This window comes from Rhinatrema bivittatum, chromosome 12 (assembly GCF_901001135.1).
Source record: "Rhinatrema bivittatum chromosome 12, aRhiBiv1.1, whole genome shotgun sequence".
Lineage (NCBI taxonomy): Eukaryota > Metazoa > Chordata > Amphibia > Gymnophiona > Rhinatrematidae > Rhinatrema > Rhinatrema bivittatum.
Window position 1 is genome coordinate 69,314,382 of NC_042626.1, and position 125,793 is coordinate 69,440,174.

Here is a 125,793-nt window from a genome sequence, read left to right on the forward strand (position 1 = left end):
CATGATACAAATAAGAAGTTTTATTCTTCAAGTCAGAAGCTAAAGTACCACCTAACATCGCTACCTGTTAAAACCTTGAAGAAATTTTAAAATGAAGGTAAAAAACATGCTAGTTTCCCAAAAGGAAATGTATAAGAGATGTGTGTGTGTGTGTGTATGTGTACATGTGTGTAGTATTTTGGGCTTCTACCTAAACTGAAACCTGCCCTGACTGGGCTAAGGCACTGTCATCCCTCATTTGATGCTGGCTGGCTGAAAATTACACAACACATTTCCCTCTAGAACCTGGCATGTCTACTATGGAGATAGGTGTCACTGTTGTGAGATGACTGGGACTCCCTTGCCCATCCCACCCCATATCCACTCCACAGTCCCCCAGCCCCTTGGGACTATGAATGCTTCTTTTGCAGTGTCCCTCCCCCCCCCCCCCCCCCCCCAAACAGTCCAAGAAGCATGAGCTAGGTCTAAGAATTGAATACGAGTCTCCCATCCAGCAGTGCAGAACTCTGCCCCTTGGCTATCATTTCCAAACCTCTTCAAATTTTCCAGGTTGCTGGGATACCAGTTGGAACCAACTCCACAACACTAACATGGATGATATTGATCCAAAAACATTTTTAAATCAATTTCATGCATGAAATACATCACAAAATATACAATTAACTGAAGATTCTAGTATTATTAATGGTTTAAATTGGATCTGGAGACATCATCCAAGTATAGGTAATATTCTTTCTTTTTCTCTGGCCAACAGTGACTCCAAATTGAGATACCATCATGTTAGCCAACTAGGAAGAGGCATTTAAGCCTCTGTAGTTGACAGCCCAGAATTTTCTTTAGGGATACACATGATGAAATCATCCTTCCAATATCAGCAAATTGTGATCTGAGTTCTTTCAGAAAACACAGGACTAAGTAAGATCTTCCTTTCACCTGTGCCCTTTCCTCCTCCACCACAAGTCTGTTGGCTTCTCTCCTGTTTTTCAGCTTTGGAATAGTATTTTTTTTAATTACTTGTGCATGAAATTGTTTTGAAGAGAATACCATAGCAATTTTTAATAATACTTAAGCTTTGAATTTAGGTTCAGCTACCATTATAATATACTTTAATTAATTTCTGTAAAATAAGTGGGTTTGTAGATACATTTCTCTATGTGTTGCATATGTATTAAACAAAAGCCAAAGGCACCCTAGTGATTAAAGCACACAGCTGTGAAATTTGAAGGCCCAAATTCAAATCCGACACTCATTGTGATCTTCAAGGAGACACTTTCCCTCCCTGTGCTCTGAGATTGTAAACTCTTTCCGGCAGGATTTTGCATTATAGCCATCAGACGTCTCTAGCACAGTGTAAAGTGTCTGATTGGCAATTTTACAATTATTATCTTTTACAGTATCCTTTTACCCTGCCCTTCCCCTAACTTCAAAATGTCGAGAGAGAACGGAGACAAGGAGAAAGCAGCACGTACGTGTAGTTTTATATTCTAAGATAAGCAATATTGTTTTGAAAAATGAGTGATATTTCAAAAGTTGTAATATGCAAAGTGTTTATTCATATAACTTTGATTTCTAAATCAAGGCTATTAGCAGCCTCATCGATTCCCCGTGTCTCACTGGTTGGTTACTTTTTCGTTACAAAATGCAAGGCTGCAACGCACATTTTCCCATCTAGACCTGGGTTACTAGAAAATAAAACAAACAAACCGAAAAGGAACTTGTCTGCGCTTGCAACGAGATGCTTGGTGCGTTTGATTGCTCCCCTCCCTGCCTCCGCCCTCCAGATCAGTCGCTTCCACCGGGAGACCTGTGCTAGCCTGGTTCAGCACCACAGCTCAAGGACAGCTCCCGCTATCTGCCTATCGATCTCTATTGTCAGAGCAGCGGGAGGAAAGCTGAGGGAGGGGAGGCAGAGACAGCTGCACCCTTTTCAGTCACTGACAGAAATCTATTTCTAGCAGCACACTTACATCAATAGACTGTGGAAGCCTTGTATCTATCTATATATATATTTTTTTTATTTTTTTTTAGGATACCGGAGAGAGATGGGGGTTACTGTTTACTGTCAGAGTAGCGGCTGTTGCTGTTGACAACTGTGTGCCAGAGCCACATGCCGAGGGGCAGCAGTGATTCAGCATTTTAGGCATCTTTTACTGCTTTTTTTTTTTTTTTTTTTTGCTGGCCCCCCTTCCCCGCCCTTTTTTAAGAGCCAGTGTCCATTGAAGGAATGAGATTGGATGCCACCCCACCCCTAAGAAGCCTAGCAGCAGCCCAAGAACTGGGGGAAGCCAGACTGCTGATGTCACCAGGCATGTGTGTTCCCTAGCAGTCAGAGGCAGCGTTTAGGGGACTACCCCTTTGCTAATATCTTCATCCGGGCACACCAAGGACCTGGACACCCTCCCTTCAAAGACGGACTCCCCCTGTGACTAGCTGCAGCGACCAGGGTTTTACTGAGCCAGGGATAACTTTTACCTTTTACCAACAAGAAAACTGCTGATTTCAAGATGCCAGTGAGGAGGGGACATGTGGCGCCACAGAATACCTATCTAGATACGATCATCAGGAAATTTGAAGGGCAAAGTAAGTAGACAGGTGATTTTGGCTTCTATTGTGATCTGACCGATGGGATTTTATGCATGGTTTCGCTGGCCTTCGTGCGTATCTGTGCCGTTTCTTTCGAGTTCTCATGATGTATGTGCACTACGAAAGTTCAGCCCTTTCTTATCTTACAACAGCAAAACGTATGCAGCTACGAATTAATAGTATGCAAAAACTGGGCATTAACTAGCTGACCGGGAAAGTATTTAAAGTCTAGCCAAATAAATGGGTTTTCGACAATTTAAAAAAAAACAAAAACACTCTGTGTTCGACTATATCATTTAAGAGCCGAATGGAGAGGGAAGTGTTAAACGCCTTGGTGTATTTAGACATTGGTTTGAAGCTAACAAATGAAACTAGCCTCTATTTTTGATCCTTTGAATGTGGTGTTGCGTTAGAAGGGAAGGATTGTCTATGTGTCTGCTTGCAAACGTGCATTTCAAAGACCTACCATATTTCCAATACAAAAAGTCGTGTATATTTCCCCTTAAGGATACTCATAGGGTCTGATTTTCAAAAGCAGTTACATGCTTAAAAATGGGTTTTACACATATAAATGCACTTTAGCTGTGGAAGTGGGCTTTTGAAAATTGATACAACATATGCCATTGAATTGTCCATAGGATTTACCCATGTAAGTGCACTTTACACGGGTAAATGGTTTTTGAAAAATTCCTACAATAGTAATTACTTGTACATATGTAAATCCTTTTGAAAATTACCCTCATATTGTAAGATATATGTGAATTGCAATTATATACGAAAAGATTTACATTTTGCCACCTTCAGTTAGGAAAAGCACTTCCTATTGGTTCAATGTCACATGACAAAAAGAGACATACACTATAAAACTAAGGGGCTTTTCTAAAGCTGGTAATAATTCAGCTAGCACTAGTTGATGTGATGACCTCATTAAAGTACCTTTTTCCCCTATTTTCCGTTTAGTAATACTAAAATAAATGATTCTTTACTACTTTTGACCCCAGAAAAGTATTAGCATCCTTGGTGAGAACAGTAACTTTCATAAGCAATATTACTCTCTGCCTTTAAATTATGGATCCTTTATTTAACCATTCCACTCCACTCATATTTTATAAACTTCTGTCCCCTCTCAGCTGTCTTCTTTTCCAAGCTGGAGCCCTAACCTGTGTAGCCTCTCATTATAAGCAAGACACTCCATTCTCTTTATCATTTTTGTTGCCCTTCTCGGCACCTTTTCTAGTTCTGCTATGTCTGTGTTTCCCTACCCTCTCCTGGAGGCACACCTAACCAATCACATTTTCAGGATTGCTACAATGATATGTATTAGATAGAGTTACATATGCTGGGTCTCCAAAATATGCAAATCTATCTCATGCATATGGATATCCTGAAAAGCTGACTGGTTAGGAGTGCCCCCAGACGAGTGTTGGGAAACACTGCTCTATGTCTTTCTTGAGATGAGGCAACCACAACTGCACACAATACTCAAAGTGCAATCACACTATGGCTTGATACAAAAGCTTTATGATATTTTCCATTTTATTCTCCATTCCTTTTCAGATCATTCCTAACATTCTATTTGCTTTTTTTTATCACCATCATCATGTACTGAACAAAAGATTTATATATATTGTCCACAAGGACTCTAAGGTCCTTTTCCTGGGAAGTGACTCTCAATAAAGAAGCCAGCATCATGTACCTGTAGGTTTTTTTTTCCCCTATGTGCATCACTTTGCACTTTTCCACATTAAATTTTATCTGCCATTTAGTAGCCCAGTTTTCTAGTCTCATAAGGTCCTTCTACAGTTCCTCACAATTCACTGCTGTTTTAACAACTTGGAATAATTTTGTGTCATTTGCAAATTTGATTACCTCACTCATCCCTTTTCCAGATCATTTATGAATATGTTAAACAACAAAGGTCCCAGTATTGATCCCCATGGTACTCCACTAACAATCTTTCTACATTTGAAAATCTATTTAGTCCTGCCCTCTGTTTCCAGTATTTTAACCAGTTACCAGTTCACAATAGGACACTGCCTCCTATCCCATGATTATGTAATTTCCTGAGGAGTCCCTCTTAGGGACTCTGAAAATCCAGACGTACTATATCAGCTGGCTCACCTCTATCTACATGTTTATTTACACCTTCAAAAAATTCTAAAAGATTGGTAAGATAATACTTTCCCTTGCTAAAACTATGTTGACTCTTACCATAAGTCATGTCTATCTTCATGGCCAGTGATTTTGTTTTTAAGAATGGCATCTACCATTTTGCCCAGCACCAACTCACTGGTCTATAGTTTCCCAGATCATCCCTGCAGCCCTTTTTAAAAATTGATGACACATTGGCCACCTTCCAGTCTTCAGGAATTGTAGCTACTTTAAATGATAGATTACAGATTATTAGTAACAGGTTAGCAGTTTCATGTTTTAGTTCTTTTAAAACTCTGGGATGAATGCCATCCAGTCCTGCTGATTTGTTACTCTTTATCTGTGAGAATGGAGGATGTAATATATTTATTTTATTTATAACATTTCTATACCGACATTCATATGCATATCACATCGGTTTACAGATCAACGGGGCTAAACAAAAGCTGTGAAATAGAACTATTTATTTTAGTTGCTTAGAATCTCCACCATTAAAGAATGTTTCAGATGTGGGTAGGTTTTCAACATCCTCCTTCATGAAGACTGAGGCAAATAATTCATTCAGTTTTTCTGCTATATCATTGTCCTTCCTGAGCACCCCTTTTGCCCCTCAGTCATCTAGCGACCCAACAGACTCCCCCCATAGGTTTCTTGCTTCAAATGTACTTGAGAAAGTTTTAATGATTAATTATTGCCTTACTGGAAAGCTTGTTCTCAAAGTCTCTCTTGGCCTGTCTAACTACTATTTTACATCTAACTTACCAGTGCTTATGCTCATGCCTATTTCCTTCATTTGGATCTGCATTCCATTTTTTAACAATGTCCTCTTAGCTTTAACTGCCTCCTTTACCTCACCATTAAGTCATGGTGGCAGTCATTTGGTCTTCCTTTGACCTTTTGAAAGCAAGGACTACATTTTATCTGGGCATCCAGAATAGCATATTTAGACAAGATCCATACCTTATGCAAACTTTTAACCATTGCAACCGCTCCTTTTAGTTTTTTCCTAACTAACCTTCTCATGCTATCATGGTCTTCTTATTTAGCTTTACTTAATGTCCTCCATCCAGTGATGTCATATCTGATTGCATTATGATCACTATTGCTTAGCAGCCCCACCACAGTAACCCCTCCCACTGGGTCATGTGTTCAGTTGAAGACTAAGTTTAAAGTATCTACACCCTCATCGGTTCTAGGACCAACTAACTGCTCCCTGAAGCAGTCATGTATGGTATCTAGAAACTTAAGCTCTCTAGCATGTCAAGATAAGACACTGACCCAGTCAATACCGGGGTAATTGAACTTTCCCATCATTGTGTTGATAAATGTGTTTGCTTTTAAAGTTTTCATTAGCATTTCATAATCTGTTTCTTCATTTTGGTCAGATGGCTGGCAGTATACATCAACTGTTATACTCTTACCCATCACACATGGAATTTCTATCCATAAGAATTGCACAGTTCATTTTGTTTCTATCTTTTACATATAGTGCCATCCCTCCACCAATTTGATCTACCCTAGCACATTAATATAACTTATTCCTTGATACCACAATGTACCATTGATTATCCTCCTTCCATCACATCTCTGAAATGCCTAAATATCTATACCCTTATATAATGCCATATATTCTAACTCACCAATCTTACTATTCAGATTTCTGGCATTCACATACAGACATTTTAAAGTATGTTTTCATTTGTACTTTCATTTAAATTTGTATTCACAACCTGCTTGTTAGCAAATGATACAAGCAGTTCACATCTGGGTGCTCTTAGTCTATGTCCGTCTGGCTACTTCAGCCTTAAACACAACCTTTTGACATAAACCAGCTAGTAATTTATTTCAAAACTGTGGAACTTAAGAAAAAAAAAAACCAGAGCCTTAGCACAGTTGATCTGATGCATAATTGGTACCACTAAACAGAGCACAGCAATTAATTAGAACTTCTGGGGTAAAACTGCTGTGCTGATTCTCTTACTTAGATTAAGAATTATCTCTGCTTCTGTCATCAACAGATGCTACCTTTTCCAGAACCAAAGAGAGTATATTTACTAAACCTCATCTTAAATAGGAAGATTCTCATTTAAAATTCATTTGATCATGAAAGCGGTGGGAACCCACTAATACTGAATTCATGTTTATCCTAAGAAAATTACATATATATATATATATTAGCAGAGAGGTTCCTTCGCCTGAGCCCTGGCTAAAACCTGAAAAAAAATAAAACCCCCTACAAGCCTTAAACTCTGAAGAAGGGAAAAACAGGCAGGCACATGGATTTAAATCCCAGTTATCCTTTGTTTTGATGCAGTGGTGAACTGTGCCACGTTGTTTTTATGTAATTTCATTGCAGAACAGATGTGAAAGGAATTAGGGGATTTTTTTCTCCCTAAACAAAGCATCCACCCTCTGCTGCCCAATGATTCTTCCCAAGGATTACAGATTGGTTCAGTGCTCAGCAGCAGGGTTATGTTTCCACGCCACCGAAATCCACGCCAGTAGACAGAACTTCATTAGCAGTTAGACAGATTAAGGAATGGGGACAGACAAACTTGTCAGTTTGAGCCAGTGATCTCTCCAGTGCTGGGTGTGCATGCTCTTCAGTACGTCATTTAACCTTTCCTCATTCAAGATTAGAGGTCGATCTGTTTCATATATAATTTCTCTCTTTTAAGGTTCAGACATGGGAAAGTAACAGGCCTTCTTGTAGGTACTCTCATAAACACATAAACACAAATATACATGAACAGACACAACAACTTCAGAAAGCCATACAGACACAAAGCTCCACACAACTACACACAAAATTTACAGATCCAGACTTAATCACCTATGTGCTACCCAAAAACACATCCACCCCATATGTTTCTGTTACTGTTTTAAATCCTTACTCTTCAGCCTTCAGGAAGTGCTCTTTGTTTCAGGGATTTCATTCTGAAGGGGTTTCTCTGGATTAAATCAATAGCTGTGGATACGTTGAGGAGATATAAAGAGAAGTAGAGTCCAATCCCACCTCGAGTCATTACACCATTGTCTCCAGAGAACTGAAGCAATGCAGCGAAGGGATGCTTACAATATTGTGACGCATCCTTATTGTCTCGTTGCTTCCTGCTTAGCCACTAATTAATATAGGAAGATCTATTTGTTCCTTCTGCTTGCTTCCTGCATGTTGTTGAATTTTCTCTTCTACCTACTTACCATGTGTTCTCAGGTCTCATCAGCATAGCATACATGTTAGGATAAGTAGGAAGGGGTTGGATCCTAAATGAGGTTCTTTAGAGAGTAAACTATGTGGCATCTGTGTATCAGTTTGGCCCTTGCAGTACTGGTGGGAATATGCTCAGCTGTGCCATGGAGGACTGACTGGCCTATTAATCACTGAATCTTCTGCGCTGTTGACTGTGCAACCTTGAATCATCTGCTAAGCTGCAGAATGGCAGAGAACAAATGAAGCCAGTAGTCCAGGAGATGGTTCTGAACAAAATTCAATTTGTTATGTAGAAAGGAAACCAGGATACAGGACCCCAGCTTTAGAGACTGGAGTCATAAGTTGGTCTCCTAACCTCAACTTTTTCCCAGCCTCAAAATATATTTTGTAAAACACCCAATAAATCAAAATAACAAATATCTGGGGGAGGGGGGGGGATGAGAGATCTCTTTTCACCATAGATGAGAGCTATTTGCTACTATAAAGAAGAAAATCTTAACTTAAACTAACAGTTTGTTGTCACAGCTTACGCCATCGAGGGCAGGGAAGAGATAACAAGCCTGGGCCTGAGGCAGCCACCATTCTCATGGGTTGGACCCTTGGGTGTAGGCACCTGCTGGGGCTTACCATGCAGGAAGCAGGGATCAAGAACAAGGGCAGATGAACAGTGGTTTCTCAGAGCAACTGTTGTACCAGCAGAGGCGTATCAGGCTAGGGCTCCCTATGTGCAGGGCTTCTGGTTTCAGGGGTGTATTTTCCAGACATCTAGGGGGTCTGTGTGAGTATCAGAACTCAGCATTTATCAGCATTTTCGCAGGGCTGAATCAAATACACACACATTTCTGCAGCGGAGGCGTTGTCAGTGTGGAAAATGCACATAAACAAAGGAGAGGATCCAGGTTAGGCAAAGGAGTGGTGAGAGTGCTAGGAAGTGGTGCTTTTCCAGTGTTTATTAAACAAACACCTATTTTTTTCACAGCAAGGGAGTTTTATCAGGATTCTTCAGTAAAACCTAAAATCAGAAGCCTTATTTATATTTAGCCCTCAGTTTGTGACACCCCCAATCTGGGTGCAATAGGAAGCAGCCGGAGGCAGGGGTTCTGCCTGTTTTGCTCGACAGTCCCTGTGGCTCCCCTGCAGGGTCCCCTGCCATGAACACCCAGGGCAGCAGCTTCCCCGCTGCCCCTGACCCTTGTGGGCAAACTTGACCAGAGATATCATTTTGAAAACAGTGAGCGTGAATTTTGGCAAAATACGTAGGGGACAAGCAGTGAAGGGCCAGGTGTGAGTTTCTTTTGATAATTTATTTCAGTTGTAAACATTGCTGTATCACTCGTAAAATGTATTTTGCCTCCCATAAGATCCTTCTATATCTTATGCAAACAGGAGCTCCAAGCGTGAAAAAAGAGCCCCAAATGCCCTCAGCAATCTGTGATAAGACTTATATTGTTGCATGGAAAGGATGAAATGGCAACATGACGTGTGTGAACACATTGGACAGAGGAAGGGGGCATGACCCTCGAAAGCTAGTCACAAATAGAAACATGACAACAGAAAAAGACCATATGGCCTAGCTAGTCTGCCCCCACACCAACTGCTCTGTCAGACATTCCCTGTGCTTCTCCCATCCTTTCACCTTCCTCTTTCGTAGGGATGTGAATCGTTTTTTGACGATTTAAAATATCGTCCGATATATTTTAAATCGTCAAAAATCGTTAGAGGCGATATTTAATAGGAATTCCCCCGATTTATCGTCAAAAATCGTAAATCAGGGGAAGGGGGAGGGCGGGAAAACCGGCACACTAAAACAACCCTAAAACCCACCCCGACCCTTTAAAATAAATCCCCCACCCTCCCGAACCCCCCCTCAAATGCCTTAAATTACCTGGGGTCCAGTAGGGGTGGTCCCGGTGTGATCTTTTACTCTCGGGCCTCCGGTGCGTTGTAGAAATGGCGCCGGTGCTACCTTTGCCCTGTCATATGACAGGGCAAAGATAGCGCCGGCGCCATTTTGTTTTTTGTCCCCCGACGTCAGGAGCGTAGGAGATCGCTCCCGGACCCCCGCTGGACCCCCAGGGACTTTTGGCCAGCTTGGGGGGGACCCCAAGATTGTAATAAAATCAGGCATACACGTGTGCTCGTCGGGTAGCGTGCGCACATGTACGCCCGTGCATATTTTTTTAAATCTACCCCTATATTTGTTTTGGCCAGCTTGGGGACCCCCCCAAGCTGGCCAAAAGTCCCTGGGGGTCCAGCGGGGGTCCGGGAGCGATCTCCTACGCTCCTGACGTCGATTTGCCGTACAAATTTGTACGGCAAAACGATTCGAGTGCAGGAGGTCGCTCCTGGACCCCCGCTGGACTTTTGGCAAGTCTTGTGGGGGTCAGGAGGCCCTCCCAAGCTGGCCAAAAGTCCCTGGGGGTCCAGCGGGGGTCCGGGAGCGATCTCCTGACGTCGGGGGACAAAAAACAAAATGGCGCCAGCGCCATTTCTACAACGCACCGGAGGCCCGAGAGTAAAAGATCACACCGGGACCCCCCCACTGGACCCCAGGTAATTTAAGGCATTTGAGGGGGGGTTCGGAAGGGTGGGGGATTTATTTTAAAGAGTCGGGGTGGGTTTTAGGGATGTTTTAGTGTGCCGGCGCCATTTCTACAACGCACCGGAGGCCCGAGAGTAAAAGATCACACCGGGACCCCCCCTCTGGACCCCAGGTAATTTAAGGCATTTTGGGGGAGTTCGGGAGGGTGGGGGATTTATTTTAAAGGGTCGGGGTGGGTTTTAGGGATGTTTTAGTGTGCCGGTTTTCCCGCCCTCCCCCGATTTACGATTTTCACGATATTTAAAAAAACAAAACTGCGACGATCTGATTCCCTCCCCCCCCAGCCGAAATCGATCGTTAAGACGATCGATCACACGATTCACATCTCTACTTTCTAGAACTTTAATTTTTAGTGAAACTGAAGCTAAAGTTTACAGATACAATGGGAGCAAAACCAGGGATGGTTCACCCTGTTGGCCGGGAGCCATTTGGTAACCCCCATGAAAATGAATTGTGCACAAAATATTTTAAAATTCTGAATGCATTATGGGGCTGATTTTCAAAGCCCTACGCAAGTAAATCTAGTGCGCGTAGGGGGCGTTACGCGCACTGTGCCTATTTTATAAAGGCCTGGAGACACCTGCAAATCTCTGGGACGCATCTGAGTCCCGGGGCTTTACAAAAGGGGTGGTCCAGGGGTGGGGCCGGAGGATCGCGTGCTGGCAGGCTGCCGGTGCGCACAACCTGCGCCTGCCTCCAGGCAGGCACAAAAGGTAAAATAACAATTTTTTGGGGGGGGTTAGGTTAGGGTTAGGAAGGCTAGGGGAGGGGTGGGAAGGTCAGGCTAGGGGGTAGGGAATGGGGGAAGCCCACGGGCGTCGGCGTGCACAGGGTGCACAATTGTGCACCCCCTTGCGCGTGCCGACCCCTGATTTTATTACATGTGCGCGCCTCCGCGCACATGTAATAAAATCAGGAGGCCCCCACCAATGGAATGCGCTCCCCCCACCATAAATCCCAATGGAATGCGCTCCCCCCACCATAAATCCCCCCCACCATAAATCCCCCCACCAAAAATCAGGAGGCCCCCACCAATGGAATGCGCTCCCCCCAGATCTAAGACTAGAACCAAGTCATCAGGAGTTCAAAAAAAAGCTAAAAACATGGCTTTTCCGTCAAGCCTTCCCAGATATCTAATGCTACCTAATCAAGTCTTTTAACCCAAATCATGGGTTATCTCACTGTTTTTCCTATTACAATTTTTTTCAACTGTACCTTAATTTTTGAGCTCTTTCATCTTTGTATTTATACTTTACTCACACTCCATTTACTCTATCTCTTTTATATTTTTTTTTCTATATAATATTTATTACTACATTACTATGTTTAATTGGTTATCTATTCTATTTGTTCCATAATTTATTGTTAGTTCTATTGTTACCTGTTTTATTGTTCAACTGTTCTATGTAAAGCCCACTACTCTTTTTGGGCATTTAAAAGTTGTATGTAAACCGGATTGATTTGTAGTTCCTACAAGAACTTCGGTCTATAAAAATTAAAAATAAATAAATAAATAAAATACACGTTTGCTCGTCGGGTAGCGTGCGCACATGTACGCCCGTGCATATTTTTTTAAATCTACCCCTATATTTGTTTAAATAATATAAAAAAAACTATGAGTAATTAATTTAAAATGTAATACAGAATATTATTCACAAATACAGAATTTGTACATTTTTATGCAGCATTCCCTTAGGGATATAGTGTAAGAGCAGATCATAAGGCTATCCCTCCGCACAAACTCCGCCCTCTCCAGACCTAACCCCTCCACCCTCTCTCCATAGGCCTGACCCCTATTAGATCTCTCTCTCCCAACCCACCAGAAGCTTGATCCCTTTCCACTCTGCCTGCCCGACTTCCTCTATTCACTCCCTCTCTCATTCTCTACCTCTCCGCCCTTGACTCCTCTGTTCTTTCTTTATTTCCCCCTCCCCTTCCCTCCATTCTCTCACCCAGCTAAACCTCATCAACCTCTTTCCCACTGGTATGGACTAAAGCTGCAATACTATTCCCCCACCCCCACCTCTCCCTCTCCCTGATGACATTTATTGATGCTTCTTTCCAGCTGATTTGTTCTTGCCTGCACAGGCCAATGTTCATGCTGCTTCTTTCCTTCCTGCTGCGGGGTTCAGATACCAGTCATTTCCTTCCTGCTTGCATGTGCCAACACTGAGACCCCTCCTTCCCACCAAAGCTGATGCTACCTCCCTCCAGCTGTGGGTACGTGACAGAATGCAGCTCTCCTCCCTTTGTGGCCCACCAGAATCCGCAGGGCTGAAATCATCTGCACAAAATGATAAAGGAGGAGGGAACTCTTCAGCCTAGAGCTGGGAGACTGCGGAGAGGATATAAGATGAAGGTCTATAAAATCACGAGTGGGATGGAACAGATAAACAGGGGACAGCTATTTACTCTTTCAAACAATACTAGGACTAGAAGATACACTGTATTTTTCACTCAGTGCACAATTAAACTGTGGAAGTTGATGTCAGAGGATGTGGTGAAAGAAGTTAGCAGAACTGGGTTTAAAATGGATTTGGACAAGTTCCTGAAAGTAAAGTCCATAAGGTGAAATTTAGTCTTACCTGTTAATTTCTGTTCCCTGAGTCCTACAACACGAATCCAGACTAGTGGGTTATCTCCACCTATAAGCAGATGGAGACAGGGGACACATTCTTTATCAGTGACAGCCTATATCACTTCTTATATAGGCTGGTGCTGCATCGGCAAGAGTCAATATTTTTATGTTAAAGCAATGGAAGATAACAACTGCCCCTAAAACACAATTAACTTTAGGAACAATAAATAGAGACTTCATAAACAGAAGAAACAGAGGAAACTCTCCTGTCTTTTTGTCCTGCTTAGAAAGCAAACTCTGTTCTGCAGGGACCATATTCCATGTATCTCAGTATGGCACACTGCCACAAGGAGGATAAGTAGCATGGAAGCAGCAGCCTTGGGCATCTCAAAGGCAAAATTGACATTTTCTGCCAAAGATAACAGTGCAGGCCCTGACTTCCAGGGAGGGTCTTGGACTGGTGTAGCAGGACTCAAAGAAAAGAAATTAATAGGTGAAACCAAAACTTCACCTTTCCTCATCATCCTCCTACACCATTTTAGACTGGTACCAAAGCCCATTCCACATGGGTGGGAAGAAGAGAGGTCTGCTCTGAGAATGCCTATCCTAATGCACTAACTCCCTTGGAGTTGCACATCTAATCCAAAGCGTCTATGAGATTGTAACAACTGTTTGCCTTACAGATGTCTTCCAGAGCAGGAACCGCAGCCCAAGCCCTCTTACCAGGAGCATAAAGCACCCCTGGAACCTGTTGACGTTTCAACAAAGGGAATCCTGGGAGCTATGATCCAGGCCCTGCCCTACTGAGGAAACAATCACAAAAAATTGTTGCCCTAAGAGCAGAGCTTTTGCTCCATCAGGGAAATCAGTACACAACTGTTGCCCTGGGAGCAAGCTCCACCAAGGACTGGGCCTAAAGGCTAGAACCCTAGAAACCACAAAACCCTACTGAACCAGACCAGCATGTCCACCATCTGCCAGTGTCAGTGAAATACTATTGCCAATGCAGCATCCAGCCTACATGCCAAGTGATGATGTCACTGAAAAAGAGGTGGGTTCTCTGTCTCCATCTGCTACTAGATGGAAATTACCCACTAGTCTGGACTGGTGGAGCAGCATGATAAGGAAACCATTATTAGCTATATAGACTTGGGAAAGCCACTGCTTATCCATGGTTCTAAGTAAGAAGGATGAGATCTATTCTCTGGGATCCTACCAGGTACTCATGACCTGGATCTGACCACTGTCTAAGACAGGATACTGGGCTTGATGGCCTTTGGTCTGTTGCGTCTGTTGCTGCTCGACGCCCTCACTCCGCCCTCTTTACCTCTGTGGCAACTCACTCCGGGTCTGATGGACGGCTGGCTGCCGCGGAGTCTCCATGCCGTCTCCCTCCGGCGTCCCCGGACCAGCTCGACGTTGCAGATCTGCCATGTTGCCTGAAGACCTAGGGCGTGTGCACGCACGCTCTGATTGAAGTACCAGCAAGGGCGCGAACCTCAGGGGCGTCCCCCTGAGATGACGTCATCCGCTTCCAGTATTTAAAGGTTTCTATTTTCACTATCAGATTGAATTAGCAAGGAAGGGCCGGAAGGACGAATACGGATACATTTCCTCCAAGCTACTCTGCCTCTTCGGACTTACCAGAGGTACCCGCTCCTCGGGGGCCTCGCTCTCTCTTTAACTTTCAGATTACAGATAGGAACCGGTACTCGCTCCTCGAGGGCCCATGTTCCTGGAGGCTCTGAAGATTCTCTAGTGCCTGGAAGCTATCACTACTACAAACAACTGTGAGTTACCATCGCTCTCTCAGAGCTTACCCTGGAACCAGGTACTCGCTCCTCGAGGGCCTATACCGTTCCATTTCCTGAGCTTCCTTGAGACCTTATGTGAGTTTTGTCATCTAGTTCTGTTCATGAACTCTGTCTACTCTGCCTACTGATGTTCTACAGTTTCTCAACAGCTCAGCCATCCTGGATTGCTGTTCCAGTACCTGAGGGACTACAGCCCTGCCGGGCATATCAGCTCACTACCACCACCTCTGGTGGCTTCATCACCTGTTTAATAAAAGAACTAATGTGTGTCTGTCTCCATACTCAAGCCTAGCCGGTGGTCCCTCTCGGGATATCCTCCCGAGGGCGTGGTTACCGGCCCAGGGATCCACCTACAACTATATCAAAGACTACAGATTGCTACTCCGCAGTCAACTAGTGCAGAACTCCTATCTGATTGCTCCTCCCATCGAGCATCAGATCCATTACAGATTGCTAACTCCCAGCTCTAACATAGAGCTTCTCTCAACAGATTGCTAACTCCTCCCCTTTCAGGAGCCCGCAACACAGATTTCTAACATGTTCTGACCCAGCAGGGCAATTTTTTAAATCATGCGTTCTTAAAATCTGATGATTCTGTGCAGAATTTTACCAGGAGTAACACCAGCATGACCTCTGAGCTGCAAGACATAAGCATAAGGAGAGGCAATATGTGGTCTTTAGTGCCTCCTTTTTGAAAATGTTTTTTGGTTGGGAATCATCTCAAATGTTTCCATATTTGGATATATAGACCAAGTTTTACCTGGGACTGTTCAAAATAGTTCACTCTATGCTCCCCCTCCATGGAAGCCCTGAGACAGTGACCCAGGTATTATATGCAGATACTGTGGAGTAAAAGGGAGTGGGCAACGCTGACTGGTAGAGGATTCACTGTTAGATTCCACTCCCTCCTTACGTGACCTTTGCATATCATTAGTGGTTTCTCCACTGTGGCATTAGCAAGCCTTTAATAAGTGATGGAATTTTATAAATGTCTAGTAGAGCCTCTTACTGACTTTCTACCTTTGGTGTACAGTGCCTTAATCGAACAGGGCTCCTTTCCCCCTTCTGGTAACAGGGCCCACGTGACTCTTATCCCGAAACATGGGAAAGATCCGCTGTTGCCGGCATCTTATCGTCCCATTTCCTTATTAAATGTTGACCACAAACTTCTAGCCAAAATCCTGGCTGAGCGATTGGGAGATGTCCTACCACAGTTGGTTAAGCCGGGGCAGGTGGGTTTTGTTAAGAAGCGCTATGCCCTCACTAATATCAGACAGGTAGTTGCAGCTATGGCGTTATGTCAGCGCTCCGATTCTTCTTATCTTATGGCTAGCTTGGACGCCGAAAAAGCGTTTGACCGGGTGGAGTGGGGCTATCTGTTCCGGCTGCTTCCTTTAATGGGGTTTGATGGGTTTTTCCTTCAAGCCATACAGCTTCTCTACCATGACCCGGTAGCCTTGCTCTTGGTGAATGGGATGTTGTCCGCTCCTTTCCCAGTGCTGCGCGGCACTCGTCAGGGTTGCCCACTCTCCCCCTTACTTTTTTTACTCACTATGGAACCCTTGCTGTTAGCCATTCAAGAATCGCCGCTCATCCGTGGAGTGCAGTTTCACTCTGGAACCCAGAAGGAGATTTTCAAGTATGCCACTTTTGCGGACGATGTCTTAGTATTCCTCACCGCCCCACAATGCTCGCTGCCGGCTCTCTTGGAAATTTTTCAAGACTTTGGGACTTTCTCGGGGCTGCGCATCAATTGGGATAAATCCAAGGCTTTGGCGTTTCCGCTGGCGCTTCAGGAGAGATGGACGGGCCCCTTCCCATTACAGTGGGCAGGAACTTCGGTTAAATATCTGGGGATACATCTGTTCACTGATCTAGCAGCCATTTACTCGCTTAATATATCGGGCTTAATTATGCGTACGCGAGATAAATTGACACAGTGGCAGGAACTTCCTTTATCCCTGGGGGGACGAATTAATCTTTTTAAATTGATTCTCTTACCCAAGTGGTTGTATGTGTTGCAGAACTTCCCACTATCTCTCAAGCACAGCGATCTGAAGGCCCTTGACACTCTCATGCGTACCTTTCTCTGGCGGGGAAGAAGGGCTCGAGTCCCATTGTCGTGGCTTAAGTTAAAATGGGGTTTTGGGGGGATGGGAGTTCCAGATCTTTTACGCTATAATATTGCGGCCAACCTAAGACTGGTCCAGGATTGGTTATTGGGAGAATCTAACTTTGTGAGTCACATCGCAGAACACACGTTGGTTGCTCCCTTAGATCTTAAATTTGTCCTGATGTGTTCTCGTCAGGCTCTCCCCAGTACTTTGTTGCAGCACCAGTTAATAAGCCCGATTGTTTATTTATTTATTTATTTATTTTAAGTTTTTCTATACCGGCATTCGCGATGGGTATCGCATCATGTCGGTTTACAATTAACAAGTGAAAAGGTAACAAGAGGTCATAAATAACAATAAATAACATAAATTAAAAAGGTAGTAGTAATAGTAACAATATACAAGTGAAAGTTAAGGGTTGCAGTTACAATAAAACAAGGTAGTAATATAACTTGGAACAGAGAAAAGAAGTAGGGGTTTTTAACTAGATACATATGATACATATATGCCTATCAATGCATTTGAGGTAATAACGAATTGCCCTAATGCTGTGGAGTTAGTGATTAGTCAAAGACTGATTAAGGTTCAGTTTACGTCAGGAAATGCTTTCATAAAAAGCCATGTTTTGAGTCTTTTCCTGAAAGTGGGGAGGCAGGGTTCCTGTCGCAAATCTGGTGGGATGGAGTTCCACAGTGATGGTCCTGCGGTGGAGAAAGCCCTGTCTCTGGCTGTTATGTGTCGCATGGTTTTGGAATGTGGAATTTGTAAGGATTCTTTGTAGGACTCTCTGATTGGTCTATTGGAAGTTAATTTTTTGAGAGGAATTTGAAGGTTGAGCTGAGAGTGTTGATGTATGGTTTTGTAAATAATGGTTATGGACTTATAAATAATTCTGTAGTGAATTGGCAGCCAATGTAAGTCTTTGAGAATTGGTGATATGTGATCTCTTCTCCGGGTGTTTGTTAATATTCTTGCAGCCGTATTTTGAGCCATCTGAAGGGGTTTAGTGTGAGAAGAGGGAAGACCTAATAGTAAAGAGTTGCAGTAATCTAGTTTTGCGAATATTATTGATTGAAGAATTGATCTGTAGTCTTGAAAGTGAAACAGAGGTCTTATTCTTTTTAAGACTTGGAGTTTATAGAAACAGTCCTTAGTAGTTTGATTTATGAATGATTTAAGGTTAAGCTTATTATCAAAGATAGCTCCTAGGTTTCTTACTTGTGGGGTTTGTAAATTCGGTGGTGGATTTGTGTCTGTATTACTGTTTTCGGTGGAAATTAGGAGGAGTTCGCTTTTTGAAGAGTTTAGTATTAGATTTAGGTTGGAGAGGAGTCCGTCAATTTTTTGAAGACAAGATTCCCAGAATTCAAGAGTTTTAGTATAGGATTCTTTGATGGGGATGACTATCTGGACGTCATCTGCATATAGATAGTGTTTAAGGTTTAACTTGTTTAGAAGTTGGCAAAGAGGGAGAAGGTAGATATTAAAGAGCGTTGGTGAGAGGGAGGAGCCCTGTGGAACTCCTGAAGAGGAAGCGTAGTGCTGAGATTCTTTGTTGTGTAGTTTAACTTTGTATTTTCTGTTCCCTAAGTACGATTTGAACCACGATAGAGCTGTTCCTGTTATTCCAATATTTGCTAATTGAATTAGTAAGATGGAGTGGTTAACCGTATCAAAGGCAGCTGAGAGGTCCAGGAGGATTAGCAAGTAAGCTTGACCTTTGTCCAGGCCCATGATAAGGTAGTCAGTCAGGGAGATTAGTAGTGATTCTGTACTTAAAGATTTCCTGAAACCATATTGGGTCGGGAACAGAATTTTATGTTCTTCGAGGTAGTCTGATAGTCTGGAGTTAACCAATTTTTCCATTACCTTGGCTATGAACGGGAGATTTGATATAGGACGGAAATTGGTGGGATCATTGGGGTTTAAGTTAGGTTTTTTTAAGAGCGGTTTGATGGATGCAATTTTCAGGTCGTCAGGATAGATTCCTTGTGCTAGTGAACAGTTAATGATGTCTGTCAGAGCAGTAGAGATGGTGTCTGGTATTAGCAGGAGAAGTCTGGATGGGATGTAGTCTGATGGGTGTGATGAGGGTTTCATTTTCTTCAATGCAGAGAGTATCTCTGATATAGAGAATAGTTCGAAGGATTGTAGAGAAGTGTCTTTGTTGTGATGGAAGTATAGGTTTGATGTATCTGAAGTATTGGGTCTCAGCTGTGTTAGGGAGGCTTGGCGATTTCTGACTGCGCAGCTACATATTCCCACCCAATGTGCGTGTATGCTGCCATTAATGGGAAACCCAGATTTTTCACCTGGTGACCAGTCCCGTGGGTTTCGAGAGTGGCAATCAAAAGGTATAGTCCAAGTGGGTCATGTGTTAGATCCCATGGGCGAGATACTCACATTTGAGGAACTCCGGGATTTATATGAGCTACCAAATAGTCAATTATTTAGTTATTTGCAAATTCGCCATTACATACATTCTCTGCCACCTCCCACTAAAATGCCTGGTCACGTTCAAGCTCTCAATAGATTCTTCCATTTTGAAAGCAACCGAGGGATCTCTCTCTCACGGTTTTATCAGGAGTTGCTTCAAGGTCATGCCACAGATATACTTCACATCTCCGTGGAGCGATGGGGGCGAGATGGTGACTTCACCATACCGGTAGCAGCTTTTACTGCATGTATGAAGAATGTGACCAAAGTTACTGGTAATATGTATTATCGGGAAATGCATTTCAAATTCCTGCGAAGAGCATATGTTACCCCCCAACTTGCTTTTCAGGCTAAAATGACTCCAACAGCGACCTGCCCGCGCTGTACCTCTGCCCTAGGGACTATGTCCCATGTATTTTGGACCTGTCCTTGTATTCAAAATTATTGGGGTAAGATTGTGTGCTATTTGAGGCAGCTTTTGAATATTAATCTCTCACTTTCTCCTTATGTGCTCTTATTTGATTGCATTCCCCGACCGCTTGTTCAAGGTGTGGGCATACGTTTATTTTTGAAGAAAGCAGCAGCTGTGGGGAAGAAGGTTATATTACTTAGTTGGTGGGAGCTGGAGCCCCCTTCTCTTTGGACTTGGCGGATCCATCTACATCGCATGATGCAAATGGACAATTTGGACTCGAAAGCCTGTCTGCAACATCGTCGTCGGTTCCTGCAGATTTGGGACGCCTACCTGCAGGCTTTGCCACATCGTTCCAGAAGCTTGGTGCTTAATGATTGACTGTAGTTTGTACGGACTGACCTACTTGCTCGCGGATGCTCGATGAGAGCGACTGGACGATATATATTGAAGTGGCCTTTGGGAAGAGGGTGGGGGGGGGGGGGACAGTTATAGGTAGAGTGGATAGGGGTAGGAGGGAGGGATCCGTGAACATTGAGGGAAGTTAGGAGATGGGGGATGGGTCCTTAATCTGGACCTCAGTATTACGATTGGGGCTGTATAAGAAAGGTTGCATCTCTGGTTAATGTTTTTGTTTATCAAGTTGTCTTGGCTTAATATAATTCCCCGATGGCTAAATAAGGATACAGATGGGTTGGAGGGAGGGTGGGAGATTGTGTATGTTTATAAATGAGCTAAAGTCTGGCTGTTAAATGCAATCTGTTCCGGGACTGTGGCAGTGTCCACACAGCCTGGGTGGCATGTACTTCATTGTTGCTCAATAAAAATTGTTTGAACATAATAAGTGATGGATAGCTGACATACCCTCAGTCAGCCCATTAAGCAATCTGTTTCCATATACCCCAAGATGAATTGCTGGGCATGGAGGAGAAAAATGTGTGCGTGTGTTCCAGCACCTGTGGACCTTGAAACAAAAAGAGTCCGAAGCCACTAGGATGTATTTTCCACCGTCTGCTGAGCCACTATAATATTTTGCATTAATTATGCATTAATCCTTATAGTTGAGAAGTAACAAGGCCTGGCATTTAAGGGCAGGGCAAAATACATGTTTTTCTCTCATCTGTACTGCTTGGAATCCTGCCAGCAGTGGTGCCAGGAGACTTGTTCAGGCAGCAAGAATTGATGATTACTGCAAGGTTGGAGCCGAGGACACTTTTAATGATGAAACCAGCTGATGAGGTGCAGAAGAGAAATCTCAGCTCACAGCTATTGCTTGCCACCTATTTAGCTGCCCCTCAGATTTTCTTTTCGCTTTTGACATGAAAAATGGGGGCACTTCAGAATCTAGGTATGCCACCCCTGCAGTGACTGCCGTGGGTTTAACGGTGTATGCAGAGACCGCAGCAGCTCAGCAGGCACTGTTTCATCAGCGTGTGTTACTCCTGTTGTTCCAATTTGTATATGAGTGTTACTGCACCAGGATATGAAATACTAATTACAAATTTCATTTTGCCAGCCCTGACAGGGTACTTTAAATAGGGCTATTCCATTCTGTTTGTGCTTTGAAAATACAATATGCAGGGAACACCCCTGGCCCAACGCCCACACAACTATCAACTTTAAATATCTACTTCTGTGCACAAATCTTCAGACATTTTACTGCTTCTTCTAGGGCATTTTACCATGGCTGGGCAAATAAATTGTAGTAAATAAGGGATCTGTAACATTAACCTACCATGGCAGCTTTTAAACAGATTTAACAAGTACAGTACAACAAGAAATACAAGAATTACAGAAGAATTCATATGAGCTCTTTTTAATCTAAAAAACAATCTTTTGCTAGATCCACAAAAGGAAAAATGTTTTTGGTCAATTTTGGATTAGATCTATAAATTTTATGGGAAAGCATGATTTTGATTTCTACCTTTTACATTGATGCATCTATTCTGAAATTGTGGTTGCTGAAGCCTGAATGGTTCAGGAGATAATGTGCATATAGACAAAACAAATAAGTGATTTTTCTTTTCTTTTCTTTTTTAGAAAACTGCTAAAAATGAACTGTAGCTAGTATAACTTCTCAAACTCCAATCCAGTTTCATCTCTGCTCAGAATACAGATTATACAGTAAAACTGAAACTGGCAATTCTTAAAAATGTAATTAAACGGATAATGTCCCTACCCTGTGACATTTGTTTTAATTTTCTGGGTTTTGATATAAGGATGGCCATGTTGGTTTTATATTTTTTTAAATGTTGTACACCACATTGGGCAGGTCCTTGGGTCCTGGCTCTGCAGTATTTAAGAAATAAAGGGAGTGGAATGTATTTCCATTCTTTATTCCGCCTTATCCTATAACAGGCACAAAGTGGAGTACAAAGAAAGATGTGAAATGTAATATGTGTGTCTGGGGCTGAGTGGGTGAGGACATAAGAACATAAAACTGGGAACTGAACAATGCAAAACGATATAGCTAGCAATGCATGGCCGCACTGATTTCATAAGGGGGGGATACCTAGCAATAAGATAAACATGGCGCATAAAAGTGGAAGCCTCTTTCATAGTTAATATTACGTAGTCCCACTTCCCTACAAGCCAGTTAAGAAGATTACAAATATTTCTTTTTTAAAAATGCAGGGATTCTCTGCAGGTTATGAAATGTGTCTCTGCAGGTTATGAAATGTGTCAGCTTTCAAGACCCCACAGAGGCCCCTTCCTCAGATGTGACCAAGAGGAGACCCTATAGGGGACTCAAAAGGGTCATTATCTTTGCATAATTCTCACACTGGTTCAATAAAACATACTTTATCCTGCAAAGGATCCAGTTTTTCTCCTAGAAATCCTATTGGTCCAGAACTTGGAAATTCCAACTTTTTCCAGAATTGCTGGCGTTTCCCCCTCACTCTCCTTCAGCTCTCATGTGGGGTTGACTACTCCAAAGGTTCTTACTTAAAATGGTTTCTTTATATGAGATTTAATCCTGTTTTGGCAATGGTCACTACCTAGTAGCAGTTTCATACCTTTGCCAATTCAACCTCTTTTCGGTATAAGACCAAAATGCCCCATTCTGTCTGGCCAGCATGGTGTTTAAATTTGTAACTGTTGTTCTGTAAGGGTTATGCCCCGTGCTTCATTTCCATTCTCTTATAATAAAAAAAAAAGTATGATTATAAAAAAATGATTTATATTCTGCCTTTTGTAGAACTTCAAAGCGGATTACATTCCATTACTGTAGGTTATTTTCCTATACCCAGAGGTCTTAAAAACCAAGGGCCTGATGGACTTAGGCAATTCTTCCATTCTGTGATTTATGGGAAAATGCCTTCATGAATCAGGCCCTAGGTTTGTACCTGAGGCAATGGAGAGTGAAATGAATTGCCCAAGTGGCGTGCAATTAGGGATCCCTCTGTATTTATCCCACACCCTTTTCAATTCCGTCACCACCTCCTCCTAGAGAGCATTCCAGGCATTAACCACCTTTCCTGATTTTGTTTCTAGTAGCATCAAGGGGTGGGGCATAAAACAACCCCTCCACCAATATTGTACAGCCAAAAGGCCCAGGTTCATCCTCAGTTCTTCACAAATTCAGTCCTCAAGCGCCACAGCCCAGTCACGTTTTCAGAATTTCCACAATAAATATGGCATGAGATCTATTTACATAGAATGGGGGCACTACATGCAAATAGATCTCATGCACATTCATTGTGGAAATCCTGAAAACCTAAATGATTGCAGTGCTTGAAGACAGAGTTCATACACCCCTAGCTTAGGTTTTGCATTTGGACACCAGCAGGGCCGGTCGCGCTAGTCACGTGGTCTGCCGAGCGCGGCCATGACAGAGCCGCGCTCGGCAGACCACGTGGTATCTCCTGGGCCGGCCTGGGCGGCAAATCCCCAGGCCGGTCGTCAGCGGGACTACGCCGCTGGACACCAGCTAAAAAAGCCAAGTAGCAAACACAGATCAGTTTTGCAATTACTATCCATGGCATTTCTGGCTCAGGGTGGACTTGCCACAGTGAATGTGTGCTGTCCAATTCATGTAAGAACTGTTTGATAGAAAAGTCTCATTTCACTACCAGGACGATATGATGATGTTGGAAACAGGCATAGACTTCCTACAGCAACATAGAAAAGATGCATGTCAGGTTTTTTAACTGACCCAATGTCAAGAGATTCACTTCCTGGCCTGAATCCCTACAGAAGTGCATATGGCCCCCATGTATTCTAAACAGTGCTCTTCCCCTGCAGTCCCCACTGAAGATTTTTCTGTTTCTAAGCTCACATTTCTCCATTTGATTCTTCTCAGGCCGCAAGTTTCTCATTGCCAACGCACAGATGGAAAACTGTGCCATTATTTACTGTAATGATGGCTTCTGCGACATGTTTGGATACTCGCGGGTAGAGGTTATGCAGCGCCCCTGCACCTGCGACTTCCTCATGGGACCCAAGACCACCAACAACTCCATCACACAGCTGGCGCAAGCGTTGCTGGGATCAGAGGAACGGAAGCTGGAGATCCTGTACTACAGGAAGGAAGGTATGAATGCGGCACCACGTGGGGCCTGCAGAGCAAGCCCACGGGGGTTTTGGTGCAATGTGCAGAACTCCATAAAGCCAGATGTTCTAAGGGCCTTTCCCCATTTTGGTATGTATGGGAGTGGTTCTAAACTTTTGCCCCATGATCATGGAGTGCAGGAGCTGATACCATGACAGGGCAGAGCTGGAGTTAGAGATTTGGAAGAAGGGAACAGACTGCAGCATGCATGAAAATATTGAGGGAAATCACTTTCCCTCCAGGGGGTGCATAGTACTGTGTAATGTAGTGCCCCGAGTTAGGGAGCAGGTCTCCATCTGCGCTCTACTGACCCAGTATCCCAACATGACCTTAGAGGCATGAATCAGTACCAACTCAATTCCCCAGCATGGTATAAGAGGCTGTGTTCTTGGTGATGGTACTGTTTGGAAGAGATGTCAAACGGCCTGCTTTTTAGATGATACTGTGAGCTTTACGGTTCCTATGCCATGGTTCTGTAAAATGTTAGCCCTGCTGCCACCCAGCTCAAGTTGTACAATTTTTGAAACTTGCTCAAATCACCTCCCTGTCTCACATGCAACAAAATGCAGATGGTAGATGCAAAAGACTGTCACGTTACTTCAATACCCAGGAGCCACATAAACACATTTTTCCTCTTCCCAACATGTTTTACTTGCCCAGTGCACCCAAAAAAGCACAAGAAAAATATCCACACGTGCCACTGTTTCTTGCCCAGGCAGTTTTCTTCTTTTACGACAATATAGAAAAGCAAAAATCATTCAAGTACAGGTTCACACACACACATACACACACACATACACACACACACTCTCACAAACACACACACACACACACACACACATACACACACACACACTCACAAACACACACACACTCACACACACACACTCACAAACACACACACACTCTCACAAACACACACACACACACACAAACACACACACACCCCTTCCAATGTTGTAGCATTCTGAAATCTAAAAAAGTTAAAAACAAGAGGTGGCCCTTTCTATTGAAAATCTCATCCGTTATTTAGCAGCAGCTCCTCATGCATTACTCATAATATCCAGAGATTACGGGGATTAGCATAAGGTAATTGCCTGTACTGTGGAGAAGCAGCAGTGAGCAGCTGCAGCTAATTCTTCTTCTGAGACAAGGATGTCTTTTGGTGACACGGTGCTCATATATTTCCGGTGTTCTCAGGGATTGCTGGGTCGCCTTCTTTCTATCTCAGCAGTGTGCCCTTCAGTCTATTTTGTTGTGCAGTAAAGAATTGAAGCAGAAATTAGTTCTTACCTGATAATTTCCTTTCCTTGAGTCCAGTCAGACCAGGTCAGATGAATGGGTTATGCTCACCAACCAGCAAATGGAAACAGAGACTAATAGGTTACCTGATGTCACTCCTTATAATGCATCTTGCTGACCTCAGCCTGTCAGTTTTATCTACAGTATAATAAGTTAACTGTAGACAACATCAACTTTAACCATTATCAATATGATTAATCACTTTAACAACCAGAAGACTGCCAAGAACAAGTAACTAGGAAGCCAGAAGAGAAAGTAAGAGAAAGCAAAGTTCTTACCTGCTCTGATGAGAAGACCGCAGGAGTAAATATCAACACAGAGATTGACTGAAAGTTTCCCAGTTTGGCAGCACAGGAAGGGTCCTGGACTGGTCTGACTAGACTAAAAGGAAATTATCAGGTAAGAATTGATTTCTCCTTGCTCTTCATCCAGTCAGACCAAGCCAGATAAATGAAATGTACCAGAGCTAGTCCAGAATAGGGTGGGATAATGCCAAACCTGCTCACAAGACCTCGGAAGAGGCCTCCTCCCTGATGCCTATTATTGAAGCAATAATGCTTCAAAAAGGTAATGAAGGTCAAGAGCTGCTCTGCAAATTTCCAGATGAGACACCAAACGCAGCCCTGCCCCCGAAAAAGCTTACGCGCGTGAGGAAGCCGCGTGAATTTACTTAGGCAAGGTCTTACCAAAAACCCATAGGATTCAGCAAACACTTCCTAAATCTTATGAGCTATAGCCTTACCAGATTTGTAGCTTTATCACCTAATCACTCATCACTATACAGCACAACAGAAGAACTGACTTCCTGAAGGCATAGTCATTATGAGATATTGCAGGAGAAACCCCCTCACATCCAAGTCATATATCAGTCTATATTCAGACCAATCTGAATGCTTGCTAAAGGAAGGTAAGCAGACAGACTGATGCATATGAAAAACAAATCTTTGATGCCAACAAGGGTTCATCAGTAGAATTCATTCAAGCTGAACAAAATGTCAGCAGGAAAAACTCTTAAAAGATAAACAGATTTAAGAAGAATCTTGAAGTTCAAAGTGCAACCTTGTTAGAAGGAGAACACCAAATTTAGGCCTGGATTTTATGGCCGGTGATAACGGGGGAGGGGGGGGCGAAGATATCACTGCTGGCTTTCGCACCCAATAGCGCCATTGTAAAAGGTGGTGCTATTGGGTGCGAAACTGGCAGTGAAAAGGACCCTTACCTTTTCGCCGTCAGCAACATCTTCGCAGAGTTGGCCCCAGTGCCGCCCCGACTCCTCCTATTCCAGGGACGACTCTGCCCCCATTTAGTGATCGCACACGAAAAGTCCCTTTTCGCGTGCAATCTCTTTTGAAAATGACCCCCTTAGACCCCCAAAAAGGTAACAGGAAATGCCCATGAGGACCTAAAATGCTCAATGTCCCTTAGAAATTGAGACACATCCAGATGCAATTGCGAGAGTCCACCCATTATACGCCCCTTATAGCATGTGAGAGCTGCAGACTGCACCTACAATCAACTAAGAGCCAAAACCACTTCAAATCCACACATACGTTAAGGACATGGAACACCTTCTTGCTCTTAAGGAATAATCTTCCTTATTTAGAGGAGCCCTTACAAGGGCTAAACTGCAAGATCCTCAAGCAGAAGCAACCCCTGGTTTAACAGCTCTCAGTGAGAAAAAAATGCTCAATGATCTGAGGTGCAACATTTTTACTAGTCCTAAAGACCCCAGGCACCACAGACATTTCAGAGCCTCCAGGATCCCCAAACATGGAAACTCTAAATCTTATAACACCAGCTCCCTACTATAGGTCAAGGAGGAAGGAAACTGGAGCACCACTGCTAAACAACTCTGAATCAGAACATCAAACCTGACAGACGAGGCCCCTCAATGGGCTGAAAGAACATTTCTGGCCTTGCATTCCTTTAGGTTGCCCTGAGAACCCTGCCATGCGGCCACAATTCAGTCAACGGCTTCTGAAACAGAGACCTATTCCCAGAATTGATCACCTTGCACCTGAGAAAATTCACCTGAACATATTGAATACCTGCTAAGAATGCTCCGCAAATACCTACTGCGTTTTCCCCTCTAGAAAGGAAAATCTCTTGAACGCCAATGAATATCTTGGCTTCCACTGATTGATGGACCAACTTGTTTCCTAGAGGGTCCATTGAACTTGAGACATTTGACCCAAAGAATGCACCTCTGGCCTGTTAAATTGGAATCTATCACTTCCATCACCCAAGCTGAGGGCTCAAGATTCCATCTACCTCCAGGTTTCTACAAACCAACTATCCTGAGGGAATCCATCACCACAAACCAAATGGAAGAGCTCTGTGAATGGAAATTCTACCTGGAGCATAAAGCTCTTTGCAGAAGGCTCATATGTAACCTTGCCCAAGGTACAGTTCCAACTCCGCTGCCATTGAACAAAGAAGCTGCAGAGAACTCCAGGCCATTGGGCGTCTGATTCATAAGAATGAATGGAGCTATCCCCCTTTCAAATAGAGCTCCCAGATATTTCAGGGTTTGCATAGATTGTAGAAAGCTTTTGGAGTAATTAAACATCCAACCCAAGTCTTGCAAATACCTTCTGGGTAACCAGAATACTCTCCTGAATTTACCAGTATCAAGCAGACACTGCGAGATGGATATATCAATATCTTGTGCAGGCAGCCACTGCCGCAATCTCCCATGCATTTGGAAAGGACCCTGGAGCTGTGGCGAACCCAAAGGGTAGAGCTTAAAACAGAAAATGGCTCCCTAACACCACAATCCAAAGGCATCGTCATAGTTACTGACTTCAAGATTACCATTACAAAAAGAAAACCAGCTGACTCATTTCGATTCCAAAAGGTCCAATTAGATGTTACCTGCTAATTGGCCTTACTTTAAGCCTAAACTAAAGTAGTGTTTGCTGCATTCCTACTTTGACTCTCGTTGTTGCTTTGTTGATTTACTTTAGTCCTGACAGACCAGTCTACACAAATGGGAAATAATCTGACTATTATTTTGCTGTGAAGTGAGAGAACAGACACTGCTGGGATCTGAACTCAGGAGTCCTGTTGACAATGGTACACTGGGGTAGCAGATGGAGGCAGAGACTAAAATCTCAGCACCGACTTCACTCCTCTTATAAGGCTCTGGTGCTGCCTTAGCTCCTCAGTATTTTGTGCCATAGCTAAAAACGCCCAAAGGCAATTATTAGTTTTGGTTTCCCAAATTATCATTGTAACCCAAAACCTGATACCATAACCAAAGTTTGGTCCCCGATTGCTGGCCTGGGAGAAAGAATTCCTACTCCACACTCATAACTAGGATTTCTGCTTTCTGCATGGACAGGCTCATATGGTAGATTTTTCCTTAAGGATAAGGATCCCCAGGAACTCAAAGAAAGATATTAGAAACAAAATCTCTTCACTAGTCTCTATATGTATTTCCACATATATGTATAATTCTATGTACATGTACCTAAATATGCACACACACACACACACACACACACATCTTTTTTTTCTTTTCTCTTTTGGAATTATCATTCTCTTACTGGGATGTGACTGTAGACTGTTCTGTCAGGACTAAAAGAAAGCCAATTAGCAGGTAAGATCTAATTGAACCTTCCTTATTGTCCTGCCAGACCAGTCTACACAAATGGAATGTACCTAAGTGTATTCATGCCGGGTGGGATCAGCTTAGACCTGGCTCCAGGATCCTCATGGTAAATGCTGTATCCTTCTCTGAAGGTACAGCCTCAACTAATCAATTAAGCCTGATACTTCACTTGGAATACATATGCAGCGCAGCTCACTGCTTCAGTGGCAGGGGGGATGAAGAAAAGAGGATTTATATTTAGGCAACAACCAACAAGGACTGAATTACATAGTCTGGGTAAACAAGTAATTATGGGCCGGATTTTAAAAGCCCTGCGCGCGTAAATCTGGCCGGATTTACGCACGCAGGGCACTCACACGCAGGCGCGCCTATTTTGCATAGGCCGCCGGCGTGCGCACAGCCCCGGGACGCGCGTAAGTCCTGGGGCTTCGTAAAAGGGGCGGGGGAGGGGGCATGTCAGGGGGCATGTCCGGGATCAGGGGGCGGTTCGGGGAAGGACCAGAGGCGTGGTGCCAGCCCGGGGGCGTGGTCGAGGCCTCCGGACCAGCCCCCGGGTCGGGTGATGGCGCGCCAGCAGCCCGCTGGCGTGCGCAGATTTACGCCTGCTTTCGGCAGGCGTAAATCTGCCAACAAAGGTAGGGGGGGTTAGATAGGGCCGGGGGGGTGGGTTAGGTAGGGGAAGGGAGGGGAAGGTGCGGGGGGGGGGTGGAAAGAAAGTTCCCTCCGAGGCCGCTCCAATTTTGCGCGCGCCGACCCCGGATTTTATAAGATACGCGCGGCTACGCACGTATCTTATAAAATCCAGCGTACTTTTGTTCGCGCCTGGTGCGCCAACAAAAGAACGCGCTCGCGTAAATTTATAAAATCTACCCGTATGGGTGTAGCTTGCTTGTTACAGCAGTTACTACCCCGAATCAATTAAACTTGATACTTCACTAATATGCAGCTCCTGCACTGCTCTCTACATCAGTGGCGGGGGTGGAAGTTAAATAGAACCAAAAAGTTACTAATAAAGGCCAAGAGTATCAGATAAGTATGAGAAAAAAATAAGTGTGAAAGCTTGCTGGGCAGACTGGATGGGCCATTTGGTCGTCTTCTGCTGTCATTTCTATGTTTCTATGTAACTGTCCTGTAAATGTATGCAGAGCTGCCCTTGCAGCCGTCCCACAAGTTTCCACTGGCCCACTCAGTACACACTGCCCCTGATAATGTCTGGACCTTTGCTAAGTGTGCCTTGGACCCTCAAGTCATTGTTTGCAATGTGTATGCTACCATGATTACTTACTGCATTGAGCAATTGCTGCCTTAGAGGCCACTCTGTGGGTTCCTGTGGCTGACCTGACTGTCTTCTTGAACTCATCTGTGACTTGCTAATATCAAGTAAAAGCACTGTGCCTATCTAGCGATCTAAGTTCTCGCGTCTGACCTTGACTTTCCATTTTTATAATGTCCGGAAATGAAATCTCTTGATTTAGTGGAAACACCATTCCTAGAGCAAAGAGAGCATCCTGGGCACTATGATACTCCCTTGTGCTCAAGCACAGCCTGATAATATCTTTTTTTTTTTTTATTCTGCTTTTCAGCACTTCAAGCAGCCTATATCCAGGTACTGCAGGCACCTTCCTATCTCCCGAGGGCTACCTGAAGCCCTGGAGGGAGACTTCCACCCCGGGGTAGGAAGAAAAATGACTTGTTCAAGTCTACAGAGAGCAGCAGTGTGATCTGCCCCTAGTCTGCAGCCTGCTGCGCTAGCCACTAAGCTATTCCCCTGCATCTTTGCAATCTTTTACCCCTGATAAGGCTGATCTTGCTGATGGTCCAAGACTCTAGACTTTGCTACATGGCCCATCTTTGCAAAGGCAGTCCTAATGCCTGTCATTACCTATCCTCCTTGTATATCTGCTTCTCTTCACAGCCAGGGCTATGAAAGAGCAGACATGGCTCTTCTAGGTGGAAAAAATAACTTTGTATGTCCCTCCCAGACTAAAGCTAGGGAATGTGCAGGCTTCTAGCAGATCCATGTTCCAAAACTTGGATGTCAGCTATGATTCTCCCAGGCTATTTGAACCCTCTGGTTCCTGCTTTTCCTCCTCAGCCTGGGGGCTTCTTCATCTAAGAGCTTATTGGAGTTAACCCAAAGGGAACACCTCTAGAAGCCCCTTACTTGATCTTTAGTAGGGCAAAGGCTCCTTCTGCCAGACCTTACATTTCTAGGTCTCCAGACTATCAGCTCCCAACTTCCTATATATGAAGATCTTGGCTGCTCGGTTCTACAGGGAAAACTCTTTCACGGATCAGATCTGACTGACTTGCCAAGGTATGTGATAGCTCTCTGTTCTCTCAGTTTGTTCTCAGCCAATAAGGGAGCATTTTAGCTCCTACTTAGCTGCTCATTTTGAGCTAGCAGCCAATATTTTTTGGACTTTACATTCACCAGGGAAATTCTAGGTGGCCCACAGTTGTCCTCTGCCTGGACCCAGCCACCTTGGTTCTCCACTAGGATTTCTATTCCTGCTTCTGTTAGATTAATCGCATTCTCCGATTCATGCCAAAAGTGCTCCTGTACCCTGAAAGGGAGTTTCTATCCACACCCTCCTAGAGGCAATAGTGCAGACTTCTCTAACCAGCAGACACTTGGGAAGGACTCATTATGCTGAGGTGCTCACCTGAGAGCACAGGGGTCACTCGGCCCTACTTGTAATAAAGCATTGTTTTGTACACTGCTTAGCATTGAATTTTCAAAATAAGCGATATATAAACCCTTATAAATAGTCTAAGGCACTAAAAGGAGGAGATATTATTTCTCCTGCAGGTATTGGAAGGTTTCACTGCTCCTTGCCCTCGGGTATCTGGAGTCCCAGCTACTCCTTGCTACTGTCCTTGAGAGGTCCAGGAGCGGGCATCTGATCCACATTTGGCCATAGGGCTCTCCTGGTCCTGGAAATCCCCCTATGGTGTTCCCTCACCGAAAGAGAAGGCTTCCCCGAGCTTCTGTCACTGAATATCCTGGTACTTGAAAATCCTTACTAGCTAAGGGCAACAGATGCCCGCCCCATATCCTTTTATTTATTTATTTGTTTATTTATTTATTTATTTATTTATTTAAAGGCTTTTATATACCGATGAACATTGGGAACAACTCATCGGTTCACATTGAACAAACAATTCAGCTAAACGAGCTTTACAGAGAACAATAAACAATGCACATAAAATTGAACAAAAATGGGTAGGTAGATAAAGGGGGCAAAGCAACTAGGGCAAACTGCAAAATTAAACTGAACATAATACAAATTACAACAATGTGGAATCAATATATAGTTGATTAAATTTAATTATATACCAACAGAAAGTCATATAAGTTAGAATAACAGAATTCAGAGGGAAAATGTATGTAGTTAAGCGTAAGCTTGTCTAAAAAGGGAAGTTTTCAGATTTTGCTTAAATTTTCTTGGGCAAGGTTCCTGACGCAGGAAGGATGGGAGCTTGTTCCATAGGACGGGTCCCGCCAAAGATAATGCCCGAGTTCTAGTGGAAGCGAGTTTAAACTGCTTGGGGGAAGGGATGAGAAGTGTTGCTTTATGTTGCTGTCTTATGGGTCTGTTTGAGCTGTGAAACATAAGGTGCTCAGTGAGCCAGTGTATGTTTGGTTGTGGAGTGCTTTATGGATAAGGGTGAGAGTTTTATATGTTATTCTTTTAGCAACAGATAACCAATGAAGGTGTTTTAGAACCGGAGTGATGTGATCGTTTTTGTGTGTGTTAGTGAGGATCCGTGCTGCAGCATTTTGTAGTAATTGCAGTGGTTGCAGTGTGTTTTTGGGTAAACCGAGGAGAAGGGCGTTGCAGTAGTCAATTTTGGGTAGAATGAATGCTTGTAAGATAGTGCGAAAGTCGCTGAGGTGTAGTAAGGGTTTGATTTTTTTGAGGGTGTGAAGTTTAAAATAGCAGGTTTTGATTGTGTTGTCAATGTATTTTTTGTAGGTGAGATGGCTGTCAATGGTGATGCCAAGACTGCGCACATGTTCGTTGGAAAAAGTAGGGGAGAGAGGCTTATGGCCTAGTTGCAGGGAGGGGGAAATGCTTTGATGAGTGATGTGTAGTGTCTCTGTTTTGGCAGTATTGAGTGCTAGGAAGTTGCGTGTCAAGAGTGTATTAATCACCATTAAGGTGGAATTCAAGGTCTCAGTAGCTTTTTGAAGAGTGTCATTAACAGGAATAAGGATTTGCACATCATCGGCGTAAATGAAGTGCGGGAGGCCTAGATTGGATAGCAGGTTGCATAGAGGGAGGAGGTAGATGTTAAACAGAGTGGAGGACAGGGAGGAGCCTTGGGGGACACCTTGTGGCAGGGGGATAGTTTTGGAGGTGCAGTTGCAATGCCTATATCTGAGAGGCATTGAGCAAGTATTTTGTGATTGACCGTGTCAAATGCAGCTGAGATATCCAGGAGGATCAGAATATGTGATATGCCTTTATCAAGACTTTTGAGGATGTAATCGGACAGTGAAATTAGTAGAGTCTCAGTGCTGTGGTGTCGCCGAAAGCCGAATTGTGATTGTGCAAGGATGTTGTGTTCATCTAGGTAATCAGTAAGTTGCCAGTTGACTGCCTTTTCAAGGATTTTGGCGATAAAAGGTAAATTAGAAATAGGATGGAAGTTGGTAAGGTCGGCAGGATCAAGTGTCGGTTTTTTCAAGATAGGTTTGATAATGGCATGTCCTACTTCTCGTGGAAGAGAGAGAGAAAATACTTCTGGACCAGCCCTCCCCTCCCCAACCAGGATTTTGGTTTGGAGGGGGGGCAGAGGGAGCTTCCAATAAGGGAAGAGACACAAAACCTTCCTACACAGAAACCTGGGGAGAGGACAAGAGAGGGAAAAACCGGTTAAGCAGATTCTCCTATCTAAGCTGGGAGTCCTCAGGTATGCCGCCTTCTGCTGCCAGCTATGGTCTTCCTGAAGATAACGCTCATTTCTTGGCTCAAGTTTCCCACTCTGAGGAAATGTTCTCCCTGTGAGAACAAGAATACTGGCTGGGTAAACATAGCTAGACAGTCAGGTAGAGCTCAGAAATAAATGCAATCACCTTGCTGAAGTAAGGTCCCTCAATGTGTGCATTTGTTTTTTTGTTTGGGGGGTGGGGGGAGGATCTGCAGGGCTTAAACAAGCTGCCCTCATTTTCAACCATACTAGACTTGATTTATTTTTTTTTTACAATTACCAAAATCCACTTGAAGTGGATAACCATATTTCATAACCAATAACCAACATTCATTTACAGCTGCTGATATAATGATCTTGCCAGCACCTTTAGTCAGGGGTAGTCAGCTCATTCCCACAGGCTGCTCCCTTCGTTGTTTCCTTAGCAGAGGGAATGGGAGCGGAGAGCTCTCCTGTGCTTGGAGTCCGTCAGCTGCAAGCAGTAGCCTCCGATGGCGCCTCTGCATTAGAGTGTGGGAGGGAATAACGAGATAGGGTATGTGCAGTGATGGTCTGAACATGCATACTTACAACCTCTATATAACTCTTTTAAAGAGAGTCTATGTGAATAAGCGTATGGATCTCCACACATTTATTGCCAGCTCCAACAAGGCAGTGAAGGACCTGGTTAAAACTGGGGAGATTTAACTTCTTAGCCCTTTCTAAAGGACCAAGACAGGTTCTCAAAACAATCAACCGCAGTCAAAGCTTCAACGTTCCCATTGAGAAGTGCAAGGCAGGTAGCGTCCCCTGCCCCCGGCTGCAAAGCCCAATCGTTAGGGTGGATATTCACTTGCGCCACCCCTAATTGGGCTTGCCTGCTGCTGCTGCTGCTATAATCCACGTCATGCTGTGCTAAATCAATGACTTCAGACCCTGCAACGAGCCATTTCTTTCTAGTCTATGCACAGATTTCTCTTTTCTCCTATAAGAAAATTATGAATATTATTTTGCTGTGATGTGAGAGGACAGGCACTGCTGGGCTCTGAACCCAGGACTCCTGTTGACAGTTGTTCACCAGGATAGCAGGTTGATCATGCCAAGCCCAGCTTTTCCTCGCAGGGTCCAGCATGAATTGGGGAGCCCACCCAGCCTTGCTTATGGTATAGTGCATACATCATGCTAATAGAGGGTGAACTGATTTGCACCCGGTCACAGGAGCAGCAACAGGAGTTGTATAGACTAAATCTCCACTTTTTCCTTTATCCGTCTTCAGCTGCCTTACCAGGGAAACAGAGCCATGTGAGGCCTGTCACCCTGGGAGCATCTGCCGCTCCTGCCACTGAAGCCACTGGGAACTCTCCTGTACTGCTTGCTCCTAGGCGCTGGAATTCAGACTCCACCAAGTAGGTTCCACGGGAGGGGAAGGAAAGGCAGCCATCAGTGCAGTCCTCCTTTTTCAGTGAATAAGCTCCACGAGTCCCCGGTGAGCCAACCGGGAAAGGGAAAAATCAGCCCTAGGAGGATTGTTGTCCCAGGCAGGGCCCCTCCCGGCCCTGGCTGTCCTAGGGAAGGCCGTCGCCCTGCAGCCACTTTTGCTCTGTGTAGCTGTAGCACCAGACCATACGTCTGCACATCTGCTGAGGCAGAGACAATACTGAAGAGCTGAAGAAGCACCAGACCCTTATATGGGGAGTGACATCAGCACTGAGCTTTTGATCTCTGCCTCCATCTCCTGGCCGGAGGAGATAACCCATTTGTGTAGATTTGTCTGGAAGGACGATAAGGAAAGAAATGACAGAACCTCTTCATTTTGGGGACCCCCCCCCCAAGTTAACAGCAGAAGGCTTAAGGCCCCACTGATATCTTAGGACTGGTCTCCCCACTGTTAGGTCTCTCCTATAGCAATTTGCTGTCCGGTAAAACTTCTGAACAGTTTGGGAGAATGCCTACACATATTTAATCACATGATCCACCAAAAAACTACTGATCTGAAGTAAATTGAGCCCATTTCTGAGACAATGTTAAACAGCCACTTAACTCTGGAACCACAGGTAAGACCCTAGAATCTTCACCGAGGGCCACAGAAGGGTCATGACCTTGTGGATCCCTCTGCAGCTGCTGTCATGGCAGAAGGGATACCGACCACTAGCATGCCTTCCCAGTTGAACTACCCTGGATGACTTCCAGACCAGAAGAGCTTGCGACGAACCTCCTGTCCTATCTTCTGGAAGGCTTTGCCATCTTCTCAAGATCTTCTCCAAACAAGGCTGCCCCTCAGTAGGGAGGGATCGGGAGAGCAAGGGATGGTGCCGAGAAAACTATACAGATTGAGAGTGTGCACCTTACATTTCCCTCCAGTCTTGCCCTCTTCTGAAGCTCCTTTCTGAACCGAAGCTGTGCCTTAAAGGGAAGTTTAGATAAATCGGTGTTAGATCTTGAATCCGGTGACCAATTATGCAAGCAGAGAAGCATTCTAGTGGGCCCCATGGATACCATGGTCTAGGTGCACTCCTCACCCAATCAAGCCAGGCATCCTTCCTTCAAGTATGCTGTTCCAGGCTCAACCTGAGTGGGTCCACTGCGCTACCTGCAGCTAAATAGTTGCAATCCACAAACTGCAGCATCTTGCCTCTGCAGCACACAGGCCATCCTGAAATTCCTCAAGTGCAGTACCCTCTTTGGGAACCAAAATCTAACTCTTTCCTGAGCCAAGGGGGAAAATAAGGCTAGTAAGCGACATCCCTTAAATAGCTGCAGGAGATAACCACTCCAGATCAGTGTGTGTCTGAAGTCTGGTGAAAAGGAACAATTAATTTATAAGCATAAATGATCTGCCAGTCCTGGCTGGCTTTACAGCAAAGGACTGCTGGTTCAGGAGGCTGGAGCTTTGCACTTGAGCCTTCGCTGTCGAAATGAAAATTTGTTCCAGCACGCGCTTTGCGCTCTGCTGACCAGCATTTATTATGCGTTCCTTCTCAGAGAGATTATAAACTTCAACAAGCAAGAGCTGGAGACTTGTCTTTTGTGGCTCCTGTTTTTTGGAATGTTTTACCACTTCAGTTGCGAACAGAACCAGATATTATTCAGGAAGAGAGTTAAAGACTTTTCAAAGAGGCATTTGGATGATGTATTGTTAAGGATTTACATGTTATTTTTTGTGTTTTATGCTTTATTTTTGTAAATTGTGGATGCTGGTTTAAAAAAAACAAACACGCTTAACACAATTTATATGGAAGTTTGCGGTATTCAAGATTTAAATAAAATAAATAAAAATGTCTTCTTATTTATCTCTCAGCAATACTTAAAGCACGCAAAAAACTAGCAAGTTATGTTAGTTCTTTGCCTAAAGAAGAGCAAGAATATTGCAGTACCATCCTCTGCTTCCAGATAGTAATCTCATCCTCAAAAACTGAAGAGTAGTGATAAGGACTGAATGCATGAAAGGCTACCAAGGGAGATAGCTTAAGCCAGGAAAATACTCCTGAAGAGGACCCTTCCTGATTTTGCACTGCCTCATATAGATTCTGCTCTACCTTTTTGTACCTCCTTGTTTTATCCATTTTATCGTGTATTTTATTTCTATTGATCTTGATGTTTATTTTATTCAGTTAAATTATTTTGTTGCATTATGATTTTTTTTATATTTTAACTAGTTTTATTTCGATATGTTTTATGTTATATTTTTGCTTCTGCCATAAAAAAAAAAAAACAGAGAGGAAGGGAAGGAAGAGTAGAAGCCAACCTTATTGTCTTGTTTTTCTCCCTTTTTTTTTTAAATTTTTGGCATGAATTCAAGGTCACCCCAAACTGGGTAAAAGGGGCTGCATATTGAAATAAAAGGAGCAGCTGAAACTGCATTCTGTGGGACTGAGTGAGGGAAGCACCTGCTCCTTTCATTCTTCTGCTCCCCAAAATTAGACTCTCGGTGGGAACCCGAACATGGCCAGTAAGCCTCATTGCTCTGAATCCCCACGGCAGTATTGTTCATAAATGTCCCTGAAAACACCACCTCACAGTTGCTTTCCTGCTTTTTTCGAACGAGCAGGTTTGCCTTATCTGAGCTTCTGAGGCACTGTGGAGCACGGTGCCCTTCCCTCGCTGTGCAGAAAACGGACATTGCCTCCCTCCACCCTAGATACTCACCAGTGCAACTGGGGCTAAGAAAACAGCTCAAACTCACCCAGTTGCTCTGCAAGGACCCGAGTGTTATCCACTTTGCTCAACCTCCTGCCCCATCTCTCCTTTTGGCTGGTTTCCTGGTGTAAATTTCTTTTTTTTTTTTTTTTAGACTTTAAGCATACAGGCAAGGGAATCAGAACAAACATCTGAACCTCTTATTTTATTTTTGCCAAAATGGACAGCAGGAGGGAAGGGGAAAAGGGATGGGGGAAGGGGGAAGGGACCTAGCACTAGCCCACTGGAGGTACCCCCTAACCCAGGTAATGCCCCATGGAAGGAGGGAGACTATTCTTTCACCTCAGGAGCTGATATCACCATCCAATAAGCCCGAAGCTCTGCTCAACTGAGGGAGGGACCTAAGGCTTCCTCCTCATCCACTTAGACCACTCGGTTATGCTCACCGACCAGCAGGTGGAGACAGATATTAACAGGTTCACTGGTGTCACCCCTTAGATACATTCATTCAGCCCTCAGCCTATCTGCATTCTCTGTCTGCAGCAGATAGTGAATAAGTGAACTACAGCCTAGTTAGGCTAAGTGATCAGGAAGAAAGGTTGGCGGGCAGCTCCTGAGGTGAAAGGATGATTCTCCCTCCCTGGATCAAATTGGCTACTGATGTGCAGTTCCTAAGGTGAAAAGAGACATTTTCCATTTGTAAAACTTAATACTCATCTTCTGCTCTTGACCCTGGGAAATGTCTGTAAGCCAATGCCAGAAGTCTAAGAAGTAAGATGGGAGAGTTAGAGTGCATAGCAGTGAATGATGAGATTGACATAATTGGCATCACAGAGACTTGGTGGAAGGAGGATAACCAATGGGACAGTGCTATATCAGGGTACAAATTATATCGCAATGATAGGGAGGATCAACTTGGTTGGGGAGGGGGTGGTGCTTTATGTCTGGGATGGCAGAGAATCCAACAGGATAAGGATCCTGCAAGAAACTAACGGCTGGATTTTAAAACCCCGGTGCACGTAAACCCCGGGACGCAAGTAAGTGCCGGGGCCTCAAAAGGGAGCGGTCTGGGGGGGCAGAGCGAGGCAGCCCGGGACAGCATCATTCCTCCTTCAGGTCGGGCCATGAAGTAACTTGCAAAATAAAAGATTTAAAAAAAAAAAAAGGTTTTAGAGGGTGGGGAGGAGAGGGGAAGGGGAAGGAAGGTTAGGATAGGGGGTAGGAAAGTTCCATCCCAGTCCACTCCTTAATTGGAGCAGACTGAGAGGGAACTGGGGAAGGCCCAGATCTCGTCACCGCACAATTTTGTTATATTCAACCCCCCCCCCCTGCACATGCTGTGGGGGATTTTATAACATGCGCATGCCTGCGCACGCATGTTATAAAATCACGTGCACATGGATGCATGCGCATATTTTTTTTTAAATCTAGCTCTTAATGCACAATAGAATCTTTATGGGTAGAAATCCCATGCATGTTGGGGAAGAGTATAATGATAGGAGTATACTACCATCCACCTGGCCAAAATGATGAGACAAATGATAAATGCTAAGAGAAATTAGGGAAGCTAACCAAATTGGTAGTATAGTAATAATGAGAGGTTTCAATTATCTCAATATTGAATGGGTAAATGAAACATTCTGACATGCTAGAGAGAGAACGTTCTTGGATGGAATGAAATGATAGCTTTATGGCACAACTGGTTCAAGAACAGATGAAAGAGGAAGCTATTTTAGATCTAATTCTTAGTGGAGCGCAGGATTTGGTGAGAGAGGTAACAGTGGTGGGCCCGCTTGGCAATAGTGATCATAACATGATCAAATGTGAATTAAATATCTAGAAGGAGGACAATAAGTAAATCCATGGATCTAGCACTAAACTTTCAAAAGGGAAACTTTGAGAAAATGAGAAAAATAGAAAAAAACTGAAAGGTGCAGCTACAAAGATTAAGAGTGCACAACAAGCGTGGACATTATTAAAAAATACCATTTTAGAAGTTCAGTCCAAATGTATTCCACGCATTAAGAAAGGTGGAAGGAAGACCAAATGATTGCCGGTATGGTTAAAAGGTAAGGTGGAAGAGGCTATTTAAGCGAAAAGATCTTCCTTCAAAAATTGGTAGAAGGATCCATGTGAAGAAAATAGGAAAAAGCTTAAGTATTGGCAAGGTAAATGTAAAACATTAATAAGACAGGCTAAAAGAATTTGAAAAGAAGTTGTCAAGAGAGGCAAAAACTCATTAATAAAAACTTTTAAAGATATAATCCAAAGCAGGAAGTCAGCGAGGGAGTCGGTTGGTCTGTTAAATGACTAAGGGGTTAAAGGGACACTCAGGGAAGATAAGGCCATTGCAGAAAGACTAAATTAATTCTTTGCTTCGGTACTTACCAGGGATGATGTTGGAGAAATACCCGTTCCAGAGATGGTTTTCAATTCAGATGAACCGACCCAAATCACAGTGAACTTGGAAGATGTAGTAGGCCAGATTGACAAACTATGCATCCCAGGGTTCTGAAGGAACACAGAATTGAAATTTCAGACCTATTACAAGTAATTTGTAACCTATCATTAAAATCATCTGTTGTACCTGAAGACTGGAAGATGGCCAATATAACTCCAATATATAAAAAGGGCTTCAGAGGTGATCCAGAAAACTATTATAAAGAATAAAATCACAGAACATATAGACATACATGATTTAATGGGACACAGCCGCAAGGATTTACTCAAGGGAAGTCTTGCCTCACAAATCTGCTACTTTTTTTGAAGGGGTGAACAAATGTGGATAATGGTGAACCAGTAGTTGTGGTATATTTGAATTTTCAGAAGGTGTTTGACAAAGTCCCTCAAGAGAGGTTACCACCAAGGAAAAAGATCTGGGCGTCATAGTTGATATTACATTGAAGTCATCGGTTCAGTGTGTTGTGGCAATCAAAAAAGCAAACAGAATGTTAGGAATTATTAGGAAGAGAATGGGAAATAAAACGAAGGATGTCATAATGTCTCTGTTTCACTCTATTGTTAGACCGTATCTCAAAAAAAGATGTAGTTGCAATGGAGAAAGTACAGAGAAGGGCGACCAAAATGATAAAGGGAATGGAACTCTGTGAGGAAAGGCTAAAGAGCTTAGGGTTGTTTGGAAAAGAGATGGCTGAGGAGGATATGATAGAAGTCTTCAAAATCATGAAATGACTTGAATGGGTAAATGTTAAACAGTTATTTACTCTTTCAGATAATACAAGGACTAGGGGACACTCCATGAAGTTAGCAAGTAGCACATTTAAAACAAATCAGAGAAAATTCTCTCTCACTCAATGCACAATTAGGCTCTGGAATTCATTGCCAGAGGATGTGGTTAAGGCAGTTAGTGTACCTGGGTTTAAAAAAAATTTGGATAAGTTCCTGGAGAAGTCTATAATCTGATATTAATCAATAGGGAATAGCCATTGCTTGTTGCCAGCATTAGTAGCATGGGATCTATTTAATGTTTGGGTACTTGCAAGGTACTTATGATTTGGACTGGCTGCTGTTGGAGACAGGATACTGGGCTTGATGAACTCTTGGTCTGACCCAATATGGCATCTCTTATGTTCTTCTAATGAGCAGGAATACTCCCTGGAACCTGTGGTGGAAAAGGAAGGAATGTGTTCTCCGTGGTTACTTTCCCCTGTTCTTGGTGGGACTGAGAATGCCAATGAACATTTCAGAAGTAAAGCCCCGCGTAATACATTAGAAGTCTACTTCAGTTTACCTAACTTGTCCATTAACAGCTTCATGCTGATTGTTCTCTCCTAATCTCTGTGTAGCTGGGATTAAGTGTGCCAGATTATTCATTAAAATTAAGCAAGAAACCCTCAAGAATTTTCCACTGCACTGTGCTTTGAACAATTATGGAAATGGCCTGTATTCACCCTTCAAGGCTTTGCTTTGGCACCATAAATCAAATGCAGGCTTAGTCTCATTCACAGGAGTGTATTCTATAGCCTGACTACCAAAACCCTGGGACTGACCATAAGTAGCCACCGTGTTGGTGAGCATCATGGCAGGTGTGCACGAGGCCTTCCCAACAGAACTTAACAGGTTTTGACCAGCCTGATGGCTCAGTGTCTGTGCTATGCATGGCCATGCAGAGGGATCTAGATTCAATTCACAGGTTAGATCTTCGGTTTCCCGAGTGGACTGGGGATGCTGTGGAGGCAGTGTTCTCAGCCCTGTTGGTTGGGGGCATGGAGTCATCATGCAGAATGGTAACACTGAGGGCCCAGAATTGCAGATTTCCAAGACTGGATCACTCTTTCCGGATAAAATTGATTCAGTTGGTAAATGCAATCATTATATTGGTATTGGAAAAAAAAACAGGAAAGGGAGGTAGAGGTGAGACATATGACACAATGAGATCCAGGAAGAGAAATTATTTATAATATCTGCTGTTTCTGCCAGTCCCATCATCAGGTTAGGGCCAGACATTGGCACAACACCTGCTTGGCCCACATTTTCAGGGCTGTCCCTGGCAGCATTGCCAGTCCCTGATAATCTCTGCCTACAGCTTTTGCAGAAGCCCCAGTGTGATCTGAGAAACTCCTGAATAATTTCATCTTTAGATAATTCTAATCTCAGAACAATAAAAGGTCTAGTGGTGTGTGGAGAATCCAGTTTTACTTTGGACCAGGATGGCTACCATAGTTCTGTGCTCCATGAAAGGGGAGACCCTGTCAGACTCGGATTCTCTCTCTTCTCATAAAGCAGAAAATGTGTATGATTTATTTCTGTTTACAGCTGCCACAATCTCCCCTTTGTGATTCCCCTGGCCCCAGTCTTCTCCCACACTTTGTTATGTAACTGGGATATAGATTTAGCTACTCTGTCCTGAGACCTTGCAGATTAATTTCCATGCCAGCCCTCTGGGGGAGGAGGAGGAAGGGGAAAGTTGATTCAGTAACAGTTCTCAGGAAAGAAGATTAATCCTTTTTGTCCTTTTAATATTCCTAAAACTACTGCTTTTGGGCTGCTTTCACAGAAACCCCCTTCTGTCAGATGGATTAGTTGTAATGCCTATTGCATGGTAGTGACATGTTCTGTACATGGAAACCTAACAGACATCTAATCTCCAAACCCCCCCCCCTCCCCCCAGTCCTCACTGGGAGATCAATGCATGCTCCAGCAACACCCTGTGCCCACCTCCCCAAGATCACAGGACTACGCAGGGACTATCAATGTGGAACAGAAGATTCCTCAGATTAAAAAGAAACTTCTGCTCAGATCCAGAGGGGAAAAAAAGAAAACCATATCACTCAGGACACTGCACTGATAACACCGGCAAAGGGCAGATTTACCAAGAAGCACACCCTGCATAGCTAACAATGAAAAAAAGGACAATTTAGCAAAAGAGCGCAGAGTGTGCCAATGACACTGCCGCTGGAGATGCTGGGCTATCTGGAAGGTGCTTGGTGTGTTTTGATGCAGATATGGGTCCCTCCCTATCCAGAGCTCACGCGCTCTCTCTCCTCTCACCTCCCCTTTCTAATAGGTCACATTCAGGCCCATCACTTGATTCTTCTGTGCGAAGTTAAGTCTGCAGTAAATAGGCGTATGGGCTCTTTGAGCACAGGGCAATGCCATTGCCAGACTCGGCAGGAAGCAACAAAGGCTAGCTTTTTTTTTTTTTAATAAAGTCAAACTTGGATAAAATTAGATAATAAGAGAAGAGCACTGAGCCGTACCTTAAGCTCAGAATTCATGACTTCCATTTACTCATTCCAAGCCCTTCTGTATGCTTCATAACTTACGCTTTCCAGATTTAGGATATTTACAACAGAATACCAGCCTTCTTTCATAGGGTCTACATTCTAAGCTGGTTTAGTGTACAAAATCTCCTCCACTGTCTAAAGGTATAGAGTCTGCTTTCTAATACAGCAGTATGACATCGTCTACTCACTGGTGCAGAAGAGCAGAGGACTCATTGACTCCTTCACAATAAAACACCACTAGAAGTGATGCCGATCCCCATTTTTGCCCCATATTACAATGAATTAGATGAGTCAAAGCACAAGTTATAGCAGCTGCTTTGTTTCCATCCATGGCACTCACAAGGAGATAAAATAACCTTCCCAGGGTCACACAGAGAGCCAGTGACAGGGGGCACACATTCATGTCCCAGGATTTCTCTGAAATCCTAACCCAGGACTGTAATCACAGCTCCCTGCTTCATTTAAAGAACACTCTACCAGGACACTTGACTATAGATTAGATATAGGTATAAGACCCTGCCCTAAAGGGCACTAGAAGTAACAAGATATAAAGGAGCCGATGCAACTTGCAGTTGGACACAGGTTGTGTAGGTGCTACCTAATCCCTTTATGCAATAAGGGGATTAGCGCCTCCACAACGCACTGTGAATGCACTGTGTTACTCACCCAAAAATTAAAAAAAAAGTGCATCTAATATGCACATTTTTGTGCTCAGAAATTAACCCCTGCCTAAAGCAGGGGTTAATTTCTGAACACGCCCAAAAGTTGTACCGAAAAGCAAAAAATACTACTTTTCTGTACATCCTCCTACTTAATATCACTGTGATATTAAGTAGGAGGAACAAAAGATTTAAAAAAAAAAGTTTTTAAAAAAGTGTCGGCGGTCAGCTTCGGGAAACGGATGCTCAGTTAACCAGCGTCTATTTTCCCAACCCGTGGCTGTGCGCCAAGTTAGAAAACGGACGCCAATAAATTCAGCGACCATTTTCTAAACCAGCGGACGGCCGTGGACGGCTGGCCTCTCCTGGGTGCACGCTGACAAGGAGGTGCTAGGGGCGTTAATCTACCCTAGTGCTCCTTGACAGCATGACCCCTAATTAAAATATTGCATGGCGCCCCCAGGAGAGGTGCCTGGGGGCGCATTAGGAAAGCGGGCACTGAACACTCAGCGCCCGCTTTCAGCGCTTTTTTTTTTTGCATCTGCTCAAAAGTAATTTGCATAAGGTCTCAAAATATGCCTTCAGAAAAGGCATAATCTGAACCCAGATCTCCTGATTATTCTAAGCACTAAGCCACACCATCTCCCTCATTTTAGTAAACAGCAAAGCAGAACAAAGCTTTCTTTTTAATGAATCCTGTGAAAGGGAATTTGTTAGCTATGTTTAGCTAACACCTTTTATATGCAGTGCATATTAAACAGTGGGTGGTGTGAGGAAAAGAGTATGTGTGTACAGCAAGAGAGACAGTGACAGTGTGTGAGCAAAAAAAAAAGACAGCAATCCTGTGCACATGCGGAAGAAACTGGCTCTTTGTGCGTTTGTGTGCAGCAACAGACAGTAGTTTCCCAGATGAGACTACAGAAAACTAGTTCTTAGATTGATTGACTACAACTATAGAAAATAAACTACTGTAAATATAAATAAATCAGAGGAACATGACTGGTTCTGTTCTGTTTCACCTTCTCATGTTTTCCTGCATGAACACAAGCATCCTTTGAAATTAGGTGAGGATAAACAGAGGGAGGCGGACAAGGAAAAGAAGAGAAGGATCTGGCATGGAGGAGTTGGTGGTGACAGACCCCCCCCCCCCCCCCCCCACACACACACACACACACACCCCTTAACTGGTCAGAAAAGTCATCAATTTCCTTCCAAGCCTCCCCAGTAAAGAGGATTCTGAGAGCTCCCAGGATGCTAAGGCCCCCCTGCTGGGAGCCGCACCCCAGGCTCTCCTCTGCCCTCAGTCGCTCCTGAGGGCAGAGGAGAGCCTGGTGTGCGGCTCCCAGGATGCTAAGCCCCCCCTGCTGGGAGCCGCACACCAGGCTCTCCTCTGCCCTCAGTCACTCCTGAGGGCAGAGGAGAGCCTGGTGTGCGGCTCCCAGGATGCTAAGCCCCCCCTGCTGGGAGCCGCACACCAGGCTCTCCTCTGCCCTCAGTCGCTCCTGAGGGGTCCGGGTTTTTACCTGACTGGGTACAGCTGTATCTTGCATTATTACAATATTGTTGTCAATGTGTTTATACTGAAAGCCACTGAATGTGACCTCACTGTTCATAATCTTAGCCATTCTTTCTTTTTAACCAGTTTTGTGAGAAAAATATATTTCTGGCTGACAAAATGAGCTCTCTGTAGTTTTAGCTAACAATGCAGCATGTGTCACTCTAATAAACCAGAAGAAGATTTGCTGCCTGTGAAGATAAGTGCTCAAAGCACTCAAAAGCTGGCATTTAGCCAGTGCGCTTTGTTTTGGGTTGTTTTTTTTTAATATTTTTCCAACACAAACCCTGAGATATCTTTTGTATTCTGAACCCAAGAGTTCTGCTTAAACGTGCCTAGGGCTGTACTATAGTGGTACAGGTTTCATTCAATGACTTCTCTCAGGAATTCCAGCAAACAAGGCAGGCTCTAGGCTAACCAATGCCCGGTGCATAAACTGAAATTGGTGGCACCCCATCCACTGAAAAATACCAGCTTTGCCTCACCACCACTCATCAGGGCACCCACTCAGTCATCCCAGTCCTTCCCATCCCTAGGAACTGTTGGTACCATCACCACACCACTCCTCCACCCCAAAGGGCAGGACACCAACCAAAGAAGTCCAGGGTCTACACAGAATGAGCCAAAGTTCAGTAAAAATACCAGCGTCCACAGAAACTCCCTCTACAACGAGTGCAGAGCAGAACTTGGATGTTTCCCTTTCAACTCACCTTATAAATATTTCAATGTTTTAATGTCACCTCAATAAGAGCAATATGAACTCCTTCCACTATAAGGTACCCTGTGATGCAGCAAAAAACCCTGCAAAAAGGTCTCTCAGAACCTCTATAGCAGGGCTTCCCAAACCTGTCCTGGGGACCCCACAGCCAGTCGGGGTATCAGGATATCCACAATGAATATGCACGAGGTAAATTTACATATACCATTATCTTGTGCATATTCATTGTGGATATCCTGAAAACCCGACTGGCTGTGGGGTCCCCAGGACAGGTTTGGGAAGCCCTGCTATATAGCAAACCTGCCATACCAAAACAACACTAATTCCCAGCAACAATTCTACCTCTGCAAAGGAGCATTGTAAATATTACACCAGAGCCTTGAAACTAAAACAAGCCAGGCTGCTCCAGATTCTTACACAGAAACTACCCATTAGCAGAATACTGTACCTGTCACCCACACAGAGCACGGGCAGCCCCTCACCAAATACAGAATAAGGGACCACAAATTAGAAAAAGAAACATGGAAACTGAAATGGAACCCCCAGTATAATGCAACAAGAGAGAAAAAGAAATTCACTTCATCCTGTACAGTACAAAAGTATGAAGCAACAGGTTCCCAAAGTTGATATGTTCCAATCACTAAACTGAAAATAAAATGCTGTTCTGTACCTTTGTCATTTTATTTTTCTAATCATCTCTTTTTTTCTGTTTCCCTCTTTTCAGTCTCCTAACTTCTTTTTTAGGATATCCTATCCATTTTCCGTTTCTTTTCCCCTCCTTTCATTGGACCCTCTCTCTCTGGTAATTGCAGCAATAGTCTTGAGGCTGTAAAGGGATTCTAAATCCGGCCACCAGGTGTTGTCCTTAAAGATGACCACCTCCCTCAGGTCAGGCTGTGAAAGTGCCTCTGCGGCATCCCCAGCTGATCTGGGGCGAGGGAGATCCAACCAGTGATCTTATGATGGGCCCTGCGCAGCCCTTACCACTGAACCACCGGGCTAGTCCAATTTGATTTTATTCTTGTGAAAAGTCATTTGACTCCTACCTTGTTTAATCCCGTTCCCATCTGGTCAATTTTAATATGAAAATGTAATCAGATGAAGGGGGAAGGAGGGATTAGACTACTGCTCTGGCACAAACCGTACAGCAGGATATATTGATGCGAGCATTTGTTTGGTTATCAGCTTAACCGGATGAAAAGAACAATTCTCTAGTCCTAATTTCCCTAGCAAATAATAGTGAAATTCTTTATGGAAAGATATCAGCGAGATACGGCACATGACTATAAAGTCTCTGCCTCCAAGAGTTTATGGTCTTACTTTGAGCACAAGGAAGTTAAGTAGCTTGCCCAATATTGTGGAGGGTTTGCTTGGGTAGGGACAAGCAGGTGCCTTAGCTACATTTCTAGTTACTCAACAAAGTAACTAATAACTTCCAACACTGTGCATGAGGCAAGCTACTGATATTTTGATTGATTTTAAAACATTTTTGGTGAAAACAAATTTTTGAAAGAGAAAAAAGACCTCAGATGGTTCAATCTTGGGTCCTACAATTTCTCTTGATATTTTCATATTTTGATGTGCCTGTTTATACATTTTTTCATTTAAAAATCACACTTGTCTTGTAAATGCTTCAAAATTGTGCCAGTTTTGTACAAAATTTTGGTTCCTCAAAACGCGATAGAAAATCCACTTATCTTGAAAAATGATGTTCTTTATACACCTGAACACTGTATGTTCAGATGCCGATGTTGGCAACGTTTCACCGGACCTGGCTGCTTCAGGGTGAGTGTGGACTTCTGCAAAAATAACCCTCTGTGTAAGTATCACAAAAAGGATTGTGAGGAATAAAATATCAAGATACCTACATTTTCTTTCCTTCAAGACAAATTTTCTTAGGTATTCCCTTCAGTTATACAGACTGAGCCCTGGCACAATATGGTGAATCAGTGCTATGCTCTTGTTTTATTCCACATATATCATGTGATCTGAGATCTCAAATCAGATTGGTTTCTTGAGGGATTGTGTCCCTCCTACTTCCAGTTATTTGTGTCTGTCAATCCTTTATGTGCGCATTTGAATTCTAATCTGTTATTCTTTCGGTAGAACGGTAATACAGCTAATCACACTTAATCACAATCTCATGATAAGAGTATCCAAAATGAAAATTGGTGCTGGAAAAATAAAAATCAATGAATTAATGTGCTCCATCCAATATCACTATTGAGACCATATGGTTCTTCTGTTTGAAGTCTAAAAATCCATTTTTTTCTCCGTTTTGTATAGAAAGCGCAATTGCTTACCTGTAACTGTTGCGTCCATCGGTCTCTGACGGCTTCGACCTCTGTGCCTCACCTTTCTTCAATCTCTCTCCTCAAGCCTTGGGAAGATGGCTGCTGCCGCGTCTTCATACTGCTCTCTCCGGCATCCCCGGAATGTCAATGGCGACGGTGTTCGCCATGGATTTCCTGAGGGCCTCCTAGGGTGCGCGCACGCACGCCACCCACATCTTTATCCTCATCATGGCGGGAACCTCGGGGGCGTCCCCTCTGAGTGACGTCACGCCATCCGGGTATTTAGCCTTCCCTTCGTTTGCTAACAAATCGAGTTAGCAAGGACTAGTCTCGTACCAGTCTAAGCTGCTCTGCCACTCCCAGCAGCCGCTGAAAGCTCTCTACTCTTCGGGGTCAACTCTAACCTGGGTACCCGCTCCTCAGGGGCCCTTGTGCTTTCTTTTAGGTACCTATCTGGGATACCGGGTACTCGCTCCTATATAGGTGCTCTCCTACAACTCTACTACTTCAGCCTGCCAGGATATCATCAATACAGCTATCTACTACAGGGAGTAACTTAACTTCTCAGCTTGTGTCATCTACAGCTTCAGCGCTGGGAGTCTACATCCGGGCTCTCTCTTCCACTCTGTGCTGCCACACGAACATGAAACTGGACTCCTCTCCTGAGGACCCCTGGACCACCTACTGGGTTACCTCACTGCTGCCACCCCTGGGCAGTATCACCAAGCTGTATAATAAATACAAATTAATTGTGTTTCTGTGTATTGAGTCTAGCCTATAGAAACATAGAAACATAAAAATGACGGCAGAAGAAGACCAAATGGCCTATCCAGTCTGCCCAGTAAGCTTTGCACTTTTTATTTTTTTTTCTCATACTTCTGTTAGTCTTGGCTCTTAGTAACCTTTTGTTTCTATTTCCCTTCCACTCCCACCATTAATGTAGAGAGCAGTGTTGGAACTGCATCTAAGTGAATATCTAGCTTAATTAGTTAGGGGTAGTAACCGCTGCAATAAGCAAGCTACACCCATGCTTATTATTTTACCCAGACTGTGTAATTCAGTCCTTGTTGGTTGTTTGTATATAGATCCACTTTTCTTCATTCATTGAAGTAGAGAGCTATGCTGGATAAGCATGAAGTATCAGACTTTCTCCCCTGCCTTTGAAGCAGAGAGCTATGCTGGATATGCGTGAAGTATCGGTCTTTCTCCCCTGCCGTTGAAGCAGAGAGCTATGCTGGATATGCGTGAAGTATCGGTCTTTCTCCCCTGCCATTGAAGCGATACTGCGGTTTCTCACGGGGCTCCTCCCCGTGGGCGTGGCCATCTCCGCAGTACCCAAGAATCCACTCCAACACCTCAAAACCCTAACAGATTGCTAACTCCATGGATTTGGCTCAGCTCACTGCTTTGCAGGCCATTCCAGGCCTGGCCTAGTGAATATCTGAACAACAGAGTTCGTTGGATAACTTGACTGTTGCCTTTAACCAGTTACACGCACAGATGAATACACCGACTACCGCAGGTAAAGAGTTACACCGCCAGAAGTGACGGTCAAGACTACAGTGCCTCTATCAGCTCCAACATGCTTCTCGGGTGAAGTTTAGAAATGTAGAGGATTTATCAATCAGAGTTGCATGCACTTTTCTCTGCAACCTAACCATTTTCCTACAGCGTATACCAAGACCACCTACATCCTTTCGTATCTGGATTGAAGAGCGCTGGCTTGGGCCTCACTGCTGTTGGAGCGCGATGACCCTATCCTGCATGACCTTGTCGGGTTTCTTGAACTGTTCAAATCAATATTCGATGACCCTGCCCGGTATTTTACAGCAGGATCAACATTGATTCATCTTAAACAAGGTAATAAATCTTTACCAGACTTCGCCATTGAATTCAAGATGTTGGCATCTGAATTACATTGGGACCCTAAATGCCTGAAGACCCTCTTCTTTGAAGGCCTGAACTCCCGGTTGAAGGATGAGCTGGCAGCTCGAGAGATGCCTGAAACCTTAGCAGAACTGATGAAGTTGGCAACAAGGATTGATCGCCGGCTTCGTGACAAGGTTCAAGAGGTCAAGAGCCCCAGAAGACTACCTCAGGGAGAGACTCGCGTCAAGTCTGTACCCAGGCCTATACCTCCAGGTCCTGTTGCGGGCGAAGAAAAACCGATGCAATTTGGCCGCAGTCATTTGACTTCAAAAGAGAGACGAACTCGAAAGAAACTAGCAGACCTAAGTCCTGTGGGAGGACTCTTCTTAGGTCTAACTGCACCCTCTCCTCCACTCTCTCTTCCAGTATCCTTAATCTGTGGACCTCTAAAATACCAGACCCTTGCCTTAGTGGATTCTGGAGCAGGAGGAAATTTCATTTTGAAACGTCTAGTGGAACATTTGCAGATCCCCACTACTACCATGATGTCTCCTCTACTTTTGTCCTCTATCCATGGAGAGCCCTTACTGGGTGAAGTAACCCTGCTCACAGAACCAGTGAGCTTACGTACTGGTACTCTTCATACAGAGACTATTTCCTTCTTTGTGCTAGAGAAGGCCATGCACCCTTTGGTACTGGGGCTACCGTGGCTGCAGAAACATATGCCACAATTCAACTGGGCCACTTTGGAGCTTTCATGTTGGGGTCCAGATTGCCATGGCAAGTGCTTGCTGGAAGTTTCTGCAATTCCATGCATGCCAACTACCCCGTTGTTGCCTGGGCTGCCGCCTTAATATGCATCTTTCCGCTGATCTATTACCTCCACACAGATCATATGACTGTGCCATCAATTTGAGGCCGAATACGGAGCCACCCAAAGGAAGGGTCTACCCCCTCTCCATGGTAGAGAATAAAGCGATGTCAGAGTACATCCAGGAGAATCTCCAGAAAGGCTTCATAAGACCTTCCAAGTCTCCTGCTGGCGTAGGCTTCTTCTTTGTGGGGAAGAAGGACGGAACATTACGTCCATGTATTGATTACAGAGATCTGAATGAGATCACTGTAAAGGATCGCTATCCCTTACCACTCATCTCGGAGCTATTCGACAGGTTACAGGGAGCCAAGATATTCTCCAAGCTTGATCTCAAAGGAGCATATAACTTAGTTAGCATCCGCTTTGGCGATGAATGGAAGACAGCTTTTAATACCCGGGATGGGCATTTTGAATACCTGGTGATGCCCTTCGGCTTGTGCAATGCCCCGGCTGTCTTCCAAAACATGATGAACGACATTCTGCATGATCTATTCTACCAATGTGTCGTTGTCTACTTAGATGACATCTTGATATTCTCCCAGGACCTACAATCCCATCAGGAGGATGTCAAAAGAGTTCTGCAGAGACTTCGTGAGAATCGTTTATACGCCAAGTTGTCTAAATGCAAATTCCATAAGGAATCCGTGCCCTTCTTAGGGTACATTGTCTCAAACAAAGGTTTCCAGATGGACCCTTAGAAGCTTGAGAGTATTAAAAAATGGACACAACCCACTGGCCTAAAAGCTCTAAGACAATTTCTGGGATTTACCAACTACTACAGGACTTTCATCAAAGATTACTCTTCACTGACTGTCCCTTTAACAGCGATGACTAAAAAGGGAGCCAACATTTCCACTTGGTCTACGGAGGCCAAGACAGCATTTCAAAAGTTAAAAGACGCCTTCTCGAGCAAACCATGTCTCCGCCATCCGGACCCTACACGACCCTTCATTGTGGAAGTCGATGCCTCTGACATAGGTGTAGGTGCTGTGCTAAGCCAGACCAGTGACTCTAAGATCTTGCACCCCTTTTCATTCTTTTCCCAATGCTTCCCGCCAGCAGAAAAGAACTACAGCAGTGGGGATAAAGAATTACTGGCAATAAAAATAGCATTTGAAGAATGGCACCCTTGGCTTGAAGGTGCACAACATCAGATCACTGTCTACACAGATCACAAAAATCTGGAGTACCTTCATCACACTCAACGCCTTAACCACAGACAGGCGAGGTGGTCCCTGTTCTTCAACAGATTTGACTTTGTGCTGAAATATCGCCCTGGTGATAAGAATGTCAGAGCAGATGCTTTATCTCGCTCTTTTCTCTCTGAAGACGTACCTGATGAACCCCAACATATCATTGGCCCAAAGAGAGTTATGCTGACAGCCACACATCCGGTACCCCCTGGCAAAACTATTGTACCCTGCAATTTAAGAAAGAAGTTGTTAGCATGGGCTCACGACTCGAAACTGGCCGGACACCCTGGTCAACGGCGAACACTGGCTAAGATACAGAAGTACTACTGGTGGCCCACCATGAAAGAAGACACTTCTGCGTAAGAAGCTTCCTGCTCCAACTGTGCCAGACAGAAACCTCTGCCTGGACACCCATGGGGCCTGCTTCAACCATTGCCAGTACCAGATGAGCCCTGGACCCACATTGCAACAGACTTTGTGGTGGACTTACCACTTTCTGGAGGTAACAATACCATCTGGGTCACAGTGGATCGATTTTCAAAGATGGCTCATTTCATGGCTCTCCCTGGCTTGCCGTCAGCCATGGAACTAGCTAAACTATTCATTAGTCACATCTTTTGCCATCACGGCATGCTTTAACACATTGTTTGTGACAGAGGCGCTCAATTTACAGCCAAGTTCTGGAAAGCCAGGTAGGGTGTCTGGAGGGGGCCCTTTGAAGGGGGGTACTGTTACATCCGTTGGTCTCAGACGGCTTTGACCTCTGTGCCTCACCTTTCTTCATTCTCTCTCCTCAAGCCTTGGGAAGATGGCTGCTGCTGCATCTTCATGACGCTCTCACCGGCGTCCCTGGAATGACAACGGCGATGGTGTTTGCCATGGATTTCCTGAGGGCCTCCTAGGGTGCACGCGCGCACGTCACCCACTTCTTTATCCACATCATGGTGGGAACCTCGGGGGCATCCCCTCTGAGTGACGTCACGCCATCCAGGTATTTAGCCTTCCCTTCGTTTGCTAACAAATCGAGTTAGCAAGGACTAGTCTCGTACCAGTCTAAGCTGCTCTGCCACTCCCAGCAGCCGCTGGAAGCTCTCTACCCTTCGGGGTCAACTCTAACCTGGGTACCCACTCCTTGGGGGCCCTTGTGCTTTCTTTTAGGTACCTATCTGGGATACTGGGTACTTGCTCCTCGAGGACCTGTTCTCCTACAGCTCTACTACTTCAGCCTGCCAGGATATCATCAATACAGCTATCTACTACAGTGAGTAACTTAACTTCTCAGCTTGTGTCATCTACAGCTTCAGCGCTGGGAGTCTACATCCGGGCTCTCTCTTCCGCTCTGTGCTGCCACACGAACGTGTAACTGGACTCCTCTCCTGAAGACCCCTGGACTACCTACTGGGTTACCTCACTGCTGCCACTGCAGTACCACCAAGCTGTGTAATAAATACGAATTCATTGTGCTTCCGTGTATTAAGTCTAGCCTAGTACTGTGGTTCCTCATGGGGCTCCTCCCCGTGGGCATGGCCATCTCCGCAGTACCCAAGAATCCACTCCAACACCTCAAAACCCTAACAGTAACGTGTTCTCCTAGGACAACAGGATGTTAGTCCTCACATGTGGGTGACATCATCCAATGGAACCTGGCACAGAAAACATTTGTCAAAGTTTCTAGAAACTTTGACCAGCGGACTGAGCATGCCCAGCCTGCTACTATCCACACTCCACGCAAGGTCCCCCTTCAGTCTCATAACATAGCAAAAATACGAGCAAAAAAATAAAACAACAAACCAAAAGTGAACCCAACATCATGGGGAGATGGGCGGGATTCCTGAGGACTAACATCCTGCTGCCCTCGGAGAATACGTGTTACAGGTAAGCAGCTGCACTTTCTCCTAGGACAAGCAGGATGGTAGTCCTCACATGTGGGTAAGTACAGACAGCCCCACGCAATCAGAGAGACCAACAGTGGCCGAACAAGGTGCCAATGGGCACAACACAATTGCGGCACTGTAGGTAAATGGGGGGCGGTCTGGTTCCCACAAGAAGCACAAACAGAGTTGGGTTCAAGTCTGGAGCAGATTATGCAGGACAGACTGAAGGCACTGTCCTGATAGCTGTCCCTATCTAGGCAATAATGGGCTGCAAATGTGTGAAGAGAACTCCAGGTTGCGGCTCGGCAAATTTCAACGATGGGGACCGCATACAAATGGGCCACCGACGTTGCCACAGCCCACACAGAGTGAGCCTTAACTCTGCCATCAAGCTGAAGGCCTGCCTGTGTGTAGCAGAAGGCAATGCAATCAGCTAGCCAATTGGACAAGGTCTGCTTACTCACCCCCACCCCAGCCTGTTGGAGTCAAACGACACGAAGAGCTGGGTGGACTGCCTGTGCCGCGCTGTGCAATCCAGGTAGAACACCAAAGCCCTCTTACAGTCTGGGTGTGAAGCGCCTGTTCCCCTGGGTGGGAATGAGGCCTTGGAAATAAGGTGGGCAAAATGATGGACTGATTGAGATGGAACTCAGACATGACCATGGGCAGAAACTTAGGAGGTGTGCAAGGCCACATAATTGTGGAAGAACTTCGTGTATGGTGCATACGTAACCAGAGCCTAAAGCTCACTGACTCTACGAGCTGAAGTGATCACCACCAGGAATATGACTTTCCAGATTCTTGTGGCCTGGTTTTGGCCTCTGTTGGAAACAGGATGCTGGGCTTGATGGACCCTTGGTCTGACCCAGCATGGCAATTTCTTATGTTCTTATGTTCCAGGTGAGGAACTTCAGGTCGCAGGACTGCAGCAGCTTGAATGGAGGCCGCATGAGTCTTGCCAGGATAGCACTGAGGTCCCAGGACACAACTGGAGGCCGAAGAGGAGGCTTCAGCTGGAGGAGACCCCATGTAAAATGGCCTACTAAGGGCTGGACCGAAACAGGTCAGCGACACCTCAATGATACGCGCTGACAGCACTGAGGAGCACCCTGACGGAACTGGTCTGGAGCCCAGACTTGGATGGGTGCCACAGATAGTTCAGCAGCTGGTGGAGGGGGCATGAGAAAGGGTCTAGACCATGACCCCTGCACATGCCATACTGGGTCAGATCAAGGGTCCATCAAGCCCAGCATCCTGTTTCCAACAGTGGCCAATCCAGGCCATAAGAACCTGGCAAGTACCCAAAAACTAAGTCTATCCCATATTACTGTTGCTAATAATAGCAGTGGCTATTCTCTAAATCAACTTAATTAATAGCAGGTAATGGACTTCTCCTCCAAGAACTTATCCAATCCTTTTTTTAAAACAGCTACACTAACTGCACTAACCACATCCTCTGTCAACAAATTCCAGAGTTTAATTGTGCGTTGAGTGAAAAAGAACTTTCTCCAATTAGTTTTAAATGTGCCACATGCTAACTTCAAGGAGTGCCCCCTAATCTTTCTATTATCCGAAAGCGTAAATAACTGACTCACATTTACCCGTTCTAAACCTCTCATGATTTTAAACACCTCTATCATATCCCCCCTCAGCCGTCTCTTCAATCTTTCCTCATAGGGGAGCTGTTCCATTCCTTTTATCATTTTGGTCGCCCTTCTCTGTACGTTTTCCATCGCAACTATATCTTTTTTGAAATGTGGCAACCAGAACTGTACACAGTATTCAAGGTGTGGTCTCAACATGGAGCGATACAGAGGCATTATGACATTTTCCGTTTTATTCACCATTCTCTTTCTAATAATTCCCAACATTCTGTTTGCTTTTTTGACTGTCTGTTTGCTTTTTTGGTGGGGACTCGTTGCTGCACAATAAAATTAGACAACAGGATCACAATACAATTACATGTATTACAAGATAGTCTCCGCTATCAAAGAAAATATACCAAAGCATGAGAAATCATTGGGACATTGTCTGATTAATACCAGGATTTGAAAATGTTGATTTTAGAATGGCATATTCTCATTCCAGGAACATCCATAAACAATTATGTTCAGCTTTACTACCAGAAGTCAAAGAATAAGATGTTTCTCTAGATCGCACTAAATTAAAAGGACAATTCAAATGTGGTTACTGTGTGGTTTGTCATCAAATATTACAAATCAAAGAATTTACAAACATACAGACAAATAAGATTTTCAAACTAAAGCACTTTACAAAGTTTACCACCACACATGTAGTATACATCTTCAAATGTCCTTGCCCTAAAATGTATGTAGGGAAAATTCAAAGTTCCTTGTGCATACATTTGGCTGAACACAAGAGTTGTGTACACAACAGCAAGGAAAATGTCCCACTGGTACAACATAGCATAACACATGGGCATATGACAGAAGCCTTCATGGTTCACCATTGACCACAATTTACTGCATCGCAGAGGTGGTGATAGTTCCATCATGCTCCCAGTCCTAATGCTCCAGGTCCGGTGGGACCCATGCCTCTTGTTTCCTGTCTTCGTCCCAAGATCCACATCAGTCTTCGCTCCATGTTCCAGTCTTCGCTCCAAGTTCCAGTCTTCGCTCCAAGTTCCAGTCTTCGCTCCAAGCTCCAATGCTTACGACCTTCTTCCACTGTGACCTCTGTCCGGCCTGCAGCCTTTGCTACACCCTGTGGCAGGTCTGAAAGGGCTTGCAACGGTCGGAGGACCATTCAGAGACCACCATTGTGTTGGTGGTTTCATGGGCATGCAGGTCAGTGGAGGATTCGAGACTTGGACTGTCTTCACCACAAGGGCAAAATTCTCCTTGTCCCACGGTGAAGAGCCCTCATTTGCACTCCGTCCCATCGTCAGCCAACAGGATTGCCAAGCCTTGAGCATCCCGAGCTCGAAGCTGATGCAAGCTCCAACAAAGCCCTTCCATTCTTAGGGTATATCATCTCTAATCAGGGATTTCGCATGGATCCTGAGAAGCTCAAAGCCATCTAAGACTGGCCTCAGTCTTCCGGATTACGACCTCTACAACGATTCTTGGGCTTCACTTTTATCTTCAACTACGCCTCTTTGGTGGCCCCCCTGACTGCCCTGACCCATAAGGGAGCCGACCCCAAGCACTTTCCGCCCGATGCGGTCTCCGCCTTTCTCCGCCTGAAGGAAGCATTTCTCCGCAAGCCCTGCCTCTGTCACCCAAACCCCGACATCCTTTTATTGTCGAGGTGGATGCTTCCTCTGAAGGAGTCAGGGCCATCCTCAGCCAATGCTCCCCCAACATCCTCCATCCCTCTTCCTTCCTCTTGCGCCAACTCTGCAGCGGAACCAATTACGCCATTGGTGATAAAGAACTCCTCCTCATTAAAATAGCCTTTGAAGAATGGCGCTCCTGGTTGGAAGGGGCCCAGCACCAGATTACGGTCTATACTGACCATAAGAATCTGGAGTACCTGCACCGAGCCCAACGTCTCAACCCACGGCGTTCCTAAGGGGTTAATTTACTCTGGCCCAGTTGCATGGGTTCCTCCGATGCGGTTCCTGAGGAGCCTGAGTCAGCCTTCGGGGAAGGTGAACACCGGGGGCATCTGAAGCCGGCAGTAGACTTTCTGGAGAATTGTACCTCCCAGGAGTGTTCTTGGAGGCGCCGGTCGATGCGCCCAGTCAAGTCGATCAAGGTGTTTAATGACCCTGGTAGCTCGCAGGCTGCGAGCTCGTCCTTGATTCTGGGACTTATATCTTATAGAAAAATGGTCCTCAGACAACTAGTGTCCCAATGGAGCTCAGAGGACAAGCTTCAAAACTCGATCACATACTCAGAGTTCGGGAACCTTGGTGCACGTGAAGAAGAGATGCCCCGGAGGCTGCCTGCTGGGTAGGATCTTCAAACATGGTGTGGAAGAGAGTCAGGAAGCCGTTCAAGTCCCGCAGATCTGGGTCGGCACGTTCCCACAGGGGGGATGCCCAGGCCAGGGCTTTCCCATCAAGAAGAGACAAGATGTACATTGTCTTCATGATGTCTTCTGGGAAGAGGGCTGGTTGTAGACAAAACTGCATGCTGCACTGTTTAATGAAACTCCTACAGGACTGTGGGTCCCCAGCGAAGCGGGGAGGGGCAGGTAGGGGAATCACCAGGTGACCGCCTCGTACCGGAGGTGAGACAGCAGGCATCGGCAGCGTGGCAGAGACTGTAGGGGCTGCGGAGTCCAAACGCTGGTTTAGGTTTTCCACTGCTGAGGCGAGCGTCTCCAGGGCCTTCTCTGTTCAAGAATCCTTTGAGCTAGGCCCGGAATGGCTTGGAGGGCGGAGGCCTCTGCAGGGTCCATGGACTTGGCAATCTGTTGGGTTAAGTGATGAGAATGTGGACCCTTTGCCCGAGGGGGAGTTGGCACTACCTGAGAAGGCAAACCCCCGCAGATCTCCACCGTCAGGAGGCGAGGCTGAGCTGGAGCAGGGGCTGACTGGAACTTCGCCAATACCTACCCCGTTCCCTGCGGGTTGAGCCTTTGGGTGCCGGGAAAGTCTGGTCTTAGCTGGGCCCCTGTAAAGGCGGTAGGATAACAGCCGGGAGAATCGCCAGTAGTCAGTCCAAGGTTGGATGCCAGAGGATCGCCGATAGCCAGTCCAGGGTCAGAAGCCAGAGAGTCACGGAGAGCCAGTCCGAGATCGAAGCCAGAAGAGTCAACTATGGCCAGTCCGAGGTCAAAGTCAGAAGATCCGTCCGCAGGAACCAATGGATGGGAGCGGGAGCAGGGCTCGGAAGGCAGGAACAAGACTCGGAAGACAGGAACAGGAACCAAGGCACCAAAGAAGCACAGAAGACTCCACTGAAGTGAAGCAGACTCGTTGCCAAGTCAAGGAACAGGAAGAGGAAGCTCCCTGAAGTAGTCCCAGGTCCCTGACATCATCTAGGAGGCTGGGCTGTGACTCGTGTAACTGGCCCTTTAAATGCCAGCAGGAGACATGGCCGCATGTCTAGGGAGGGCTGGCCCAGAAGGAGCTGCCGGCGGCGTCGAGTTGCGGCTTCACGCTGCAAAGATGGGATCTGGGGCCGGCTCTCCTGCCATGGAGGTTTCTCCCTGCAGCCGCGCAGGACCCCGGGAAGTTCCTGGTGTCGAAGGAGGAGGTGAGGAGGGCCGGCCGCGGCAATCCGCAACCGGTGCGCCTAACAGTGATTAAGTGTGATTAGCTGTATTACCATTGTACAGAAAGAATAACAGATTAGAATTCAAATGCGCACGTAAAGGCGTGACAGACACAAGTTAAAGAGCATTGGCTGAATAATCTGGAAGTAGGAGAGACATAAAAACTCAAGAAACCAATCTGATTTGAGATCTCAGATCACATGATATATGTGGAATAAAACAAGAGCATAGCACTGATTCACCATATTGTGCCAGGGCTCAGTCTGTATAACCGAAGGGAATACCTAAGAAAATTTGTCTTGAAGGAAAGGAAAATGTAGGTGTCTTGATATTTTATTCCTCACAATCCTTTTTGTGATACTTACACAGAGAGTTATTTTTGCAGAGATCCACACTCACCCTGAAGCAGCTAGGTCCGGTGAAACGTTGCCAACATCAGCATCTGAACATTTAGTGTTCGGATGTATAAAGAACACCATTTTTCAAGATAAGTGGATTTTCTATCACATTTTGAGGAACCAAAATTTTGTACAAAACTGGCACAATTTTGAAGCATTTACAAGACAAGTGTGATTTTTAAATGAAAAGACAATGTATAAACAGGCACATCAAAATATGAAAATATCAAGAGAAATCGTAAGATCCAAGATTGAACCAACTGAGTAAGGATACAATCAGCAATGTTTTCTCTCAGTTCTGAGGTCTTTTTTCTCTTTCAAACATTTTTTTCTCCAAAAATGTGTTTTAAAATCAATCAAAATGTATTGGCTTCTAAGTATCTTCAATTTAATTATTTTATTTTAATTATTTTCACCTACATTCCCTTATTTGTTGATTACATATTACAAGATTGTAAGAGTTGCCTTAAAAAAAAAAAACCTGAAAGAAAATTAATATGATGTGAAATGGCATTTTAAGAAAAGCCTGAGGCAGAACTTCTGTAAGCAAGAAAATAATGTCAGTCACCCGGCATCTAAAGCTGCATTTCTTGTTGGCTGAAAATTGGAATTGACTATTGTCGGAATATGCCAGGAGTAGAGATACTGCTCAGAGATAAGTTAGATATTTTCTTTGTCTACAAAATGTTAACGTAATAGGAGTGACAGCTTCTTCCTGGAGCTATGGTGCCATGATCCTTCATTCAGAACTACCTGGGAGTGGGGAAGATATAAACGGGTTTATCCTTCATTTTTACACAGTAATATAGTAGATGATGACAGGCAAGGCCAATTGGTCCGTCCAGCCTGCCCAGTGCATTTTGGGTAGATGATCATATACATTTCCATACTTTAACCCAGGGGTGGGCAATTCCAGTCCTCGAGGGCCACAAACCTGTCGAGGTTTTAGGATATCCTAATGAATATGCATGACATAGATTTGCATACAACTGAGGCAGAGTGCATGCAAATCTCTCTCATGCATATTCATTAGGGATATCCTGAAAACCAGACTGGTTTGTGGCCCTCGAGGACCGGAAGTGCCCACCCCTGCAAATCCAGCTCTCTCTCCCTGCTCACCTCCCCTACACGTCTTTTACTCAGTCTTTCAAGCTTGTTCCTACCAGTTCCTTCTATATCTGATCCAAGTATGTTAAATCCCATTACAATTCGTGGCTTCCCCACCTCCACTGATAGTCTATCCCAGGTCTTAAAATTTGTTTCTTAATTATTAAAAGTCTCATACTTAATCCAGTAGCCAAGCTGCCCATCCATCATGCCCAATGACTACAACGAGGGTCTCTTAACTGAGAGGCACAAGTTTGCCCTTGAGCCAAACAGTAGATGTCATTCTATAATGATAGGAATCTAATATGTCAAAATAGAAGGTTAAATGTCAAATCTTATCATGCACAGGTAGCCCTCTTCCCAAAATCAAAACACATCCATGTATGCTATAAGCCAGTCATAATAGGCACTACTTGCCTTCTTTTGCCTTATAATTAATCATCAGCCTTAATGCACCACTAATATATATGCAACACTTTTTTTGGTATTTTTTATACAAGTAAAAACTTATCTTATTGGTTCTTTTGTATGTTGGAGTATTTCTTAAAGTCCATCAAAAGGCCCTGACACTGGCCATGTTTCAAATGAACTGCTTCTGGGGGCCAACAAGACCTTCACCATAATTGTTCTTCGTGCTTCTGAATGTTGCGTAATACAAATAAACATCTCTCCAAAGATCAATACAATAGCTCGCCAGAAAGCGCAACGTTCTTAGACTTACTTGCTGCAGTGCTATAATTCAACCAGAAGTTCAAGACTCATAACATCAAATATATAGTGGACCAGAAATTAATTTCTAACCAAATTAAATTTTTGTTTCAAATGATGGAGTACCATTCAAGCTCAAAATTTAGACCTGCTGGGGCTACTGTATTTAAAGTAAAAATACAAAATTGTTCCCAAGTAAAAAGATAGAGTTCATTATCACCTCCACGTGGATTGGGGGGGAGGGGGGGGGAATGTTCTAAAATGCTCCATCTGAGATCCTGAAAGGCGTGTTCAATACAGCCTGCTACCATAAGGGCCTGAATCCTTTGATTTTTAATATAATTTTTATGTTCTATAAGTCTGGGTTTCATTTTTCTTTTAGTTTTTCTGACATAAAGTTTCCGGCAAGGAAATTTGACAACCAGTTCTAGAGCACAGACAAATAACTGGGTTGTAACCTGGAATCCTTATGTCTTGTCCTGCGATGGCAAGTTGACAGATAGCACAAGCACCACATGCAAAAAGTCCCATTTGCGAAATATTTGAAATTTGTTTTGATGGAATTGAGATGTCTGATTTAACTATCCTGTCCCGAATATTTTTTCCTCTAATGTACCCTATGATTGGATGTGTATCAAAAATAGGGTGCAATTGTAAAATCTTCCAGTGTTTGAAGATAATGGGAGAAGCCAAATGAGTATACCATAAAACATGTTAATTTATTTTTTTCTGTGTGTGTTGAATCAAGTAGAAGCCATGTGCGTTCAGCATTATAAGCCCACTTATATGTTTTCCTAATACTGCGTAAAGGAAACCCTCTAGAAAGCAATCTAGCACTCAGGTCTTGGGCTTGTTTATTAAATTCCTCTTTAGTGGAACAAATGCGACATAATCTAAGAACATAAGAACATGCCATACGGGGTCAGAACAAAGGTCCATCAAGCCCAGCATCCTGTTTCCAACAGTGGCCAATCCAGGCCACAAGAACCTGGCAAGTACCCAAAAACTAAGTCTATTCCATGTAACCATTGCTAATGGCAGTGGCTATTCTCTAAGTCAACTTAATTAATAGCAGGTAATGGACTTCTCCTTCAAGAACTTATCCAATCCTTTTTTAAACCCAGCTACACTAACTGCACTAACCACATCCTCTGGCAACAGATTCCAGAGTTTAACTGTGCGTTGAGTGAAAAAGAATTTTCTCCGATTAGTTTTAAATGTGCCACATGCTAACTTCATGGCGTGCCCCCTAGTCCTTCTATTATTCTAAAGCGTAAATAACCGATTCACATCTACCCGTTCTAGACCTCTCATGATTTTAAACACCTCTATCACATCCTCCCTCAGCTGTCTCTTCTCCAAGCCAAAAAGTCCTAACCTCTTTAGTCTTTCCTCATAGGGGAGCTGTTCCATTCCCCTTATCATTTTTGGTAGCCCTTCTCTGTACCTTCTCCATTACAACTATATCTTTTTTGAGATGCGGCGACCAGAATTATACACAGAATTAAAGGTGCGGTCTCACCATGGAGCGATAAGAGGCATTATGACATTTTCCGTTTTATTCACCATTCCCTTTCTAATAATTCCCAACATTCTGTTTGCTTTTTTGACTGCCGCAGCACTCTGAACCAATGATTTCAATTTGTTATCCACTATGATGCCTAGATCTCTTTCTCGGGTGGTAGCACCTAATATGGAACCTAACATTGTGTAACTATAGCATGGGTTATAAGAACATAGGAACATAAGAAATTGCCATGCTGGGTCAGACCAAGGGTCCATCAAGCCCAGCATCCTGTTTCCAACAGAGGCCAAACCAGGCCACAAGAACCTGGCAATTATCCAAACACTAAGAAGATGCAATTAATAGCAGTGGCAATTCCCTAAGTAAACTTGATTAATAGCTGTTAATGGACTTCTCCTCCAAGAACGTATCCACACCTTTTTTGAACCCAGCTACACTAACTGCACTAACCACATCCTCTGGCAACAAATTCCAGAGCTTTATTGTGCGTTGAGTGAAAAATAATTTTCTCTGATTAGTCTTAAATGTGCTACTTGCTAACTTCATGGAATGCCCCCTATTTTTCCCTATATGCGTCACCTTGCACTTATCCACATTAAATTTCATCTGCCATTTCGATGCCCAGTTTTCCAGTCTCACAAGGTCTTCCTGCAATTTATCACAATCTGCTTGTGATTTAATTTCTTTGAACAGTTTTGTATCATCTGCAAATTTGATTACCTCACTCGTCGTATTTCTTTCCAAATCATTTATAAATATATTGAAAAGTATGGGTCCCAATACAGATCCCTGAGGCACTCCACTGCCCACTCCCTTCCACTGAGAAAATTGTCCATTTAATCCTACTCTCTGTTTCCTGTCTTTTAGCCCGTTTGCAATCCACGAAAGGACATCGCCACCTATCCCATGACTTTTTACTTTTCCTAGAAGCCTCTCATGAGGAACTTTGTCAAACGCCTTCTGAAAATCCTATTGGCAAATTATATCATAGATGAAAGGGATGGAAACTAGTGAAATATAACAATGTGTTTCTCTCCATTGGTTTGCGGTAAATAGTAGTGTGTAATGTTTGTTGATGTTTTGAAATGAGGATGTCCAAGTAAGAAATCTGATGAAAACTGAAGTTATGAGTGAATTGTAAATGGCTTCAATATATTGATGATATTTTTTTTCTATGGACTTTGACTGTAGAACATCTCAAACAATTCATTGTCTGGCTCAACACTCTTGATCCGCATTTACAATTCATTCTCTGTTATGGTTTTGAGGTGTTTGGGTGGATTCTTGGGTACCGTGGAAGATGACCATGCCCACGGGAAGGAGCCCCGTGGGCATGGTCTAGACTGGGCTAGACTCAGGACGCACAAACACTGAATTGTCTTTTATTGTATGGCAGTTGTAGGCCACAAGAGGTGGCAGTAGTGAGCAGGTCCTGAAGTAGCAGTCCAGGGACCCTCAGCAGAGGGAACCCCTCTCACCAAGGTGATATAGGGAGGTTCCGGTGTAGGTTTCCCAGCACGGCAAAGCTGTAGATGAGACAGACTGAGAATTAGATTACTCACTAGATGGTAGCTGTAATGTTGATGGTTCTACCAGGCAGAAGTAGATGGTTCCAGGCACCAAGGCAGGGAGAGCAGGCCCTCGAGGAGCAAGTACCTGATCCCAGTAAGGCACCTGAAAGAAAAGGAAGGGCCCCCAAGGAGCGGGGACCCAGGTTAGCAAATACCCTGAAGGGCAGAGAGAGAGCTTCCAGCGGCAGCACAGAAGCGGCAGAGTAGCGTAGACCGGACAAATCCAGTCCTTGCTAACTCAATGAGCTAGCGAACAAGTGAAGGCTAAATACCCTGATGTGTGACATCACTCGAGGGGGACGCCCCCGAGGTTCGCGTCATAGTTGGAATAAAGACATTGGTAGTGCGCGCACACCCTAGGAGGCCCTTGGGAGGAACATGGCGGAAGGCAACGCCATAGCCGTTCCGGGGACGCTGGAGAGAGCAGCTTGCAGACGTGGCGGTGGCCATCTTCCCAAGGCTAGCGGGGAGAGCAGAGAAAAAGGTGAGGTACAAAGGTCGAAGCCATCTGAGACCGACGGACGCAACACTCTCGAAGCGCAAAGAACAATTATAGTGAAGGTCTTGTTGGCCCCCTGAAGCAGTTTGTTTAAAACACGGCCAGTGTCGTGGCTTTTTGATGGACTTTAAGAAGTACTCCAACATCCAAAAGGACCAATAATATAGCCTTTATGCTACTACTTGCATAAAAATTACCAAAAAAAGTGTTGCATATATATTAGTGGTGCATTAAAGCCAATGATTAATTATAAGGCAAAAGAAGGCAAGTATTGCATTTAGTGCCTATTATGACTGGCTTATAGCACACTTGGATGTGTTACGATTTTGGGAAGAGGGCTACTTGTTCATGATATTCTTTAATGATGACCAGGAACTCCCTCTTTTTCCCCCTCCTGGTTTGAGAGAGGCTGCGATCACTGCCTCTGCAGTGTTCCCACTGTCAGCTCAAGGACCAGGACCCAGGGCTCCCACAAGGTAGTGAAGAGCACTGCTATTAAACAATCAGGCCAACGCTAAGAATATTATTTTGATCTTATTTTTGTTTCATACATCTGTATCTTTATATTTCTCTCCCTGTTGTTCTGAGATTAGAAGGATCTTGGCTACCTACACGTAGTACCCCTTCTACTGGTGACACTGCACGCAACATAAGCTCCAACACAATCCAAGATGTGCTCTACTCATGCTGCTGGTCTGCAAAGGGAAATCTGAAGGGGCATGACTTCCCAAACCCAATCCCTGTTTCTAGCTTCAGTCTGCAACAGCCTGTTACTTCCCACTGTCTCTCTCTCTGTCTTCTGTATTTTTGCTTCAGGTTCCTGTCTCCGTTGCCTTGTGGACGTTGTCCCAGTGAAGAATGAGGAAGGTAATGTCATCATGTTCATCCTGAACTTTGAGGACCTGTCTCTGCTTCTGGCAAGGAAGGCCAATCGGACTCTTCATCAGAGGTTGACGAGAGCGGCCTTTAATTCAGGTGAGCAGGTACTCAAGCCAAGAGCTGCTCTTGACTCAGGGCATCTTTCTTTGTCTTCTAAGCTCCCTTCATCCAGGGGGCACTTCATTGAAAGACTAAAACACCTTTCACCTTCACTTCCTGACTCCAAAATTGAAAGTATGTCGCCATCCTTCAGCGTTCTAAGCAAGCAGTTGTTATTTTGACCTCCTGCCACAAGAGGTCACTAATAGCTGCTCAGCATTAACAGTAAGCTCGTGCTATTTGCATTCTTCATCGCATCTTGGCCTTCCACCAACTTGGGAACTAAAAGGTGACTTCAATGCAAGTTCAGTCTGATTTCCTCCTTTATTGGATGTCCAAGGCTTGCCTATATTTGCCAAATAAAAAGATTGGCTAAGAGAATTGCTAGTTACTTGTCCTGTGGCTACCTGTAAGAGGCCAGGAGGGGAAGAGGAATCTGTGCCTAGACATATTGAACATCTACAGTTTCAACTCATTTCAGCTGAAAACCATACTCTGCCAGGGGGCATGGATTTTATATTTTCTTTTGTTTGTTACAGACACTCTAAGGCTGTGAGCAAAGTCCATCACCAATAGGTCTGGCATGCTCATACAGCCCTCTGCTGGTGATAACATTTAATATCCACAGATTGAGGTCGTTCCCATCAGCCTTTAGCTACTACACTGTTTTGTGAGCCCTTATCTTCTCATAGCTAGATTACTACTGTTTATCATTCCTAAAGCACTACTAGACATACGCAGCACTGTATTGACATAAGAGACGGTCCTCGTTTCATGGAGGTTACAATTTAGTGAAGCCAAACATTCAAAACAAATGAGTTTATGGGAAATATATTTATTGTAGAGAAGTGGTTAAGATTTGAAAGCAGATTACCATAATGCTGTATAGTTCAGTATGCTTTTCAGGGTGACCCAACAGTTACTTCTCCTGTAGAGAATGCCGTAGTCCAGAAAAAGTCAGCAGTGCCTATCTCTGCACACCAGATTGGTTGCCTTGTGTCTATAGAATACAACTCAAGGTATTGGTCACAATTCTTAAGCCACTAAGAGGTACAAAAGGCCTTTTTATTTCAGATGTTGTCCATCTTCCCATGTGCCTGTGTGTGAGCTGAGGTCATTCCAGGGTATTTGAGTTTCTGTGGGACAGGAAAACAAAACCTGAGGCCCCCCTCCAGTCCCCTCTTGAACACCATCCTATTAGAATCACAACAGTTTGATTTGATGTTTTAGGTTTGTTTTATTGCTTTTTTTGCATCAGTTGGATCTCAGGGCCTATTTGAGAGGCCCCTGCAGGGAACTTGGCGGGTTTTAAATATCAAATAAATGAACTGTAAAGGCTGGGTGGGCCAAGAGGTCCTCAGCTCCTGACAACCGCTATGAATCCATGAATCATCATGTCTTAGAAGGAGACTCTCTAACACCCAGCCTCCGATCTGGTGGTAGTGCCAAGTGGGACAAATGTGGCAAAGAGGAATCTTTCCTGTACCAATGCCTATCCACGGGGCAGCCATTCTGCTTCCTCTCCCTACAGGTGATGGGGTGACATTTTGGGTGACTCCTGTTTGCTGCCAAGCACTCTTGGGAGTCTTGTGCACTCAGTCTTCCCTTGAAAGATCCCAGGAACCATGAGATGGAGGCAGTACAGCTGCTTTGATTTCTATCTTACACTTGACCATGTATCCGCCAGCTTTTCCATCAAACCTGACAAATATCCCTTTGTTCTGTTTTCATTTAACAAGGTGATGGTAAGAGGTTGATGTTTAGTCTTCCATCCTTCAGACGCCTCACAATGCAACGAAAGTCTCTGTCCACGAGTGAGTTTGATGGAGTAGCCATTGACTGTTTAAAGGTAACCATAGAACTTGCATGATATAAAACAAAATGTTCCCTAGTAGACTGTAGAAAACCTTGAAGCGTGTTGTAATGTCAATTAAAGGATCCCTCTCAGTCCAAACATTCTTGTGCCTATAAGATTTAGGTCCAAGGTGAGATTCTGGGTAAGGGCTACCTTGTTAATCTCCTGCTCCATTGCATTCTGGTGCTCGTAGACTTTTTCCAGATGAAAGAAGGAGAATGTGAAGCTGTGGGTTCAGTTGGTGAACCTGTACCTGTGTAGCAGACTGGGCGGCAGAAGAATCCCAGTCTGAAAATGCTCACGTCCATTTCCTTGTGTGGAAGGGATTGACTGGGGAAGTGTGGACTGGGGTTCAGGACCAGTGAAGCCAATAGTTATTTGCTTTGCGATAAAGTCATTTTCCCTGTGCATCATTTCCAGTCCTTGGTTCTGCCACTGACTGCAGTGTGACCCTGAGGTTAAGCACTTTCTTTCCCTGTGCCTCAGTTTTTCCACTTGTAAAAGACTGATCATATTGTTCCTCTTCCCTTGGGAAGCTGTCACGTAGAGCAGTCATCAACTGGGCAGCCAGACTTTCCACTCTATAGACACTGACAGCTATTTACATAATATTGACGAATTTAAGTTGTAACTATAGAATCTGACGACCCAGAAGAAGACCCATCTAAGACTCTGCCCTGTTCCATTCCTGGTGAAATACCACAGTCTCCAGTTCCTCTCTGGATTGCCCCCCTTCACAGTTAGGGATCCTCTGTGCTTATCCCAGGCTTTTTGGAATTCTTTTATTGGTTTTTGCCTCCATTGGGAAGTTGCATCCACCACCCTTTATGTGAAGAAATGTTTTTTGATGTTTTCCTGAGTCTTTCCCCTCCTAGAGCTCCATGTCATGACCTCTGGTTTGGGATCCTGTTTAGGTGAAAAACAATCTGTAGTCCCAAACGATGTAATTCAGCACCTTTGCAGAAAGCATTAAAATGCAAGTGAGGATTTCAGTCAGAGTTCAGCTTTGGGCGAGTCATGTCCACATCCAAGTTGGAATATAATAATGCCTTATTCGTTGTGGCCTTAGGGAGAGGTCTCCTGATCCATCTGCCTCCGAGCATGGGAGAGGCTTTCCGTGCATGCTCTTCCCAAGATCTGCGCATGCCCTTTCTCTTTTCACAAGGTCTTGCATCCCTGCACTGCTCTTTGCATATCCCCTGTCCTTCCTTCATGACTTCATCTCTTTGCACTTGTTGCTGCAGACCAAACTTCAGGATGGAGTCAGGAAAATGTTAGCTGCATGAAGAAAGGTCAGCTGGCGGAGCATATGGTGGGAGGGAGAGAGAAGTTGAAGCCTTTGCATGGGACCAAGCTTGTCCTTCCAAAAACAACCCCAAAAGATCTCAGCCCATGAGATGCTTCTGTCTTGGCCTGAATTTATGATCAGGTTGGATTTATTTCTTGTTTGGAGAAATGACAGAGGTATATCCTGCTCCTTCCCTATCCCTTCCCCTATTCTCCTTTCAATGGAGAGTTCTTGGAATCCTAATCCTAATCTCCTGGCTATTTTAAAGACTTCAGCTGGTTCAGTCATCCTGAGAGACTTGGAGAGCCCCAAGGAGATGTGCTCATTCTCTGAGGCTGAGGATCTCATTACACAGGAGGGGATATTGCTGCCCTTACAGGAGGAAGAGGAGGAGGAGGAGCAGCAGCAGCAGCAGGAGCAGGAGATCTCCCAGCCTACAAATCATGTGCAGTCAAAATATTCAGGATTCAGGGGCCCAGACAGCCTGCAGACCACCCACAGTCCATTCTGGAAGCAGTCTAGGTGCAGTGACCGGCGGACCTCCTGCATGGATGTCAGAGTCAACAGACATGACTTCCCAAGAAAGTACCGAGAGAGGCGGGCCAACTCAGGTAGGGAGCTAAATAGGAAGAAAGCTTAAATGTTTACAATAAATAAATCTTTAATTCTTGTCCTACCTCCAGTGTGTGTTCCCTTATTGTCTCTGTGGTCTGCTCATTCCTGAGGGTTCTCCTGCTCTATCTAGGGTTTCTTTCAAAGGAGCAGGGCATGTGGGATATACCGGAGGGGAATGAGAGGTAAGGTGTGGGATGCTGAATGGTTTGAGTCTTTCTTGGCACCCTGTGTGTTTTGCTGTGTGTCTGTTTCAAAAGAAAGTAAGACCATTCTACACCTGCTAGAACTCCTCTAGCATAAAAGCCAGCAAAATGCGCAGGAAGCACTGAAGACTGTTGGTTTCTGTACATGTGACATGGCTGTGCACGTGAGACCTTCTTTCCGTAATATGATGGATGCTAGATGGTGAAGGACGACTGATGTCTTCATTAGAGCATGTAATGTGTGGCATCTGACCCCAGACTGGCTGTGCTCTGAAGCAGTATATTAATGGAAGATAATACAACTTCCCCTTGTCTTTTAGCTCTCCTAGGGGATAAGGGCAAAGCCTGGAGTGTTTTTTTGGACAAATTCACATATTCCCTTCTCCCACCCCCGGCCCCCTTCCTGTCCCACTGCTGGAATATTAACACAGGGTAGAACTTTCATTTGCCAATTGGATCACGCCTCTCGTCCAGTTCTGCAGATCTGGGGGGTGGGGAAGGCCGTGTTTGCTTTCTGTAATGACCGCTCTCCGCAGTCATTTTTTATCTTGATCTGTTTTCTAGAGGGCTCCCAGCTCAAGCCTAGCTTCCTGAACTCCACCTCCGACTCCGATCTCGTGCGATACCGCACCATCAGCCAGATCCCTCAGTTCACACTCAACTTCGTAGAGTTCAACCTGGAGAAGCACCGTTCAGCCTCCACCACAGAGATTGAGATCGTGGCGTCCAGCAGCGCCTTTGAGCGGACGCAGAATGTCACAGAAAAAGTCACCCAGGTACAGTTCTGCACAGTTTCCCTTGTATATTCTTCCTCAGCCAGGAGCCCCGAGCAGTGCTGGCTGCCTAATCCCCAGGCATAACTCTTGGCCTTGCTGGGAAAGTGATGCTGTCCTGTAAAGTTGCTTAGCCAGGGTTACCAGCTGGGTTCGGGTCATCAGTGCACAGCTTAAGGTATTTCTGAATTTGAGGTTCCAAGTAAATTAATAGCATGGTCTGTTCCAGAAAGGGTGATAATCCCCGTCCCCTCCACCCCTCCCCATGACCTCTCAAACCACAGCAGCAGAATTACCCCCATTAGAACTACTGAAAGTCATACAATTCTCTCAGGCAGTGAGTCCTCAGGCAGTTTTAGACTATTCCATTCCTGTATGTGTGTGAAACCCCAGACCTAAGCCTGGAGGTTTTTTGTAATTCACAGATGAGAGAAAGCAAAAAGATCAGAAAGAAAAAATTATGATAGAGCTTCCCCCCCCCCCCCCCCCCACTACCATTACTGGGCTTTGCCAAGTACTGTGGAGATAGTGGGGCCTGAATTCCTTGCATAACCACCAAATTCACAGCAGTAGCATGGGGCATGCTGGAGGTTTGTTGGACTCTTGTTCTGGATTATCCATGCCTTGCATGTACCCCTAGACTGGAACTGCGCACAGGGAGCACGTTACAGGAGCGCTTGGGAGCGATCCCGATTCCGTGGACAGTTGTGTGCCCTTGGACCACGGTGCGACTGCAGAGAGCTCCATAGAAGCACCGAGGCAGGTGAGACATATCCAAGCACAGGCGGACAGGCTGAAGACCAGGGACTCTGACCTCCACCGAACCTGATGCATCAATAGAAACCCAACAACGCTGGTCTCTGAGGTAGCCCTCCAGCCACTTGATAGCCCTTTCGGACCTGGTGTACGGGAACGGCAAATGTGTCAGGACGGACAGAGGTCGAGGACAGGCGATGGAACTGGAACAAGACGAAGACTCAAGACATGGTCAGATGAGGACATTTGAAGACATGGTCAGATGAGGATGCTTGAAGACACGAAGACATGGTCGGGCAAAGGTACTTGGAGATATGGTCGGGTGAAACATAAGGCAAGAAGGCAAGGCTGGGGCATGGTAACATCAAGGTCAAGGTCAAGGCATGGTTACATCAAGGTCAAGGCATAGGTACATCAGGCTACGTCAGACATGGCTACGTCAAAGTTCAGACATGGCAATGCCAAAGTAAAAGAAGCAAAGAGGAAGGCGATCTATGATTACCATCATGGTGAAAACAAAACAATAGATGCCAGATGTCCTTTAGACGTATTTATTATGGTGGAGACGTGTTAAAAATGCCCGACTCAGCTGAGTTTCGCTACCCTTTAAGTAGCTGTTTTTTGTGATTACAGTCGCTTTTATGTCATTTCACTATAGCCCCTGAGGCAGCCACTTAAAGAGTTGCGAAACTCAGCTGAGTCGGGCATTTTTAATATGTCGCCACCATAATAAATACGTCTAAAGGACATCTGGCATCTATTATTTTGTTTTCACTATGCCAAAGTTCAGACATGGCTATGTCAAAGTTCAGACTTGACTACGCCAAAGTTCAGGCATGGCTATATCAAGGTTCAGACATGGCTACATCAAGGTTCAGGCATAGCTGCATCAAGGATAGGCAAGGCTGAGGCAAGACGAGGACTCCTGAAGAATGGACAGGCAAGGTAAAACTCAGGATGGAGTTGAATCCGGATAACACGCTAACCCACACAACCGGAAAGGAGGCTTCAGTGGCCAGGAAGGCACTCAGGCTATCCACTGACAGCACAATCCGCTGGAGGCTAGGCGAAGCCGGAGCCCAGGACATCGGAGGACAAGGCTTCAAAGAGAGGAGCCGTAAATAGTGGATGCCTAAAGATGAAACATCTGGAGACTAGATAGCGTGGTCATCTGGAGACAAGGACATTGGAGACATCAATGACAAGACATCTGAAGGCAGGTTCAACTAGGGTATCCAAGGCAAGGATATCAGGACTTCGGGCCCCCAAGGTACTCAATGAAGAGCAACGAGGAGGTACTGGAAGACAAAACATCCAAACGCCAGGCCTTCCGGACTTCAGACCTGCCGGACACTCAACCAAGAGTATCACGAAGGCACCAAAAGACAGGACAGCTGGACGTCTACTGACAAGGACTACTTCAGAGGAAGACATCTGTGAACAGGGCATCTGAGATGGACGTCAGGGGAGACAGGACATCAGGAAGCAAGGTCATCTGAAGATGAAGACATCTGTGGATGAAGACATCAGATAGGGACATCGGTGAGCAGGAACACGGGATCCGACGAGAGATCAAGACATGGAACGATGAAGACGAGGATCAGGAACTACAAATGAAGACAAGGGAATTCCCACGAAGAACAGAGTGCCTTGAAGAAGCAGAGGAGGACATCGGGGACCCCTGGACCGAAGAGCTGGAATGGAGGATCCAGGAGCAGTCCAGCTCCAATACTGACTCCTTGCAAAGGCAACGAAAGACTGAAGGCTGAGCCCTTTTGTAGGGCTGAAGAGGAAACACCCAAGATAACATCATTAGGAGGAGCCAGGAGGACTGCCTACTGCTGGCCCTTTAAATCAAGAGGCGAGGCATGGCCTCGCGCCTAAGGAGTAGGAGGCAGGATCCTGGAGAGCGACGTCCCTGCCGCAGGTTAGAGCAGAAGCAGCACTAGGCTGAGAAACCAGGCCCAGCATCAAAGGCGGCTTCCTGCTGCAGGAAGGGAGACTGAGGGCGGCTCCAGCCATGAGGAGACGGCAATGGTGGCCCCCTGGCCATGAAGGAGAAGAAGACAGTGACTCTGGCCACATGGAGACAACATCGGCGGCCTCCTGGCCGCAAGGAAGAGAAGCAATGGTGGTGGGCCCGCTGCGGAACACGGTGGCGGCTCCTGCCGCTTGAAGACAGCGTCGGTGGACTCCAGGCCACATGAAGGCACAGCAGCAAGGCCCCCCATGTAGGAGCTGAACGTGGGTGGTCTCTGGACCGCAAGGCTAGACGGCGGCGACTCCAGGCCGCAGGAGCGCGGGAGAGCAGGCAGGCTGGAGGTAAGAGACTGCTCGAATCGTAACAGAGCAGACAACTCACCCTTGATGAGACTTATGGATCCTAATGCCACAGGATTTTAAGGTGGCAAAATGCAGCATCACAGCAACTCTTCATACATGTGTGTCGGGAGGGGGGATAATTTTCAGAGGATTCCCCCTCCAATACACACACACACTCAGTGGCTAAAAACTATGCATGCAAGCCCACCCACATACAAAAGTGGTGTGTTTAGGTTAGGGCAGCAAATTAGGCACAGACAATTGCATTTACGAGTATCTGACTATCTGTGCATCATGTCTCTCATTTTCTAGCCAGGTAAATTTTAGCAAATTTTCAAAAAGAAACTACCCAACTAATTTCCCTGTCAAGATTAGCCAAAAGTAACTTAGTCACAATTGCCCCCAAACAGATTTGTCCTCTTGACCTGAACTGGTTAGGTTATTGTAAAGCTCAGATCTGTGGCTTGGCCTTTTTCCATGACTGGGCGCCTTTTATGAGGCTAATGGAAAGGGGAATGAGCTAGTGATGAGAGCTGAGCTGGGTTCTGATCCTGGCTCTGCCACGGCATGCAAGTGACTGATTCTATGCCTCCCTTTGCCGAAGCAGAACTGGATTATAGATTGTCTAGTGCAATAACACGGTAACACAGGGTGCAGAACGAGCTGCTGTGATGTCCACTCCAGAGGTGGCTCCACACCGTTTCCGCCATACTCTGTTGTAAAATGCATCCGGGTGCTGTCCAGATGCTGGCTATCACTGTGACTCTGAGGAAAGGAGTCCCGAAGCTGCAGCATCCCAAGGGTTAATATTCAGGAGCCCTTCCTATGATCAGTGACAGGCAGTTTTGGTCTTTGCCTGATTACCTAGTGAAAGTCCCGCCTGCTGCTTACAAAGCCAGACTGAAGCATCAGGGCCATGGGGAGCTGGAAGAGATGGTCAGGAGAGGAGAGGGAGGGCTCTGGCATGGCACGGCACCCTGCTGCCCTGGGGAGTGAGGGACCTAGGCAGAGAGGGCTGAGCTCTCCCTTTTCTCCTCTGCCTCACAGTTTTCTTTCTGCCAGACACCCACAGAATGAGCCTAAAGCACAAGCTGAAACCGGTAAGCACTGGGGGGAAATGTTGATTTGCTTTGATACGTTGAAGTAGCTTCTCTTGTCCTTAATGATTCTAAGAAGTGTTTTTGGGTGGATGTGGAGAAGGGCAGAGAGGTGTCCTCCCTCCATGGTTCAGGGACTGCTGTGTTCTTTTGGGGGAAGGGGAGAAGCCTTGAAGAAGTTGTAAGGGGTGAGGAGAGAGTGGTACATTGAGTCCATGCTACTCTCCCTGGATATTTTTTTTGAGTCACTGAAAGCTAAATACGATATTTAGGGTTTTTCCATTGTAGAATTTAGCAGAGTTCTAGCAGTCGCCTGGGTCTTGAGACAACCAGAGTCTTTGTAGATGGTGGTACCTTTAAGTGTCAACACATCTGCAGAAGCAACTCGTGTGGTCTGGAAAACTCAGGCGGATCCCTGGATAATTCACAAATTGGTCCAACTAAAGGGATCGCAGTCTGCAGAGAATCTGAAATCTATTGTCAAAGAGAGAAAGGCGTCAGCAGCTGAAAAACAAGAGGTGACCTGGCATGGGGCCAGGAGCGCCAGAAACTTTCCAGATAAAGATCTAAAAATAAAGTCACGTTTAAAAAAAAATGCAGAGCAAATTGTAGAATTTTGTAGACAGATGATTAAAAACTTAGTTTGGAATTTGTTTTTTTAAAGACCTTTTTATCTAGCTTGATAGTTCAAGCTATAAAGACCAGCACAGGGGTGTGTGTGCTTGTGAGAGGGCATGTATATGCATTGTGTGTACCGGGTTATTTATGTTTTTGGGGGCTTCTGTCTGTGTAGATACGTGATGGATGTGTACTGGTATAAGGGTGAGTGTTGGGTATGAATTTATATTGTGTGGGTTAGTATAAGGGAGTGTGTGTGGGTATGTATAGGTATTAGAATCTGTGTATAGTATATGTACAGGGCATGTGGATATCTTATTTACTAAAAACATAAACCGCTTTATGACAAATTAGTCATTCTGAGCAGTGTACAGTATAATGAGGCTCTATGCTGGGCATGTGTTTGTGTGTTGGGTATATGTGTGGCTATGAAGTTGTGTGTAGTGGAGCATGAGGTTAGGAGAGATGGGGGAGAGATGCGAGAGTGTGATTTTACATGTTTGGAGTGTGTGTGAGAGAGAATATAAGGGTGTGTGTGCTGAATGCTAAGGATGGGTGCACTGAGAAACAGGAAACCTTGTACACCTGGTAGTAGCTGTGGGGTTTTCTGGTGCTTTGTGGTCTTTTTACCGCAACCCTCCTATTAACCCACCTTTGAGATGTTAAATCTTTTCCATGATTCACTCCAAACGTATGACTTGTCTGTATTGGCTAGATTGCAAGCATCACAAAGCAGGGACTTTCTTGTATGTAGAGCTGTACAATGCTGTGTATACTTTGTACCACAATAGAAATGTTTAGTAGTAGTAGTTTGGAGAAAGCAGCTGAGAAGCAGGGCTCAGAGGTGAGACCCGGCTCAGGCAGCCCTGCCCCGAGCAGCAGTGTGTGTACCCGCTCTTCCCAACTACAACTCACCCAGTTCCTCTCCTAAGCTGAAATGATATTGAACTCCCCCTGCTACACTATCCAGGTAAAATGCTTTTTCTTGAAACATACAAGAAGCAAAGTGATACACTAGGGAGGCCAGGGTGAATTAGGAGTCAAATGAGGAACAAAGAGAAATTAAACTCTGATTGCCATTCAGCGAGCAGGATGGCACAAAGCTGCCAAGTTCCAAGAGGGAGAGATTTTGGCCAGTCCTGGCTTTTGAATTTCCATCCCAATGCATGCTGGTATTTGTAGTCCCCAATTCTGCCTATTTGAAATTGGCACTATAGGTACCAGAATGCATCAGGAGGGGGTTCTCAGAAATCCAGGACTTTCTTAAAGTCTCCCTCCTGACACTAGGCAATGTGAGAGCTCTGCCTGCGTAGTGTCAGGATTAGCTTCGGCTCTGCTGGGGGAAAGTATTAGAGGTGAGCTTCTGCGGGAACCTGGGAGTAAAACCAGGGTTGGCTCAGCCTGCCCCTGAGGACCAGGAGCTGTCTAGTGAGCCTATCGGCAGAGGTGTCATGGCACTGTGTTGGGTTTGCTTTGCCTAGCAAATGCTGTCCATATTGGCATACGAGCAGTTTTGCCTCTTTTTAAAACAGCAGAAGTATGTTGGCTTATGTGTTAGTATGGCGGAAAGGAGTCCATGGGTTATTCTGGTACCAGAGATTGGTTAGAAGTGATGAAGTGGGCTGGGAGTTTTGCAGAGACATTTACTTAGGGAGTGGGCTGTAGGACAGGAGTAAGGTGCGTTGACAGAGTTGTGTGTGTGGGGGGGGGGTCTCAGTACTGGAATAGCAGGGGTTGTTGGTAGGTGGTGCTGTACAGTAGGATTGAGGTGCATTCATAGAGCTGTGGCGGGGACTCAGTATTGGAATAGCAGAGTATGCTGTAGGGCAGGAGTGAGGTGCATTGCCACAGCTTGGATATTAAACTGCATCATATCAATGTCAGTTTCTTTTATAAAGCTTACAGATTAAATCAATCTGAACAGACTGTTGAAAGTGAGAGTGAGTTGGCATTCTGCAGGAGCAGGAGTTGCTACATCTTGATGTAAAGTGAATGAGTATCTTTGGACAAAACTGCCCAGGAGTCTGAATCTGTCTTGTGCTGACTGCAGCCAGCTTCTTTGGTCTTGGAATAAAAGATGGGGTCCTCTTTTCTAGAAAGCAGAGTAAGGCGCATTAGATGTACATGATTTCCATAGCCTCAGTGTGACTCACATTGAATGCAAAATCAGGAAGGGGAGAGGAAGGTTCTAGTGCCTAGGGATGGGGGGGGGGGGGGGGGTGGCACTGGCATCCCTTCCTCCAGAACATTAACCCAGATCTTCCAATGCAAAGCAATCTAGATCCCAGTTCTGCTATGGGGGAGACCAAACCCTTCTAGCTTAGCTCTGCTTCCACAGTACCATTTGGAAACTTGCAAACTCATTGTGCAGATATGTTCAAACCTGTTTTCAGTCTGGCATAGGACTTGGTGCATTGTGTGGACTTCCGAGCTGTGCTTCCAAGCCACTGGGGCTCCCCCACCCACCTTGCCCTGCAATGGCAGCAGAGATGCAGGGCCCAGCTGCTGGAATTGTCAAAGCTTCCCTCTCTATATGGCTGGAGATGTCACTGCAAGTTCTGCTTCCTCCAGCCACTGGATTTCTGCAGGGGATTCAGACTCTTTCCTCCTTACAGTGCTGGATTTCTTCCTTTTCTGTTTGCCTTTCCTGGCTCCTCTTCTGCCCTCTATGCTGCTCTCCTTTCTCCTCCCCTCTGCCGTGGCCTTTCTGTCTCCTCTCCTCCCCCCTCCATGAGAAGCACTAATTTTAGAACATTTCCTCTCTGAATATTAAAAAGCGAATAATCCCGAGTAGATTAAGCACTTTTAATTGTGGCAGGTGATGAGTCAGTGAGCAGGTGCTGTCAGGAGGCCTCAGACTGATTCCCCCCCCCCCCCCCCAGGACTCGCACTCACTCTCCCACCTTCCCACTGCTTGGAGTATCTGCTACCACGTCACTTATTTTTCTGATGTGCCTGATTGATGGCTATTTCCTTGATTCCTCCCCAACCGTTTGACCTCAGTTCATTGCCACTTGGCTTTCAGTCTCTTATGAGAGGGGTAGGTTTGGCATTAATAAATCAAGCACCCCTCTTGCAAGAAATACTGTGGCTTTCGAAGGGTTTCTTGTTAGGGGAAAAGACCATACCTTTTGGGGTTTTTTTTAGCTGAACGTGCCTATAGCTTCACCTATTGGAGAAATGCTTTATTCACTTTAGCTGTTAATGAGAAAGTACAATGCTAAGTGCTCTCTGCCTCAACGCAAGGCAGAGTTCCTACAAATATGGTTTCCTTACTTAGATGCCCTCCCATCTAAAACCCGGAGCCAAATACTAAGTGCTTTGGGTTGGCTGATTTTCATGTGTTATTGTTTCTTTGTAAGCGTATGGGTTTTCTTCTTTGCCTGCTGCATATGGATTTGTGCTTATATCCTTTATATTTTACAAACTGCTGAATGGGAAGGATTTGGGGGATAAGGAGAGGGCGGGGTGGGTGGGTTCATCTTTACGTATCTTGCTTTTGGGGTTCTGTTTTTGTACTGTATGAAATTTGTAACTTTCTTGGGCATGAAGTGGACAGAAACAATCACTTTTGTGCCACCTTCTGTTTTCTTCTCTTGTTGCATTTAATAAAAAAATGTAAACATAAATCAAGTACCCTTAATTTTAGAATTGACCATCTAGTGATGCCATGAGTTGAACAGTGAAAGCACGTTCTGATAGTTTACCTTCCGTATCCTCTGATCTACCACAAACAGAAATTGGTGTTCTCTTCCATTTAACTCAGTTGCAAGGTCGCAAAAATCACTTTAAGTTGGTGATTAACCTGCTTTTGAATTCTCTGACATCAGGATACACAGAAACCAAGAATCTAATGACAGCGAAGGGCCAGAAGGCCCACCCGGTTTCAATGCTAGATCACTGCCACTGATTCTGGCATGCCCTTCACTTCTGCACCTCTAGGGGTCCTCGGTGCTGATCCTTGGCTTTCCTGAATTCCATTAGATAATGCCTTCTGGAGCAGCCAATCAGAAAGCAGGAATCGTCTCCATTCTAAAGTAGATACCAGGGAATGAGGATGCTCTGCTGGCTGCATTGTTTTCGGACAGGCCAATGAGCCATGCCTGGGTTTACTCCCATTGCATGCAGGGACTTTTGGTTCTTTCCTTTCCTATGGAAATAGAGACATTAGAATTGCAAGTCCCAGCATGCAACGGGGATAAAACAGAGAGTAAAAAGTTGGAGCCTGTTGGCAGCCTTTTAAAATCTTGACAGGGTTGTCGTGTGCATGCCACAGGCTTTGAAGGTTTTCATGGCATGCTGCCATGTGCTGCAAGGGAAAATAACCAATTCCAGGGTTTGGTGAATACAAGAAGGCCATTGCCTTGCACAGCAACTATGGTCTGCATAGATGATACTCATGTTTGGTACACGTGAAGTCCTCAACTCATTTCTGACCCTGTCCTGAAAACACATCTAACCAGCTGAGTTTTCAGGATATCTGTAATGAATATGCATGAGAGAGATTTGCATACATCGGAGACTCTGGGTATACTGGCAGGCTAATTAGATGTGCCACCAGGACTGGGGTGTTAAACTCCAGTCCCATGACTGACTGCCAGCAGGGCTTGGTTGGCATAAATTAACCATAAACCAACATATGCAAATGAATCTCATGAATAGTCATTATGAATGTTGTTGGCTGAGACCAGGATTTGCTACTGCTGCTGTCAGGCATTAACCAATGGGGTAAGGACAATTTTTGAACCATTCCCAGCTCTGTTTTAGCACTTCAGCTCCAAAGTAACCCACAGGGCAGCCTGATGTTGGATTGGGTGTGGGACCTGCTTCTTTAATTGAGCAGCAGAGTTCCCGGTTTGGAGTCCCAGATGTTGCAGATCCAGATGTTGAGTTCTGCAAACACCACTAAGGCTGCAGTATAGCGTCCCCCCGTGGAAATGGGCTCTTTTAAAACCTTCCACGTTGTGTGCGGGTGAAAGGAGGCTCGTACTTCCAGCGATGGCGGGCGCTACAGCGAAGGATTTTGAAAACTAGGTGCGCAGTTTTAATTGGAGATAAAGCATCCACAGATAAAGGAGGCGCAAGTCTCTGTGGTGCTTTTTTTTCCTTGGGCAGATTGTAAAGAGAGAAGACCTGAATGCTTTGACTGAGAATGGGGACAAAGCCCGCGGATAAACAGCCCCCTTCACGTTAATTTCAGTTTGTTGTGTTCAGCACTTGGGCATAGAAATATTTATCCCTCTAGAAACAATAATGTTCAGTACTGGGATTGATTAACAGGTTGATTTTATCCTAAGTCGACAAGTGCGTTTGCCTTCGAGGAGTTACTCTGGAAAAAAAATTGTGAAACGTGTCATAAAAAGAGAAAGATATGCGTAAGAAGTCAAGAGGCGAAAACTCGAGTTTCTCACCTGTGAGCAGACTCCCCCTCCCCCACTGGCGCCTTCCCAGCTGCCTTTAATTAAAACTCCAGCGAGGCCGGCGGGTTTGCTTCAGCGATCGAAGCTGCACGGGGACTGGAGGCTCCTCGGCTTCAGTCACTGACAGCCGACCACGGTTATCTCGCTTAAAAGCCATACTCACGTTTGAGAATAAACCCTGATTGTCGTCGGTCTCCTCCCATCTCTTGTGGTCCAGTTTCTATGATAGTCCTGGGGGAATTGTTGCTGTTTAAAAATTTTGAGAGCTACTCCTACTTAAACATTCCCACGGTGTAAATAAGTAAAGGTGCAGCTGTACTGATCATCATCAGAAACTTCCTCCCTCCTCACCCAGGCATGGCCTATAGTTGGAAAGACAGCTCTATTATAGCACATAAGTTCTAAACTAACCTGCATAGGGTAGGTGATGAAGAACAAGGCGGCAAATGGCTGAACTAAAGTGGATAGAGTGGGACCTGCTTATTTAGCTAAGCAGTAGCATCCCTGGATTGGAGTCACAAATGTTACCGGTTCACATGTTGAGATCTCCAAATTTGACTTGGGCTGTATCTAGGCCCGGCATGACTGGGAGTGCATACCGTGCATTTGCATGGGGCGGCACACCTGGGGGGGGGGGGGGGCAGCGGTGGCAACAGAAGAGGCCGCAGGGCTGCCAGCGGAGCCAAACCTGCCAGAAGCTGAAGAGGAAGAGAGGCCTCTAGCAAAGTTCAACTCGCCGGCAGGTTCAACTATCGCACCACTGCAGTAGTTCAATACCGCGCCACCACAGTGTTCCCTCTTGTTTCAGCACCCCAACTCTTCCCCCCCCCCAGGGCTGATGAGAAGAGGAGCCTACCGGGCTGTGGTGGAGCTCATTTCACCAGGCCCGAAGAGAACAGGAGGCCGTGTATGTGTGTGTCTGAGTCTATGTGAGAGTTTATGTATGTGTGTATGTCTGTGTGTGAGTCTTTCTGTGTCTGTGTGAAAGCTTGTGTATCTGTGTATGTGGCTGTGTGCCAGCCTGCATGCTTGTGTGTATGTGGCTGTGTGCCAGCCTGTGAGACTTGTGAAAGCTTGTATGTATGTGGCTGTGTGCCAGCCTGTATGCTTGTGTGTGTCTGTGTGAAAGCTTGTGTGTGTGTGTGAAACAGCCTGTAATCATGTGTGTGCCGTGTGAAAGCTTGTGTGTGTATGAGTGACAGCACGTATGCATGTGTGTGTCCGTGTGAAAGCTTGTGTGTGTGTGGCTGTGTAACAGCCTGTATGCATGTGTTTGGCTGTATGAGAGCTTGTGTGTGGCCATGTGAGAGCCTATGTGCTTGTATGTGTATCTGTGAGTGCCTTTATTCATGTGTATGAGAGCCTGTGTATATATGTGTATGTGTGTGTGCGCCTGTCAGAGCCTATGTATCACATATAGGCTCTCACAGGCATACGCGCACACACTTTGTGTCTGAGGGAGAGAGGGAGTATGTATGAGAGCATAGGCATGTATATGAGACAGGGAGTGTGTGAGAGAATCTGTATGTTACTGTGTGTGTGAGAGAGAAGATAAAGTTTGTGCAGCCCTATCTCCCCGAATCCATGAAAATCTTAAAAGATCCCAGGTATGGAGAGCAGGAGATTTTTTAATCCTTAATTAGTTTTAATTATTGGATATAATTTGATTTTGTTGCTGTTTTGAAATATTTTGTTTTATAGGAAATATTAGAACATTTTTTAATTATTAGGTTTTTAAAAATATTCTATTGGTGTTTCGGAAATTTTGGATATTCTATTCATTAACTAGTTTGAAATATCTATTCTTTTTATGAATCTGATTTTACTATTAATGTTTTATATTTCTCAATTTTATTATTTAATGTTTTATGAAGAATGGTTATATTTTTGTTTTCCATTGTTGCTCTGCATATAGAGGCTGGCTTGTTCCTCTCAGCACTTTTCTATTTACACTTTATTTATTCTGTATTTGGTCAGGGTCTGTCTGTATTCTGCATATGTGACCAAGATGAGCTATTTTGCTGGCATGTAGTTTCTGTGTAGGAGTCTATAGCAGCCTGGCTTGTTCTGTTTTCCCAATAGGAGGTGTATTGGTGTTCTAGGGCCTAGTGTACTATTTGCAGTGTTGCCTTTTCATAGATAAGGTTGCTACTGTTTTGAGTGCCTGAGTTAGGGTTGTTTTGGTATGGGAGGTTTACTATATTGTAATGGTAATTACGTTTATTCATGGCTTTCTGAGGTGCTATTATAAATTCCATAGGAATTCCAAGTGTCTTTTTAGCAAAGTTTTCTGGCTGGCACCACAGCAGAGCATGTAAATATAATATACATGTTGTAAGTGATATTTTGCCTCAGAAAACTATATTTGTGAATGTTCTTTTTCATGTAAAATGTGTTACAAATGCATAACTACAATTTATGTTGCCATAGAGGATGTGGGAGTGTGTGTGTGGGGGGGGGGGGGGGGGCGCGGTGCAAGGCTGTAAGGTTTCCCCAGGGTATGTAATCCCCTTCCCTTGACCATGGGTTCTGTGAAGGAGTTGATGGGTGTCAGTTCTTAAAAATATAGATTTCTGGAGGGAGCTGGACTTTATTTGACCGGCCTGGGTCAATGACTGAATGAATCGGGGGTGGCAGCACAGTAATTGTTTGCACTGGGCAGCAACAAAGCTAGCACCGGCTTGGGCTGTTATCATTTTGGGGAGCTGCAAAGAGTGAGGAACCTTTACCTATGGTGTCAGCGGTGGTCTCCTGAGCTCCCCTTCTCTGAGAGAGATTGGTTTTATTAGGAAAGCTGTACGAGAAGGAGGCCTGTGGTGGGGATAATGTGAGAAGAGGAAGGATGTGAGCCTCACTAGGGGGAGCTGCTCCATTAACTTACTCGCAGATTTCCTGGTTTAAAACTAGAAAGTTAGAGGTTAAAATCCTGACATTCTCAGATGAGAAATCGGGATGAGATACTGTAATTTGCTGCGGAGATGCTGAAATCCTCACCAGGAATAAGAGTTGAAAGTTAACCATGCTAATCTTTAATGCTTGATGCTCACACCTTCTTCTTTCTCAAGGACCGTGAACTTTGTGCAACAGGAGGGGTCAAGAGCCCTGGACTTTGAATCAGAAGTCCTGGGATATGACAGAAAGACTTCCTTCTGCCACCAAGTCACTATATGAACTTGGGCAAGTCACTTTATCTCCTCTGTATCCCAGGTGAAAAGAAGACTTTTTCCTTGATCTAGTTTTCCTGGTCAGAAGCTAATCTGCTGGGCCACCCAACACTGCACACTGAGACATCTGATTCAAGAATATGGGGCTGACCACCCATGATGAAAACATAGGACTGATTCTGTGTGTATAATTCCTGCCTGGCTCTGATTGTATTTTCTATATTAATGGCATTTATGTTCTTTTTTTTTTTGTTCTTTCTTCCCACAGGTCTTGTCTTTAGGAGCTGACGTTTTACCAGAGTACAAACTGCAGGCTCCCAGGATCCATCGATGGACCATCCTCCACTACAGCCCATTCAAGGCCGTCTGGGACTGGCTCATCCTGCTGCTGGTCATTTACACAGCCGTCTTCACCCCCTACTCCGCTGCTTTCCTGTTGAATGATCAGGAAGAGGAAAAGAGTTGGGAGTGTGGCTATTCCTGCAGCCCCCTCAACATTGTGGACCTGATCGTAGATATCATGTTCATCGTGGACATTATCATTAACTTCAGGACCACCTACGTCAACATCAATGATGAGGTGGTAAGCCACCCGGGCAAAATTGCTATCCACTATTTCAAGGGCTGGTTCCTTATTGATATGGTCGCTGCCATCCCTTTTGATCTGCTCATCTTCAGGACAGGGTCGGATGAGGTAAGAAGAAATGAGAAATGAACAGTGATTTCTGAGTTAGGTGTTTCTTACCTGGTTGCTTGGTTCCGTTCTGAGCTTATGCTCTGCAGTAAGTTTCTTTTAGCTGGCTTCTCTCATAAGTGTGTTGGGATCCAGTCAAGGGAGGATGTGTTCTAATGTGGTTAGCTTTGTATTCTATCACAGATAGGTTCAGCTTTAGTAATGGGTGGATGTGGCTATATGAAAGCAGGATTTGAACCTGCATTGTAAGAAGAACACAAGAAGTACCATACTGGGTCAGGCCAACACTCCATCGAGCCCAGCATCCTGTCTCCAACACTGGATAATCCAGATCTCTGAAATGTATCCGACAAATCCCAAAAAGTAGATCCATTCACTATTGCTCACTCTCAGGGATAAGCGGTGGCTAATAATCGTTTATGGACTTTTCTTCCAGGAACTTGTCCAAACCCTGCTATGCTAGTTGCCTTGATTACTCTCTGGCAACACATTTCACAGCTTACATAAAAATATAAGAAATTGCCGTACTGGGTCACACCAAGGGTCCATCAAGCCCAGCATCCTGTTTCCAACAGTGGCTAATCCAGGCTTTCAAGTACATGGCAAGTACCCAAACACTAAATAGTTCCCATGCTACTGATGCCAGTAATAGCAGTAGCTATTCTCTAAGTCAACTTGATTAATAGCAATTAATGGACTTCTCCTCCAAGAACTTATCCAAACCTGTTTTTAAACCCAGCTACACTAACTGCACTAACCACATCCTCTGACAACAAATTCCAGAGCTTAATTGTGCGTTGAGTGAAAAAGATTTTTTTCCAATTAGTTGTAAATTTTCTACTTGCTAACTTCATGGAGTGCCCCCTAGTCCTTCTATTATCCGAAAGAGTAAATAACCAATTCACAGCTACTCGTTCAAGACCTCTCATGATTTCATATCCCACCTCAGTCATCTCTTCTCCAAACTGAACAGCCCTAACCTCTTCAGCCTTTCCTCATAGGGGAGCTGTTCCATCCTTTTTATCATTTTGGTCGCCCTTCTCTGTACCTTCTCCATCACAACTATATATTTTTTGAGATGCGGCGACCAGAACTGTACACAGTATTCAAGGTGCTGTCTCACCATGGAGCGATACAGAGGCATTATGACATTTTCCGTTTTATTAACCATTCCCTTCCTAATAATTCCCAACATTCTGTTTGCTTTTTTGACTGCCGCAGCACACTGAACCGACGTTTTCAATGTGTTATCCACTTTGACACCTAAATCTTTTTCCTGGGTGGTAACTCCTATTATGGAACTTAACATCATGTAACTACAGCATGGGTTATTTTTCCCTATATGCAAGACCGCGCGTCCATTAGGTGAAACTAGGTGGTTGCTTATGGCGCCAACCAGTATGGAAGTGCTGCACTGAAGAGCAGCCATGTGGTGCCGCAAGCACTCCGCTCGAGTCGTAGCAAAGTAGAGTAGAGATTCGTCTGAGAAGCACACCGAAGCAGGTAGGAGGCAGGGGCAGCGTGACTGAGGGGGACAGCGCAACACGACCAGGGCGGGTGCAAGGCAGAAGGTTTGCCTAGGGCGCCTACTACCCTTGCACTGGCCCTCCCTATATGCATCACCTTGCACTTGTCCACATTAAATTTCATCTGCCATTTGGATGCCCAATCTTCAGTCTCTCAAGGTCCTCCTGTAATGTATCACAATCCGCTTGTGATTTAACTACTCTGAATAATTTTGTATCATCTGCAAATTTGATTACCTCACTCGTCGTATTCCTTTCCAGATCATTTATAAATATATTGAAAAGCACCGGTCCAGTGAGAAAATTGTCCATTTAATCCTACTCTCTGTTTCCTGTCTTTTAACTAGTTTGTAATCCTCTGATGAGGGACTTTGTCAAACGCCTTCTGAAAATCCAAATACACTACATCTACTGGTTCACCTTTATCCACATGTTTATGAACCCCTTCAAAAAAGTGAAGCAGATTTGTGAGGCAAGACTTCCCTTGGGTAATTCCACGTTGACTGTGTTCCATTAAACCATGTCTTTCTATATGATCTACGATTTTGATCTTGAGAATAGTTTCCACTATTTTTCCCTGGCACTGAAGTCAGGCTCACTGGTCTATAGTTTCCTGGATCACCCCTGGAGCCCTTTTTAAATATTGGGGTTACGTTGGCCACCTTCCAGTCTTCAGGTACAATGGATGATTTTAATAATAGGTTACAAATTTTAAATTGATTCGGTGTTGAGTGAAAAAAAGGCTTTCTCCAGTTACCACCGCAGAATTAATAAGGCAGGGCTTCCCAAATCCATTCTGTTAACCCCACAGCTCATCAGGTTTTCAGGATATCCATAATGAATATGCATGAGATACATCTGCATAAATCAGTCACCAAACTGATATCCTGTGCATATCCTGAAAACCCGACTGGCTGTAACGTCCCCAGGATAGGCTTGGAAAACCCCGAGGTAGGAGAGCCTCGGGTTCCCAGCCACAGGATACTTGTGATTGCAAGGGGTAGGGAGGGATTAAGCTGTAGGTTTCTTTGCTGGATGCAGTCATTAATCCCAGAAGCATCTGTTCCCGGGATGGGCGGAGGCAGCTGGTTAGATTAAAGATCAGATGTGACATCCAAGCGCAGTAACAATCTTCTCCACTCTGCTTGTCATCTTAAAGGAGATGCTTAGTATATTAAAAAAAAAAAAAGATTTTCAGCCAAGTGAATCTTGCTTTCAGGTGAATCTGCATCTGTAAATTCCCATTGGTTACAGAACCTATCACACGATCCAGTGTAGAGGAAATAATTAACCTGTGGGTTGATATTGCTTTTCTCTCAGATTATATGTGCCACATGCTATGTTTGCAAGAGTCTGTAGGACTGTCCGGTTAGCTTGGATATTTTGTCTAAGAATCATTTCAAAGAGAGTACCCAGATGAGCAATGTGGCAACAAAGCCCACCACATTTGGGGAAAGTAAAAGTGTGTCTTGTTTTTCCGCCCTTCGTTACTGGCTCTTGGCCTCAACTAAGCTCCCCCCCCCACACACACACACACACAAGTTTGCTTGTGTCTGGTCTGAACTTTATAGAGAAGGTGGCCATTGGGCCTGGACCTTTTCAGAATGTTGTCATGGGAATGGTCCAAGGAGGAGAGTGGTGCCACTGCCGTTCTGATCTTTAAGCTGATGCACCCACCTGCTGCTGACTGCTCAATCAGGGGGATGTTCTCTGCACTAGACACAGCCAAGACCTTGGCAGGGTGGATGACGTGAGACTTGGCCTATCTTTCTCACAGAGAGAGAGAGAGGTCTGAATATCATGCCGGGCCACAAATACCTGTTAGTCCCCTTTGAATTTCAACAGGCGCTATCTTGACAAGGATATTTGAGCCATGTTGGGTCAATGGGTCTGGTGAGAGCTGGGGTTTGACCATAAAGCAAAGAACTCTGTTTTCTCTGTTAGCCGCTTTGCAAACTTTATTTATTTATTTATTGCTTTTATATACCGTCAATCTGTAGATAATCTTAATGGTGCACAATAAAATAAATAAAGTTAAAATCGCCAGGTCACTTTCCCCTTCTAACTCCCCCTCCCCCCAAAATCTACAAGCAATTGTAATATAGTTATGGTTCTCGCTCTTGAAAAATCCTCTCCTAGGTCACTTGACCCTTTATTTTCTCCTACTCTCCCAAGTTCATCTATATCCCTGTTACATGTAACTTTATCTTTCCCTCTCAGTTCAAATATTACTCCCCTGTTACCTGTAAATCGATGTGATATGTCTATGGACGTCAGTATATAAAAGTTTTAAATAAATAAATACAAGAGAAATAATGCAATGCTATGAGATAACATAAAAAATTAAAATAACATTATAATAAAACTTGCTGCATTCCCTGTCTGCCTCTGATGATGGTGACGGATGAACTCCTGCAACTGGCCTCATACTGGATATTGCACAAAAAAAAGATAGGCCATGCAGTCCCAGGACACAGGACAAAAAGAAATCAAGAGTACCTAACCAAAATTACAAAAGCTCAAGCCATCTTGACATCAATTTCCTGTAGCAGTTTACCTCATAGACAATTGCATGGACTCTTGGAGAAAGTTGCTTCCCACTGGATTATTAAAATGGAGTTAAGTACATTTAAATTGGGGGGGGGGGGGGGGTGTTATGGATGTTGTGATTACTTTTTGTTACTCTATGCTAATCCCCCCATATTTCTGAGGGAGTGTAGTAGTTTGTACAAACGTATTTTTTTGTTTTTGTTTTTTACTTTTTCCACCTTATTTTTGCTTTAATTTGGTTTTTCTTGAGATGCTTTTTTGATTACAGGACTCTTGCTCATACCAGACATCTTATAGGTCTACTGTTTAGGGAAGAAACATTGCCACATTAAATCTATTATTACTAAGCTTTGTGTCATGCATTTCCTGTAAACAGCCTCCCAGGTCCCAGCATTTGGGAAACATGCAGAGTGGATATGAGACAAGGATATTGTGGGGCTTGAAAAAAGTTGAGAGGGAGATGTATCATTGCAGCAGTTTTGGAAGGGACACAGCCACTACTAAACCTTATGGCAGTGCTTCTCAACTCTGTCCTGGAGAAGTACCTAACCGGCCTGGTTTTTAGAATATCCATAATAAATATGCATGAGAGAGATTTGCATTTACCTGGTCTCTATCATATGCAATCTATCTAATGAATGTGCATTGCATTTATCCTGTAACCAAACCTGTGAGGGGTGCCCGAGGAAGGGGTTTGGGAACCACTGTCCCAGGGTGACTCTATGAAGCCCTGCTTTTATTCTGACTTCCACGCTCCTCCCCCTCCAAAGCATACTGGGATTTGTAGTTCTCCTTTTCAGATTGAACCACAAAGGACCACGAACTCCAGAATGCTTTGCAGGCAGAGTTGAAAAGAACCACCCAGGCCAGCCCATTGGCAGTGCTATGGAGAGGGACTTGGGTTCATTTCCCTGGTCAACCAGGGCTGGGGTGGCATTCAAGGTCTCTGGTTGTGGAGGGGGGAGTTGGTCACTGTGTAATGGTGGCACCTAATGGCCAGATTCAGGGCCTCCCATGACTGGAAGGAGCCCAGGTGCATGAGCCCCCCACCAAGGACTCTCGCTGCAATGACATAGGCTAAAGTGAATTGGTAGATGATATAAAATAGGGGAAATATCTCCAAGTAGTAGCAAGTGAAGGCTCCAGATCCCAGTCCTGGTTCTGACTGAGCTGGAAACCCAAGGAGAAAACTACCAGGCCAAAAATTAAAAACTGCAGCCAGCCATGGAGCTTTGAGCTCACCCTCCTATGTTCTTCATTAAAGCCATCTCTTTACGCACTGGGTTTTTTTTCTCTTCCTCTTGTCTCTCTTTCCTTTCTGAAGACCACAACCCTCATTGGCCTCCTGAAAACGGCTCGTCTCCTGCGGCTAGTGCGGGTGGCCCGTAAGCTGGATCGCTACTCTGAGTATGGTGCCGCTGTCCTCTTCCTGCTCATGTGCACGTTTGCCCTGATCGCTCACTGGCTGGCCTGCATCTGGTATGCCATTGGCAATGTGGAGCGCCCTTACATGGTGCATAAGATAGGTTGGCTGGACAACCTGGCCGAGCAAATTGGAAAGAGCTATAATGACAGCGATGGCTCCTCTGGGCCCTCCATCAAGGACAAGTATGTGACAGCCCTTTACTTTACATTCAGCAGCCTCACCAGTGTGGGCTTCGGGAATGTCTCACCCAACACCAACTCCGAGAAGATATTCTCCATCTGTGTTATGCTGATTGGCTGTAAGTAGCACTGCTGTGGTAACTGTGGCATTTGTTGACTCTGTGTACACTGTGACCTCTGATTGTGGGTGCTAGTGGCACCAGTTGGTTGACTCTATACTGTTACTTTGGCTCTTGATCTGAGCATGTGGCTGTTGCCTAGTGAACATTCGCCTTAGCAGTGGTTGCTAAAACAGACTGCCTGTGTCTTGTACACTCAGAGCAACCCTTCTATAATACTTTGATATTACCCTCTACCCTTCCCCTAGCCTCCACCATTCTCTCCTCCTTTCCTGAAATCACATTGGAGAAAACTGCTCATCTTCTCTCTTCCTCCAAACTCACTATTTGTTCCTCTGACCCTGTTCCCACCTGATTCCTCAGCTCCATCTTCACTGCAGACATCCCTTCTATCAGTCACATCCTCAATCTATCACTCTCCACTGCTACTGTTCTTGCTGCCTTCAAACTTGCTGTAATCATACCACTCCTTAAAAACCCCTCACTGGATCCTCCCTGTCATGTCAACTACTGGTCCATCTCCCGTCTCCGTTTTGCCTCCAAACTACTTGAACTGCTGTTCACCGCTGCTATTTTGACTTTCTTACATCTCAAGAGGTTCTTGATCCACTCCAGTCTGGTTTTCGCCCTCTACATTCAACTGAAACAGCCCTTGCCAAAGTTTCCAATGACCTGTTTCTGGCTAAAGCCAAAGGTTTTTACTTTCTCCTTATCCTCCTTGACCTGTCTGCTACTTTTGAAAACTGTTGATCACCATCTACTCCCTGATACTCTGTTCTTGCTTGGATTTCAGGACTCTGTCCTGTCTAGGTTCTCTTCTCACCTCTCCCATCTCACTTTTAGCGTTTCCTCTGGTGGTTCCTCCTCTACTGCCATTCCACTATCAATTGGTGGGCCTCAGGGCTTTGTCCTAGGCCCTCTTCTCTTCTCACTATATACTAATTCCCTTGGTGCTCTGATTTCCTCTCATGGCTTTCAATACCATTTTTATGCAGATGTTTCTCAGATTTACCTTTTCTATACCAGAAATTTCACCAGAAATCCAATTCCAGATCTTGGCCTGCCTATCTGACATTGCTGCCTGGATGTCCCACCACCACCTTAAACTCAACATAGCCAAGAGAGAACTCCTTATTTTTCCCCCCAAGTCCACCTCCCCTCTTCCTCCTTTCTCTGTTTCTGTGGATAAGACAATCATTCTCCCTGTCCCATCGGCTCGTAATTTTGGAGTCCTCTTCAACTCCTCTCTCTCTCTCTCCTTCTCTATGCATACGCAACAAACTGCTAAAACGTGTAATTTCTTTCTTTATAACATATCCAAAATCCATCCTTTCCTTTCTGAACACACTATCCGAAGCCTTATCCACTCTCTCATCTCCTCCCGCTTAGACTATTGCAACCTGCTCCTCACAGGACTCCCAGCAAGTCATCTCTCTCCATTGCAACCTGTCCTAAATTCAGCTGCACAACTTATCTTTCACCAAGGTCGCTATGCTAACATAACCCCTCTTCTGAAGTCGCTGCATTGGCTCCCTATCCGCTCCCGCATACAGTTCAAGCTCCTCTTTCTCACCTACAAATACTTTTACTCTGCAGCACCTCACTACCTCTCCTCTCTTATCTCTCCCTCATTGTGCACTACACTTGTTGGATAAGTCACTCCTATCTGTGCCCTTCTCTTCTACTGCCAATTCCCAACTCTGTGCTTTCCCCCTGGCTATGCCATGCGCTTGGAATAGTCTTCTTGAACTAGTCCTGCTCTCTCTTTTGCCAAGATTAAATCCCATCTATAGACCCACCTTTTTGAAACTGCTTTTAAATCTTATGCTTGATTGTCTGCTTTTGGTCTTGTTAACTAACTTTCTTTTCTTTTTAACCATTGTCTTGCTTTAAGAAATATCCCAAGTCTCTTGTCCTATATGTTTGTCTTATTACATTGTAAGCTCTATTGAGCAGGGACTGTCTTTTTGTATGTTTGTACAGCGCTGTATATGTCATGTAGTGCTATAGAAATGTTTAGTAGTAGTAGTAGGTTGTTGTACTTTGCCTCCCAAATATACTATATTAAATTTCTCTATAAATCCCTTCACCACAGCCACATGACATCTGTATAACACGCTGCAGGTTTCACGTGCATTGGTACGATGACATGCAGAATTCCTATGGGAATGCTGTGTCTTTGGCATACTATAGTGTGCTATTACCATGTGGTTCTTACAATAATGCCATGAATGAGGCAATCTGGGAAAGATATGGGACTATGTTCAGAAGGGAAGCTTTTTTCAGGCAGTCCTACAGAGTTGCATATATGTGTGTTGATGATATATCTGTATTCTGTCTTAAAGGAATATCCAGTACTTCCCAAAAATCACTTAGACATAACCACAGGAACACTCAGTCCTTCCACAAAGTCACTGCTGTTTTATTCCCTTTGAATGGAGCTATTTTAAGTATCAGAAGCTCTTGATCTGTGCAGTGGCCTTTGCTCACCCATAGAGTTTCACTACAGAGGGGTACAGCCCTGAAAATCCAGCAAGTGCTACCCAGTGCTCTTCAGTCAGGCCTTGTTTCTGCCTTGCAGCCCTGATGTACGCCAGTATTTTCGGGAACGTCTCTGCCATCATCCAACGGCTATATTCAGGAACTGCTCGCTACCACACGCAGATGCTTAGGGTCAAGGAATTCATTCGGTTCCACCAGATTCCAAACCCACTGCGCCAACGGCTGGAAGAGTATTTTCAGCATGCCTGGTCATACACCAATGGTATTGACATGAACGCAGTGAGTATTTGAAGCTTAGCACTCCCCTATGAGGCGATCTCTTTGTGGAAATATAAATTTTGGATGCGGTTTTATAATAGCACCAAGCCACTCTAGAGCTTGTGTTGGCTTACTGTTGCATGTCTTCAGTTGGTCAAATTCACTCGGCATCATATGTCACTGCACATGTGATGCATGTGGTTGTAGGCCAGATGCCTCACCTATCTTTGCTGTTCTACAGAGATGTGGCTGCTCAGTAATGTTGGTCGGCATTGCTCATGATTCTGCCAGTTGCCAAGCAAAATGGCAACAAAAAAAACACGAAATAAGGAAAAGACAAAGATTCCAGCCCGTTCTTTATCCCACTCGAGGAATACCAATTGCTCAGTAATCAGTGGGAACAGGTGCCCAGGACTGTGCACCAGGAACATGGGGTCAACGTGGAGTCTCCCTAGCATGATCTCCTTCATCCAGTGATGTGAAGTGCCCTCCCCTCTGCAGTGCATCAGTGGTTTGCAACCAGTGTGGTGGGATCTAAGACTGGGCCATGCATTGATCATCAGGGACCGGCTGAGTCAGTCCTGGTTTTGCCATCACTGACTCTATGGACTCATAATTCACAGGACTAGAAATTCATCCGTGCAACGAGGGTTAACCAGGATTGGCTGAGCCTATCTCATTCACCACCCATCCCCACTCCAACCAGGCACCATCTGATAATTCAGAGTCTGATATTCCTGAGTGCTTATCTTTAAAAGATGGGCACCTAGATTTTTGAATTAAAAAATTTGCCAACTCTTGAGCTGCCAAAATTTAGGTGTCTGAAAAGTCTAGGGCAGGGGAGTGAACTTAGATGCTCAGAGCAGATTTCCAGCACTGGGTGCCTTATTTTAAATGTCCATTCATTACCTGAGTTTAGGAGTCTTAATTAGGTGTCTGCATCCAGCTGTTGAAGGTGCCTTAAATCAAGAGCTGAGCCCTCTTTAAATATCGGAGACCTGTAAGTGTGTTGCACAATGAGGAAAATCAGGAGGGAAGGAAGGACGGGACAGTCAGGCTGCAGTCTGCTCATTATTTTGTTTTAACTTGTTTCCCTTTAAAAATTAACAGCCACAAAATATGCATGCTAAATACAAAGGGGGGGGGGCCTAAATTATCACCCGCATATTTGAAATTTCCATGTTGCACACTGTTTTGCTTCCCCTGAGTTAAAGGCGCTTCTGGCAATGCCTCGTTGTAACCTGGCTAAGAGCCTGCACGCAGTTTTCAGAGTGGCCAGTTTACCCCAGTAAGTGGCTTCACAAATTGGCTTCTTCACGTAAGTTTTGCTAGCCAGTACAGGAGCTGGAGACTGCCAGATTCACCTCAGGCTGATACCTTCTTATTGGGCCAGAAAGAGTGATAGAGACCACAGGTGCTCCTGCTTCAGATGAGCTGATGGGTGAAAGCCTGGTATAGACTCCCAGCTCGTGTGGAACAGGCTATTGGGTGCATCGTGGCTTTGTAAGTGTTAGCCAGGCCTTTCAGCAGAGATGGGGGACTTTATTTGGGATAGATACAGGGAGCAAGGGTAAGGGAGGGAGATAAGGGCCAAGGCATCTGCCCACTGAGATCCAAACTTTTGCTCTCCTAGGTGCTGAAGGGCTTTCCGGAGTGCCTGCAAGCTGATATTTGTCTTCATCTGAACCGCACCCTTCTGCAGAACTGCAAGGCCTTTCACGGGGCCACCAAGGGCTGCCTGCGGGCCCTAGCCATGAAGTTCAAAACCACTCACGCCCCCCCTGGGGACACCCTGGTGCACTACGGCGATGTCCTGACCACACTCTATTTCATCTCCCGGGGCTCGATCGAAATCCTGAGGGATGACATCGTGGTGGCAATTCTGGGTATGCACTCCAGCCCTCGTGCATGCTGCCCTTCCCACCTTCACTCCAGCCCTCCTGCATGCTGCCCTTCCCACCCTCACTCCAGCCCTCCTGCATGCTGCCCTTCCCACCTTCTCTCCAGCCCTCGTGCATGCTGCCCTTCCCACCTTCTCTCCAGCTCTCCTGCAGGCTGCCCTTCCCACCTTCTCTCCTGCTCTCCTGCATGCTGCCCTTCCCACCTTCTCTCCAGCTCTCCTGCATGCTGCCCTTCCCACCTTCTCTCCAGCCCTCCTGCACGCTGCCCTTCCCACCTTCTCTCCAGCCCTCCTGCATGCTGCCCTTCCCACCTTCTCTCCTGCATGCTGCCCTTCCCACCTTCTCTCCAGCTCTCCTGCATGCTGCCCTTCCCACCTTCTCTCCAGCCCTCCTGCACGCTGCCCTTCCCACCTTCTCTCCAGCCCTCCTGCATGCTGCCCTTCCCACCTTCTCTCCTGCATGCTGCCCTTCCCACCTTCTCTCCAGCTCTCCTGCATGCTGCCCTTCCCACCTTCTCTCCAGCCCTCCTGCATGCTGCCCTTCCCACCTTCACTCCAGCTCTCCTGCATGCTGCCCTTCAGATCTTCTCTCAGCCCTCCTGCACGCTGCCCTTCCCACCTTCTCTCCTGCTCTCCTGCACGCTGCCCTTCCCACCCTCTCTCCAGCCCTCCTGCACGCTGCCCTTCCCACCTTCTCTCCAGCCCTCCTGCACGCTGCCCTTCCCACCCTCACTCCAGCCCTCCTGCATGCTGCCCTTCCCACCTTCTCTCCAGCCCTCCTGCATGCTGCCCTTCCCACCTTCTCTCCAGCCCTCCTGCATGCTGCCCTTCCCACCCTCTCTCCAGCCCTCCTGCATGCTGCCCTTCCCACCTTCTCTCCAGCCCTCCTGCATGCTGCCCTTCCCACCCTCACTCCAGCCCTCCTGCATGCTGCCCTTCCCACCTTCACTCCAGCCCTCCTGCATGCTGCCCTTCCCACCTTCTCTCCTGCTCTCCTGCATGCTGCCCTTCCCACCTTCTCTCCAGCCCTCCTGCATGCTGCCCTTCCCACCCTCTCTCCAGCCCTCCTGCATGCTGCCCTTCCCACCTTCTCTCCAGCCCTCCTGCATGCTGCCCTTCCCACCTTCTCTCCAGCCCTCCTGCATGCTGCCCTTCCCACCTTCTCTCCTGCTCTCCTGCATGCTGCCCTTCCCATCCTCTCTCCTGCTCTCCTGCATGCTGCCCTTCCCACCCTCTCTCCAGCCCTCCTGCATGCTGCCCTTCCCACCTTCTCTCCAGCCCTCCTGCATGCTGCCCTTCCCACCCTCTCTCCAGCCCTCCTGCATGCTGCCCTTCCCACCTTCTCTCCAGCCCTCGTGCATGCTGCCCTTCCCACCTTCACTCCAGCTCTCCTGCATGCTGCCCTTCCCACCTTCTCTCCCAGCCCTCCTGCACGCTGCCCTTCCCACCTTCTCTCCAGCCCTCCTGCATGCTGCCCTTCCCACCCTCACTCCAGCCCTCCTGCATGCTGCCCTTCCCACCTTCTCTCCAGCCCTCCTGCATGCTGCCCTTCCCACCTTCTCACCAGCCCTCCTGCACGCTGCCCTTCCCACCCTCTCTCCAGCCCTCCTGCACGCTGCCCTTCCCACCTTCTCTCCAGCCCTCCTGCACGCTGCCCTCCTGCACGCTGCCCTTCCCACCTTCTCTCCTGCTCTCCTGCATGCTGCCCTTCCCACCTTCTCTCCTGCTCTCCTGCACGCTGCCCTTCCCACCTTCTCTCCAGCCCTCCTGCATGCTGCCCTTCCCACCTTCTCTCCAGCCCTCCTGCATGCTGCCCTTCCCACCCTCACTCCAGCCCTCCTGCATGCTGCCCTTCCCACCCTCACTCCAGCCCTCCTGCATGCTGCCCTTCCCACCTCACTCCAGCCCCTCCTGCATGCTGCCCTTCCCACCTTCTCTCCTGCTCTCCTGCATGCTGCCCTTCCCACCTTCTCTCCAGCCCTCCTGCATGCTGCCCTTCCCACCCTCTCTCCAGCCCTCCTGCATGCTGCCCCTTCCCACCCTCTCTCCAGCCCTCCTGCATGCTGCCCTTCCCACCTTCACTCCAGCCCTCCTGCATGCTGCCCTTCCCACCCTCTCTCCAGCCCTCCTGCATGCTGCCCTTCCCACCTTCTCTCCAGCCCTCCTGCATGCTGCCCTTCCCCACCTTCTCTCCAGCTCTCCTGCATGCTGCCCCTTCCCACCTTCTCTCCAGCCCTCCTGCATGCTGCCCTTCCCACCTTCTCTCCAGCCCTCCTGCATGCTGCCCTTCCCACCCTCTCTCCTGCTCTCCTGCACGCTGCCCTTCCCACCCTCTCTCCAGCCCTCCTGCATGCTGCCCTTCCCACCCTCTCTCCTGCTCTCCTGCATGCTGCCCTTCCCACCCTCTCTCCAGCCCTCCTGCATGCGGCCCTTCCCACCTTCTCTCCAGCCCTCCTGCATGCTGCCCTTCCCACCCTCTCTCCAGCTCTCCTGCACGCTGCCCTTCCCACCTTCTCTCCAGCCCTCCTGCATGCTGCCCTTCCCACCCTCTCTCCAGCCCTCCTGCACGCTGCCCTTCCCACTTTCTCTCCAGCCCTCCTGCATGCTGCCCTTCCCACCTTCTCTCCAGCCCTCCTGCATGCTGCCCTTCCCACCCTCTCTCCTGCTCTCCTGCACGCTGCCCTTCCCACCTTCTCTCCAGCCCTCCTGCATGCTGCCCTTCCACCTTCACTCCAGCCCTCCTGCATGCTGCCCTTCCCACCCTCACTCCAGCCCTCCTGCATGCTGCCCTTCCCACCTTCTCTCCAGCCCTCGTGCATGCTGCCCTTCCCACCTTCTCTCCAGCCCTCCTGCACGCTGCCCTCCTGCACGCTGCCCTTCCCACCTTCTCTCCTGCTCTCCTGCACGCTGCCCTTCCCACCTTCTCTCCTGCTCTCCTGCACGCTGCCCTTCCCACCCTCTCTCCAGCCCTCCTGCACGCTGCCCTTCCCACCTTCTCTCCAGCCCTCCTGCACGCTGCCCTTCCCAACCTCACTCCAGCCCTCCTGCATGCTGCCCTTCCCACCTTCTCTCCAGCCCTCCTGCCCTTCCCACCTTCTCTCCAGCCCTCCTGCATGCTGCCCTTCCCACGCTCTCTCCAGCCCTACTGCATGCTGCCCTTCCCACCCTCTCTCCAGCCCTCCTGCATGCTGCCCTTCCCACCTTCTCTCCAGCCCTCCTGCATGCTGCCCTTCCCACCTTCTCTCCAGCCCTCCTGCATGCTGCCCTTCCCACCTTCACTCCAGCCCTCCTGCATGCTGCCCTTCCCACCCTCTCTCCAGCCCTCCTGCATGCTGCCCTTCCCACCCTCTCTCCAGCCCTCCTGCATGCTGCCCTTCCCACCTTCTCTCCAGCCCTCCTGCATGCTGCCCTTCCCACCCTCTCTCCAGCCCTCCTGCATGCTGCCCTTCCCACCTTCTCTCCAGCCCTCCTGCATGCTGCCCTTCCCACCCTCTCTCCAGCCCCTCCTGCATGCTGCCCTTCCCACCCTCTCTCCAGCCCTCCTGCATGCTGCCCTTCCCACCCTCACTCCAGCCCTCCTGCATGCTGCCCTTCCCACCCTCACTCCAGCCCTCCTGCATGCTGCCCTTCCCACCTTCACTCCAGCCCTCCTGCATGCTGCCCTTCCCACCTTCTCTCCTGCTCTCCTGCATGCTGCCCTTCCCACCCTCTCTCCAGCCCTCCTGCATGCTGCCCTTCCCACCTTCTCTCCAGCCCTCCTGCATGCTGCCCTTCCCACCTTCTCTCCAGCTCTCCTGCATGCTGCCCTTCCCACCCTCTCTCCTGCTCTCCTGCATGCTGCCCTTCCCACCTTCTCTCCAGCCCTCCTGCATGCTGCCCTTCCCACCTTCTCTCCAGCTCTCCTGCATGCTGCCCGTCCCACCTTCTCTCCAGCCCTCCTGCATGCTGCCCTTCCCACCTTCTCTCCAGCTCTCCTGCATGCTGCCCTTCCCACCTTCACTCCAGCTCTCCTGCATGCTGCCCTTCCCACCTTCTCTCCTGCTCTCCTGCATGCTGCCCTTCCCACCTTCTCTCCAGCCCTCCTGCACGCTGCCCTTCCCACCTTCTCTCCAGCTCTCCTGCATGCTGCCCTTCCCACCTTCTCTCCTGCTCTCCTGCATGCTGCCCTTCCCACCTTCTCTCCAGCCCTCGTGCATGCTGCCCTTCCCACCTTCACTCCAGCTCTCCTGCACGCTGCCCTTCCCACCTTCTCTCCAGCCCTCCTGCACGCTGCCCTTCCCACCTTCTCTCCAGCCCTCGTGCATGCTGCCCTTCCCACCCTCACTCCAGCCCTCCTGCATGCTGCCCTTCCCACCTTCTCTCCAGCCCTCCTGCATGCTGCCCTTCCCACCTTCTCACCAGCCCTCCTGCACGCTGCCCTTCCCACCCTCTCTCCAGCCCTCCTGCACGCTGCCCTTCCCACCCTCTCTCCAGCCCTCCTGCACGCTGCCCTTCCCACCTTCTCTCCAGCCCTCCTGCACGCTGCCCTCCTGCACGCTGCCCTTCCCACCTTCTCTCCTGCTCTCCTGCATGCTGCCCTTCCCACCTTCTCTCCTGCTCTCCTGCACGCTGCCCTTCCCACCCTCTCTCCAGCCCTCCTGCACGCTGCCCTTCCCACCTTCTCTCCAGCCCTCCTGCACGCTGCCCTTCCCACCCTCACTCCAGCCCTCCTGCATGCTGCCCTTCCCACCTTCTCTCCAGCCCTCCTGCATGCTGCCCTTCCCACCTTCTCTCCAGCCCTCCTGCATGCTGCACTTCCCACCCTCTCTCCAGCCCTCCTGCATGCTGCCCTTCCCACCCTCTCTCCAGCCCTCCTGCATGCTGCCCTTCCCACCTTCTCTCCAGCCCTCCTGCATTGCTGCCCTTCCCACCTTCTCTCCAGCCCTCCTGCATGCTGCCCTTCCCACCCTCACTCCAGCCCTCCTGCATGCTGCCCTTCCCACCTTCACTCCAGCCCTCCTGCATGCTGCCCTTCCCACCTTCTCTCCTGCATGCTGCCCTTCCCACCCTCTCTCCAGCCCTCCTGCATGCTGCCCTTCCCACCTTCTCTCCAGCCCTCCTGCATGCTGCCCTTCCCACCTTCTCTCCAGCCCTCCTGCATGCTGCCCTTCCCACCCTCTCTCCAGCCCTCCTGCATGCTGCCCTTCCCACCTTCTCTCCAGCCCTCCTGCATGCTGCCCTTCCCACCTTCTCTCCAGCTCTCCTGCATGCTGCCCTTCCCACCCTCTCTCCTGCTCTCCTGCATGCTGCCCTTCCCACCTTCTCTCCAGCCCTCCTGCATGCTGCCCTTCCCACCTTCTCCTCCAGCCCTCCTGCATGCTGCCCTTCCCACCTTCTCTCCAGCCCTCCTGCATGCTGCCCTTCCCACCTTCTCTCCAGCCCTCCTGCATGCTGCCCTTCCCACCCTCTCTCCTGCTCTCCTGCACGCTGCCCTTCCCACCCTCTCTCCAGCCCTCCTGCATGCTGCCCTTCCCACCTTCTCTCCAGCCCTCCTGCATGCTGCCCTTCCCACCTTCTCTCCAGCCCTCCTGCATGCTGCCCTTCCCACTTTCTCTCCAGCCCTCCTGCACGCTGCCCTCCTGCACGCTGCCCTTCCCACCTTCTCTCCAGCCCTCCTGCATGCTGCCCTTCCCACCTTCTCTCCAGCCCTCCTGCACGCTGCCCTCCTGCACGCTGCCCTTCCCACCTTCTCTCCTGCTCTCCTGCACGCTGCCCTTCCCACCTTCTCTCCTGCTCTCCTGCACGCTGCCCTTCCCACCCTCTCTCCAGCCCTCCTGCACGCTGCCCTTCCCACCTTCTCTCCAGCCCTCCTACACGCTGCCCTTCCCACCCTCACTCCAGCCCTCCTGCATGCTGCCCTTCCCACCTTCTCTCCAGCCCTCCTGCATGCTGCCCTTCCCACCTTCTCTCCAGCCCTCCTGCATGCTGCACTTCCCACCCTCTCTCCAGCCCTCCTGCATGCTGCCCTTCCCACCCTCTCTCCAGCCCTCCTGCATGCTGCCCTTCCCACCCTCTCTCCAGCCCTCCTGCATGCTGCCCTTCCCACCTTCTCTCCAGCCCTCCTGCATGCTGCCCTTCCCACCTTCTCTCCAGCCCTCCTGCATGCTGCCCTTCCCACCCTCACTCCAGCCCTCCTGCATGCTGCCCTTCCCACCCTCACTCCAGCCCTCCTGCATGCTGCCCTTCCCACCTTCACTCCAGCCCTCCTGCATGCTGCCCTTCCCACCTTCTCTCCTGCATGCTGCCCTTCCCACCCTCTCTCCAGCCCTCCTGCATGCTGCCCTTCCCACCCTCTCTCCAGCCCTCCTGCATGCTGCCCTTCCCACCTTCTCTCCAGCCCTCCTGCATGCTGCCCTTCCCACCCTCTCTCCAGCCCTCCTGCATGCTGCCCTTCCCACCTTCTCTCCAGCCCTCCTGCATGCTGCCCTTCCCACCTTCTCTCCAGCTCTCCTGCATGCTGCCCTTCCCACCCTCTCTCCTGCTCTCCTGCATGCTGCCCTTCCCACCTTCTCTCCAGCCCTCCTGCATGCTGCCCTTCCCACCTTCTCTCCAGCCCTCCTGCATGCTGCCCTTCCCACCTTCTCTCCAGCCCTCCTGCACGCTGCCCTTCCCACCTTCTCTCCAGCCCTCCTGCATGCTGCCCTTCCCACCTTCTCTCCAGCCCTCCTGCATGCTGCCCTTCCCACCCTCTCTCCTGCTCTCCCTGCACGCTGCCCTTCCCACCCTCTCTCCAGCCCTCCTGCATGCTGCCCTTCCCACCTTCTCTCCAGCCCTCCTGCATGCTGCCCTTCCCACCTTCTCTCCAGCCCTCCTGCATGCTGCCCTTCCCACCTTCTCTCCAGCCCTCCTGCATGCTGCCCTTCCGACTTTCTCTCCAGCCCTCCTGCATGCTGCCCTTCCCACCTTCTCTCCAGCTCTCCTGCATGCTGCCCTTCCCACCTTCTCTCCAGCCCTCCTGCATGCTGCCCTTCCCACCTTCTCTTTTTGCCTTTCTTTGTCTCGTTTAATTTGGAATTCTGTTCCTGATTTTCTTTGCTTTCTCTCTAGAAATCCAATTTTTTTTTCAACTAAAAAGATTTGTTTCTTCATGTAGTGCCATCATCTGTTGGTCTTCTTTCTGATTCTCCTTTCCCATAAGTATCTTTTTTTATTTTTAACCTTGGAACCACTGTGATTTCTCTTTGTAATAAGCCAGAAGCTCCTGAAAAAGCAGGTGCAATCTGTGACTGCAGAGCTAGGCTCCTGTGACCAATGCTCGCACAAGATTTACTGTTACGGACCTTGGCGTGTTATAGCCAATGTGTGTTATAAGGGTGGTTCATTATAGTTCATTTCCTTTATCTGTTTTGAAGTAAAACCTAGCAGATCTTATTACAGTCCAGACCCCTGTTTCCTCTAGTGTACCTTGGATCTTTCAGGGTGCTGCTAACATGGGTCCCTGATGGCAAACAACTGATTTACTTGGCTCCCTCCAGAGAGGATTTTTAAAAACGTCAGTTGCTGACTTTGCTATGTGAGAGCAATCAAAAAGAAAACTGGGGATGTATCAGGTTTGCATGCTCCCAAACTGATCTGATCCGGCGATTACCTACACATGTATCATTTCATGAATGCAGGTTATGTAAAATAATAATTTTAGTAAACAGAGCAAATGTGAGCTGGAAATCCAGGATCAGCTGTAGAATCTTGCTTCTCAACTTTTATGACTTACTTCCCAGTCCCTATAGCTCACAATCCATCCCTTCCACAGGAAAGAATGATATCTTTGGAGAACCCATTAGCCTGTATGCGCGGCCAGGGAAATCCAGTGCTGACGTCCGTGCGCTGACCTACTGTGACCTGCACAAGATCCAGCGGGAGGACCTCCTGGAGGTGCTGGACATGTACCCCACCTTCTCCGACTGCTTCTGGACCAACCTGGAAATCACCTTCAACCTGAGAGATGAGGTTACTAGAGTGCACAACTCACATTAGTCTCGGAAAAGAGGATGGAGTTGGTATCCAAGGAGGCTTTGAAAAAGAAAGCCGCCTCCAGGAATGACCACTCCTTTATATGGAAAAAGCTTTTGGGCAGCTGGACCAGGGTAGGGTGAGATTAATTGAGGCTGAGCTCATAGTTAATCCAGGATCCAAAAGGGAGAGCGAACCATGCTGTGTCTGTGGAATTGAATTGTAAGAGTTCATGTTATGAACAGAGGTATTGTGGATACACTTGTATGATTCCCGTGGTAAGAAAATTGATTGCTAGTTTGCAAAGACATAGAGCAGTTTGTCAGATAGGCTTAAATAGTGGGTAAGGATATCTAAAACCAGACAGGAAACACTTTTGGTTCAAGGTCTTGGTCCTTTTCCAACCCTGGAGAAAAAAAATGCACTAGTGTCGGCCATCTTAGATGAAGCCCAGGTCATTTTGAGATTTTAATACAGTCCCAGGGTTTCCTTATTATTAATATATATATATATATTTGTTTTAACTCACATGCCAACATGACCTGCTAGACCTCAGCCCCAGGAGCCCGGGATCAGAGTTAAACAGCTGGGATCGAGGCTGGAAGTGACGGGCATGACCGGAGCATGAGGTAGAAGGAAAGGGAGGCAGAGTAACACAGACCTCTTCCTCTGCCCTTTATTCTCTCTTTTATTAGGCAGATGGCATATCCTGCTCTCCGCCAGTGGAAGACTGTGACCTGTCCTATCGGCGGGCACGACACCGGAAGCATCCCTCACGATGGCGCAACAAGTCTGGTAAGATTAGTACTTAAGGGCCAGAAGGATCTTTTTTCCTGTATACCTTCATATTTTACTGTTCCAGCGACCCTTCCAAACTAGGGGTACGGCAAGAGAAAAGGCTGCCCCACCCAGGGGAAACCTCAGGAGAAGGAGTCAAGGCTCTGTCAAATAGTCTCATGCTGAGCTCCTTGTCCTGACCCCCTCAACTTCCAAGGCAGTTTGTGGAGAGAACCAACAGCCCTACTCTTTTCCCCAAAGGGCAGAGAACGTCATGCTAACGTAGCATATATTAATCACAGAGTTATGCCATTCTTGCATACCATTCCCAGATGTTCAGGAAATGGGCACTGCCTTTAGTAACCAAGAACATGGGACCTTTTCAGAAATTAACTTAAAAGAGAGATAGGATGGGCATTTATTGCTGGTTAATGACCTGTCTGAGCCAACGGCTCCAGATAACCCTTTAGTCCTCCCAGGGAGGGCAATGGGTGCTTGTAAATGCCTTTCTCCTATCTACACTGTGTTGGGGATGGACTGTGAGATGGTGTACCTCCCTCTTTGGCATTATTACATCAGTAATGCCCAATACATTGTGCAGAATGGCTGGAAGCGCTAGACCTGTTGACTGAGCTTTAGACTGTCCCTTTCTGACACTTTCACCAGACAGGATGGATGAGGAGAGCTCTGATGCAGAGCACGACCATGCCTACTCTGAGCTCAGCAACCCGCAGGGCCCCAGAAGCAGACACCACTGGGATGACTTGTACAGTAGCACCACCCCTCCTCCTTGCTTCCAGACCAGCGATGATGAGTTGAAGCCCCTCAATGCTGACAAGCTGGATCACTTCAGCTTGTCTGAGAAGCAAGATTTCATTCCGGCCATGGTCAAGAGAGCTGCCACCACTGTCAGCGGCCAGGAGGCTGGCAGGAGGCTAGTGGACAAAGTGGAGAAGTGTGCAGGTAACTGGACCCATGTTTCCTTTATTCACTCTGGGCCAGGCACAAGGTCAGGCCTTTGCACTCAGGCCATCCCAGCACTGCTGGTGTCCAACTGTGGATAGGCTTTGCTCAGTGAGGCCATAGCACATACAGATATATTGTGAATTGAGATTCAGTCAAGAAGATTTCTTAAGACTGATTTACATGAGAACAGGTTAAGAAATAATAAATTGTGTTGAAATCATTCTAAAACAGAAATGTCATGGCTGTGAAGGCTTCCTGTGCTATTTCTTAGTCCACAAGTATACTTGTATTACTTAAGTTTGGCCATAAAGAGGAGGTTAAAGTTTTGGAAGTTATTTTAGTGCAGAGGTAGGCAACTCTGGTCCTCGAGTGCTGCAGTATCCACACTAAATAAATATTCATGAGTTCCTATTCATACCTCAGATCAGTCCAGACAAGTGGGTTTTGCATCCCTACCAGCAGATCGAGGCAGAGAGTAAAACCTTTTCAGGCACTGCTACTTAACTGAGAGAGCCACCTGCAGTCCCTCAGTATTTCTCTGTCTCCAGCAGATGGTAGAGGTGCAAACCTGCAGTCTGGAGTTTTGAACTTAAAAAAAAAAAAAAAAAGGACTGAAATTTGGCACAGCGTGTGCCTCTTTGATACATTATGGCGATGTGAGCCCGTACAAGCTTTTTGAGAATTGATATGAGGCCAACTTGGGCATATTTTGCAAACTGATGCTCAGTGATCTTGTTCGTTTTGTATTCTCAATAACAATACTGGCGATGAGAGCATAAATGTGGATAACATCCTGCTCACGTCTAAGATTTGTTTGATTGCAAAAAAGTGTATTCTGCTCCAGTGGCTCAAGGCCGCAGCTCCATCGGTGGATATGTGGCACTCCCTTATGACTGAACTTTTTCAGCTGGAATATGGTTCCCAATACCGGCGTTTCTCCAGGAAGAAGAAACTCTTATTTAAGGATGTCTGGTAACCGTTCACTCGATCTTTGACAGGTTCCCTGCGGCTATTGAGTCCTTTTGATGACTGAATTTCCAGGGGTCATAGGTATCTAGGTACCAAGTGAATTAATTGCTTGCTCCCTCTATCTTTGGTCCCTCGTGGGAGGGATTACAGTTCACATTACGCCTCAGCTTCCCTCGCTCTTCTTTTTTACATGGGGGGGGGGGGGGGAGGGATGGGTGAATATCTGTAAAACTCTTTGTAGGAATACCATCTTGTTTCAGTATTGTTATGTCAGACTTGTGTATATAAGTTCTATTCTTCAATAAAGATATATTGAAAAAAAAAGTATTTACAAGAAAAGAAGATTTACTAAGAGTGGCTCCTCAAGGTGTTAGGTTCCTTTTTTGGTCATTCCTCGGGTACAGCAGGGTGAGTGGGGGCTTGGATATCCCTGATCTGGCTTGGCCCTCATTTTCCAGAGGGAGGGAAATCCAGGGATCCTGGTTCCCTCTCACCCTCAGCCATCAGCATCCAGAAGCAGGGAAGTAGTCATGTCTTGGCTTTACCTTGTTATTGCCGCTGTCTCTTTAATATGATAAAAGGAGAAGAAGGTGGCAGCAGGGCTGATTGTGCGCCGGGAGCCCAGAGACACAGGTGAGCAGGGATGCAAGCGACTCAGCCGTTGTACCAGGTGCTGGGGCAGTGTCAGAGGTATTCAGGGCACTGGCTGGGGCTTCCTTTGGCGACACGCAGCATATTCACAGTGCGCAGGAGGCTAGGTTTTACCGCTGACTGTGGCAGCATGGCGCCACCCACTGAGCGTGGGAAACTGTGTCAAGGCTGTGACGTGAGGTGATTATGCCTCAGTGCAGCCTCATTATGCACCGGTTGTGCTTACGGAGGGGAAGGGCCCTCCGCGAGGGTCACAAATGGAGGTTGCTGTACTTGTTCGTCCAGTCCCATGCAAGAAGCTCTGGAGGATGAGGTGGCAGCCATATTGCCTCCACGTGGCAGAAGGCAGACCTCTGCAAGGGAGCCAAGGGATTCTTTCCTCCCCCTCCCCCTCCCCCGCTTTCAACAGTAGATCAGTGCCCTGTGGAGGACAAGGAAGGGGGGGGAGAGACTAATGATGAGGTGCTGGATCGAGAGTCCAAATGTTCTGAGGACTTCTCAGCCAAGGGTTGGGACAAATTCCACTAAGAGGCCTAAGGTGGCTGGACGGTTAAGGTCAGGGGGAATTTTTCATCTTCTGTGACTGGGACGTCCCTCGGGTAACGATGATGACACCTCAGATGAAGCAGAAGGTGTAGAAGGTCTACAGGAGGATCCGGGGACACAACATTGGATACCATGCCTGATGCTGAGGAGATCCCTGTCACAGACAGGGATGATCATAGTGTGGTGATATTGTTCCTAAAGGAAGAACTGCTGCCACTAATTTCCCAGGTGTTGGAAGAGCTGGGGATCAAGGTCACGCAAGAAAATTTGGACATTGAGGGAATGAACCCTGTCCTGGATGGACTACATGGGCCACTTAAGGCCTTTCCTTTACCAAAGAAAGTGAAGAAGTTGGTCGGGAGTGAGAATCTCCTGAGGTGGGCCTTAAGGTAGCCAGGTCTATGGCTAAACTATGGCTAGGTCTATGGCTAAGTTGTATCTCTTGCTGGAACAGACCTTGGAGTTCTGGAGGCTTCCAAACGTAGATGCAACGGTGTCAGTAGTGACCAAGGAGACGACCATCCCTGTGGCAGGATCATCCGCACTAAAGGATATCCAGGATCGAAGATTCTGTTGAACAGGCTGTTTGAGGTCTCAGCTTTAAGCCTACATGTAGCGGTCTGTGGTAGCCTGATGCAGTGAGCCTGTTTGTGTTGGGTGCAGCAGGCACAGGAGAAGGAGTCAGGGGGCTGTGACCGATTACAGACAGGCCACCCACTTGGAAGCAGGAGTGGCCTATGTGGAAGATCCCTATAACAACATAGTCTGGAGTGGAGGAGTAGCCTAGTGGTTAAAGCAATGGGCTAGGGAGTAGCCTAGTGGTTAGAGCAGTGGATTATGACCCAGGGAAACCAGCGTTCAAATCCTGCTGTCACTCCTTGTGACCTTGGGCAAGTCACTTTACCCTCTATTGCCTCAGGTACAAAGTTAGATTGTAAGCCCTGTGGGGATAGGGAAATTCCTACAGTACCTGAATGTAATCCACTTTGAAGTGCCGAAAAGTGGAATATAAAAAATCTAACTAACTAAATAAATAAATATAGTTACCGCTGTGGCAGTGCAGAATTGGTCGGTGGATGCGTGGTCTAAAGTGCAGCTGTGTAACCTCTCTTTTAAAGTAAAGCTGCTGTTCAGAGAGGATCTGGAACAGCTAATGAAGCATTTGGGGGGAGTCGAAAGGGAATAAGTTGCCTGAAGATAAGATTGATAAGAAAACTTTCTTCCGCATTCTCGCTTTGGAGAGATGAGGAAGTTTCATTCCAACAGGAGTTCTTTGGCTGCAACACAAAAGCAAGGCTTGGGAAGGCAGCTGTCCTTTTGGAGGGCACATAGACCTTCCTGTGATGGTTCTGGCCAGGGGCCCGGAGAAGGTGAAGGCAGGCTAGTCCGCTCCTCCTTGGAAGCCATCGGAGGAAGACTAACCCTATTTTACAAGGAGTGGACCAGAATCATGTCAGACCAATGGATTTTGGAAGTGATAAGAGACGATTATGCCTTAGAATATCTGTGACTGATCAGAGAAGCCTATGTGGTCTCCCTTTAAACTTCCTGCGTCAAATGAGAGGTGGGGAGGGACACATTACAACGGCAGCTGAACGCGATTGTTCTGGTTACCCTCACGAACAGAGACTAGGTAGGTACTCTGTATTTCATGGTTCCCAAGAAAGAGGGGACTTTTGGCCCATTCTCGATCTGCAGAAGATCAGTGCAGTGCTGTGGGTGCCGCACTTTCGTATGGAGATTCAGACGATGATAGCAGTGGTTCGCAAGGGAGAGTTTCTGGCGTTATTGGATTTAACGGAGGTCTATTTACACATTCTTATAAGATCCGACCATCAGAGATTCCTACGGGTCATGGTGCCAGGGGAACGATTTCAGTTTCAGCCTCTTCCCTTCGGGTTAACGATAGCGCCATGGACTTTCACGAAAGTGATGGTTGTAGTTGCGGCAGCACTCAGGAGGGAAGAGATCCTGGTGCACCCATACCTGGATGACTGGCTCATTCGAGCGAAGTCGGCGTGTTGTCGCTGAATTAGGTTGGGTGGTGAACCTGGCAAAAAGTCACCTGGAACCATCCCAAACGTTGGAGTATCTGGGGGCTCAGTTTGATACCCACATAGGCAAGGTGTTTCTTACCTCAGAGAAGGTGCTCAAGTTGCAGGCTTAGGTGCTTCAACTTCTGTGGCTTTTGGTTCCCAGAGTCTGGGACTATTTGCAGGTCCTGGGTTCTATGGCATCTATGCTAGAGTTAGTTACATGAGCATTCACTCATAAGAACCCAAGAACATAAGAAATGCCATACTGGGTCAGACCAAAGGTCCATCAAGCCCAGTATCTTGTTTCCAACAGTGGCCAATCCAGGTCACAAGTACCTGGTAAATACCCAAACACTATTTATTTATTTATTTATTTATTTTATTTAAAAATGTTTATATACCGCCTTTACAATTCAAAGAATTAATCAAAACGGTTCACAATAAACATACACAAAAATAAATTAAATAAACTAAAACATCATTAAATTAAAAAATAACTAAAACACTAAGTAGATCCCAAGCTACTATTGCTTATTAATTACCGTAATAGCAGTTTATGAATTTTTTTCTCTAGGAAACTATCCAAACCTTTTTTAAACCCAGTTACACTAACTGCTGTAACCACATCCTCTGGCAATGAATTCCAGAGCTTAACTATGTGCTGAGTGAAAAATAGTTTTCTTCAATTTGTTTTAATAGAGCTACTTGCTAACTTCATGGAGTGCAGCCTGGACATTCTATTATCTGAGAGTAAATAACTGATTTACATTAACTTGTTCTAGTCCTTTCATGATTTTGTAGACTTCTATCATATCCCCCCCTCAGTCGTCTCTTCTCCAAACTGAATAGCCCTAACTTCTTTAGCTGTTCCATGCCCCTATCATTTTGGTCGCCCTTCTCTGCACTTTCTCCAGTGCAGCTATATCCTTTTTGAGATGCGGTGACCAGAACTGCACACAGTATTCAAGGTGCAGTCTTACCATGGAGCAATACAGAGGCATTATGACATCACTATTTTCCATTCCCTTCCTAATAATTGTCCTATTGGAGTCCGCTTTCAGAAGGATTTCAGCTTCCTTTGCCACTTCAGGGGGATGCCAGGTCCAGTCTCTCGTGATGGCTGTCGCGTCCCAATTTGGAGAAGGGGGTGGATCTGGAGGTTACGGACTGAGTGGTAGTAACCACAGATGCCACCGTCAGAGGTTGGAGGGCAGTATGTCAAGGTCGGACAGTCTAAGGTCAGGGGTCGGCAGTGGAAGTGTTTTGGTCGATTTAACCAGTTGGAAACAAGGGCGGTTCACAAGGAGTTTCTCGCTTTTCTTCCACAGATTCAGGGGCAGACAGTGTGAGTGTTCTCGAACAACATGACGATGGTGGTGTACATCAATCATCAAGGAAGGACTAAGAGTTGCCTGGTGGCTCAGGAGGCCCAGGAGTTGTTCATCTGGGCAGAGAAGCTTCTAGCGGGATTACCGGTGTCTCACGTGGCTGGAGTGGACAATGTGCAGGCAGATGATCTCAGCAGGCAGCAGCTGGATCCGGGGAAGTGAGAGTGGTCGAGTTGTCGACAGAGGCCTTTGCCCTTATCCAGGCCAGGTGGGGCAGGCCGTAACTGGACCTCATGGCAGCTTGAGGGAATGTCAAGACAGATTTGTTTTTCAGCTGCTGGAAGGAGGTTGGCTCTGAGGGAATCAACACTCTGGTTCAGCCATGGCTGGTGAAGCTTCTGTTCTACATCTTTCCCCTGTGGCCTCTCATAGGCCCGGGTAATGTATTGCATCACATCAAACATCATCCAGGCAGGGTGATTCTCGTGGCTGTAGTTTGCAGATCTGGTTCATCTTGCCATAGATGGTTCCATGGGCTGTTTCCACTTCTTTGGCTTATATCCAGATTTGGAGAGTGTTTGAGTTGTGGTGTTTGGAGAATGGGCTGGAGCCATTGCAGATGGATGTTCCTCAGGTCTTAGCCTTTTTGCAAAGCGGCCTAGCAAAGGGGATGGCTTGTAATTTGCTCTGAGTACAGGTGGCAGCCTTAGGTTGTCTTCGAGGAAAGCTACAGGAGAGGCCATTGCATCTCATCTGAATGTCATGCATTTTCTGAAGGGGACAAAGCACTTGTGCCTGCCAGTCCAGAAGATGTGTCCATCACGGAACCTTAATCTGGTTCTTCAGGTTCTTTGTGGACCTCCCTTTGAACCGATTAGAAGGGCATCTTTGAAAGATCTCACCCTGAAGACCATTTTCTTGGTAGCCATTTGTTCAGCTAGGCAGATTTCGGAGCTTCAAACTTTATTGTGTAGAGACCCCTTTCTACGCATTTTGGATAATGGGATATCATTGCGTACAGTCCCTTGCTTCTTATCAAAGGTCATTTTCTCATTTCATCTCAATCAGATGGTGGAGCTGCCAGATGGTGGAGCTGCTAGATTTCCCCAACTTGATATCCAATACGCCACATGTGAAGGAGCTTCACTTATTGGATGTTTGGTGGGTTCTGTTGTGATATCTTAAGACGAATGCTTTTCGGCGCTCAGATCCTCTCTTTGTCTTGTTCAGTGGAGTGAAGAAGGGAAGTAAAGCTTCCAAAGGCACAATTGCGTGATGGTTGAATGATGCAATATTTTCGGTCTATCTCTGTAAGGGTTGACTGGTCCCGGAGGGATTGCGTGCACATACTACTAGGGCACAAGCAACCTCCTGGGTAGAGTGTCAGTAGGTATCTCCGCAGGAGATTTTTCAGACGACGACATGGTCTTCTCTTCACAGCTTTTTACCAAACATTACCATCTGGATGTTTGTGCGCCAGAAGAGGCTGCCTTTGGGGAAAGTGTGTTGCGTGCACGTCTTTCGGGTTCCTGCCCAGTATAGAGGAGCTTGGGTATATCCCACTTGTCTAGACTGATCTGGGGTATGAACAGGAAAGAAAAATTGGTTCTTACCTGTTAATTTTCATTCCTGGAATACCACAGATCAGTCCAGAAGCCTGTCCTCTTGGTTTTTCGAAAGACCTTCCTTACTTCTGGATGTTGCTCATGCAATTTTGTTCAAATGCAGACTTACAAAGATTGTACATATATTAAACAGCTAGGGTTGCAAATTGTAATGACCCTTGTTATAAGAGAGGGAGCCCTAGTTTAAAGCATCTCTGCTTGCCCAGAGTTATTTGGGTTTTTTCTGATTGGACATCTTGGCTTGGGACTGCAGGTGGCACTCTCGGTTATGTAGCAGTACCTATAAAGTTTTTATTCTCTGCCTCCATCTACTGGTAGGGATGCAAAACGCACTTGTCTGAACTGATCTGTGGTATTCCAGGTTCAAAAATTAATAGATAAGAACCAATTTTCCTGTGCATTTGTATGCACCACCTCTAATATATGCAAATGTATCTCATGCATATTCATTATGCGGTTCTGCTCACCCCCATCTTGAAAAAGATAGCAGAACTAGAAAAGGTGCAGAGAAGGATGACAAAGATGATAAAATGGATGGAACAGCTCCCCTGTGATGAGAAGATACACGGGTCAGGGCTCTTCAGCTTAGAAAAGAAATGGCTGAGTGGGGATATAATAAAGGTTTATAAAATCATGAGTGGGGTGGAACGGGTAAAAGGATGGTTATTTACCCTTTGAAATAATACTAAAACAAGGGGATACTCCATGAAACTAACAATCAGATTCTAATTGAATTGCAGAAAGTATTTTTTCACTCAGTGCACTGTGGAATCTGTTGTCAGAGGATGTGGTAAAGGCAACGAGCATAACAGGGTTTAAAAGAGATGTGGAAGATTTCCTAAAGGAAAAGTTCATAAAACCATTATTATTCAGGTAGACTAAAGAAAAACATCTCTATACCTGGGAGTGAGTAACAAGAAAAAGAACTACCGGAAGGCAGGATGCTGGGCTCAATGGATTTTGGTCTAACCCAGCATGGCACTTTTTATAATTTTAATAGTACAAAACATGGTGACTTGCCTTGTATCTGGAGTAAGGACTTCCGGTCATATTTCACCCATTCTGAAGGCTTTCAATTGATTTCCCTTTGCTCAAAGAGTGGAATTCAATATTCATTTTATGGTTTTTAAAATACTAAGGGGTGCGTGCACGTGCGCGTGCGCGTAAGGGGGTGCACATTTGTGCAACTTGCGCGCGCCGAGCCCTGCGCGCGCTGCCCGTTCCCTCCAACTCCCCCCCGCACCTTCCCCTACCTAACCCACCCCCCAGCCCTATCTAACCCCCCCTACCTTTATTGCACAAGTTACGCCTGCTCGAAGCAGGCATAACTCGCGCACGCCGATGGCCCGCTACCGCGCCATCACGTGACCCGGGGGCTGGTCCGGAGGCCTCGGTCACGCCCCCCCCAGAACGCCCCCCCCGGAACGCTCTGAACGTCGCGCCGCCCCCCAACACGGCCCCCTAGCAAATCCCCGGGACTTACGCACGCCCCAGAGTGTGTGCGCGCTGCCGAGTCTATGCAAAATAGGCTCGGCGCGCGCAGGGGGTTATTTTAAGGGTTACGCGCTTAACTTAAGCGCGTATCCCTTTTAAAATCCGGTCCTATATGATTCTGTCCCTTATTATTTTGCCTCTAGATTGCAAAAATATGAACTGTCATGATCACTCCATTCTTCTCAACGGTTATTGTTAGCAATGCCAGGAGGAATTAGGTTTTTAAGAGTCTAGAAATAAATCATTTTTGTGTCTGAGTCCTCTGTGTTCACATGTCATTCCCTTACAGTTAAATCTGTGTCAGAGCTTCTAAGTGTTGTAAGGCCTGGTTATTTGAGGCAGATATTAGTTGATTTTTATACTTGACTTTTTTTTAATATTAATTGTATTGTGGGATTAGACTATATTTATTACTGTTTTCTTTTGTTACTGTGGTCTTGTTAGAGTTGTTATTGTACGATTGTTCCTTTGTAAATTCTGTATTGTTGTACACTGCTCTGTAGCTTGCGGGAAGGGCAATGTATAAATCTGATAATAAATAAACACGCATACTGCCAGCCACTGAGGAAAGGCGCATTCCCCGAGGTGGGAGGGAGGGGGATCTGAGGAGTGAATCTACATGTCTACCTACCTGTCTTTCCCCCCTCATAATTTTTGACAGGCCCTTACACCCTTCTTGTCCATAGTCCATTATTCTGTGCTGCGTTGGTCTCTCATCTTTAGGTTTAAATTCACCTCTCTATACCCATTTTGACCTGAGTCAGATTTTGATTTATATGTAGTTGTTGAAGTAACTCTTTCTGTTTCCCACTGTCAGGTCGATCCAGTATCGTCCGCTCGAGGATTGCCCGTCTGTAACGTGCTCGTAGCGCACAATTCGGGCGCGCAAGGCAATTCGGCGATACAGTCTCCAGTTTCACGCGTCCGTATCGCTTCTGAAAACAGACGCATAACCCTTTCCGCACCCGGCATGTAAATGAACGAAAAAGCTGTATAATGAAGGAATTAGCTATTCCCCTGCGATACTGTAACGGGCGCTGATATTATCTCCTCCGTAACCCGCTGTTCTGCCGCGGCCTTAACCTGCTAGTTTACCGCCTCCCCCTAGTAGGAGTTAGTGTAGTGTAGTGTAGGGTAAAAACATTGCTTACCCGCCCTGGTCCCGTCCGGTCTCCTGCAGCCCTGTCCGGACCGGACGGGGCTGCAGGAGACCGGACGGGACCAGGGCAAAAAAAAACAAACGAAAAAGTAGCAAGGCTCGGGCCTGCTATGGTAAGTGTAAAAAGTGTAAAAACAAAAAACCTGTGTGTTATATAAAAAATAAAACAATTTTAAATACCTGTCGGAGGGCCGTGGGTCCCGGTGGGCGGCGGGCAGCCATCAGCGGCATCCGGTAGTCCCTTCTCCCTTCCTCCCTCCCTCCCCTGCCTGGATGAGCGCCAAAATCGCACGGGCGGGTCGGCAGCGGGGGGGGGGGGGGCGGCAGCAGGATCCGGGAGCGGCGGGTAGGCAGCAGCGGGGTCCGGGGGGGGCAGCGGCAGCGGGGTCCAGGGGTGGCAGCGAGATCCGGGGAGCCAGCAGCGGCAGCATGTTCGATCGGGCAGGCAGGTAGGTGGCAAAGTAAAGATGGCCGCCTGCACGGGAAAATCGTGCAATTGGCCGCTGAAGACGTGACGTCACGACGTTTGGTGTCACGGGGTGTGACGTCACGTCTTCAGCGGCCAATTGCACGATTTTCCCGTGCAGGCGGCCATCTTTACTTTGCCACCTACCTGCCTGCCCGATCGAACATGCTGCCGCTGCTGGCTCCCCGGATCTCGCTGCCACCCCCGGACCCCGCTGCCGCTGCCCCCCGGACCCCGCTACTGCCTACCCGCCGCTCCCGGATCCTGCTGCCGCCCCCCCGCTGCCGCCCCCCCCCCCCCCCGCTGCCGACCTGCCCGTGAGATTTTGGCGCTCATCCAGGCAGGGGAGGGAGGGAGGAAGGGAGAAGGGACTACCGGATGCCGCTGATGGCTGCCCGCCGCCCACCGGCCGCCTGGACCCACGGCCCTCCGACAGGTATTTAAAATTGTTTTATTTTTTTATATAACACACAGGTTTTTTGTTTTTTACACTTTTTAAACTTTTTTACACTTCCTGGTGCCTGTCATTTCAAATGTCATTTGAAATGACAGGTACCAGCGCACCCAGGTTACTGTATAGGCGCTGTTACAGCGCCTATACAGTAAAATGGGTTGCGCGGGCATAACCCTTCCCTAACGCTTCACAGCCGCGGCATGCATTTGCATGCGATTAGAGGAGAGTATCGGGGAGTTAGTGAAGAGAACTGTGCGTGCGGGGAGGAAGGGTGCGCCTGACACTACCTCACTGTTTTTACCGCGGCCTTACTGGATCGACCTGTGTGTTGGTAGACAGTTGAAACATTGCCCTCTAAGGATCTCTGGAGGCATAGTATAGTAGCTGTGTAAGTATAATCTGTTCCTACAAGATCCATACCTCCTTTAGTTCTTGGGATGTACAGTCTCAACGTACACTGGCTTTATAGATTAACTAGTGGGTATGGACCAAACTAGTTGAGATCTTTATGAGGACAATGTGTGATTGGCATAAGATTGCATTCCTTCCATTCCCCTTATCCTCTCGATCACAGGACCTCTCTGGCCATCCGAGGTTCTGGCTTGAACTATTCAGTCATTGAGGATCCTAAGTCTCTTCATAAATACAGCATTCAAAGCAAAACCAACATGAAACCCTTGAAGAAGTGTTGACATAAAAAACTCTTGTGGACCTCAGCTGCTCTCTCATTCAGGAGAGTCAGACATGCCCATTTTTACTACATGCATTCATTTAAAAATGTTGCATCTAGGATATGTTCCCGTAACAGACTTCTGCAGTCAGACATACAACTGAATTCAGAGAGTTGTTCATTATAAATTATTGTGAGGCTAAGGAAAGAGGGAATTGACTAACCTTGTACTTTATTTACAATGGAGGAATCACTGTTCTCTCTTTTCTCCCTCTTCATTTCTTCCAGAATCTCCCATGGAGGTTCCAAACATGTTCAGCTTTTGGGGAGAGAGACAAACAAATTCCTTCCCAGAGCCCCTTCAGCATATTTCCCTTGTGCACAGTTCCTTGGAGCCACCTCTGAACTCAGAACACAGGCCAGGGGAAGTAGAGTCCAGGCTGGACCTCCTGCAGGAACATTTGGACAGGTAAGAAGACCCTCCTAATATCATTCCTGAGACCTGCAAAGGCGGATAGAGCCTCTACTAACCTCCGTCTGCTCTGCTATGCAGGTTAGAGTCCCGCATGTCTTCAGATATCAATATAATCCTTCAACTCCTGCAACGCCAGATGTCCCTGGTCCCCACTGCATACAGCCCTATATCTCCAAGCTTCCACACCCCGGGAATATACAGCACAGGTTCGAGGAGCCTGGATCCTGTGCAAACCAATCCTCTCCAGGTGGAGTCCCCCGAATCTCCACTACAGGTAATCCCAGGAATCACTCTAGGACCTCCAAACCTGCTGAACCACTAACCTATGTGACATTAAGTAGTTAAAATAGTTTGTAGGAAAATGATACCATTGAAGTCTGTGAAAGAGAATAATGAGGTTAATAAAAAGATGCCATTGATGTCTATAGAGATGAATGACCTGGTTTGGAAGGAGAAGCCATTGACATCTGTAGAGATGAATGACCTGGTTAGGAGGGTGAGGCCATTGAAGTCTATGAAGGGGAATGATGTGGTTAGGAGAGGGACTCTATGCTGATGAGAATTAGCTAAGAGCTATGTCTTGACTGAGTTATTTATTTTCCAGAGTAGAATGTGTCCCTTAATGTAAACCAGTTATTATGCACATACTTACTGGACAGAGTTCCTGAATGTATAGTTGTCTTTATACAGGGCAGTTGATTTCTCTTGTGTGCATTTTTAGCATAACCAACTTGGTTTATTGTGCCATCACCTGTGGTCAGGACACTAAATCTTAATCCATCTTAAACTTTACTAGCAGACATTACCACAACTGAAATGCCGAGTCTGCAGACACAATTGCAGAATTAAATACAAACATATTCTGGGTGCCTGTAAATCATAGTGACTGCAGAATTTGGTGGAGGAAAGCAAGCGTCTTGATAAAATGAATAATAAATCACAGAAATCTACTGCGTTCTGAGTATCTACAAAGGATATTGACCATATACTGTTTAGGCTGCTCAGAGAACAGTTCCAGACCATTTTTATATCACACATTGTTACTGGATAGACAGTTCATGCTGCTGACTAATTTTATGTGAGCTCTGGAAAGAAAGGAGAGCTCAACCACATGATTTTTGTATTTGTTTTTTCACCAGAGTCCACGCTTTACCAATCCCAGCCTGGAAAGGATGTGCTTAATAACCAAGGACTCAGTGTCGAGCGGGATCCACCTTACTGTGGTGTCCGACGAGACCCTGACCATGTCCCCGGAAGAGGAGCATCATTCCCCCATCCTCCCAAATGCAGAGCATCACCAGCCAGGGCCCATGTCTCCGGGAGCGTTCAGGGGCTTTCTCTTCCCCTCGCTCCCTGAACACCTGGAGGCGTTGCCATCTCCTGGTCGCTTGCACTTTCAGAGACACATGTCTGATCCCTTGCTGCCGGGAAGTTAGAATCAGAAGCAGCACAGGAAAGAGGAACCTCAAATGAAACCAGGTTTCAGTTGATTAAATCTGACTGCGTGAGGAAATGGCAGATCGAAGCATTTGGCTCTGGGGGAGTATTGGAGCTGTTTTCTGCTGCTGCTGTTTTTCATAAAGAGATGTTGAAAGGCTTCAACTACAAAGCAGGACTCTAGAATGCACCTTCTTGGAATGTTGGCTCTAGACTAAATTTTCAGTCTCAAGGCTGTATAAGATGAGAAGTGACATGGAGGTCAGTGGATGAGTGCAGAAGGAAGCAGGCAGCCCCATGTTACACTTCCAGCCTTTCCCTCTTCTAGAAGCTTCCTTCCCCACTTTGGGAAGGAAACTCCTCTTGCAGGAAACTCCTCTTGCAGGTCCAAGAGGAGTTTACATACACCAAGACTGTTATTTATTTAACAAACTTACGAAAGGGAAGTATGATGTAAGAGAAAGGGGCTGAGCTTCTGTGCTGTTCATGGGATAGCTGAAATATGTTGGAAATGTATTTGGTTGGAGAACATTTTGAATGGGTGATCACTCCATCCATGGTCATACAGACAGAGAGATGTGGTTCTTAGCTGCACACAAGGCTTAGTCCTGTGGCTTTCAGGAGGTCAACCTTATCTTTTTGAGGGATGCAGTAGACTTGTGTGGTATTCCAGTAGCTGTATTGGTCCTGGAAAAAGCTGGATTCTTTTCAGGTTATGATGTCTTAAATTGGCCCACATAAAAATCGTCCACAGGATGTTGTAGCACCTGAAGAATGGACCTCTGTGCTATAACATCTTTGGCTAATTTTTATGTTGGTCCAATGGAAGCCTGCAGAGAGTCCAGTAGACATGTAGGGCCCAATATTCTGCCATATACAACTATGTAACTTAGCCTAATGCAACATATCCAGCTAAGTTACAAGGGATATTCAGCAGCACAGCTATGCTACTTAGCTTGCTAAGTTATATCGCTACTTATCCGGTTAAGTTAGCCAGATAAGTAGCACCGTCCTGATCTGCCCAGTGCCCGCCCACTTTTTATGTGGCTAAAAGATAGCTGGATATGTCACTTATTCGGCTATTCTAGCAGCCACTGAATATACCCAGATATTCAGCGGACCGCTAGATAGCTAGATAGCTGGATAAGTCCTACTTATCTGACTATTGAGTGCTGAACGTGCTTTGAATATGCCACCCATGGGATTTTAAACTTTCTCTTGGCTTAGATACAAAATAAAAAAGAAAACACACAAGCACAATCCTGTATAAAAATATGAAAATCAATTTTGATATTTTCTTTGACTTTGACTTTGTATGAATCTATAAAAATATGTGTATGATAGATGCCTTCATGGAGAGCCATGCACCTCCTGTCTTACCTAGTGCTATAGCTCAATCTGTTGGTTTTAGACCCTCTAATGGTTATAGGCCATTAGCTTCAATGATTAACTGAGCTAAGAGATTAGAAAAAACTGTGAATTTTCTTTGAGTTTTAGCATACACTTTTAATAAAAATCTTTTTTTTTGTCATCTAGTGTTCATTTATGTATTTAAGAATATTTATATGGCATCCTGCAATACAAAAGAGGAGAACAAAACCAGTGATTACATAATGTAGTGTTGTGAACCTGCCTGCGACAAGCGGGCAGGCCCCCTACATTTCGCAGCCAGTCGGGCCGCTGACGCTGTCCCCGCACGGTGGACAATGCCGCTGTGTTTGGGCTCTCCCGCAGCCGTTCCCCGCCCTGCGCGGCAGGGCTGAGCCGCCGGGAGCCTCCCTCTGCGGCTGTGTCCTCTTCTCAGCAGGAGCCACTGCCGGGGCCCTCGGACGGCTGGGAGAAAGTCCTTGCCTTGCCTGCATTCTTTCTTCCATCTTCGTGGCAGGAAGCTGCTTTCTTCGGCCTTCCACGTGGCAGGGACGCCACCAATGACCCTGCTCTCTCCTGCATTCTTCTAGGCGCGGGCGCACGCCTCTTTTGAATTTAAATGGCCAGCGGCAGGAAAAGGCCCCACAGCCCTTAATGATGACATCACAAGCCTGCCTTGCTTCAGCCCTATAAAAAGGGCCCTGTGCCAGTCCATCTTTGCCTTTGCAAGGAGTTAGATGCTCCTGGATGTTCCTGTCCTTCGCTCCAGGAGTCTTTGCTGTTCCATCGCTTCTTCAAGGTCCTGTGTTCCTTATTCTTCATTGGAGCTCCATGTCTTGTCCTGATGTCCGTGATCCAATCCAGATGTCCGTCCTCCAGCCTTCCTCACTGCCGCAGTGCAAGCCTCCGGGAGACCACTGTCTTGAAGCCTTGCTCCTTAATCTCTAGTTCCCGGTCTACGGAGTCCCCTTGCCTGCTCCGTCCATGTTTTAGACTCTGCATGAACCTGTGCCGCTCCAGTGTGGTCCGCAACCAGCCACAGGCAGCTGTGTAGGGCACGCCCCGGTGCAGGCCTCTACAGCTCAAGGGACATGTTCCTCTCACTCGCTCCACTATCTCATCTAGAGTCTGCCCCGCTTCCAGCATGGTCCACGACCAGCCCCGCGGGTGGGCTGTGTAGGGCGCGCTGCATCGCAGTCTCAACCCAGCACTTTGCTCCTGAATCCTCGTCTTCAGTACCCGGCTCCTGAATCCTCGTCCAAGTGTCTTCGCCTGAGTCTTCGTCTGAGCCTTCCATATTCCAAGGCCTTCATTTGCCCTGGCCTCCGTCCGGCCTGCCGCTTCTTGCCGTTACCCAGCGGCAGGTCTGAAAGGGCTTGGAACGGTCGGAGGACCGTTCAAAGACCACCATTGCGTTGTTGGTCTTCCTGGAGCATGCAGGTCTGGTGGAGGGTCAGTGCCTTCAGTCATCCTTGTCTTCAGTCCAGCTTTGTTCCTGTCCAGCCCATGCTTGGGCACGCTTCGCCAGCCTCTGCACCTCTTTGGAGCTTCTCTGGGGTCGATCCGTGGTCCAAGACCACACAGTCCCCTGGAAAGTGGAACCGCTCTCCTAGTGCTTCCTAACAGTTTGCGAAGGCCATGTGTTTGGCATTCATGTCCTTGTGTTGGGCCATGCCTAGTTCCAGAGTTTCTATTTCAAGAAATGTTTCTTAAAAAAAACATTTTGTTCAAGTTTTCTCTGAGAATTTCCCGACCTGCTGGAGGTACCAGCTTGTTTTGACATTTTTTTTCCTACAACTGCTAGAGGCTCTAGCATCTGCTTCCACCGAGTGCCTTCTTGGAAACTTCATATGGCCTGGGAACATTTTTGTTGTACGACCTGTAGGAGGCGCTCACACTCAGGTTCATAAACATCCACCAAGCAGCAAGCCTCTAGTTCGTTTCCTCCGTTTCTACCTTGTCCAGAATTTTTTTATTTTTTCTCTAAGGATATTTTTGTTCTATCAGCAGGAGTCATCTGCTCCATAGAGCTTATCTTGCTGGAAATCCTGTGCATCTTGCCCATCAAGTTCACCATCCTGCAAGAGATGTCTTCAACTCGCTAGCCTTATGGTACTTCTCTCCAGACGACCTGCAGGAGGCACCTGCACACCATCTGTTGTCATTCTGATGAATGGGGCCTGGATCATCCTTTATTTCTGCCTCGAGTTGAACCAGCAAGTTTCTTCGCTCGTTCCACTCAGCTTCTTCAGTCCTACTAGCAACCAAATTTCTAGCCTCTCCTCGTCATCCTGTGCTCAAGACCAGCGTCATCTTTCTGCGATTCCTTGCTTTCAACATTTTCTTTTGCAAACTTGACATCTCCCGCCAGAGAGCATTCAGAGACCTCTTCTCTGGGCACTGGTTGGGAATCCACTACAAGCTTCGTCATCCAAGTAAGGTACCTGTCCAAGTGTGCCTTTCCAAGTACATCTACTCCTAGCTTGCTCTCAAGTAGTCCAGAGGATGTCAATCTCTACCAAGACCATCAGCCTTCTTCTGTCGGCCTTTCTTGCATAGATCCTCTCCTGTCTTATGGCACCGGACATATTTACCATCAGTCTACAACAACTCCAGCATGATTATCAACCTAACCAAACTACGCAGCACTCTACCCTTGCCTAAGGGTCCGCCCCTTAAAGGGAGCTACTAGAAGTTCTGTGCTTGCTATACTTCTCACCTCCGTTGACTTACTCCTTCAGTCCGAGTAAGTCTAATCAACTACGTGCATCTGCTGTACGGAATCCAATTACCAACAAGAGGACTTCATCCTACTTTCCTTGCAAGAGGATTTCTTCCTATGTTCCTTGTAAGAAGACTTCACCCTACGGCTCTAATTCCATTCTGTATCTGCCAGCAGCTGGCCTATGCAACTACCTGCTACCTTCAATTACTGTATGCTAGGAACTCTCGCTTGCCTCAACAGCCCAGTACCCTAGAGATTGCCTAGTCACCCAGTCACAAGAAATCCCTAAGTTCTGGCTCTCAAACCATTGGTTGATATCCAATTCTCAGTGCTCCACCATAATTCGAATCCAAACTTGAACAACTATGGGATCTCTTCAATCTTCTAGTGATACCAAGACTACTCCTTGATGCATCCTGAGTTGCTACCTCGACTCCATGCTTTCAGTTTCTTCAGCCTAGAACCACTGGAGTGCTAGTCTTCTGGGACCTTCAATTCAGCGTCAGCTCTACGCCTTGTTAATTCATTCTCCACAACAGCTTCTACCTTGAAGAATTCTAAAAGGACTCCTGTTCATATCCTGCCTTTCCAAGCCTAGAAGGGAGCCTTAGCCTCTACCACTTTTGATTATAGAACCAAGATGCCATCTTGTGGTTCTGCAACCCCATACCTTGCCTGACCCGTGCCTTCAGTGTTCTGTGTACGCTTTGTCCGGACCTTGACCACTTCTGTTCTGTCTTCTGTTCAAGTATTCTTCTTGCTACAGTTCCTCGCCAAGAAGTTCCAGCTTCTGCCCTTGGATCCTTGATTGCCCCCTGACGGTACGTGGAATACCTTCTTCTTTCCAAGCTGTTGACAAGAGGCTTGGGGAGGGGGTACTGTTGTGAACCTGTCCGTGATGAGTGCAGGCAGACCCCCTACCTTTCGCAGCCAGTCAGGCCGCTGACGCTGTCCCCGCACGGCGGACCATGCCGCTGTGTTCGGGCTCTTCTGCGGCTGTTCCCCACCCTGCCCGGCAGGGCTGAGCCACTGGGAGCCGCCTCCTGTGGCTGAGACCGCCGCTGCTGCTCCTGTGTCCTCTTCGCGGCAGGAGCCGCTGCTGGGGTCTTCAGACGGCTGGGAGGCTGTCCTTGCCTTGCTTGCATTCTTTCTTCCATCCTTGTGGCAGGGAGCCGCTTTCTTCAGGCCTTCCAAGTGTCAGGGACGCCACCAACGACCCTGCCTTCTCCTAGGCGCGGGCATGCACCTCTCTTCTGAATTTAAAGGGCCAGTGGCAGGAAAAGGCCCTGCAATCCTTAAAGATGACATCATGAGCCTGCCTTCCTTCAGCCCTATAAAAAGGGCCCTGTGCCAGTCCATCTTTGCCTTTGCAAGGAGTTAGACGCTCCTGGATGTTCCTGTCCTTCGCTTCAGGAGTCTTCGCTGTTCCATCGCTTCTTCAAGGTCCTGTGTTCCTTGTTCTTCATTGGAGCTCCATGTCTTGTCCTGATGACCGTGATCCAGTCCAGATGTCCATCTTCCGCTCCTGATGTCCACAGTCAGTCTTGATGTCTGTCTTCCAGTTCCCGATGTCCGTGATCCAATCCAGATGTCAGTCCTCCATTCCTGATGTCCGTGATCCAGTCCAGATGTCAGTCTTCCATTCCTGATGTCCTGAAACCTTGGTTCCTCGTTGCTACCCTTCCTGACGTGCCATGTTGTGGTCCGTGACCAGCCCCACGGGTGGGCTAAGTAGGGCACCTCGTGGTACAAGGCCTTCCTCACTGCTGCAGTGCAAGCCTCCAGGAGACCTCTGTCTTGAAGCCTTGTTCCTGAATCTCTAGTTCCCGGTCGACGGAGTCCCCTTGTGCCTGCTCCGTCCATGTTTTAATCTCTGCATGAACCTGTGCCGCTCCAGCGTGGTCCACAACCAGCCACAGGCGGCTGTGTAGTGCGCGCCCCGGTGTAGGCCTCTACAGTTCCTGGGACATGTTCCTCTCACTCGCTCCACTATCTCGTCTAGAGTCTGCCCCGCTTCCAGTGTGGTCCACGACCAGCCCCGCAGGTGGGCTGTGGAGGGCGCGCTGCATCGCAGTCTCAACCCAGCACCTTGCTCCTGAATCCTCGTTTTCAGTACCTTGCTCTTGAATCCTCGTCTTCAGTACCCTGCTCCTGAATCCTCGACCAAGTGTCTGAGCCTGAGCCTTCGTCTGAGCCTTCCATTTGCCTTGGCCTT

At 46.5% G+C, this 125,793-nt stretch overlaps 1 protein-coding gene across 4 annotated transcripts; it reads left to right on the plus strand.

Moving 5' to 3' along the window:
- The first annotated feature begins 2,303 nt into the window (after positions 1–2,303).
- On the plus strand, positions 2,304–120,996 carry KCNH6 (potassium voltage-gated channel subfamily H member 6). Of its 4 annotated transcripts, XM_029573826.1 has the most exons (14): positions 2,304–2,580; positions 24,205–24,435; positions 67,017–67,175; positions 71,704–71,915; positions 85,558–85,983; positions 91,384–91,783; positions 94,365–94,564; positions 96,177–96,429; positions 104,233–104,429; positions 105,128–105,227; positions 105,876–106,172; positions 117,862–118,042; positions 118,127–118,322; positions 119,188–120,996. In XM_029573826.1, the coding sequence occupies exons 1-14, from the start codon at positions 2,505–2,507 to the stop codon at positions 119,482–119,484; spliced, it is 3,225 nt and encodes a 1,074-aa protein (XP_029429686.1). In that variant the 5' UTR covers positions 2,304–2,504; the 3' UTR covers positions 119,485–120,996. The 4 variants fall into 4 exon arrangements, with proteins under 4 accessions (XP_029429686.1, XP_029429685.1, XP_029429687.1 ...); XM_029573825.1 differs by lacking the exons at positions 2,304–2,580; positions 24,205–24,435; positions 67,017–67,175 and adding an exon at positions 67,183–70,932; XM_029573827.1 differs by lacking the exons at positions 2,304–2,580; positions 24,205–24,435; positions 67,017–67,175; positions 105,876–106,172 and adding an exon at positions 67,183–70,932.
- Positions 120,997–125,793: the final 4,797 nt, after the last annotated feature.

Excerpts from the sequence above, each read along its gene's own strand:
- KCNH6 (XM_029573825.1), top strand. The coding sequence starts at position 70,377 with ATGGGACCAAGCTTGTCCTTCCAAAAACAACCCCAAAAGATCTCAGCC. Across the intron at positions 70,933-71,703 it reads AGAGAGGCGGGCCAACTCAG|AGGGCTCCCAGCTCAAGCCT; the intron begins GTAGGGAGCTAA and ends TCTGTTTTCTAG. Across the intron at positions 71,916-85,557 it reads TCACAGAAAAAGTCACCCAG|GTCTTGTCTTTAGGAGCTGA; the intron begins GTACAGTTCTGC and ends TTCTTCCCACAG.